A 103981-nucleotide genomic window follows, 5' to 3' on the forward strand; every position below is an offset into this window, starting at 1 on the left:
TCAGGTGTCAATGCCTTTTGCAGCTGAGAAGGAAAGAGTTTATAATAGCAGACAAGAAGCTTTGTCAGCTATGTGGTGGGTTGAGGGAGCATGAAAACTGTGTGTTTGTCAGTGGGAAGAAGGGAACATAGATTTGTGCCATAGAGGGTTTGAGAGGTAGGAGAGCTTGAATAGAACTCGTGGGGGCCAATTTCCATCCATCTCATTGCAGGGATGCAGTTCCACTGCAGGGACAGAGCAACCTTTTCCTGGAGTAGAGTGCTGTTTCCCTCATTTTTTAGAGAAATTGGCAGCATCTTTTTCTCACAATATGGGCTAAGAAAGTGCTCTTTCTCTAAAATGAGAGTGAAGGTGGAGGGTCTTCACTCTGAAAAGAGGGTCTTGAACAAGGAGCTGTACGGGGAGGTGACTCCAACTTCTCTCTTCTAATGCTGGACTCTCCCATTTCAAGCCTTCTCTTCTCCGTTGCTAGCAACCTACATCCTGTTGTTCTCTTTGACCTCCCCATGCCTAGTGAAATCCATCCTCAAACAACTACTCTCCTCTGGGTTATCACTTATTGAGTCTCTCTTCTCCCCTATGCACAGGGACCTGGCAACATTTCTTGGATCCAAGAATGATAATTGCCAGCATGGAAGGATGAATGCTGAATGGCTTTATTTGCTAGAAATTTCAACAATGATAGGATGAGCAAGGCTGCACAATAATAATGGACATTACTTTTCAAAACTGCTATTCAGCTTTAGTAACAAATCTCTCTGTAAAGAGTCAGGTAGAGGGTACAATTTAAATTACATTTTATTAGATAGAAGTGGATTTGATACATAAATCATGAATATATAGCTCTTCATTTCCCATTCTTCTTGTCCAGATATGTTACATGTGGACAGATCCCTATTTTTCAATTAAGAAGAAAATATACCACATAAAACAACTGTAATTTCACAATACAACAAGGTATGTGTGATATATCACTTGAAGACCACAGATTTGCCCAGAAATTTGTTTTCTTTAGACTGATACAGTAAAATGTAAACAATAAAATACTTGGTAACTTTTGTAATGGTACAATACAGTAAAAAAAAAAAAAGAATTCAACTGGTTGAATGAAAACTGATAGTCCAGCTGATACCTGACTTCCTTTTCATATGGCAGCCTGCCATTGTTTCATTGTAAGTTTGTGAAAGGCACCATATATTACAAGTGTAAAGCAAGTGAGAAACCAGAACCAAGTAACTTTCCATGATTTCCTTACTGTACAAATACATACATTTTAAGGCAGGTGTTTTTATGTGCAAAATACAAGAATACAGGTAAAACCAATGTTAACATTATATGTTCTCACACTATCTTCTTTTAGTAATAACATCGGTGTCAATACGTACAGTACATTGAAAACACTTTTCCCTAACAGAGCCCAAATTAGAAGGTAGGCTGGAAATATGGTCCTGCTAATAATTAGTTTTTTAAATGTAAGAGCTTTTATGTAGACCTTTAAAACATGTAGAAAAAGTCACTCTCTTTTTCTTATTGTCTCTTCTTTTAGAAAGGTCCATATCAACTTGTTAACTATGTCAGGTTGATCCTGCTGGAGCCAGTGACTGGCTTCAGACAAAATAGTTAATCTGAAATGATTTTTAACATAAATTCGAGTCGTTTCTGCCATCTCAACTTCCATAAATGCATCTCTTTCTCCCCATAACAACAAGGTAGGCATGGTGACCTCATGGTGCTGCAGAGGGAGGCAACTTTAAAAACAAAATACAAGTTTAATTGTTTTTTTTAAAATCATCATGACAAAATATCAGTCAATTTAACTTTCCAGTTCAAAATACATCACAGATTAGTTGCATGGTTTCCAGGATCCAACCTATTCACTATATTACCAAGAAATTACTAAATTATCACCAAAGCTCTCTAACTGATCTCATGTCAGCAACATCTTCCGAGGGTATCTTTATTCTAACACAGAATTTACCATAGTCCAAATCCTGCAGTTGCTTTTTCAGACAAAACCTCATTGAAGCAAAACTGAGGGTCGATACATTTGGGCCTCATTTGTTATAAAAAGAGAAATTAACATTATCATTTTTTCAACTTGTACGTTGGTATGAAAAATAACTTTGTGCAGATTTATATAATAGGTTATTGACTCTGCAGCAGATATTTGCAAATAATTTCTAAGTGGCCTTTGCTTTATGTGATCTATCTTGAACTGTAACTCTATTGTAAAAATGTCTTTGAGTGCATAAGAAATTAGCAGAAGCAAATAACATGGGGAGAGGTCAGATCCTCGGTCCAATTAAGTTATCTTTGCACTAGTTCTCTGGAGCAATGCAGATTAAACGCTGCAGATCTGTCTGGTAGAGGACTCCCCAGCATGGAAGTGTATACAGGTGGCGTAGAGATGAACAACTCTTTTCCTGGCACCCAGCATGGGAGTGCTGCCAGGAAAAAAGAAGTGTGACTGGTAGGCCCTTGCATTCCAGCAATCCATGGATGCTTGAACTGCTGCTTGGAACTGCTGAGAATCTGGCTCTAGAGCTGTGTCTGTGAATGTTTTGTGTCACATTTCCCCTTTGAGTCTTCAATGCCCTGTCACAAACTGCTCCATTTTAATGTCTGTTTGTTCCAGTGATTCTGGAGAAGATTAAAAAGGATATTTTCTTTCTTGCATTTGAATAGTGTCCCCCTTTGATCTACTGATCAGGGGCTCAGTAACATCAATAAAAGAGAATCTAAGCCTAACATAGTCAGAATCTTACATGCTGATGAATTTTCCTATATTGGTGAATGCTGTGTCAAGTTTAAAATGATGCCAGTAGACTATCATTTAATTCCTTTTAACTGTTTTTCATAAACACTGTGTAAGATGACCAATCTATTCAGTCTCCTAGACTTACTGAAAACTGAATGTACAGTACAACTATAAGTAAAATATTTATGGAGAAAAACTTTCAATTGAATATTAGTCTCTGAAATGCTGAATGTAGCCAGTCACATTCGAACAGACCTGCAGAATGCATAAAGACATTCAAAAGACAACAGAATTCACAGTACAAAGGGGTACAGTCTCTTTTTGAAGCAGTGGGAGTTAAATACATAAATCTCTATGCACCGAGAGAAGAATATTACCCAAAATTTGCATAGCATTGGGTAAAAGCTGCTTAGATCCTCAACATCAGAACTCAGGGCTTTGGAAGAATTTCTGAGGGGCTTACAGGGGGAAAGATTTTGAGACACTGTTAACACATTGAAAAAGAGACTTCAAAAAGAAACATGGCTAAGGGTTTCATAACATTTAAATGACTCACTTAAACTTGCATAAAATTATAATTAAAATATTTCTTTATATAACTGACTTTATATTAAAGTAAATATTTTAGAAATAAAATCTTTCTGAACATTTGAAGTAGTTAATATGATTTTTACTGATATTTATTAATAGATCTATAAGTTACAGGACTAAGTTGTGACAGATAGTAGACAGATGTGAGATAATTGCTTGAATGTAAGCCTTATTAACCCATCAGAAGTTATTTCAAATAATCCATTTTCAAATAGATGCTAAACAGCCCATCCATGTTTAAGTTTAAACTGTTTTATAAATCTTAGTGACATATTGCAATACAGATTAACTGCAGTTGCTCAAAACAGCCACCAAGGTACACTGACATTTAATAGTTAATAACAATGATGTAATGTGATTATTTAAAAGCAGCAGAATATTTGAAATAATTTTATTTAGACAAGCTTTTATGAGCAATTAGCATGGGGTGGAAGGTTAGGAGTTTCTTCATTTATTTCATTCTCTTTAATCAATATATTACTCTTGCACCCAGTTAGGACAACGGATATTTTGGAGATTTGATTAGTCATAGACAATTCTGAACTCAAGAAACCAGAATATTGCTCAATAAGATAATGATGTCTATGAACCATGTTGTGTTATTTCTTTTGTATGTGAAATTCAGTATGTAGCATTGTGCCTCAAGGTACCAAATAGAAAATAGTTTCTTTTAACAAGGATTAACGTGCAGATTTGCAATCTAGAACATCTAGGTCACAAGGTACAATCCACTGTGATTAGTGAAGATGAAAGTCTTTAGAATCTGAATGCTGTTCAGTGCCTTATGTGAAATAAAGTGATGGTTTCAATCCAGTTCCTGGTGAACAGGTATTCATATCCAACAATATCCTACCATCACAATTGGTATTCTTACAGACAGCTTCACACAGGCAAAAACTGAATGGGTCCCAAGACTGATCTAATCCTTTAGTTCTAATGGTGCTGATGCACTGGGGGACTTAATCCCCTATTATATATTATTAAAGGAAGACCAGGGACAGAGTAGGCCCATTACTCAATCAGGAGGAAAAGGCAGAAACAGAAAATGCAGCAATGGCTTCAGTGTTAAATGCCTTTTTTGTTTCAGTTTTCACCAAAAAGGTTAGCAGTAATCAGACAACTAACATAGTGAACATCAGTGTAAGTGGGGTAGGATCTGAGGCTAAAATAGGGAAAGAACAAGTTAGACAAATTAGGTGTCTTCAAGTCAGCATAGCCTGATTAAATACATCCTAGAATACTTAAAGAACTGGCTGAAGAGATCTCTGAGCCATTAGCAATTATCTTTAAGAACTCATGGAGGACAGGAGAGATCCCAGAGGGCTGAAAAAGGGTAAATATAATACTTATCTATAAAAAAGGAATAAAGACAGCCCCAGGAATTATAAATCAGTCATTATCCAAAAATAATGGAGCAAATAATCAGTCAGTTTGCAAGTGTCTGAAAGATAATAAGATGACAAATCATGTCAAACCAACCTTATATCCTTTGACAGGGTAACAAGACTTGTGAATGGGGGAAAGCAGTAGATGTGATATACTGCAACTTTAGTAAGGCTTTTGTTACAGTCTGACATGACCTTCTCATAAGCAAACTACGGAAATACAGCCTAGATGAACCTACTATAAGGTGGGTGCACAACTAGTTGGAAAGCCATACTCAGAAAGTTGTTGTCAATGATTCACAGTCAAGATGGAAGGGCATATCAGGTGGAGTCCCAAAAAGATCTGTCCTGGGTCTAGTTTTGTTCAATATGCTCATAAATGATGATGACATAGAGAGTACACTTATAAAGTATGTGGATGATATCAAGATGGGTGGGATTTCAAGTGCTTTGGAGAACAGGATTAGAATACAAATGAATCTTGACAAACTGGATAAATTGTTTGAAATAAACAGGATGAAATTCAATAAGGACAAATGCAAAGTACACTTGGGAAGGAATAACCAACTGCACAAATACAAAATGGGAAATGACTTCCTAGGAAGGAGTACTGCAGAAAGAAGACCTGGGGTTATAGTGAATCACAAACTAAATACGAGTCAACAGAGTAATAATGTTGCAAAAAAAGCAAACATTCTAGGATACTGTGATAAATGAAGGTGTGGGGAGGGTAGCTCCTTTTAATGGACACCCAGAGATCAGTTAAGTAGTTCTAGGTATGATCTGATGATTTATGATCATATCTGGCTTAAAGCTGCTTACAGGATTGCTGCTCTGTCCCTCCAGTCCAGAGAGAACAACGGAGAGACAAAGGGAAAGTTTCTTTCCCAATTTTAAAAAGTTCTACCTTCCCATTGGCTTTTTTGGTCAGGTGCTCACTTCCTTTTCTTTACCTGGGGGACTTTTAACCCTTTACAGGTAAAACACGCAGAGAACAGCTACCAAGAGGGATTTTGCAGCTAACTGGCTGGCTGGGTGTCCATTACAGGGAGCTACCCTCCCCTGACTTCATTTATCACAGATGCATTAGCAGGAGTGTTGTAAGCAAGACATGAGAAGTAATTCTTCCACTCTGCTCAGCACTGATAAGGTTTCAACTGGAGTACTGTGTCCAGTTCTGGGCACCACATTTGGACAATGTCTAGAGGAGAGCAACAAAAATGATTAAAGGTCTAGAAAACATGACCTACAAGGAAAGATTAGATTTGTTTAATCTGGAGAAGAGAAGACTGAGCAGGGACACGATAAGAGTCTTCAAGTATGTAAAAGGTTATTATAAAGAGCAGGAGAATAAATTGTTCTCTTCATCCACTGAAGACAGGACAAGAAGTAATGGAAGATTTAGCAAAGGTAAAGCAAAGAAGATTTAGGTTACACATTAGGAAAAACTTGCTAACTATAAGGATAGTTAAGCACTGGAACAAATTACCTAGAGAGGTTGTGGAATCTCCATCAATGGAGGTTTTTAAGAACAGGTTAGACAAACACCTGTCAGAGATGGTCTAGATAGTACTTAGTCCTGCCTCAGTGCAGGGGACTGGACTAGATGACCTATCAAAGTTCCTTCCAGTCCCACATTTGTATGATACTCTGTTTCTATGATATCATTAATATCCTATTTAGAGACTGAATCTTTGGTTTGCCATGCCTGTTATTAATGGGAGAGAATTTTTATCAGCTCTAGACATAAAGGTTATCCTCCATAATACGTTGGCAGTTTGATTACATTCTGTGGCCATGCCATGGAATTTAAATTGCATCATACTCTCTGACACTGAATCAGTGTAGTACCTGGTAAAGGACCTTGGTTTGGGAACAGATTTACCTTTTCTCCTGCCCTTGGGGTAATAGATAAAATAATATATTTGGATTCCAAGGATTTGGCTGAGATGTTTTACTTGGTTTATGAACATTAGACTGACCTGAAAATATTTCTGTAGTGGTTAATGGGTCCAGTAAGTGCTCCAGGTTGAGAAAAGATGTAAAGGTAAGCTTCAATGTCCTCTGCTGTTAATCGACAGCCTTTCCTTCCAATTCCAGTAGTCCGACTGGTAAACAAGTTTTTCAGAACCTAGTAAAAAAAAAAAAAAAAGCACCTAAGATGTCTAGACATTGTGGATAGCAAAACAGTGATGATGATATTTTTCCCTTTGAGTAGGAGATATTTGTTTAAAATCCATCTACCTCCTTGTCTGAAGTGTAAGCTACTTTTTTTAGGCAACTATAAATAATGAAGTATAGAACGTTCTTATTCCTGGTGAGGTCTATTTCAGAGTACTAAAATATATATAAGTAAGACAAAACTCCTTCGCAGTGGGCCCTTATACTGTCATAAGCAAACACAAGCTCTCGACACAGATTTCTACTGTCATAGAAGGAAAACATTTTTAAATGCAACAACTTGATTTAATGTCAAACTCATTGACATTTCTTTTGTTTTTCTTTTGTCTTGTTTTTGGGGTCTGTCTCTACAAGTTATTTAGGCAGCACATTTCACAGGAAAGCATTCCATATTCCACCTGTCAGAAGTTCTTGTTTTCAAACAATCAAACTCTTCTTTAGAAACTACTGTTCTGTAAGGGAAGGAAATTAAAATGTCAACATTTTGTATTTGATCTGAGGGAGAAAAGGGCTAACATTTCAAAGAGGATGTTCCATTCACTTTGGTGGATGTTCGTGTGTGCAGTGGATGTTCTACGTGCAGAGAATCTGGCTATTGGCATAGGGTGTCTATGCAATCGTAGTGTGTGCCTGCAGCACATGTAAGCATACCCAAGCTAGCCTTCACCTAGCAATCTCATGCTTTTTTGAGTCTGACTCATGATTTTTGATCTCTTGAGGCTGGCAGTACTGTTATATGCTTCTTTCTATCCACATGTGCATTAGTCTGTTAAATATTAGCCCTAAAATTAGCACTGTCAAGTAATTACAAATTAATTGTGATTAATTGTGCAATTAAAATAATCCCGATTAATCACGTAATTTAAAATGTATCACGTGATTAATCGCATTGTTAAACAATAATAGAATACTATTTATATAAATATTTTTGGATGCTTTCCACATTTTCAAATATATTGATGTCAATTGCAACACAGAATATGAAGTGTACAGGGCTCACTTTATTTTTGTTATAAATATTTGCACTGTAAAAATAAAAGAAATAGTATTTTTCAATTAATTTTAAATTTAAATTTAAATTTTAAAAGTATTAATTAATACAAGTACTGTAGTTTAATCTCTTTATCATAAAAGTTGAACTTACAAATGTAGAATTATGGACAAAAAATAACTGCATTCAAAAATGAAACAATGTAAAACTTTAGAGCCTACATACAAGTCAACTCAGTCCTACTTCTCTTTCAGCCAATCGCTCAGACAAACAAGTTTGTTTACATTGACAGGAGATAATGCTGCCCGCTTCTTGTTCACAATGTCACCTGAAAGTGAGAACAGGTGTTCGACGACACTGGTGTAGCCAGCATTGCAAGATATTTACGTGCCAGATGCGCTAAAGATTCATATTCCCTTCATGCTTCAACCACCATTCCAGAGGACATACGTCCCTGCTGACGGGTTCTGCTCGATAACAATCCAAAGCAGTGCAGACCAACGCATGTTCATTTTAATCATCTGATTCAGATGCCACCAGCAGAAGGTTGATTTTCTTTATTCATGTTTCATGTTCTGTATAGCATACGACTATTTAGCATATCTGGCACGTAAATACCTTGCAATGATGGCTACAAAAGTGCCATGTGAACGTCTGTTCTCACTTTCAGGTGACGTTGTAAATAAGAAGGCGGCAGCATTATCTCCTGTTAATGTAAACAAACTTGTTTCTCTTAGCAATTGGCTGAACAAGAAGTAGGACTGAACGGATTTGTAGGCTCTAAAGTTTTACATTGTGAGTGCAGTTATGTAACGAACAAAAAATCTACATTTGTAAGTTACTCTTTCACGATAAAGAGATTGCACTATGGTACTGAATTGCACTATGGAAGTGAATTGAAAAATACTATTTCTTTTGTTTATCCTTTGTACAGTGCAAATATTCGTAATAAAAATAACAAAGTGAGTACTGTACACTTTGTATTTTGTGTTGTAATTGAAATCAATATATTTCAAAATGTGGAAAAACATCCAAAGTATTTAATAAATTTCAATTGGTATTCTATTGTTTAACAGTGCGATTAAAACTGTGATTAATTGTGATTAATTTTTTAAACACGATTAATTTTTTGAGTTAATCGTGTGAGTTAACTTCGATTAATAGACAGCCCTACCTAAAATAAATAAAATTCAGAATTACAGTCATGTTTTGCTAGCTATCCTTAATTCTTCCATAACTGTCATACTATCAGAAAGGATCAACATAGGTGGCAGTTTTTCCATCAGTCACACATTAAACATAAAAAAGAGCACTCATTTTGCTTACCTTGAAATCATTTACTGAAAATATGAATTCAGGAAACCAAGGCATTTGGAAAAAGAAGTAGTAACCAGATTTAATCAATTGTGAAGGATGTCGTAGAATGTATTCTGAAACAAAAATGCCCATGAATGAAACCTGATAAAATTACTGTTGATATCACTATTTTTAAAATCAAAGGAATATTTTAAAAGTATTAATTTAGAGAATGCTATGTGACAAGGAATGATTATAGTTTTAAAAGTAAGTATATGAGTATATGTACTGGCCATTAAAATGTAATGAATTCTGTCTTACATTTACAGTATCTTCAGTAGACAGCAAAAGGAAGGCCTGACAAAAATTCAGCAAAGGGGGCTGGACTTGAGGGTTTTGGTATTTTGATCAGTTTAATTAAAATGACCTGTTTTTATTAGTCAAAACTATTTTTAATTGTGCAAAAACAATTCAATAAAGAACATTTTAAATATTTCTCCTTTCACAAATGTGATGCGTAGAGATGCTATAGAATATAGATGATAATCCATTTATGCTTTTAAATATGGCATCAATCCTATTAATGGAAGGATTAAACTTTTGAATAGTCTTCTTTCTTAGCAGGTACAAAAACTGGAACCAAGATACTGTATAGTCACTTCAGTAGCACCCTGAAAGCACACGTAGCAAAGAAAACAATATAACTGAATTTACATTAAGCAGGTGCAGCTCTATGCCTGCAATGAGTTACACGTACAAAGTATAACATTTAAGTAGCAAGTATAGTAGTTAGGTAGAAGTCTAAAGGCTATCATTTATAGATGTAAAATTACACATGCAATTATTTGGAGATGCAAAATTGTACCTACAAAATGGAAGCCGATCTCTGAAAAATCAGTCACAAAAGATGAATAGGGATCGTTCTTTAAAACAAAACTAATTTAACTGCATTTAATAGTTCAAGTCCCAAATAACCTTTTCAAACATTCCTATTTTGTAAATTCTTAAACTGAATCACCTGTTGTGTTTTTCCTTTGACAGGTCATCAACATTGCTGGTCAAGGTCACTTGACTTTTCTGCCCTATAGGACAATGGTAAACTAACATATTTTCAGTATTGCCTGATCTCTCTAAAGTTTTCGTTCAAATATTATAAGTTTACAAGGAGGACTATAGAGATCTGCTCAATATTGGAAAAAGTTAACTCACCATTTTCTAATAGGCAGACTTCAGCACTGATCATAAGTAGTACATCTAGTCCTCTGATGCTGGGACATGTGAATGCGATGGGAAGTCAACCAATCGTGACGTGCAAATTTTGGGGAACTGTCAAAGATCTGTTATTGCTATTACTTAATAAGAAATGATATGCAGTACATGAGTAAGTGATTATAGCAAGCCCAGAGTGGTGTTATAGGGCACAAGCCTGAAAGTCAGGTGACTTCAGCCATGTGAGAAGTGCAATAATTCCTTAGAAATGCATCATTCAGGGTATCTTATTGTTATTCTAAAATGCAATTTATGAATAAAAATGTGAGGAAAAAGTCATACGTTTCATGTACTGGGCATTACAATGATGCTTATGGCTATCAGAATACTTGATTTATAACTTGAATCTTTTTATTCAGTGCACAGTAGAATCTAATTGATTTGTGCCATTGACTGACAAGACCACTGAAAATTAGAGTGGATTATGTGAACTACTAAGCAAGTAGACAAATACACACATCAAAAAGTCTATGGCATCACAAAGTGCATTTTGTTCCTACAGAGCCTGGCTCCTGCTCCAACTGGAGTTACTGATGAAACTTCAACTGGCTCCAATGGTACAAGATAAGCCCTTATTTTGGTAAGTGTAGCTTAATTATTCAGTAAAATAATCTTTAGTAAGTTAGGAAGGCTACTCGAGTATATTTTGTAGGAGTAATTGAGTTTTAGGGCTTGGTTCTGATTTCACTTATACTGGTTTTACACCAGTGTTACTTCATTGGCTTAAATTTATTCACACCAAGTGGGATAACAATCAAGCCCTTATTAAGTACTCTTCTGTTAAATATATCTGGAGAAGTGGGGTGAGACCATAAGATATTTAATGAGAAAAAAACAAGTCTGCAATTAAAGAAAAGAAATGTAGTAAGATGCTTGTGGGCATTTTAAAATTGTATGTGCATTTAATGCATGGGAACATATAAATCAAGTAGCACTGGCTAGAGCCAGACATATAGCAGATATTCGCTGTGCGTACCTCACCACACAACTCTAAAAATCCACCAAAATCCTTACCTTCAACTCCATGCTATTACAGTCATGGTCCTCTATTAAGCAGACTTGGATGACTGTTTTGTTACAATGAGGTCTGCTGTAGTATAACATCACAAAACTCAATTTCACTTGTTGTCTAAATGAGGATTAGATTGTAGGCGCCTGGTTCTCCTGTACATTAAGGCTGCTTTACACAGTGGTGGATTAGCCACAGGGCCAACAAAGCCCGTGCCCAGGGGCCCCGGCCAATTGGGGGGCCTAGAAAAATGGGCACCCCTGCGCCTTGACCTGGTCTGCCCAGCACTCCTGCCGGGGAGCAGGGTCCAGGTGTGGGGGCTTGCCCTGTTCTCCAGAAGGAGCGCAGGGAGGCATGTGGAGAAAGTTTGCCCCATCCACAAAGGGCTCTGATGGCTCCCAGCCCCTCCACATCAACATGCCCCGGTTCCAAAGAGAAGCTGCAGGTCTCCAATGAGTTTTGCCATCCCACAGAGGGGTCTGAAGAGCCCCAGGGCATCCCTGAATCAGTGTGAACCTGTGCCTTAGGAGCTGGAAGGGTCCAGACATTCCCAGGAACCCTCAGGGCTGAAGTGAGTCAATCATGATCATATCTGGGACCCTGAGCGCAGACGTGACTCCTCCCTTTATGCTGCTAGCAGGGCTCTCACCATCCTCTGAGAGGAGGGGCACTATCGTGGCAGCTCCAAAGCACAGGCTAGCATCCGGTGGGGGTTGGGTGGGATGGGACCAAAGGTATGTGTCTTAGAAGAGGAGGGGAAAACTGAGCTGCCACGCACCTGCCCTTGGCCAGCAAAGGGACACCGAGAGCAATGGCCTTTGTCCTCTGTGCAATTGCGTTTGCCAGGCCATGCCCTGTGTCCTCTGCTCTCTGAGACTGGAGCATGGGCAAATGTCCTTAGGCGGAGGGTGGGGGAAGGGAAATGGAGGGGCTCAGGCAACATGCAATAACCAGGGAAGGGACAAAGTAGCACATCCAAGGGGCAGTGCTGGGTGAGGGGGCCCTCTTCAGAGTGGGCAAGGTCGGGGCGAGGGGCCTTCCCCCCTCCACCTGCTCGGCACTCCTGCCAGGGAGCGGGGGAAGCCCCCACGCCCTGACCCCGCTCTCTGGCAGGAGTGCCGGGTGGGCAGGTGGAGCGGCACAAGGAGCGGTGGGAGGAGTGGCGGAGGGGAGACTGCAGGCGGAAGGTGCGGGGAGGGTCCCGCACTTGCTCTGGCCCAGGGCCCTACAAAATCGTAATCTGCCTCTGGCTTTACACTTCTGTGGCAATATAATGGGTCATTTTCATCCACCTTAAGGCACCTTTGCACTGCCAGAGCCAAGTAAAGCAGCCTGAGTGTAAATGAGAATCAGGCCATGGTTTTCCAAAGACAAGAAGCCAGTATATCTGCATGCTAGTACCCTCACACATTACTGTAAAATTATGCTTTAATGCAAAATATTTAACAGCTTTGGGTTTCATTTAAATAAGGGACAGATTCTAAGAGGTGCTGAGCACTTGTAATGTTCTTTCACAGCACCCCTAGGTATCCTGGTGGGCAGTGCCTCTCCAGATCTACCCTTAAATAAGCACCAAATCTGCTTAGTGAAAATGTGAATATTTTGGGTTAATATACAAATATTGTAAAACTCACCTGTAAATACAGAGGGATGAGGGAAATTAACCACAATAAGCTTGGTCACCATTTCCGGATAACAAATAGCAACTAACCAAGCGATCATTCCACCCCAGTCATGGCCAATCAGCATACACTTATTGTACCCTGCCACATAAAGACAGATTTCGACATTTGTTTACTGACAATTATATGAAAATGAGTTATCACATAAAATAATGACAGTTAAACAAAAACAAATGTTCCAACATATTTGCTAACAACACTTCAACTTTTTAATTTTTTCTTAACAAATTATTTACACTGCCATAGTTAAAAATGTGTCAATACTTCCTTTATTAAACATAAAAAAGAGATTAGTGAGTGTTACGCTTGAAATTTTAACAGGTAATTAAAAGTAATGGTTTCCACTGCAAATATACTTTGTCCCCCCTTGTATATGTGACCTAAGTGATCTTACTGTATGAGATCATTTCCGTGCCCTAATACCTATGTGCAATGTGGCCAAGCTGGTCACATTGTGTTCAAAATCTCAATTCTGCATCATTGTAACGGTGGGAATTAGACTCAGATAGCCACACTTACTGCACACTTAAACAGATAGGGAGGATGGTGTACAGGCTCGGAACACTTCTTTACTTATCCATATTCTCTTTAGGTCGGAATTTCAAAAGTGCTAAGCATTGGCCTAACTATGCTTCCACTAATATCAGTGGGAATTTGACCACTGACTCACCAGGAGCAGAGTTAATTCAAGACTTCTGTGCTTTAGGAAATTCCACCTTTTTAACCCAGACAGACCTACATTGCAAAGCCCCAGTTCCTTACTGAGAATTAAAGCGCTCTATATACATGCCAAGTCAGATGTGTAAAATCCAAATTATTTTGGGTTCTCTGACAGAAAGCAAGCGAGAAATGTCAAGAGTTAAGACAAACACCTTTTATCTACTCTCTGATAAAAATCTCTCCATCCACTTTTGATTTTATCTGACTTTCCAAAATAATTCCTCTCTGGAGCAAGAACAAGCAGGGGAAATTTGAGTCCAAGAGGTTATTTTTTTCTAGGAACTTTTAAGCCCTTGTGAAGCAGGGCTTATAATGAGAGAGCGCAATACATCGCAAAGCACAACCATGGCATTACTGAGGAGTTTAATAAAACTAGAGCTGCTTAGAAAACGCAAACAAAGTTTGTGATGTCATGCCCCATTTTTTGAGGGGATTCAAAATTTTCAGACCAGTTCTAAATTCAAACCTGAGGGCCAGATCATCACTTTACAATTTGCCCAGTGTTTCTTACGCTGCCCTGTGTGCAGCTTGTGAGGGATAACGACTCAGAGAGTAGCAATGTGCCTCTGGATCTCCCCACTACTCTGGAGGGGATGTATCCTATGGTGTCCTTATATCCAGCACAGCTACATTTCCCCCTGAATAGGGGAGACCCAGCAGCTTTAGAGCTTGCTTCCCCTCCCATGCTGCTACCTGTGGTACACATAGCCTATACAAGGACATAAGGAGTACAGTACCTTATGTCCCCTCTTAGTCCCCTTTTCGCAGCTGTGCAAGCTTGGCCATGATTTGGCCTGTACAAGGGAGTACATAAATGAACTGTAAAGCTCAGCTGAATATTGACAACTGAGAATTGGCTATTGTGTATATGCAGTAACATTTTAGTAAGTTGTTTTCTTTTTATTAACGCTATACAGTCCCTACACTACTGTCACTCAGAGGGTAGAGCATATGCACTTTGCATTGTAGGTACCAGAAAGTCTCACCACGCTGTTTTGGTTTCCATCTTCTAGTAGTGAGGCCCTGTAAGTGCTACTGACGCTTAAAACCCTAATCCTATAATTAGATTCACTAAGTGCAAGGGTAAGTATTAGGTGGAGACTCACTGACTTCAGTGGTACTCAGCATAAGGCTATAGTACTGGATCCAGCTGTGCTAGCTGATCCCATTGCAGGATGGGGGCATATAAGAGCATCTTTAGGGCTTTTCATTTTTGCATATTCCTTATGCTGACCTAGGCATATTGACTTGAAAACAAAACTTTTCATACTGTTCAAGAATTAGTATGGACTAAAATCCATAAAATAAGTCAGATCTATTTGAATCAAATTTTCTTAGACAGTATTGTCAACTAAATGCATATATTAAAACAAAACCAATCACCTTGGAATTTTTTTTAAAATCACAGGATACCTATTTATATTTCTGCAACAAAAGAAATAAAATTAACAACTTGGGCAGTTTGGTTTCTGCTAACGCACCTAGAGATTCCAAAATATCCTTTATATCTGTAATTAGGCAATCTAACTTGTAATTGTCCTGGTGAGAAGGAGCATCTGTTTCTCCATAACCTCTCAAATCCAGTGCCACAACTCGATATTCACTTTTAAATTCTCGCAATTGATGGCGCCAAGAATACCTAATAAAGGAGAAAAAAATGTAGTTAAAGGTTACATGGAAGAATACTAGAATTCAGTCAGTAGTACAGCCTCTATAATAGGGTAAAGTTAAATTCTATTGGCTTGATTCTCTGTTATGTATGGCCCCTTTTAGCCATAGCACGGTGGTTCCTTCTGTCTGGTTGGGAATTCCCACTAGAAAGGGAATCTGTAGCGAAGATGAGCTAGCATGAGTGGTTCTACACCACCATCTTCTCGAAGCCCCTAAAATAGGGAGCATAGCTGAGGGAAAGAGGGTATAACCAGACTGTCTCTATGGTCCAGTTATTCATGGCTTCTAGAATGGCTCCTTAGTGCCATAGGTAGCTGGCAAAAATTAGAGCATCCCTCAGACTGCTGTAATTCTGAGGACTCAACAGGCCTCAGAATATGGGATGTGGAGAGCTACTTCTCCTATCATCTTCCTCCTGCACCAGACAGGGCTTGAATGGAGGGCCTCAAATGACAAGATGAACACATCTGGGTTTCTTTGGGGGAGGGGGGAAGGAAGGAACGATAACTCATTCACAATGTAAAGCAAAGGATTAATAAAATATGTTACAAGTTAATTTGATCAACTGATATTCTATGGTTTATCATCTGTGCTATATTAATCTGTGTGTCCTTATTCAGTCACTCTAAACTCTCCCAGAACAATGAAGATTAACAGCTGTCAGGGCGTCAGTACCGTACATGGTATTTTACTGCTTGTGTTTCTATGGAGAATAAAGACAGAAATTACTTACTTTAAATTACTTAGAGTGAGGAAGAGTTTAATAAGCATCCAGAGAAAGATTTGGATTATTCTTGGGTTTAGAAATAATAGATTATAACTGGATAAAAATGGTATAAAGATAATAAAAGACTGTGGGCCTCGTCCTGCAAGGTGCTACCTACCCTTCAACTCTTAATGAAATCAATTTAAATTGAGCATACCCAACACCTTATAGGAGGTGCTCAGAACCTGGATGGATTTGGCACTATATTATAGTATCATTCAAGGAAATATGAAAAATGTTATGATCATTTTAACCACAGATAATATAACATGGACCCCTGCTTGCTAACTTTTACTATTAGCCCTACTGCAAAGATCTCAAATAAACAACATAAATGAAGCATTTGGGAGGTCAAATAGCATGAGAGAGAGGTGTAGAATTCTGCCAGACTCCAAGTAGCATTTTATTTCAGATCCTTATGCCTTCTGCTTTGGGGGTAATGCTAACCAATCAGGGATTTTGAACACATCATGGTCAACATTACATTGTTCCTGGATTAATCAAAGAAAATGTTATTACTGTAAACACAACACCCATCACAGTTCCATCTGGGTGCCCTATGTTAATGCAAATAAATATAAGATTTAATAAATACAGGTTTCTATAAATGACTTTTATTTTTAAAAAATCAATATACACTGCCCAGTAAGTCGAGTTTACCATGGTAACTATAGAGGCTATCACAAATACCTCATTAAAGTGAAACAACATGACACAGTAAATATTTTCTTTTTTAATGACATACCACCTTTATATCTCCATACTCTTCTGTCATGATGGTCCATCAATCAGTTAAAGGCTTAATGAACAGATAGGTCTTGCACAGCACCCTGATGGTTGCCAAACTGTAGCCTTAGCAGACCACCAAGAGAAGCAGATCCCAGAGGCATGGGCTATCCAGTAAAAGTATCCTGTCATCAGCCTCTGTGTTCAATATGTATCACTGATCTTTTCATACAACACTTTTTTATCATGCCTAAAGTATTTATCTAGTGAGACCACTGCTTTGCAGGAAGGATTTTGAAACGTTGGTAAATACCTTTGTTTTTGCAAGGCTGAATAATTGGAGCTATTTGGGGTTTTTCTGATCATGTTATTTCTGGAAGGCAGTTTATACAAAATTCAGCAGCTCACACACATCCTTACAGGCATTCAGCTGTCTGAATTTTTTACACTAATTTTAAAATTTTTATATTAGTTTCCCATAAGATTTTGTAGTGATGTAAAAAATGTGCATATAAGGGATTTAATGGCAGTGGTGCATTATATATTTGACTGACCTTTTGTCAATATACACCCTCAGTTGCTCACTGAGGTCAGCACTGACTGGTTATTTCGTGTGTCCTAGTAAAAACCTTGAGACATTGGAAGCTAGAAGATTTTGCAATTAAGCTTCATAATAGTGGAAGTTACTTCCATTCCTGTTACTATCCAAAAAGTACAGGTTTACTGCTGCTTTATACCACTCATATTGTTATTCTTTTATCTCATGCTTTCAAAACAAAAATCTCAGTTCATACATAAAATTCTGCATAGATTCAGTAACAAGCCAACCATAATATTTTAGCGTGCATATTTTATCTCATCCATTACTTTATTGTTGTCTTCTTTAAAAACAGCAGATATAAGCTATGCTACTGGTGTTAACAATGAACTATATGGCAGTTTTCTTATTCAATATCCCATTCCATTTGAGTAGTCAGACAATACAGAGAATGTTGCGAAAGGCATGACCTGCAATGATTTTAGCTTGTTAAATCTGGCAATCACAGCCTAAATGATACGGCCAAAATGTTAGAAACTTGGTCCTTTCATCATTACAAATAAACACTTTAGGTTTTGTTTACTTTTGATCTGCCAGGCTTCTTCATGGGCCTGCAGATGTAATAACTTTAATGGAGCCTTTTTCCGTTAGTGACACCTAAAAGTAGTGACAAAAGACTTTAGGCCTTTAAAAACTGTACATTTCCCTCCCTGTATTTCTTACAATATATAGTATGCTACGCCATTATTTATTAATAAATATACTGAATATTTTTTTCACTTAAAAGTCTGCCTGGGTTTTTGTGCTAGTGCCCATCACCATGGCGTCCGAACACCGGAATACTCATTCTAAATGTTTATGCTTTGTCAACCCTGAAATGTACTAGAACAGAGAACAGAGGCTCTCCTGATAGTTTGATGAAAAGTGTATACACATGAAGAAATATTTCCTGAACTAGAATGGAAAGAGGTATTTTGGGTTAGATGAACACCTCGAGATTATTTTGTGGATGGTACAATTGGAAAAAATGAATGCATGCTCAGTTGTAGTGGTTTGTTCAGTCTTAAAACTTACCATTACTGGGATATTTGAACATAGTTATGGAGAATAGCAGAGTGGATTTAAATGGTATATAAACTATGTCTGTAGTGAAATGAGAACAAGTGGGGAGTTTTACCAGAACTCTGGAAAGCCATGAAGCAGCAGCATGAGTGGTTTACCCCGCTCTCCAGCAGCTACATAGTGGAATCTTAATCCTGAATCCTGGAAGGGAAAGAAAAAAAAGTATTGTGATCTGATTGCTGCCCAGTACTGCTGCAATGAGGATCTGAGTATTAATAGGATTTTCAAAGGTATTCAAAAAGATGAATTTAGTGGTTAACATAAGTGCCAAATTGACAGTCCTGGAAATTGAAGTCTTCTCTATCTTCACAGATCAGTGATGTATGGGCAGTGGTAGTACAAGCTTACCAACTATTCTGGAAGGATCTCCTCTAGCAGGTGACAAGGTCATTCAGTTTCTATGCCTGTATAGTTATGTGACTCTGCTAAGATTTCCAACAAGAGCACCAACTGGTGTGATCCCCAGGTAACTACATACTAGGTAACTAGGAACTATCACCCATTCAGTTCACATAGAACACCAAACAACCACTAGATACAATGTATTTTAGTCCATGCCAAGAATACTTTATATCTGCTGTACAGCTTGTGAGTTAGATGATGCTATTCTCAGATATTTAAAATTATATCACATTGAAAACAGGTATAGAGTTGACGGACCTCTGGGTTTTTTTAAAATGAAAGTTCATCAAAATTAATTAAGGTAGTTAAAAATTGTATATTTTTGATGTGCCACAAGGTTTAAAACACGCTTATTTTTATTTTAAAAAGTTGAAGTCCATTAAGGCTTTTCTCAGAGAGATTGGAAAAGAAGGTCTATTAATGTGACTGTTTCACCTACCTCGTCTTTATTTACTGAAATTGGCTGGAGCCCCCCCCGCATTACAACAGTTTTACACACTGTAACTCCAGTGAAGACAGAAAATTAATTCACAAAAGTTTAGAAGCATCAAATTCAATGAGCAGTATTCAGGAATTATTTGTGACATTATCTATACATTATAGGGCTGTCAAGAGATTAAAAAAAATTAATCATGATTAAAAAATTTAATTACGATTAATCACACTGTTAAACAGTAATAGAATACCATTTATTTAAATATTATTGGATGTTTTCTACATTTTCAAATATATTGATTTCAATTACAACACAGAATACAAAGTGTACAGTGCTCATTTTATTTTTGATTATAAGTAATTGCACTGTAAAAAACAAAAGAAACAGTATTTTTCAATTCGCCTCATACAAATACTGTAGTGCAATCTCTTTGTTGTGAAAGTGCAACTTACAGATGTAGATTTTTTTGTTACATAACTGAACTCAGAAACAAAACAATGTAAAACTTCAGAGCCTACAAGTCCACCCCGTCCTACTTCTTGATCAGCCAATTGCTCAGACAAACAAGTTAGTTTACATTTGCAGGATATAATGCTGACCGCTTCTTGTTTACAATGTCACCTGAAAGTAAAAACAGGTGTTTGCATGGCACCATTGTAGTCGGCATTGCAAGATATTTACGTACTAAGGATTCATATGTCCCTTTATGTTTCAACCACCATTCCAGAGGACGTGTCCATGCTGGTGACGGGTTCTGCTTGATAACAATCCAAAGCAGTGTGCAGCGACACATGTTCATTTTCATCATCTGAGCCAGATTCCACGGGCAGAAGGTTGATTTTCTTTTTTGGTGGTTCAGGTTCTGTAGTTTCCCCATCGGAGTGTTGCTCTTTTAAGATTTTTGAAAGCATGCTCCACACTTGGTCCCTCTCAGATTTTAGAAGGCACTTCAGATTCTTAAATCTTGGGTCAAGTGCTGTAGCTATCTTTAGAAATTTCACATTGGTGTCTTCTTTGCATTTTGTCAAATCTGCAGTGAAAGTGTTCTTAAAGCAAACAACATGTGCTGGGTCATCATCCAAGACTGCTATAATGTGAAATATATGGCAGAATGCGGGTAAAACAGAGCAAAGGACATACAATTGTCCCCCAAAGACTTCAGTCACAAATTTGATTAACGCATTTTTTTTTTTTAAACAAGCGTCATCAGCATGGAAGCATGTCCTCTGGAATGGTGGCCGAAGCATGAAGGGGCATATGAATCCTTAGTGCATCTAGCACGTAAATATCTTGCGACGCCAGCTACAAAAGTGCTATGCAAATACCTGTTCTCACTTTCTGGTGACATTGTAAATAAGAAGAGGGCAGCTTTATCTCATGTAAATGTAAACAAACTTGTTTGTCTTAGCCCTTGGCTGAACAAGAAGTAGGACTGAATGGACTTGTAGGCTCTGAAGTTTTACATTGTTTTGTTCTTGAGTGCAGTTATGTAACAAAAAAAAATCTACATTTGTAAGTTGCACTTTCACGACAAAGAGATTGCACTACAGTATTTGTATGAGGCGAATTGAAAAATGCTATTTCTTTTGTCATTGTTGCAGTTTAAATATTTGTAATTAAAAATAATATATACTTTGTATTCTGTTTTGTATTTGAAATCAATAGATACGAAAATATTTAATAAATTTAAATTGGTATTCTGTTGTTTAACAGTGCAATTAAAATGGCAATTAATTGCGATTAATTTTTTTAATCATGATTAATTTTTTTGAGTTAATCACATGAGTTAACTGTGATTAATCGACAGCCCTAATTTTAAAGTCTCTAATGACCTCTTCCTGGTCATATCTCAGGGCATCTATTCCCTCATCATCATCTGTGATATCGTCTGAGCCACATTTGACCCCATACCCATTTGTACTTCTCAAAAATCATGTCCTCTTTTGGTTTTTAAGATTCCTTTCTCTCCTTGTTATCCTCCTGCCGCTCTTCAATGTCTTGTTTAGTGGGTCCTCCTCCTTTCCTCTCTTTCAGTGGGTGACCCATAGGACTTTGTCCTCAAACTCCTCATCCCTTTCTATCTCTCTCTGTGTATATATCTATCACCTCAAACAATATCTCATCCACTCACACACCTTCAATCGTCATCTGTATGCTGACGACTCATAAATTTACCTTTCTTCTCCTGACCTCTGTTCCTCCATCCAAAACTACCTTGTCTCCCTGAAATTATCTCATGGATGTCCAGGCAGCTGTTTAAACTCAATATGCCCCAAACTGAGCTTCTCATCTAACTTCTCGAGCCCTCTCTTCTCCCCACTTTTTCTGTGACTGTTGACATCATCATCTGCACAGTCATCCAAGCTGTAACTGGAGCATCATCTTCAAACTTCACATCCAGGCTGTGTTGAAATGTCATTCCTTTTTAAAAAACATTTCAAGATCCAGACTTTCATCTTTGCTGTTTTACTTGGGACTTGTAAGCACTACTCTAGTACTGATCACAACAAAAATACACTTTGCCTTCTATTATTGATGGAAAAGATGTTTCATATTTCTTGAGAGAAATGGGTGTTCTGGATATAGTCAATGATTTCATTTATCCCCAAAATGTTTTACTGCAATAATTTACCCCTCCCCAACATGATCAGTTAAAATATGGTATTGTTTGTTATAAACGGGGGGGGGGGGGAATGTTGTATATGGGTATAAAGCCTGAGATCCTATCTCCCACTAGCCTAGTGGCAAAGGACAATGATAGCCCAGCAACCGAACAGGCCTTGCCATCCTGGTGGGGCATAATCAGTCGATTTCACTCAGTTCTATTCTCACCTGGCACCAGTTTGAGTGCTCAAGCTCCTGGTAAAGTGGAGAGACAACTTGATCATCTGACAGTGGTCTTGTCTCTGGAATCCTCACCAGTGCACATACAGAGTGCATGCTTTATACTGTGTTAAGCATCTATACAGTATGCATGATTCATCACACCAGGCAACCCTGGGAGGGCTGACAGAACATGCACGTAGGAGCAGCTTGGAAAGAAGGGTGATTAGTGCCACCTTGAATTTTCCCTGATTGTCTAATTCTAGTGTTCCCTGACTTTCTGAAAGTAATGACCAGAGGTTGAGTAAGTTCATTTGTTAATTCCCTCAAAAACTCTGAGACACATCACCTGGCTCAGCTGATTTGCATACACACTGGTTATTTTCATCAAGTTTCCTGTCCCCCCCCTACCCCCATCAGTAGCTATAGCTGTAGCTAGGTTACACTTTATTGAACAGAGCTCATTCCACTCAGGTCAAACGGATCACCCCGCGAACGAAGGTGACCTGCAAGGATTCTGTGTGCTTTGCACAGGAAAATTCAGCTCTGTCTTTAAGACAACAAATAAATAGAAGCAGAGTGAAACAATTCCGACAAAAGACCTGATATGCACACAGTGTGACTGTTTCAAAATGGATTACTGTTTGCAAACCCCATCTTCGTGATGCACGTAGAACGGGTTCTAAATGTCACTACAACGGTAAAACGAAGAGATAACCAAGACCATTCCCGTTCGTTTGAATGAATCAAACACACTCAGTGCGGCTTTCCCTTCAGCACCAACCCAAGAAACAAACGGCGCTACAGCAGATCTTCAGAGAGAAAAGAAGGGGAAATGCAAGAGACCAGCCAGTCCCCACCCCGCACCCTCGGGTTTTACAAGCAAAGAGAGCGAGTCGCCTGTTATTTATGTTTAGCGGCAGTCAGGTTACCCCCTCGCACCCCCATATTGAGGGATTAGCGCAGAAACCAACAGCCTTTACCTTAATTCTCACGTAGCAGTGGGTGCCCAAGGAGGGATCACTGAGGCAGGCTGGAGGATTCTCCCGGATGATCCGCTGGAAGGTCTTGCCTGGACTCCTTCCGATGCTCCACAAAAGTTTCAGCAGCTCTATGCAGGCGCAGGCTGCGCAGTAGCTATACACCAGCGCCCAGAAGAGCAGAGCCCTGACCGTCACCATGAACCCGCCCGGGAGCCACGGTAAACAACCAGCGGGGCTCGCCATTAGGCGGCGGCTGCTCCTCTCGATCCTCCCTCCCCGGCAGCGTCAGGGGATGGGCTCCGCGGCAGGGAGCGCAGCGCGGCACCAGGCAGGAGCCGCCGCCGGCAGCCGCGTGAGCGGGGCCGGAGCCCAGCCCAGGAGAGGCCGGCACGTCTGCCTCACGCCAGCGGCAGAGAGCCGGCCAGCAGCAGCCGGCGTGACCGAGAGCAGCCAGGCGGGAGGCTGGCTCCTGCAGCCGGGCGGGGCAGCCCCCCTGCTCCCAGCACCACGCTGGGGGGGCAGGCACAGGGTCCTCGGCTCCCTCCGCTTCCCTCCCGGCCCCTTCGCCCCCGCCCAACAGCGGGAATGGCGCAGAGGGCCTCCCCGCAGCCCCCGGCTCCAAGGCAGGTCAGCCGCAAGCAGCCCCGTGCGCTGCGCACCTACCTTGGCAGAGGTAGCCCGACCCCCGCTCCTGTGCCCCAGCCGGGCGCCGTCAGCCCAGCGTGCAGCCCCAGGCTCGCCCGGGTCAGCCTAGGGTGTTATAGCCCCCGAACCAGGGGGCAGCTCCGCCCCGAGTCCCCAGGCTGGACTTGGGGGGACTCAGCCAGCCCAGGGCAGCCTCGAAGAGCAACCTCGCTCGTCACCTACTGTGAGGTAGGAAAAATATCCTCGCTGCTCAGCTGGGGAGCTGCGACATTACCTGACCTTAGCTAGGTCCCTCAGAAAGTCAGTGGCAGAGTTGGGAATTAAATCTACTCGTACTCTCCCTCCCGGTGCCGTGTCTTAACTGCAGCCCTACCCTTCATCGCCCTTGGTTTACCACTCCATGCGCAAGGCCCTGTGTGTAACAGGAGTACACAGAAGCACAGGTTACTGCATCAGGGTGCACTGGTTTTTAAATTGTTTCGGAGGGTTAAGAATTTACGTTTTCATTAAAATGTTAAATGCCCAAATCATATGTATGATCCATAAACTGATGTGGTGATGTAGGCTTAAGGGTGCAGCCAAATAATGGATCTTAATTCATCTGAATGGGGTATTAAACCGGGCTGCTCTTAATTCATCTGAATGGGGTATTAAACCTGAAGTCAAACAGTAGCTACTCTGTTCGATAGAGGCAGTTAGACAGTAGATCTATCATGGCAGAGTAAATATCAGCTCCCTACCTGAGAGTGTGATTTGCTAGAGCAGAGGCAGGTAGAGGCTATAAGGAGGCACAAGCAGACAGCTAGAAGGTAGGAAGTTCTAAATTGTAATTGGGATGTTGCAACCCCTTTGATTTATGTACATATTAGCAAGTCCTTTTCCCCTCTAGTTGTACTATTTTAGTATAACTGCAATCATATTCTGATCCTGATTTGGGCTGCTACATATTGGGTACTTTAAAAAAAAAAACAACAGAACAGTATTTTAAAGGTTAAGAGACAGATTGATCAGATGCATACAACCGTTTTAGTTCCAATGAATTTCTTTGCATACAAAATATGAATGATTAGGTAAGCACTCTAGCTTGCCTGCTCTTTCAAGCAATCTCTGCTATAAAATACATGAACAAAACAGTTAACATTTTTAACGAAGTAGAGGCAGGTTAAGTGGACAGAATTTGGCAAATGAAAGTGTAAGTCAAGTACAGAAAATGAAAACGTTCCACAAATGGAGTTCTTTAAATACAAATTATTTCCAGATAGTATATATGGTCATTTCAAGGTCTTTGCACAGTCCAGTTTTTATTAAATAGCACATTTATGTATTAATTAAAAAAGTGATATCTTCACTATTTAATCAAAATAAAACACTTCTGAAGACACAAAGTTGTTATGGTTTGGATAACTTCTCCAAAAGTATTATTTAACACCACATGTAAATGCGGTGTATATAACCAGAAACAGCCAGTGAAAACAAGAAAATAAATCAGCTGTGGGCAGTATATTTTTAAAAAAGCTTCTGGAATGGTTGTGAAAGATAATTGCTTTTAAAAGTTCTAAATTAAAAAACAGGGAGAGATATTCCAAAAAAATCTCTACAATGTATTTTGATAAGTAAAATGTATATGCAATCAAACATGACCGTGCTCAACTAGCTAGCAACAAGTAGATTTGACAGATTATAAATGCAAGCAACAAAAATACCCTGTGATGTGTTATGTGTCAATGCATAATTTTAATATTTAACAGTGCTATGCAAATTAAACATACTATAGCAGTTTACAGCTCTTCAAAGTGGTCTAAACAATATACTGTTGAGATAGATAAATAGCACACATGTTTTTAGCACTTGTATCAAGTTTATTGTACCATTGCATTTAGTACAATGTCACTCAGGGACTGTGGCCAGGTTGCAACTTTTTCTAGTGTCCAAAATTCCACTAAAGATTTTCTTCGAAAGTTGCCATTATGTCACTCTGCAGGTTCATGTCAATGGTACCAGTCATCTATGGGAAAATGAATTAACAGGTTTCATAATTGAGTTATCATAGACAAAAGGAATACCATAATAAGTGACAGCACACCTATTGCTGGTTTATAGTGGCATCCACAATGGTAGCACTAGGCATTGCTACCATTGTGGATGCATTGGTATGCATTAAAAGGAACTGCATTAAAAGGAACTTAAATTTAAAAAAAAATTAAAGTAACATGTCCACTTCCTTTTCTCATCATTGCATGTGGACTTCAATATGTATCAAAAACATTCTGTTTTTAAAGTCGGCCTAAATCCTGTGGTTGTGACATCAACCACTTCATGGTATCAGGTTGCAAGACTTTTAAAGAATTTGATAGTTGGAAGTGAATTGAAAAGGCAAGCACTTCTGATTAGAAAGACATTTCTGTAACCAATGGTGATGGGAGAGAAAGATAAGATGGTTATTTACCTACTCTAATAGGACTAGAGGGAATTTCTCTTTTTTAAAATTGATCTGCAATACCAACATTAAGTCCAAAACACACATACTAAAGGACCACAGATGGACAATATACAAGACTTCTTTCTGCTCTGAGATATTCAGAGACCAGAATTCTTGTAACCTTAATTTTGCTGTCTTTTAATATTCTGATCTGATGAGCACTGTAGGTCATATACACACACACCCCCACCCCTTGGGTGGTGAGAATGTTTTGTTTTTGTAGGTTTCAGAGGAACAGCCGTGTTAGTCTGTATTCGCAAAAAGAAAAGGAGTACTTGTGGCACCTTAGAGACTAACCAATTTATTTGAGCATGAGCTTTCGTGAGCTACAGCTCACTTCATCAGATGTATACCGTGGAAACTGCAGCAGACTTTATATACACACAGAGAATATGAAACAATACCTCCTCCCACCCCACAGCAGGACAGTGGGGTGGGAGGAGGTATTGTTTCATATTCTCTGTGTGTATATAAAGTCTGCTGCAGTTTCCACGGTATACATCTGATGAAGTGAGCTGTAGCTCACGAAAGCTCATGCTCAAATAAATTGGTTAGTCTCTAAGGTGCCACAAGTACTCCTTTTCTTTTTGTTTTTGTAGGGTTGTTCTGCTGCACAATCATTGATGTTACTATGTCTGCTTTTGTGCGTATGTCCTCGAAGAGTCTGACAGCTGTCAACATTTGAAAGTTTCAGATTAAGGTAGGGTATGAATTTAAATGCAATACCTATTCCAGAGTAGTTTACCCTGTGGACACACTAATTTACTTCAGATTAACCTAAACTGGAAAAGCACACTCTTATTCCAGAATTAGAGTGTCTACCCAGGAAAATATTCTGGAACAGGTATGGTGGAATAGCTATTCCACAATAGCCAATCTGGTAACTCTGGGGAGCCTAGAGTCGCAGATGCCAAAGCCCTGATCCAAAGTCCACTGTAGTCTATGGGAGTCTTTCCGTCAACTTCTATGGGCTTTGGAGCAGGCTCTAAAAGACAGGTGATTGTAGTGACATTTACACTTTCTAAAAAAGATTAGGTTACACCAATTTACCCAAAACTTTACTGAAATATCGATGAAATGCCAAATTTAGACAAAAGCATTTTGCAGATTGAGGAGTCCGCTCTGGTTTAGCCAAATTACATTTTTTATATGGAAGAGATTTTTCCAAATCATTGGGTTAAAGACTGAGAAGTAATATATCCTGACAATCAGACTTACATCACGTAAGGAAGATACATGCTCCAGTTTTGAAAGAAACTTGGCAAACAAACTACTTAAATTGTAAATTGATGTTGTGCTTGTGAAGAGTTTCAGATAGATCTGATAACTGTTTATGAAGGACGTTCTTTGGAACAGGAACTTCGCATGGGCAGCAGCATAAGCTTCCCTACATGACTTCCAGGGTGACTCAATGTATTCTGAGTGACCTTCTCAAGGGGAAAGAGCCTTTCAGCCTCCATACCCAGCAGAGGCCAAATTCTAAATGAAACTGACAGAGGTGCCAATTTAGCACTGACAAATATCCTAATCAATCACATTTATTGTTCCATGATAATTTACTCTTAGAAGTTCTCCTTTAAGGGTATCCCAGAGGAAAAGGAATTTGAGTTCTTGGATCAACTACAGTCAGTTTAGTTTAGGATGCAAAAGAACAATAGGTAGAGATTCACGCACTTGTTCTGGGCCCTGTATGACACCATAAAAGCCCCTTAACCAGCTAGGGAAGAATTTCCCACCTTGCATTACCTACACTAGCCCCCTTCATTAATCCTGGGGAACAGGAGGCAAGTTAGGGGTTGGAAGAGAATCCCCACAGCACACAATACTATGAGGATTTCATGCTGCTGTGGGCAGCAGAGTAACCTATAGGCATCCCTGATATATACCACCAGTTCCTGGAGCAGCCCAAAATTGGAAAGGCACAAAAGTGACTTAAGCCACCTTTGATCCTTGCACCTCCCTTTCCCCATTACTCTGTCTTTCTGTGTTGTGCTTCCTGGAGGTGTAGCACGGAATCTTAAGCCTCAGATTTTACTTACTGGGATGGGTCCTCAGCTATTTTAAATCAGCATAATTCCATTGTCTTCAAGTGAATCTACAATGATTTATGCCACCTGAGGATCTAGTCACCTTATTTTGTGCTCAACTGAAAGTAAAGCAAAGTTAATAGTTGAAAAAAGTTCCATGACTTACCGCTTCTTTCCGCCTGCGCTCTTGCTCCATTTTTCTAGCCTGGTTACGGTCTTTGAAAAGACCTTTTTGGATATTTTGTTGAACCCCTGGTGGTTGTTGCTGTTCGTTGTTTGGCCTCTCTTTTTGTGGCTCTTCGTGGGCTTTCATTCCAGTGGATTCCAGTTCTGCTCCTTCATGGAGCCTTAAAAAGTAAAATAAAATGTCCAATTCTTTTGTTTACTCAGCATTATTTCTGTAGCGTAAACATGTGTCAACTGAACAAAAGCATCTGTTAGTAGCTTAATCAGCACTTACTTAGTACACAATACTTTAAATGTGGTCCAACAATATGTATTGCACATGTTCATTAATTCTATAAAGCTTTTCCCCAAATATAAGCATTATGTGGCAATATTTCTGTTTTTAAATGGGTAGCAATGGGAAAAGAACCATTGACACTCCCCACCACAAACCTATATGGGGATTGTATATTTCTTCTAGATGAACTAAGTTTTGTAAATAAAGAATATAAAGTGGGGATTTTCTTACCTGCGAATCAGGTAAGGGAAATGTCAGAAGCCAGTCTAGACTCATGGCTTCTGTCCTGTTCCTCTTTGACTGGCTAATCTGATAGAAGTTTTTTCTATCAAGTGACCCCCTGCTGCCTAAAATAGGGCAAGCCCCCCAATGACTTATTCCAGTGATGCCTTTCTTCCACTACTGGAAGTGAGGGGCATGGCATGGGGCAGTCTCATCCAGTCAGTGGCTTGTCATTGGAGGACTTGCAGAGCTGGAGAGAGGCATTTTTGAGGGGCATGGCAGGGAATGGAGAGGGACTGTCAGCCCATGAATTATAGAGGCTTGCCAACAGCACTGTCAGCTCTGACAGTTGTCTAGATTTGACAGTGCACTGCCTGCCTGTTAAGATGGATGCAATGCACTGGTGCAGATTCAGTGGAGATGCAGGGCTAACCCCTACACATTTTAGGAATAGAATTTTGTTATAGCTCTGCCACAGGTGATTCTGTTACAGCAGTGTTAAGTGCAAAAATGCAATTATCTCGAATTTAAAGCAGATTAGCTAGTCTTTATTAACTCCATGTATGGATCCTCATATTTCAGAATAAAAACACATCCTCAGAGTGCTACTCAGAAATAGCTATTCCAGAATATCTCCCAATATAGATGAATCCTAAATTGCTTATGACTGATTCTTTTATGGCTACTGGTACAGTTGCTCATTACACATCCTTAAATAATTGTATTATCAGCTTAACAAACAGACTGATGAGTCATACTCTCATGGACAAGCCAACATTGCATATTTCAAAGGAGTCATGTGGTAATTTTTAAATATAAATTAATTTAATAAATTCCATACAGCCATCCAAGAATCCAGTTGACAGGTACTTGATATAAATAAAAGTAGACATGCGAAATTGGGTCATTTTTCCACTCAACTATAAGGAATTACAAACCTCTCTTTTTCTTGAGAGGGGGTTTTCCCTTTCCTCTTGGCTTGTTCCAGTTGTCTCCTTAACTCTTGTGCTCGTTCAGTTTCTTCCTTTTCTAGTGCTGCTTTCCTGAACTGTTTGAAGTTCTCCGGAGATGCCTTTATGGGAACTGGAAGTGCCATATTTTTACATAAACTTATCCAAGAGTCTGCATTCTTGATTTTGATGTCCTGCAATTTAAGAAGTGATTGTAATTCACATAATAGTTTGTGGTATTAAACTGCATTTTTTGTAAATAAGTCACTTAGTCCTTACTATACTCACAAATCACTTAGTTTTCACTGGACATACTTTCACTCATAAGATACAAACACATGATAACCCTTTCAGTGCAGTTTTCCAGTAGGAATGTTTTATTAGATATAAGCTTTCAAAAATTTTGTTGTAGATATTCTAAGTGTACTTTCTCAAATAATGCCACTCTGTAGAAAAATGGATCAGCAGCAATAGACATATCTGTTAAATATCTTCCCCAGATCCTCACTATTAGGACATATGCATCAGATTTTTTAGACCCCCAGAAAAGATGCATTCAGGACTGCTTCACTCTCTTGCTCTCACTCTCTCTCACACACAGTGCATTGTGTGTCCTCCTGCATAACTCCCATCTCAGTTCTATGGAAGCTCCTATGAGGCCTGCAGTTATATATATAAAGGGGAAATAGTTGGATGCATGTGGATCTGAGCGAGATACCCTAGTTCTTTGTAGGGGGATTTCCTTTGTAAAGTCAATACACAATATTGGGTTAATAAACAATACTCCGAGAAGTTTTCATGAAAATCTATTGTTTTGTTTGACTTATTACATATCTGCCCTGGGATCTGAATCCAAATATTAATAGTTTAAGAAAATGTAAGCTGCTGGAACAATGGAAATTTACTAAGGGCTAGTCCACAGACTCTACACTACCACGCTACATCAGCACAGTTGCACTGATGCAGCTGTGCTGCTGTAGCATGTCTGGCGAAGACATGCTATGCTGACGAGGGAGCGCTATCCCATTGGCATAATTACTCCACCTCAGTGATAGGTGGAAGCTATGTCACTGGGAGAACGTCTCCCGCCAACATAGTGCGGTGTAGACACTGCTTTAAGTAGATGCAACTTATGTCGCTTAGGGGTGGCTTTTTCTCACCCCTGAGCAACGCAAGTTACATCAACTTAAGCAGTAGCATAGACAAGCCCTATATTAATACTTGAGAGCTGAGCGTGTTGACAGGAATTCTAGAAGCATTTCAATTTACCAGGCTTACACACAACTCTACAGCATCTAGGGGCCATGAGGCCCACAGCTTATGAGGGCAACTAAAACTGGCACTTCTGTAAACATTATCAAGCGTCAACTTTTCCTGCAGCAGCAAGTTAGCAGGAACTGGAAGATCCCCTCTCCCTGCCATTTTCTAAAAGTAAGCCAGTGCAGTTCAGGCATACCGAGAAGAACCTTCTTGTGAACCCCTCCCAAAATCCTCAAGCTGGTCCCATGCATAGTGGTGGGATCACGATCAGTTTTATTTTTTTTCAGTGGTGTAGAAGTGTGACAGATTCTTTCCTAGTCTCACATGTAAGTTTGAACTCCAGCACTACTCTTAGAGGCATTTACTCAAGTATTGCTATGACTTGGGTATTGTGTAATATGGAGGAGAGGTATGCTAGTATTAAAAAAACTACACCCTGAAAAGAGTCAAACCACATTAGTTAACATAGTACAGGTGCGCACGTTTTGAATTTTGAGTCCTTTGTTTTGGTATGTTAACTTTTTTATGATGTGAAATCAGAAATATAGGGCTGGAGAGGCCCACAAGAAGTCATCTAGTCCCCCCTCGCCCCCACATTGAGGCAGGGTTAAGTATACCTAGACCATCCTTGAATGGTATTTGTCTAAGCTGTTCTTAGACATCTCCAGTCACTGTGATTCCATAACTTCCCTAGGTAACGTGTTCCAGTGTTTAACTATCCCTTATAGTGATTTCCTAATTTCCAACTTAAATCTCCCTTGGTGTAAACTAAGCTGATTACTATTTCTCTTACCCTTGGTGGATATGGAGAACAAATTGGTCACCAACCTCTTTATAACAACTCTTAATGTATATGAAGACTTATATCCCTGCCTCAGCTTTCTCTTCTCTAAATATGTCCAATTCTTTTAAATTTTCTTCATAGTTCACGTTTCCTAAACCTCTTATTTTTGTTGCTATCCTCTGGTGTATGTGTCTCTCTCTCTCTCTCTCCCCTCTCCCCCAGAATTTGTCCACACCTAAAGTGTGGTGTCCAAAACTGGCCAGCGTACTCCATCTGAGGCCTCACCAATGCCAAATAGAATGGAACAATTACCTTCTTATCAGACTCTTGTTAAATACTCCCCTAAAAATGACATTTGCTTTATTTACAACAGCATTACACTGTTGACTTGTACTCAATGTGTGATCCACTATAACCTCCAGATCCTTTTCTGCAGTCCTGCTGCCTAGCCACTTATTTCCCATTATATATTTGGGCATTTGCACTATTCTTTGCTGAATTTAGTATTATTGACTTCAGACTAGTTATCTATCTAGATGATTTAGAATTCTAATCCTCTCCTCCAAAGTGCTTGCAACATCTCCCAGCTTCATGTCATCTGAAAATTTTATGGAGCATACTTGCTTCCATTGTCCAAGTCATTAATGAAAATATTTACTAGTATCTGACCCATAACAGACCACCACTTGTACGTTCTCCCATTTTGAAAGCAGTCCATTAATAACTACTCTGAGTGCAGTCTTTCAACCAGTTGTGCACCACTTTATAGTAATTTCATCTAGACTATATTTCTTTAGATTGCTTATGAGAACATCAGGTGGGACTGTGATAACAGCCTTACTAGAGTCCAAATAGATCATGTCTACTTCTTCTCACCTACCCCACTAGGTCAGTTACCCTGTCAAAGAAGGAAATTAGATGGCTTTGACATGATTTATTCTTGACAAATCTCTCTCGATAGTTACTCATCACCCAGTTATGCTCTAGGTTTGAATAAATTGTTTAATTGTTACAGTATCTTTCTGGATATTGCAATTAGGATGACTGGTGTATAATTCCCCAGGTCCTCCTTTTCCACCTTTTTGAAGTTAGGTACGGTTTGTCCTTCTCCAGTTCTCTGGGACCTCCCCTGTCCTCCATGAGTTCTCAGCTAATTGTAACAGTTCTGAGACCGCTTTGGCTAGTTTCTTGAGTACTCGAGTCTAGGGTGAATTTCATCCAACCCTGCTGACTTGAATACATCTAAATATGTTTTTTCCCCCCTATTTAGACCTGAGAGCCCTCCACTTTGTTGTGAATATTAATTGTGTTGAGCATCTGGTCACAGTAGAGCATGACATAAAACAGCATAAACCAATAGAAAAAAAAAATGGTCACATAGGACATGGAATAGAAATATGTGCTTGAATCTTTGGCAGATGGATTTCAATAGTTCCCAAGGTCTGTGAGACAATGAACGCATAAGCCATAGAAGTCACTTGAGAAGATCCTGAGATAAGGTGCTACTGCTTTATAATAAACTTTAAAGATCTTCAAATAAGATATGCAAAAATGGTTTCCTCGAGTCTTAAGAGGGACATCCAAAAAGACAATATTCCTACCTTTTTAGGAAGAATTTGAAGTGTAGGATCTAGTGTGTTTTTATCATCAGTGCTGTCAGAATGACCTGTTGGAACAATAGAATGAGCTTTATGAATCATGTTGACCATCTGGAAGATGCTTCTATTTCTGGAATGGAAGCCCACTGAAAAAGTCCTTTACAAGTTGGTCTCTGCTTTTATCGTTGTGGCAGAGGAGCTCCTGAATTCATCAGTCCCAACTAAGACAGAAAAAGATGCCTAAAGTGCTTTCACTTTCCTGAGTTAGAAGTTTAAATGTTTGAATAGATATGTAGGTTTTCTTCCACCTTTCATTTTGTGAAGGCTCTCTCTAGAGTTCCTACTTACCCTGTAGAAAGTTAATGTAGGCAGGACAAGAAGCCTTCTTAGAAACTGCAGTGCTTTCTATTTCTAGTTACTTGACTGGTGGGGGGAAGAATCTCTACATATTACTCATCTCCTTTCCCCTCCCCCTCCAACAGAGATTGACTACCCCTTCTGTGATGTTCCTGGCTTCCCCTAGAGAGGGAGGAGTCAGTTACTTAGTAACCTCACATTCCTCATAAAAGCATTTGTCCTGCCAGTTTCCACCTTTTTAAACAAGTAGGTCAGCCAGTAAGGTCTTCTAGTCATGTAAATCCATTTCTACTTCCAGTAGCTCCAGGGTACAGAATGTTTAAGAAATAAGGTATGTGCTCTGAGTGATTATCTTATTTGTTACACTGATAGATAATTCATTCTGAAAGGCAAACTATAAATTCCATTTCAATAGCATTCATTTCAACACATATAAATGAAATTTCCTCTGTACTGTATGTACTGCAAAAGAAAAACCGCAAAGTGTCATGTGTTTTTGCATTGCGCACTTAGAGTAATATTAGAAATACCTTGACAAGTATGTGGAATTGCAGATGACTAAATCTTCCATTATTTCAGGCAAAACATACTCAATAGGAAGAATTACCACACAGTTACAGAAGTGTTATGCTGCTTTTACCATGGATATCACTGCTTTTTAGGGCTCAGAAAGGATTTCTATACCTAGATTGTTAAGTGCTTTAGGAATGGAAGCTAAAACTTTGTTTTTGACAAAGGAACTGCTTTAGACCTTGATATAGCACAAGAGAGGTTTAATACTCTTGCACCTTTTTGTGACAAAACTCACATTCATCTACTCTGGGTAACTAAACTAGGTTTCAGTAATTCTATGTAGAATTATTCTTACTCAATGTGTAAGAGATTTGATAGCTACAGGATAAAATATTATGTAAGCAGTTACATAAGCATCCCAGACTCACAAACATGTAGAAAACATTAAGACATTAAAGTGCCTTCTGTGAAAATTTAAACTCTGGTCTTCAAATAAGATTTTTCCAAAAGCAACCTTTACAAGAATCAAACATCCCAAGTAGTCTTTAAAAAAAAAAAAAAGTCAGAAAATGAGCATATTACTCAACTTCAAATGAGCACGAGTTTTGGCTAGCCAAATAAAATAGGATGCTAAGTCAAGGCAGCCCTGTTGATAGGGGTCTGAGCCCCGGTATGTATCTCTGATGACCCTTGTAAATTTCTGGACCAGTTTGAACTCAAACCTGTCTGGGTAGCTTCTATGAGAACTGGAGAAAGGTCATAATCTTCATGCTTCTCCAGCATGTAGATTTACTTGGCTTTGAAGTGAACCTCCAGTTCCCCTGAATCCAATTATGTCCTTCATCACCCTGCTTTTCACCTTGCCCCCACACAAGCAGCTGGAATTGTCAAGGTGATGGGAAGCCTGGAGCATAATCTTCAGCACAAGAGGCTCTGCTGTGAAGGCCAGCACTTCATGCACAAGGAGCATTTACTCTTGGGCAGGAGAGGATTTTCTCAAAGCACACACAGAGGGCTTCATGGAAGTCTTTCAGAAACCTGCTAGTGACCTGACTAGGTATCAAGAATTCATCTTCATCTCCACTTCAAGAGAATGAATGCAAGACTGTGAAACTCAGGCCTTCCAACAAAGCTGCCTGCCCGCAGTCAGGGACTGCAAATTGAGCTGCTGGCTCCCTGGCATTTCCTGCCTTGGCAGCAGAGGGGCTAAATCTCATTACTAATGAGCTTCATGAGTCCCGGGCTGTGAGTGCATTGAGGAGCCAGTACTTTGAGCTCACAGTGGCATGGGACGCTTCTGTAATGAGGCAGCTCCACTAGGACTTAGTACAGGACAGCCAAGTTGGCAAGAACAAGGGTGGTGCTAATACACAGTTGTGGAGCTCAGGAAAGCTATTTTCAGTATTTCTAGGAAACAGATGACCACAGAAGAATGCCTAATTAGATTTGCTTTTCTGCAAGATCTCTTGACAAGTGGTTCAGACAAGCATGCAATTCTTTTAACCAAGTTTTATCATAGAAAGTTAGGGTTGGAAGGGACCTCAGGAGGTCATCTTGTCCAACCCCCTGCTTAAAGCAGGACCAATCCCCAATTTTTGCCCCAGATCCCTAAATGGCCCTGTCAAGTATTGAACTCATAACCTTGGGCTTAGCAGGCCAATGCTCAAACCACTGAGCTATCCCTCTCCCCAACCAAGTTTTAGGTCACATGATATCAGTAAAGATGTACATAGTAGTTCTTAGCTCTTATATAGCATCTTTCATCTGAGGATTAAGCAGCACAAAAGCTTACTGAGTAAAGTTTAAGTTCCTTTTATTATTCAAGGAAAACATTTCCCCCCAGAGTTTTAATAATGGAAAATAAATGTAATAATCTTAGTAGGAAACTCAGGTTGGGTGACTGGGAAATAGCTCCCATGCTGGTTACTCCTGCAATAGCAGGTCTGGTGCTGATGAATGAGCATTGAGCAGAGCTCTGCTCATTCATCTCATTTATTTTTTAAAAAACTTAAAAAATACATAAGCAAACTAGTGCTCGCACCCCTGTGGCTCAAAGGCTAAGCAACTCGTAATACGTCCCTGGGCAAACCTCCCAATCTTGAGATTCTTCCTGCAGCAGCCTTCTTATGTACAAGAACTCTAGCTTTATTGCCCCCGTGTTAGGGCCAGGAATAGAGCATGCCAACTCTGGTGATCTCAACAGTGAAGATGAGAGGAACCATCCCACAGCCCCTCCACTTGGCCAAGTGGAAACTGTAGGAGTGGTGAGTAAAAAGGTGCTGAAGGATTGAAGAGGACAGAACTAAGAGGGATAGAGAAGTAAGGATTTGGGGAAGATAGGCAATGAGGAAGGAAAAGATTGAAAGAAAAAAGGAAGAGCAATCCATTCAGACAAAGAAAAGATGGGAACAGGAATGGAAGGAGAGAATGAAAGACCTGTGTTTTCAAATAATATAGGTTGCTATAGCTGTACCTGTCATTTTGAAACACATTAAAGCAAGGTCCTTGCCTTGAAATTTACAGTTGAACAGTATGTGGGAAATAATTCAAAAGCAAAAAGGCATACACTCATTGTCATTGAGGATTGTGCACTGAATTATAATTCATGTAAAACCGATACCAGGTGCTGTAAAGTGGTAGGTGCTTTTTAGCATATATAAAAGTACATTACTGGTACTAAATAAGTGTTGCAATACAGAAGAGCAGGGTTAAGACTGCAATGTGAAAGCATTGTTTTGGTATAATTAAGTTACTTAGTTAACCCTAAATTTCTAACACTATTCATTGACCATCTTCACTGCTAATTGTTAAGAGTTTGGAAATAAGTATGCTTTTCAGTTTCCATGAAGTTTTGTTTGAAATTTGTTTTATTTATGTTCAAATTAATGGGGACAGAGGGAGGAGGAGGAGGAGGAAGAGGAAGATAAGTTGGTCTTCACTGCATTATTAGTTTGGGGCACAACTCAGGTGATACCCTAACTCAGCTCTTGTTCACAGAAAAATTTCTAGCCTAGGGTAACTAGGGCTTTGAGTTTCTTTGAGTTTGAAGAAGCTAGCTCATCAAAGGGGGTGGGTTGGAGCTCAAGGTATTCTGAAGCTCAAGCTACTATTGCATTGGGGACTCAGTGTGAGAACTGTTAAGCCATCCCCAGCAGAAATGACTGATCTCCAGCTCAGTACCTATTTGAAAGTCTGAAGTAAGTAAAAACTTTACGTTCTAGGGACAGGTTATTCCCAGACCTCTTTACCAGGATCCTCCTTCAACCCTACTGTACTAATTGCTCAGTGGTTTATGGGCTACTTTTAATATATTGCCCAGGAAATATGAAGCCATCAGATCATCGTTTTTAGCAGAATCCCCTACTCAGGACTGTATTGAAGAACTTTAGAAGGGAATGAAACGCTGCAGTAGACACACTGATACCTGTAGCCCCTGCTCTCGCAATAGTGATGCAAGACTGAAGCAGTATTTTATCAATTTGTTTCTACAGTAGGGAAAATTCTTTATCATCTGTTTATTTTGACAGATCTCTGCTACCCCCAAAAGCCATATAATAAAGATTAAGCCACCTGGAGACATTCTAGGGAGTGTCAGTAGAGAATCCTTTTAAAGTTCAGCAAAAAGTTTTACTGTTACGTAACAGGGCATCAGTGGAGTGAATTTTTATCTAACTATTCTGAGCTTTCTAAATTAAGCGATTTGTCCCCGCTACTAAACTGCAGGGAAAGTTAAGCCTTTTCAAATGTAAAGTCATTGGCTTTATATAGTCTTGGTATCAGATACAACCAGAATGAGAACTGGATATCCATTTTTACTTAGCTTTATGTAAATTGTTAAGTGAATCAAACAACAAAGTGTACCCGGAAAAACAGTCACACTAACGTTTGCATGCAGTACTATTTAGATATTAACTAGTGAACAAATATTACATTCAGTATTACTTTATTTTGACCAATATAAACTGAAAGTTCACATATACATTTATTTCAAGTGTATGCCCCTGATCTCAGTTACATTTCTAATAAGACCATACATACTTTGTTCTTGATTTATGGATTTTGAGCCAGCAACTCCACCAGAAACATTGTTTTGAAGAATATTTAATTTTCCAGGTTCTTTGCCATCAGTAACTGGAATGTCCTGGAGAGATGAATTGGATGCCTAGGAGAAAATTAAGACAGTCTTCAAAATGTACTCTGATCAGTTAATATGTGCAATGTTCTATAGTATTTATCTAACAGAAAAAGGGAATTTCAGCAGTGGGTTATTTCAGTCTATACAGGCTGGACCTGCAAGGACGAAGTAGATTTAATCCATACTGTAGTCAACTAAAGTAAATTCTACGTAAGCAGGCACTGACTTAGTAGCAAGTACTGCTGAAAGAAAATCAAGTGGGGGACAATATGACCATGGTCCAGATTCCCTCCTCCTGTTCCAGGAAGTTTGCACCACCTGAGTGGTGCTAAGTGGCAGAATCAAGCCTTAGCTGGCCAGCTGAGAATTCCCTCAGCATAGGGGAGTTCAGCTTGTGCAAAGTGTTTTACTGGCTCCTAAAACTGCTACCCCATGCCAGAGTAAGGGGCAGGGTGGAGCACACCTGCACTACCTTCATTCTCAGCCGAGTATGTTCCTGAAGAGGTTAAACTGGCATAAGATAAAGCAGCCCCTATGTTGGGCTGGGGCTTTCACAAATGCATCATGAGAATTAGAGAAGGTGTTACTGGCCCTCTACCACCAGGCTCAGTGCAGAAGAGGAAGAAAGCCTATCTTTGTGTAATGGAGACTCTGGGCTGGAGAGTCTAAGAACAAAATAGCACCACCGAAGAGGGACAATATATTTAGCTGTGATGCTGGGAGTTCCTTTCCTAGACCTGAAGAAGCGCGCTCTGTGGCTTGAAAGCTTGTCTTGCTCACCAACAGAAGTTGGTCCAATAAAAGATATTACCTCACCCACTTTGTGTGTCTAATATGCAGGGACCGACATGGCTACAGCTATATTCTGTCGCATGGAAGAGGTGCATTTTAAGTCTTTGCACTGGAGAAACTTCAGAAAGTAAAAGCTATTGAAAGCTTGGGTGAATCAACTGTACCTAGACCTGTTTGGAAGCATGTTCACCTAACTATCTTCCTAGACAAGTTGGGAGAGGCTAAGCTGTGACATCAAGTCCAACTCAAAGGGAACTATAGAATTCAGCATGACAGTTGAGGGCCCCCATCCAGAGACTCCTCAAGGGTGGATTATCCAAGTCCCAGGTTTTATTTATTAAATCATTCTTCCCTCAAAGCTCAAGGAATTCTCCATATTTATCTTTTAATCAAAAGATAAAATCATGTGGAGAGGGGGGAAAAAAGCCAGGCCTCACCTCATACCATCGTCACTGTACCATACAGCTGACAAGAGTTTAGTATGATATTTCCAGAGACGGAAGAAAAAAAGAAGAACTAATGAAGATGCTGTGATTATATTACAAGGTAATCTTTGCTTTCTGAAAGTCAGAGTGATCCTGGCAGCTTTATACTTTCAGCAACTATGTTAGAGGATATGCATTAAAGAGAGACAGTTAAGCTAGTGATTCCTTCAGCTGCAAAGCTTTTCCTTTCATATTTTGGCATAGAAAGTACAATCCAATTCCTATTAAAGGCAATTAAGTCACTATTTGATTAATGGGAATTAGATTAGCATTTCAGTGGTTCTGTATGGGTCTAATCAAACTCAGCCAACATTTCCAGGAAAACAGAAAACCTTACTCCACTGTTGTATGAATACAAGCCTGAAGTGTTGCAATACTAGGTCTACTTATTTTAAAGGACAAAAGGTTCGTTATATGAAGATACTTGAGAAATCTATTTGTAGATAAATCAGCATAAATAATGACAATTCACCTCTGTGGCAATGTGAGTAGGCTGGCTGACAAAAGGCTGGCATGTCTTTGGAATATTCTGAGGCCTTTGCTGTAGGGGTGTGGAGTGCAGTGGAGATATAACTGTGATTATACCTGAGTGGAGGGGGGGAAAATGGAAATTAAATGTGCAACTTCCCATAATATACAGAGTCAACAAATCTGTAACCTATACTCAAAATTAGCTCAACAATATTTTAAGACACAGAATAGCCAAGTGTACATTCCAGCTAGATACCTTTTGGGACAGTCATCTATTTTTAGTTAGCTTCCCAGCTGGATAATCAGCTAGCAACTCATTTAGATTTATACCAGAACTGAGGAAGGATGATTTTTTGGGGGGGGCATGTCATTAAATATTTGCAAGATAGCTTTAAGGTAAGAGATTGGATATTCTTTCCTTTAAACCCAGCTTTACCAATGCAGGATTATGTGCTTTTATCTCAATCTTGAGTCACTTTTTATAGTCACATTACTCTTTTCTATTTTGCTGTTTGACAGTAGTAAAATGACACTTACAAAAACCACTGTATCTGAAGTGTTGGTAGACTGCATTTCTGCAACCAGGATTCTGCTAAGTGTTGCTTGACCTCCATGACATAGAACAAAGGGTGCTCAACACTACACATGGAAGCTATTGCAGGGTCTCTAACCTAACACTTCCCCCATCCTACCTCCCAGCAAACTCCAACAAACAAAACAGGAATTTTCTAGACAAGACCAATACCAATTTTCTTCTCCTGCTATAATGACAGTCTCATGTCAATAATAGCCATTTCATTTTCTGGTGTAAAGATTTTACCTGAAGGAGACAGCATGCTTTGTTCAGGTAGTTTAAGTGGACTACGTTGCAAAAGCTGAGGCCACTGTAGTATTTTAAGAGAAGGCTGTGTTTCTGATGATCTTTGATTTTGCAAGCTACTAGTAAAAGAAAATGAGGTCTGCACTTCAGGAATAGCATTGCAGGATGTCTTTTGTAAAGACAGTGGTATTTGCTGCAGGAAGATTTAAATGTAATTAATTTTTGATATTTACCTTGCATTTGATAAAGTTAACCCTTTATACCTCTTCAAGTTTTCCCGTTTCCACCTGGGCATTTGAAAGTGATCTACTTCTCTTAAAAATACAATACAAATAATATCTGATGTCACTGGTGCCTATAGTATTTGTTAGGAATTCTATAGGTTGACAGCAGAAAAATGTACCCATTTAAATTAACAATGATGCACAATTTAAATTGAAGAAGTGGCATTAACTCCTGCTGTCTGGTAGATACTTTGGTAAATACACTATATTCTGACTCAGATACCAAGTATATGACAGAGAAAGTTGTAGAGATAAAGACAAATTACATTTAAGGCCCAGCCTGGTGGCATAGGAGTAGCATTCTGTAAGTCTTAGTTTTACCAGGGAGAGACCGAGATATATCAGTAGCATGGCTCTCACTGTGGAGACATGTGAGCACCTGTCTTGCAAAGGCTACTCACAGTGAATGAAGCTAAGCATATACTTAAGTCTTTGCAGGATCAGAGTCTGAGTGAAAGGTATATTCTAAGAGGAGGTCTTGCATCTATAATAGAGGGTGAATAAACAGCAGTTGAATAAAGGCGTCCAGTTAAGTATGCCACCTGATTTTCCTATGAGGTTAAGTGCTCTGCTCTGAAAGGAAGAGCAGTATATTTGAAGCACAGGAGCGGTACTCAAACTCTTCCAGAAAGGGCGGGGGGGGGGGGGGAAATTGAGTCCAGTGAGGGCAAACTGATGTGGAAGTTTTCTTGTAAACGTACTTTGAAAAACTAGCTGCCGCCTCTCCTCCCATTTGGGATCAGAGTACATTGTGAAGGATGGGCATGGGCAATGGGAGGGTCATGGCCAAGCAGGTGCACTGGTATATAAGATGGGTATTCACCCAGGAGTGGAGTAGGTAGTTTGTTTATTTATTGGAAAAAGAGAGCTAAAGAGTTTTATATATTTAGTTTCATGTTAGGCTAGTTCCTCTTAAATCTTGCTCATTGTTCAGATGATGCTGTAATGTTTTGGATACTTCCTACATCTGTCACTATATCTGAACGAATATTTTACTGGAAGATTTGTGTGCTTATAGCGAAGATAAGACCTTAGTGTGCTTAGCATGGTTTATTAGGTTGATTCACTTTAGCGTGTGAAGGGTAAGACTGTGTTAAAGACACTTAAAAAAAATAAACCTTGTTAACCATTTTTAGTTAAATGTTGCCTCCATATTTCTCCCCTGTTCCCCCCTCCTCCCCCCCGTCTGTAGTGAAGTAAGATCCCCAAATGTTGCTCCCACCCCAGCAGCTTGTCGAGGTCTAGCCAGAGTGTGTCAGCAATATGCGTAACTTTGAACTTCTGCAGCAAACAAACTTTGTTCCTCCCTATGAGGGAGGTAAACAAAATTAGAATCAAATTAAATATTCAAAATTTTAGTATCAAACAACAGAGAACAAAGCTATTTAAGTGATTTCAGCAAACAATACTAAGCAGTGAATGACAAACCTTTTAATCTAGATCTAAAGTTATATGCATTCTAACAGAAGAGAAATGTGAATTTACCTCCATTTGTTCTTTAGAAGTCAGACCATTCTGTCTGGTTCCATTTGGCTTTGAGCCTATTTCTGTAATCATAAATAAAGTGAAGGGAGAAACTCAGGTATTCACATCTGTTGTATGGATTCACATCAAGACATTTTTAATCTGTATTGCAGTAGCACCTAGAGGTCCAAGACCCATTGTTGTGGGAACTGAACAAACAGGCATCCCTGTCCCAGAGAGCTTACTCCTGTTCACAGAGTTAAGCATGTGTAACACCACTGAAGTCAATGGGACTCAATGCACAGAATTAGGCACACATATAGGGTCCTAATGGGATCTATACCTTAGCTGCCATTGCCATAGAAGAGATGAGGCTATGGTATCCTGGCATACTCCAGTAGCTGGAAGCAGCCCTAGACAGCTAGCAGCCTCAAGTATGTACCCATCCAAGACCATAGGTATAGATTCAGGGCAGGTAGCCCCTCCTGCTACCACAGGCATGCTCTATTTTTAGTGCTCTAACACCTTTGTGTCTCCTCGAGCTGGAAGTTACATCACCATCTCAAAGTGTAGACATGCTCTTAGAGTATCCATTAACTAGATCCATATTTTTATTTCTGATGAAATGGTAGATGAACACATACTGTATTACAAAAACTGATTAACAATTAAAATTAAGTGTACGTGGCTTTCAGAATAGATGTTTTAAATCAATGACAGCATATAAAATATTTAAAGTGAAAGGCAGCTGTATTTCTAGCTGAAAACCCGCCGTACCAGTGGACTGCATGTCAGTTTTCAATTAACAGCGTGATTTCAAGTTCAAAATACATTCTGTATGTTTTTAGACTACGTCTATTTTTACTTAAAGATTGTCATTCAGTATATGTGAAATGATTAGATATTTGAAGTAGTGACAGATGGCTCAGTAAAACAAAACTTCTAAATGTAAGTTTAAACTGCAAGACAGAAGTACTGTAGTTTGTTGGTCTGAGAATGCCACTAAGAGTCAACACCGCCTTGAGATGAACTACCTATATTTTGAACGTAGATGCCTATATAAAACTAGCTGAAATGTTGTGCCAGTCATGAAAATTAATTCCAGCTACAAGAGAAAAAAATCCTTTACACTAAAGAATGCACTTCCATCTTCCAGGCAACTAGTGTAGTTTGGAAGAGCCCAGACACTTTCAAAAATTCTGAACTTGAAGTTCTGGTTTTAACACGAAGACAGAGGTCAACTCTTCAGTGCCGGATATTATTGTCATTGATAGGGTGACCAGACGTCCTGTTTTTAAAGGGACAGTCCCACATTTCAGCCCTCCTGCAGGTGTCCTGACTTTCTTAAAAATGGGCAAATTTGTCCCATATTTTCTGTCTCCCCCCCATCAGTACTGATGGGTCTTGCTGCTGGCTGTATCCCTGCTCGCCAGCTGCCCATCCACAGGCGGTGAGTGGGAGGGTCCAGTGGCTGATGATGGGGGTGGGTGTACAAGGCTGGTGATGGGGTGAAGCTGCAGCACACAGGGGCGGCCGCTGCCCCTACTGGTCCATCAGCTCAGCCCCCGTTGCATGTTAGCTCTTAGCCAGCAGGGCCTCGCCCCCGTCCCGTTTCTGGCCAGTGCTGGCTGCACTCTGCGGCCACTGGTGAGTGCAGGCAGGCACTAGGCAGCGGCCAGTTATGTGTCGCCTCTATTGCCCACCCATCAGCCCTTTTATGTGATCCCTCTCTCACTGTCCTCTCCCTGCTTTGTCCCTTCATCCCCTCCAGCCCTGCTGCTCCCCCATATCACCCCCACTAGCTGAGTAAAGAACCAGCCCCTGGTCGGAATGCTCAGCTTACCAACAGCCTGGCTGGCAGGCTCCTTCTTTCCCCCACTGCCTCTGGCTGGGCCAGCACCCCATGAAAGCCCAAGACTCTCTGGCCTGGGTGCTGGCCAGTAGGAACCAAGCTCTATGGGGCTTTGGCACACGCACAGAGCTGGCACAGGGAAGCCTCTCTGCCCCTCAGCTAAACTCTGGAGTGGTGGGAGGCGGAGGGGGCCACAGTGCACGGGAGCAATTTCCAATCTGTTCATGCCCTGACCCTGCAGGATCGACAGCAGCCCCGCCCCGGGAAGGAGCTTACCAGCCTCTTCATACGTACACCCACCCTGGGTCCTTCCCCCAAGGAGCCTGGGGCTGCTCCGCCCCCGAGGAAACTCTGCTACTGAGACATCTCTCTAGCCAGGTTTGCTGAAGCTTCTGCAGCCAGGTTCCCTGGGCCCTTGTGCACAATTCAGGCTTAACCCCTTCCTGTAGCCAGGGGACAGGAGACAGCTGGGTTTTGTCAATGGCCATTAGGTGCCTTTGAACACTGTGCGGCAGGAAGGAACAAGCTGCTTCCAGCCACAGAAGGAGTGGGAAAGGAGAGGAACGGGAAAAAAAGAGAGAGAACAAACTCTGCAAAGACATGGGCCAGGTCATCCCTTCCTCTCCCCTCTGGCTGGAAGCAGTTCCTATCCCTTCTCTCCCACACAGTGCTGAAAGGCTGCTGCTGGCCACATTCTGGTGTGAATCCTGGCAGAAATTGGCGGGGGGGGGAGCGGAGCATGTGATCCTGTGTGCCCCCCCCATGTGTTGCCTTGGGAAGGTGCAGCAGCGGGGGAGGCGGGTCCAGCCTGGGGGCCCAGCCAGGCATGAAGGGCAAAGCACACCAGGCAGGGAGGGGGTGTGGGGGTCAGTCGGTCACCCCGTCGTGTGTGTGTGTGTGTGTGTGTGTGTGTGTGACCTCTCCTCGTGTGAGCCCAAAAGCCTTAAAGATAAGGCAAATAAAAAATCCAACTATGCAGTATTTCTTTTTAACAGGGGCTCAGTCAACTTGATGATAATTTGAACGTTTGTGCTGCATGGTTCTGATTGATTGCCGTTGAACTTGCTTGAATACGAATAAATTTTACCAGGGGTCCTGTGTTCAGCATAGGGAAATATAGTCATCCTAGTCATTGAGTGTTCAGTAAACTGCAAGGGTGAGCATTTTATGCATAACAGTGTATGTATCAGTCCTTCAGAGGATCTCATCATGTATAGCAGCTTTACCTGCTATTTGAATAATTTTAAGTTTGTTCCCCAAAATCAGTGTAGAGAGTAAGACACGGGCCACTGGAAAAATGGGCTATGTTAACCACCACTGAAACCTCCTTCTATACTAGATGCTTACACATATTATTGGGAAAAAGATTACATGTCAGGAAAAGTGTTATTTTCCCAGTGTAAACAGGGCCTAAACATTGAGCAATGCTTTAATTACAGTTTGAAAGAACCCCGCTATATACATTTATATTGAACAGTTTGAAAAGTTCAAAGAAATAATACAAGTCTCATTCCTCTCCTCCCACAGAAATATGCACCTCATGTGTTACAGTAGTCAAAGACACTCACAATCTTGCAGCAATCTGGGATTGTTTTCAATCCAGACTGCACTGCGAATTGCATTTCAGAATGGAACACTGTAAAAACAATTTCCATTAACTCCAGCTTTGTTTTTTTGGGAAAACATTAGTTTGAAGTATTATCATTAGAAATGCTGTTGGTAAGAGTTTTAGGTACTACACCGGCCCTCATCCCTCCATACCCATTTATTTTTCTATTTCTTAAAAAGAGTTTTGCTGCTGTGTTGTAGGCCTACATACAAACAAAATATTTCTATAGTCATCCAATTATAGTAACTGTGTTGTTACAAACACTTAGGCAACACCATTTTTAGACAAATATGAATTAGATAAAAGTATACGACAAGTAACCTAGAATATAGTTTGTGACAAGCTCCAGTACAGATACTTACATTTTGCTACTAGAAGTTTTCATTCACAATTTCAGTTTGCTACTTAAAAAAAAAAAAAAAAAAGTACGTTTCTAGAGAAGTTTTATCCGTAAAAGAGTTTCAGGTATTTCTACTTCATAGCATTTGACTAGACTATGGCACCCTGGAACATACAGCAAGTCAGTAGGCCTAGAAGTATGCAAAGTGAAGCTTCTTTTGTAAATTCTGTATCTCAAGAGGCAGAGGCGATACAATGAGGTTATCTGACCTGATTCAGAGTCACTGGTATCTGAGGAGCTAGAATCACCGCTAGTGCTGCTGCTGCTAGAGTCGGAGGAGGAGCTGCTGCTGCTACTCTCACTCAGTCGCCTTGGTCCACCAATAATCTTTGGTATAGTGTTATTTTCAGCTGCAAGATAAGAAAAGGAAGTACATATAGCACTGAAAGTCTTATGCATATATATGTTAAGTAGGGCTGTCAAGCGATTAAAAAAATTAATTGTGATTAATTGTTAATAATAGAATGCTATTTAAATATTTTGGATGTTTTATACATTTTCAAACATATTGATTTCAGTTACAACACAGAACACACTTAATATTTATTTTTGACTACAAGTATTTGCACCATAAAAACCACCAAAAGAAACAATATTTTGCAATTCACCTAATACAAGTACTGTAATGCAATCTCTTTATCATGAAAGTTGAACTTACAAATGTAGAATTATGTACAAAATAAACTGCATTCAAAAATAAAACAATGTAAAATTTTAGAGCCTGCAAGTCCACTCAGTCCTACTTCTTATTCAACCAATCGCTTAGACAAACAAGTTTGTTTACATTTGCAGAAGATAATGCTGCCAACTTGTTTACAATGTCACCTGAAAGTGAGAACAGGCATTTGCATGGCACTGTTGTAGCTGGCGCCGCAAGATATTTACATGCCAGATGCTTTAAAGATTCATATGTTCCTTCATGCTTCAACCACCATTCCATAGGACATGTGTCCAGGCTGATTACGGGTTCTGCTCGATAACTATCCAAAACCATGCAGACCAACACATGTTCATTTTCATTGTCTGAGACAGATGCCACCTGCAGAAGGTTGATTTTCTTTTTTGGTGGTTTGGGTTCTGTAGTTTCCTGCATCGGAGTATTGCTCTTTTAAGACTGCTGAAAACATGCTCCACACTTCATCACACTCAGATTTTGGAAGGCACTCCAAATTCTTAAATCTTGGGTTGAGTGCTATAGCTATCTTTAGAAATTTCACATTGGTACCTTCTTTGCATTTTGTCAAATTTGCAGTGAAAGTGTTCTTAAAACGAACAGCATATGCTGGGTCATCATCTGAGACTGCTATAACATGAAATATATGGCAGAATGTGGGTAGAACAGAGCAGGAGACATACAACTCTCCCCAAAGGAGTTCAGTCACAAATTTAATTCACGCATTTTTAAAAAAATGAGTGTCATCAGCATGGAAGCACGTCCTCTGAAACGATGGCCAAAGCATGAAGAGGCATATGAATCTTTAGCGCATTTGGCATGTAAATATCTTGCGACACCAGTTACAACAGTGTCATGTCAACACCTGTTCTCACTTTCAGGTGACACTGTAAACAAGAAGCAGGCAGCATTATCTCCCATAAATGTAAACAAAACTTGTTTCTCTTAGCGATTGCCTGAACAAGAAGTAGGACTGAGTGGACTTGTAGCTCTAAAGTTTTACATTGTTTTGTTTTTGAGTGCAGTTATGTAACAAAAAACCCACTATATTTGTAAGTTGCACTTTCGTGATAAAGAGATTGCATGACAGTACTTGTATGAAGTGAACTGAAAAATGCTATTTCTTCTGTTTATCATTTTTGCAGTGCAAATATTTGTAACTGAAAATATGAAGTGAGCACTGTACACTTTGTATTCTGTGATGTAACTGAAATAGATATATTTAAAAAACATCCAAAAATATTTAATAAATTTCATTTGGTAATCTACTCTTTAATCGTGCAATTAAATTTTTTTAATCATGCGAGAGCCCTCACCTGAATGCATCTTGTCACATCCTTCATTACTGACATAGCTTATGCTTTGATTCCTTCAAAGTACTAACTCCAACAGAATCCAGCAGTGGGTGCTGGAGAGGCTGGCAATGATGCAGATTCTTAGGCTTGGTCTCTACCACCAACTTGTGATCGGTATAACTACGTTGCTCAGAGGAGTGGAAAGTCCACACCCCTGGCTTACACAGTTACACCGACCTAACTCTCGCTATGTCAATGGGAGGGCTTCCACCATAGTCCACCTCCAAGAGGCAACAACTAACTAGACCAACTGGAGAAACTCTCCCATCAGTGTAGGGAGGGTCTTCACAAAGCCCTATGGTGGTGGTGCTGCAGTGCTGTAAGCGTAGACAAGCCCTTACCCAAGCAATGGCCCCTGACCAATGCATTCCAGAAGTATTAGACCCTCTGTGCTGATTTACTGTTGAATTTAATCTGTTGACACTAGAGTTCAAGAGAGCTTTATGCCACTCTCCCTGGACCCCACTGCTCTGAGACTGCTGGGTGAAACCAGTGACCAAGATATTTCTTATGTACCATTTTTAACTGCACACTTTTTGCAGGCACTTGACTGTGTCTTTATCATCTTAAAGAAGAGATGAAGGAGGTGGAAAAGAACCAATTCAATATTCACACCACCACACCAGAATAGGATTTGAAAAAGAGGAACATGGTTAAATGAAACTTTTTCCTGAAGCATTTTCTATTAGCCATGATCAGATGCAGGATGCCACACAAAATACAGACCTTTGCTATGGTGCAAGTGGCAATTCCTGTGGTCTGACTGGCACCCTACATTGCTTGAGAGATGCGAACGCCATGAAGTACAAGATAATTTTTGTTAATATTTTTAGAAAATGTTACAGAAAAGGTTCTGTAACAGATGAAAAAAATAGCTGACCAACAAAAAATTACTGTTGTGGTGTAGTTGAGATAATATAGGAGAGATCTCCCACTCTTGCAGGTTAAAAAAAAGTGACGACTAGCAACTTCTAGTGCCGCTAATATTTTAAAAGGAAGAAATCCCACCAGTTATATCAGAGTACAGACGTCAGGAGGAAATCTCATTATAAAGAACAGAGCAGTACAACTAATGGTCACATTACATTTGCTATTTTGCTTTTTAGGGTTTAACTGCCCATTGACATCCAGCAGCCTCTTTTCCAACTCTTGTTTTTTCTCAAAATTAAGTTCTTCTTTTGACTTCTCTGGTTTCTTCACTGTATATGAAATAAAGAGAGACATTAAGAGCTACATCAAGAGCTACATCCAAACCCAAAATAAATTCTAGTTAAACATATTGTGTAGAGTTTATCCATGATATATACACACCATGTTTTCTTGGTCTTTTCCTTAAACAAGCCATCACATATTTCTCTAGTTCTCTAAGTGTCGATGCTTTTAAAGTTTCAAAGTCTATTTCTATCTCATCAGGATTAGAGTTTCTCAGTGAAGGCTCTCTTGACTGTATTATATATACCACTTTTCCAAGCTTATCTCCAGGAAGTTTATTTATGTCCAAACTCAACTGCCTTTTTTCATCATAATTCATAGGCTTGGCACTATCCTCATCTTCTGATTTATGTGCCAGTGAGACTTGCTGCTTTGTTTTCTTTGACTGACTACAAGAGAGAGAGTTTACTGCATTGAGAGCAATTTAAAATAATTTGTCACCCACACAACCCTCACACTTACATATTTAAAGACAGTTTTTTCTTCAATTTCTTTTTTTGCTTTAGCTTTTTCTTCTTTTGATTCACATATTTGTGTTTGGATTTCTCTTTGCCTCTTTTCCCCTTTTTAGACTTCCCTTTTTTCTTCCTCAGCTTGGGCAAGGAGGTTTTGGCCAATGCCCGCAACTGCTGATGAACAGCTTTAAGCTGTCAAAGAAAAGAAGAAAGGAAACTAAGCATCTTGATAGTCATTACAGGAAAAATATTGGGAAGGGAAAAAACTGGTCCCGAAGGCCATGGGAGAGTTTTGGCAGCTGGGCAGGGATAGTAGGGTGTTTACTCAGTCGTGTAACAAGATTTTGGAAGGTAGAACAAACAGGATGAGGGGAGCTTTGGAAAATGGGGGCTTGCATTAAGAGGGAGAACATTTGTAGCAGCTACATGTGCACATAGGGGTTTTCTCTTGCCTCCCAGATTTGCAAAAAAAATTGTCTTCCTGCAGAAACATCCCAAAGCTCTTCTTTAGCATGAGGAACTTGGGGCTCAAGTGTCTCAGTGCATCGCTTGCCCACCTCCTGTGAGATGTTTCTGTGAAAGGCAGTCTAGAGAGGATGTTGGGGCAGAGTCTTCCACATCATAAGTCCAAGCTATTTTGAAGTCTTGTTGTCTGGCCAGACAGTTATACTGAAACCAAGACAAAGTGCTGGCTTCAACAATCAGCTGGAACTATATAACACCTGCAGAGATAACACTCATGTTTTGTCCAAGTTAAAAAAAAAAAAGGGCGGGGGGGCAGATTACACTGCATAGGGATTAAAAGAGGAAAGGATGGATAAGAAGTCCCATCAAGACACATTAGCTCGACAGTTCACTGCAGAACAGTTAAGCAGAAGTAAGGGTGATTATTAATCTGCCTGCCCTCAGCAAAATGGAAAACACCACACATCTTGATGCTGTTTGAGAAGTTCGTTTCCAAATTAAGTAGCTCAGCACACGGAAATTTAGAGCTAAAACCCATCCACCTTTCATTAGATTTTGGAACTCTTCTCTGGACTTTTGCCAGAATTTGAGCATCTTGACACAGATGCAAAAAAGCCCAGTAATTGTCCTGATGGAACCTCACAGTGGCTATGCTCATTAAAATTCAATAAATTATATTTTTAAAAGAGTAAGATGATACTAAGATAGCCTTCATAAAGGGACTGCAATCAACACTAAACTGACAGAAAATAGAGGAGCTGTAGACGTTCCAACTTGAATTTTGGAAAGAGTTGAGTTTCAGTGGTGCAATTAATTTTTAAGTAACTTATCACTGATGCTTTCTTGCCCAGCAGGGAGACTGAGAATGTAATAGCCTTCTTTCATTCTTAGAATTTGGAGGTTGTGGATGAGAGAGTCTGCATGCAGCCTCCTCTTAAATTAGGAGTTGAAAAGAGTGTCATAGATTAATTACATTCCCTTAAATTTGGAATAAATTTTTAGATTTGACCTATGATCTTTAGAGTATGTTAGAATAATTCCTACTGATATTGTTCCTCAGACAGGCACACCCAGCAGTGATACAGTAGAAACTTCACAATCTTGTTTACAATAGTTTAATGTAGCCTAGCATCTTATTGACCTGCTTTCCACAAAACTTGAACATATTCATGATCATTTTAGGACAACTCAAAATTCAAAGACAAAACAAACAAAGCATTAGATTGCTCATCGGACTGAAAACCTGAAGGAGTTTCATTATTATGTTAGGCATTTAAGAGTCCAGGTCAGTGTGCCTGAAAGTAGTTAACATAGGATGGTGATAATTTATGAAGTGAAGTAGCTTTGAGAGAGTCTAAAGGCACAAAGGCAGCAAGGTATTCATGAAAGAAAAAGTCCTGGGAAGGACACAGTTAAAAAAGGAAGGGGTAATTGAATAGCCAGAGGCTAGAACTATAGCTCAGTAGGATCTGGAGTAAGCAAGAGAGCTTAAGGGCAAGCCTACACTATGGGGAGAAGTTGACCTAAGTTACACAACTCCAGCTATGTGAATAATGTACCTGGAGTCAACATAGCTTAGGTCGACTTATTGCGGTGTCTACACCACCCTGGGTCAACCATCTTACCCTTCTCATTCCAGTGGAGTACCAGAGTCAACGGGAGAGCAATCTGTGGTTGATTTAGCGGCTCTTCACTAGACCCACCAGTGGATCGATTGCCATAGCGTCGATCCCTTGTAAGCGTAGACATACCCCAAGTCAGTGGTTTTCAAACTTTTTTTCTGGCCACCCAGTTGAACAAAACTGTTGATGCCCATGACCCAACAGAGCTGGGGATGAGGGGTTAGGGAGGGGCTCAGGCAGAGGGTTGGGGTACGGGGGCAAGGGCTGCGAATGAGGAGTTCAGAGTGTGGGAGGGGGCTCTGGGCTAGGGCAGGAGGGGATCAGAGCTCTGGGAAGGGGGTGCAGGCTCTGGGGTGCGGCCAGGAATGAAGAGTTAGGGTTGCAGGAGGGGGCTCCAGGTTTGGGCGGGGGGGGGACTCAGGGCTGGGGCAGAGGATTGGGGCATGGGATTACCTCCAGCGGCTCCTGGTCAGCAGCACAGCCGGGGTACAGAGGCAGACTTCCTACCTGTCCTGGCACTGTGGACCACTCTGTGCCCCAGAAGCAGCCAGCAGCAGGTCTGGCTCCTAGGCAAAGGCACCGTTCTTCCCCTCCTCCCCCTGCCCACCTCCCATTGGCCGGGAACAGACCAATGAGAGTGCGGAGCCACTGCTCGGAGCCCCGTGGCCCCCCGCATCTAGGAGCCGGACCTGCTGCTGGCCACTTCCGGGGCATAGTGTGGTGTCTGAACAGATAGGGACTAGCCTGCCTTAGCTGGGCAGCACTGCTGACGGGAGTTTTAATGGCCCAGTCGGTGGCACTGACCAGAGCCGCCGCAACCCAGTGCCTTCCATTCCGCAACCCAGTACTGGGTTGTGAATCACAATTTGAAAACCACTGCCCTAAGCGACTTGTCTTGATGCTAACTGGCTGCCTCTTCAACTGCTTGAGAGGGGCAAAGAGCCCAATTGGATTGGGGCTTCAGAACAAGGCAATACCAACTGGATTTAGGCACTTTTGAAATTTTAATCCAATGCATTTTAAAGAACAGGTAGCAGATATCCTATTCAACAACATCTGCCTACTGAAGGCTCTGAAGCCAGTATGTAGAAAGTTAAGCCTGGGATAACTCAGTGGTTTGAGCATTGGCCTGCTAAACCCAGGGTTGTGAGTTCAATCCTTGAGGGGGCCATTTAGGGATCTGGGGCAAAAATTGGGGATTGGTCCTGCTTTGAGAGGGGGCTGGACTAGGGACTCCTGAGGTCCCTTCCAACCCTGATATTCTATGAATCTATCATCTCCCACAAAGTAACCACAGTGTAGTGTGCTACCACATAAGAAAATAATTCTGTACCACCACCCCAAATGCACACTTCTGGACATACATTTAAAAAAACTTCTTTACTTGGGTTCCTAGCACTTGGTTCTAGACCTTAGAATGGATACATATGAACAAGAGCCACCCAAGGCTATAATAGTCACGCACTTTGTACAGAGCATTGTTGCTTACTTGCTCCTGAAGCTTTGCAAGGCGCCTTGTTCTTTCCTCTTCTGAATCTTCGGATGATCTTTCTTCTGTGGAGTCATCACTGGTGCTTTCACTAGAAAAAGCACTTGCTATTTGTGTTTTGGGCTGTGATGGTGGTATACTTGCAACAGGTTCATCTGGAATTTTGGCAAATTGCATCTCAAAGATATCCTAAAATATAAATAAAAAATGTTGGGACCTCTTTTATAGAAGAGTTTTTCATCTTTACTGATTTCTTTGTATTGGTCTAGATGTCCTAGAGTAGTCACAGGTCACCTAGCACCCAATGATTTCTCTTCTATCTCCTATGCTAATTCTCCAAGAGCCATTACCAGAACAGCTCCACAGTGGGAATCTTGGTGGTCCAGTTTAATTTATTAAGTGATAACTCACCTGCAGTTTTCTTGCCATAGCAACCACTTCATGGTCTGGAGAGTTGTATTTGTAGCAATTCATAAACATTAATCTAATATCTGCAGCAAACGCTTGTGTATCTTTATATTCATAGTTATCCATTTTCTTCTATGAGGAAACAGAATAATGAAGTTGCTTTTTAGATGATATAAATTTTAAGCTACAGACTATGTATCTGGGGCTTAACACCAAATATAAAAAAGTCAAGAAAGATTGATACTTCCAGCATCAGAATAAATCTTGTGCAGTAAGGTTACCATACTGCAGAAGCTCCAAAACCATCATTAAAGAAAAAAAAAAAAAAACCCCAACACACACACCACACAAGCTCATACATCACATAGCCTCTTCTGACTTAGAATATTCTGTTGCAAATATTAACTGTGAGCAATATAACTTTATTGAATTAAAGCTATGATACTAACAGGATCTGAATAACTAAACTTTCTGTTGTAGTACCAAAAAGCTTTAGCTAATGTTCAGTTATAGATTATAAAGAATCTACATTTGTTCTGCACCTGTCCTCTCTTTAATTTGTATTGTAACTCATGTAGATGACTGAAATACTCTAATAAATCCGGGCCAAGGTTTTGCAATAAATAAAAAATAAATATGGGCAGTTAAAGTTGGGTTCCCAGACCCTAATTTAGCTACCTAAATAAGTGGCCTAATTTTCAGAAGAACTGAGTACCTGACAGCTCCACTGAAGTCAATGGGAGCCATTAAGTTCTCAACTCTTCTGAAACTTAAGCTACTTATTTAGGTAGCTAAATAAGAGTCTGGGAACCCAACTTTAGAAATCAATATTTTATAAAAATATGTATCCATTTTTTCAGTCCTTGACTACACTGTCTAAAGGACTTATTGTGTTTTTTATAAATGGGGACAAACATGACAGAGTCTGAATTATGGCCCTACCAATTAAGATAGGGGAGCAGTTAAGTTTAAGACAAAACAGGGAGCTTACACAGTTGAGACATCTGGGCGTTTGAGGTTTCAGATTGCATCATGAGAGCGAGTCTTGAAGGGCTAGAGTGATGCTTAAGTACTGGGAAAAGGATAGAGACTATCACCTGTTTATATAGAAGACTACTGTCAGCATATATAAAAAGTGACCCAAAAAGGTACTTTTACCTGTGCCCCAGTAGGTTTATACAGATAGGCTAGAAACTTGGAAAGCTTGCATCATGACTAGAAGTTTGCTTGAGTGAAAGTCTAACTGTGATGTAAGACCTCTTACTAATTTTTGAGCTCAGTTCACCCTACAAGTAAGCAAACTAATTACTTAAGAAGTTAATCAACAACATGAAATAACCGTAAGACACTATGTACAACAGGATATGCAGTCTTTGTGCCTAGATTTACTTTCCTTAAAGAACCAAGTCTTCATGACATTTTCAGATTCAATTTAAAAAGGTATATTTAATTTAGGACCATAAATCCCTTACACATGAGAATAAACTAGAGTTGTGAATCTAGCCAAAACCCCTTACCTTAATAGTTCCAAGGTCTATAGGGCATTTCGTGGTATCATGGTGGTCATTGAGCCCCAAAGCTGTAATGTCTACAGGTTTATAGAAAGGCCAAGCATATGATGCATGTTTCTTTGCAAACATTTCTTTAAGGATCTCACTACAATGCTTTAGTTGTTCTGATAACTGAACATTTTTGACAATTTCAAGTGGCTGTTGAGAATCTGGCAAGTCTTTCTTTAGAAGACTGTCTGGTACACTACATTCACTTTCTCCTCTACATGATATTTTAGCAACTTTTGGTTCATTAAGTGCTGGAGAAGATTCACAGCTTGCTGTGAATATTGTAGTAGTATCAGCCTTCCTTTTCACACCCTTTTTAACCTAGAAAACAAAAGTTCACACAGAATATTTCAAGTAACTAAAACAGCACAATTCCACTATAAATAGCAAAAGAGAAACTTTTTTGGTTTTTTAGACAAAAAGCTTCTGTATTTTTTATCCACAACTGTAGAACTTGTTTCTACAATTTTATATTTAAGACCTACATTTTCAGAAAAGTGTTACAAATCTAGCATCAAATGTAATACTTTCTTCTTTAGAGTTGGAAGGAAAGCGTACTACAGTTTAATCTATTTTGCGGTCACTTTTAAGTAGGGTAAAATCTCAAAAAAGTTACTAGATTATGAAGTTGACATAAGAACAGCCACCAGCAAATACAAAGATTGCTGCACTCTAGTATTTGAGGCCTAATTAGAGGCCATCAGTACAAGCTTTTAGCTCGTAAGTTTTGTCTAACATTGTGCTGCCGCTGGTTTGGAAGAGATACAATATATGCACTTTGCCACTAACTCACTAAGACACTCACCAGATACATATTTTTACTTTTCTGAAAAAGGTCTGGGAGAGAGCATGCATGTTTCCAGCTGGAATAGTTGAAACAAAGCTAGTTGATAGGAGATGGTTTGAGCTAACCAAAATGGCATGTTTTCACACACAGGTCTAGATAACAGCAATTGTTTTTGGTAGCTCATACAAACGAGTTGTTTAAAATAACTATTCTGTTATAGATTTAACAGGTAATCTGCTTATTTTGAAAAATCAAGTATTTCCATCATATCATGGACTTAGTTTACATTAAATCAGTTCCTTTTAAATATTTAATTTTGAAGTTTAGCAGAGATCTGTCCCCATATCTGGAAACTACCTTTAACTTAACATAAAGCAAAGCTACCAGTCTCTCAAACCATCTTTCTGAAAAACAAACACGTTCTTTAACTCATCTCAGCACAAAGAAAAGCAAAACACCCAGATTTAAATATGCAATAACCCTACATTTTGACTCAACCTCTGCCCTAAATACTGTAATTAGCGCTGCCCCACTTATTCGAGAGATCAGAAATTGTGTATAAAAAAAAAATCTACATTTTATAGGATGCAAGATAAATAGGTTGTGTTCATCCACAGTGCTTTATGTTAAATGGTGTTCCATTAGTTTTGTGCATTGTGAGACACATTATACGTGGATGTACCAACTACTGCCCCAGATAGTATCAATCTACTTTCATTTAGAAGCCAGTATTCAAAAGGCAACTTACTTTTGATATAGGTAGTGTGGCTGACATTAAGGTAGTCGACTGAGTCATTGACAGAGGGGCTAGCACAGGCTGCTGTGGTACCGGAGTCATCACTTGAGGCTGCTTAACAATGCTTTCAAGTTGCTTCTGCAGTTGATTTTGCTTAGTGGTACAAACTCCTGAATCAGGCTGCTGAGCTCCTAATAAATCAAACCAATTTACAGAGATGTGTACTTTGGTGTCCCAACAGTTCCAGTCCTATGTTCTTACAGAAGAGATCTCCTAGGTCATCGAGTCCAGCCTCCTGTTATTGCAGGCAACTTAGTCATAATCCCATTAATGAATGTATCAAACCCCCATCTTTACATTTCCTTTCACAAAGCTCCTGTTTGTAGGCCCAAAGGCCACATTGTCTTATTTTCAACTGACCAAATACTTACCTGCAATTGGTGCTCTCTGAAGCTATACATAAGTGCAACAATTACCACTCTTGCGTTCATGCTCCTAATGCAAGTCCAGATGGGGACTCTCCCAGTTCAGATCTGAAGTGCTGTTTCAGCAGCGGAGCCATAGTGCCCCCCAAGAGTCTTCAATCCAATTAATGCCCTTGAAAAAAACTGAACTAAACTATTTATCTTTGAATGCAATAGTTAGTTGAGTCATCTTTTTTCCAGAGATACAGGCTTTTTTAGGTTTCTATTTTTGGAAATTGAATTTCTCCATTGAGGTCTGCCATTTGGATTTAAAAAAAAAAAAGTGGACTAGAATAGAAGTAGTACTGGAACTAGGAACAGATACCAGATAAACAGTCTGTGACAGAAATCCTCTCTGTAATTTAAGATTTACTATTCCAAATTCCAATATTCCAAAATTAAGTTTACTAATTTGTTTACTACTAAAACTACTTAGCTTGGAAAAGGGGTTCTGTAAGACCACTAGTTAATAAGCTAATTATTAACTTGAGGAGTCCAAGCAACAATGATTTATAGTTGTGTACTCCAGGTGGCTGCCCTCATAAATCTCCCATGTGAAGTCTGATTGAAGGTTCACTGTGGAAGCAGAGACTTCTTTAATGTGACCCTAAAAATCAAAGGCCTGCCAAAGGTGACAATAAAATATTCACTCTGCCAAACATTAAGAGATGGTTCTCAAAGAGCAGAACACGTTGAGTGGTAAGCAAGAGAGGTTGGGTACATTATCGCAGGACATTAGTTACTCCACATGAAGTCCTTAAGATCTTTGAAACAGATTGTGGAAGAGAACCTCCCTGGGATGGATGCAAGGGCGTATGAGTAACCTTGATAGGTGACTTATTGAAACTGAATCTTGATACCAGCTCTGAAAGTAGTGAGATGCATTTACAGTATCACCTCGTTAATGAAGAATTTAATGTAAGATGGAATGGCACCAAAATGGGGCACCAAAATGACTTCTTTTCCTGCACAATTTTCTCCAAGAGGATGGAAAGGAAATCTGGAGTTATCCCTAGAAGCCAACTTTCTTCCTAGCCACCACTTGTATAGACTGCCAGGGTAGCATGGCTGTTGTCAGCACTGGTCATTTTTCACTGCCACCCTAGCCCTTTATAGGCATTTCAAGATGTCTGGCCTGGTCCTGTTTAGTATCAAAAGTAAGGATAAGCCTTTCTTAAAGAGAAACTAATATTTTGTTAGGGAGCTTCATGCAGGAACATCAGTAATTTCCTCAGCACAAGTGCTAGCCAAATGCACCATGAAAGTTTAAACATTTAAAGTGCCTAATGTTCCAAGGATACTTTGTATCTAGATTAGGCAATAGCCAGGCCGTGGTGGCACATACTTTTGAGTGAACTGGAGAAGTGTGGCATTTGTGTAGACATTCAACATAGTGAAGGAGTACTTGTGGCACCTTAGAGACTAAGAAATTTATTTGAGCATAAGCTTTCGTGAGCTACAGCTCACTTCCATTGCATGTATCCGATGAAGTGAGCTGTAGCTCACAAAAGCTTATGCTCAGATAAATTGGTTAGTCTCTAATGTGCCACAAGTACTCCTTTTCTTTTTGCGGATACAGACTAACATGGTTGCTACTCTAAAACCTGTCAACGTAGTGAAGATCCCTTATTCTGCTTCACATGAGACTTTCAAGCATGGAGGCTTATTGTCTTCTAGGGAGCACTGGGGAGACCAAAAAAGTAACATGGTAAGATAAAAAAAAATAGTAAGTCATGGTCCACCTCAAAGCAGACTGTTTTATTCCTCTAGCAGACACCACACCAGGTCATTTTAAGACACCATAGGGATGCTTAGGGTCAGTTCTCAGGATGGGCAAATAGGGCAGTCACCTCAGGCATGCCAAAATGCAATGCCACTTTTTTTTTGGCTGTGCTCCCAGTTAGCTTGCCCTTTTTTATTTCTGGCTCAGCTGCTTGAGGGGTGGGATGCAAGAGGGCAAGGCACAAAAACAATTAGGGCCTCTCCTTGGGATGCTTCTCAGATATACTTGAGATAAAAGGAAACGGGGAATCCTCAAGTGTCTTCTTTCTTCTTCAAAGTAGTATAAGTGTTTGACAGAGGATTAACTCCAGAAAACATGGAGCCATGAGGCCTACACCATAAGTACAGCAGTAACAGAATATTTAAATACAGGACACTGCACGACAAATTTACACAAGTTTTGGTAGATAGCCATCAAGCGAACAGGGTGATACAGCAGAGGCAGCTGAGAGCAGTGCCCCTTTACTGTCAGAAGTGAAGGAGTCATAGGAGGCAACTGGGGATAGGGTGCTGCAGCTCTAATTAAGACATCACACAGTATCATTTGTTAGAGATAACAGCTCAAGACTGCTGCTCTACTGCCAAGTGCACAGACCCAAGAGTTGTCACCTGTGTCATCATGTATCTATCTTGTAGTTTCAAGGCAAATCCAACATAATGTACTTTTGATTCCTACAGAGAGAATACATTCTCACTTATCTTTCCTGTTAAATGTGTCTCTCTGGCAACATACAATACCCAATACCCTTGAAAACAGACAAGTATGAACTTGTGATAAACTATGGTAAACGTTATGTATAATGTTTAATAAAGGTATGACTCACAAAGCTCCAAATATGTAGAGTTGGGGTCGGGGGGACGGGACGGACGGACAAAAAAAAAAACCAAACAAACAAACAACCTGTTTGGACAGCATGATGGTAGAGCCATTTTATGAGAATCAGATTTTCAAACGGATACCCAGTTCATGGCCAAAGTATATATCCTCATTGTGAAAGGAAATGAAGAGCAGCATATTGTTATATATGAGTTAATAGTTCTACATTTATAAGTTGCACTTTCACAACAAAGATTGCAGTACAGTACTTTCATGAGGTGAACTATAAAATACTATGTTTTGTTTATTTTTACAGTGAAAATATTTGAAATAAAAAATATACACTTTGTATTCTATGTTGTAATTGAAATCAATATATATGAAAATGTAGAAAAACATCCAAAATATTTAATAAATTTAAATAAAAATTTAATTTTGGATTATTAAATAAATTAATTTAAATTAGTATTCTATTGTTTAAAGTGCAATTAAAACTGTGATTAATTTGGAGTTAGTCCCATGATTTAACTGCGATTAATCAACAGCCTTATTATAATACATTTGTTTATACAGCACCTTTAAATCAGCAGATCACACTTCTGTGAAGTGCTCAGAAGCATCTTAATTTTACAGAAAGGAAGAAGCAGAGGTACAAGAATACTAAACAATTTTATCAGTGACAAATAGTGATTTAGCGACAGAGATAAGAATAGAAAACCGGATCGCTCTTGACCTGCACACCTCTGCTCTCACACCTGGAAGAAGGCTAACAGACTTGCATTTCCCTTTTCAAATAGTTAATATTTTACTTTTAAACTTCCTAACTTAAAAGTATATTAACTAGCTTACAATAAAAAAAACTAAGTCATTTATGGAACATATGCACTGCACTTCTGCTCCTTTCAGGAAGCATCTTTCATCAGATGGATAAACAATTTTTCCTAAAACTATACTACTGTACCTGTTAACTGTCAATGCAGAGAATGAGCTAAACCTCAAACTCATGTCAAAAGGTAGAATTTAAAAAAAGTAAGTTATTCAACTAGAACTGGGGAGGGTATTTATTATTGGCATATTGAACCTGCTTAAACTTTGAAGCAATGATTTTTTGCCTGTCTACTGAACTCCAGGAAAATCAAGTGACAGTTGTCATTTTGTGAAATACAGAGTCCTCACCCCAACTGCTCCACAGTAAAGTTTAGTAGCATTAGGTTTTAGTCTAAATAGTAAACTGCTTACAGTTGCCGTAAAATTTTACCATTCTATGGACAAGAATATCAACTCTTCCACAATTTGATGTTTACAAAAAAAGTCATAATTAAAATTTGAACTGTTAGCAAGTTAATATATTAACACTGTATGTAGTCTAGTATTTACCTTCTTGTTTCTTTCCTTTTCTTTTCCCTTTGTTGACTATCACTATTCTCTCTTCTGGAGGCATTTGTGCCACTTTCTGCATAAATACTTTTTCTAGCTCTTGTGCCATAAAAACGATGTCATCACCTGGCTGCAAGATATAATTATGTTTGTAAATCACAGAATATAGGCAATATACTTTAATATACAATACAATAATTTAATATACAATGTACAAGAGTATTATGTTCAGTAGCATTACAATACACCCATGTTCTGTAGCATCGTGCAGTACAAGTTTACTGTCAATCTGAGGTTATTACAGAACAACCTTAAAAGGGTTACATAACCCACGCCACCAGTTCCACAACAAATTGTGATTATATTGAAAGACTAAATGCCCCGCCACCCCTTTATTATTTCCTTCAATATTTCCCCAACCATCCCACCCCTACACGGAGACAAGTTTCAGACTGTTCACTTGAGCATCCTTCAACTCCCGAGGATACTGCAATCAAGTATTAGAACAAAATCACCTGAGTTTGCCATGCATAAGAAGCATCTTAAAAGTTGCTTCTTCCCTTGGTCCGTCACACACTATTTTGTCAGTCATTATCCATTGCAAAGCTCATGTATTCACCCAGCTTCCTGAAGGAGTGGAATGTGGGATTCAGGATAATCAGGAGCGTGTGTACATGCGTCTTACTTATGATAAGCTTTTTAATTGTTAGACATGTTTGTTGTGCGATTACATGGGCTATGTTGTAGTGGATTTGTTGGTAGGATCCTTGTGTGGGGACATTTATCCTTTCAATGAATTGTACAGATGGCTAGAGATTGACTAGGTGCTTTTGGTAAGTTTGAATAAATACTAGCAGCCTATTTAAATGAATGTTTTCCATTAAAATTCAGAGACACGTTAGGTTATTTGGCTGTTACAAGTAACAAAATGCATCAATAGCAAACACTTTCAGAATTGGGTATATGGCCTACTGATCACTATCATTTACTACAGTCCCCTCTTTTTAGCATTTTACATACCTTGTTATACACATAGCAGTTCGTGAACATAGTTTTAAAGTCTTCAATGCAGTCTGTAGCTTTTGTATAATAATTATGTTCCAAACGCTTTTTAATTGTGCTCAAGTCCATGGGTTTCTTAATGATATTATAATAATCCTGTGGTTTTGAAAAAGATGGTTAAAACTATATTAATTTGTGAATTTAATTAAAGATTAATAAGTATTACTAGAACATGAGTGCTCTTGTACATTTGAGGACAACCTGTTAACCTTAACAGGAGAACAGAACTACTATGTTGCTAAATTTGGAATAGGAACATTCTATTAAAAGAAAGCTTTCCTTCAGGTTTAAAATTACCATTAAAAGCATCGTAAGCGCCACAACAGCAGAGGTATTATGGAACTTAATTTCTTTGTACTCTTCCCCTTGCAGGATAGATTTTTTAAAAAAAGTATTAATTTCAATAGTATTATTGAATAGGACCATGTGGACAAATGACACTTCTGCTAGGAATAGTAGTTCTCTTGTATAGCACTTTTCATCTGTTGGTTTCAAAGCAATTTACAAGTGAAAATAAGCATCCCCATTTCCCAGATGGAGAAATGGAAGCAAAGACAGGCAAAGAGACTCGCACAAAATTGCAGGTAGCGCTGGGACTAGAGTCTAGGTCTCTTGATATTTGTCCAGTACGTTATCCATTGGGCCATGGTGCTTCCCTAAAGACAAAGGTGAATTCAAGTCTTAGCTGACTGACCATTTAAAAAATATATATCCTAGTAGAATTGCTCACTTCCACCTCTGGGAATTAGCACCCAGTTGTTAATCGCTAGGTTAGAAGAAATCAGAAACATTCAACAGTTTTACACTCCTATTAACTAGGTTACATATGCTTCAAATAATTAAGTTAGTAATGACAACCTCTGAAGCACCTATAACTAGAGCAATTCATCCACTGGAACAAAAGGCTAAATACATCTTAATAATGTTTAACTGTCTGTTTAGCAACATGACCAGAACAACATTTAAACGGGCACAGCTAAAAAGACAGCTATTGTCAAAATACTGATCTCTTCTGCCACCTCCTGTCCCCTTTTTGTGTCAGAAGGGTTAAGTTAGATACTCACTGTCCTTGTAATGAAGCCAGACAGAATTTATTGTAGATTATGCAAAAGTTGAAGCTACACTATTTCTGAAAGTATGTGTTAAATTCTAAGTGGCTGCCTTAGAAATTTGAAGAGGCAGAACTGTCCTGAGGCTAACTACAATTGTTGCCACAACTTTGAATGAATGACCTACAATATTAACCTTAAGTGACAGCTTCTCCTAAGAACAAAAACAAAATACAGACGACAGTCACTTTGACAGTGCTTTTGGACAAACTGACCAAATGAGTTTGTCAAGAGAAACAGATATGGATAAAGGGTTTTGTCTGCTGCTCCAAACAAAACAAATTGCCTGGAGGGTCTGATTTGAGAGAAAATGTTAAAAGAACTAAGTATTTATACCATACCTTGGTTAAGTAACAACTACGTAACGGAAACAATTTATAAATGGCTGGTACATGTAGACACTAATGAAAGGCAAGTTTAAGGGTAATCCAAGGAGAAACTTAACTGGGTTAAGAAATTATAAACCTAAGAGCAACATCTTGTAGCATATTAAAAGTCTAAGGGCTGTTGTCGTGGAAGCCCCATTCCTTGACAAAACTAGATTAATACATAACCCTCCACCTCACAAAAATCAGAAAGAATGCAGGAGCATCCTGAGGGAGTTCAGAGTTGGGTAACAATAACGGTTCAAGGCATAAAACCTCATATTGAGAGAGACCAGGATTGCATACCCTCAAATGCAAAAATAAGAGTACACAGTATAATGAATGTTATTGAGAAGATACATCAAACTTCTGTTCATTCTGTCTCATAATACAAGAAGGAACAGTCAGTGACACCAAATTGTGCGGAGAGTTTAGAACTGATGAAAGAAGCACTTTTCCCACACAATACACAGTTTGCTTGTGGAACTCATTGCCACAGGATCTCATTAAGACCAAGAGCTTTACAAGATGAGAGTTATATCCCGAGTTAATTGTAAACAACAAAGAAACCAGAGTTTGGGCAGGGATAAAAAACACTCATACTTCAGTGCATAATCCAAAAACTATTCAGAGTTAGCAGAAAGCTTTATTTGGGGACAAGTTATCCCATAATCACCTGTCAGGGTTTATTACACCTTTCTTTGGCATTGTTCAGAAAGATCCTTAGTGGCACACTACTAGACCACTGGTCTGATTCAGTCTGGCAATTCCTAGGTTTCTAAGCCTTCTTTGGTAGGGTATCAGAAAGATGTTGGGTCATCTAGTTAATTTCCATGCTTTTAATTTTATGATGAGCGATTTCGGAAAATAAGTATTCATTGGTCCAGACAGAGACTGATGCTATGACCCAGCACTTAGGGCACCCACCTAGGGTATGGGACACTCATGTTCAAGTTCCTGCTCCAGATCAAGTGGGAATTCAAATCTGGGTGGCCCACATCCCAGGTGAGCAGCCCAACCCCTGGGCTGTGCCTGGACATATGCGTTCGTGAGAGGGCGTCTATAGTTCAAGCAAGAATCAAACCATCGAAAACAGCCCTTCATATCTCAAAGACTTCCCAACTGAGAAATGTGGCTAGCCTTCTTTTAGGAGTGTGCATACATTTATAAGTGATTTTAAGAACGGAATATTGCCTTTTTAAGTTTCTTGAAGGTTATCTAAGGGTGCCTGCTTTTAAAATGTAGCACTACATAGAAAATGAAAGTTAAAATCAGAAGTTCGGTCTTTCACTTGAAAGTCAAGAAGACTTTAGATTACCACAGTGAGCTAGTCTGGTCAACTAATGCGTAATTCTGTATTTGAACTGGAGATTTTGACAGGACAGACATAGGGAGAAACCAGACTATCCTAGTGAGAAAATGACCACACATTCTTAATTCTTTCACCACTCAAACCAGTTAAAGTCTCAGATTGCCCCTACGTCAAGGCCCCAAAAGTGTGAGTGAAAGCCCCACAGCAGGCATACGGTGTTGAGGAAGTCTGATGAGGTTTATTTTTTTAAACCCTTAGTATTTGTATTCATTTTCTCTGCAGTGTAGAAAAAAAAAGTGATACACCATCAAAGTATAACAGTGAAAGAAGCTTATGAGCATCATCAGTCAGTTTTACCACCTTCCTGTCAGAGACACATGATGATTACAGGAAAAAAAAAGTAATCCATTAATTTACTAGTGTAAAGTGTTAATTGGACATTCCACAAACAAGCCCAAATGTCAATCAAACATTCTCTAAAACGCAACATATCTTCAATAAAGTCAATATTTTCTCATAAATCTTACATGCATAAAAGTAAATATAGCATATTAAACTGTTCCAAAGGTGCCATACTTTCAGATTATGAAGCATTAAGCGTCAACCTCTTAGGGACGCATCAGGGGTGTTGACACTATTCTCTGAACAAAAGTTTGAATGGACACATAATGCTCTATAAACAGTTTAAAAGATGTCAAGAAACTACTGACTTTTAAGAGCAGGTGTCTTTAGAAGGGTACCCCACTCCCATTCACCAAGAGAAAGCTTTTTCTAGTGGGAAATTCATCTGGATTTCTCTTTCTAATATTTCTCTTGTGCACAGCAGGTCACTGACTATCTTTAAACCATTCCCACCAGAAACTCAAATGAGGCCTTAGAACAGACAAACATAACATTAAATCAAGATGGTATTTGGATAAGTTGCATCAGATTTTCAGTGGTAGAAACTATTTGGATTTTTTCCACTCTGAAGAAAGCAACTGCAAGATCTCAGCTACTTATCGGGTACGATAATGTTTACAAGCATTATTTCCTGACAATTCTTATAATATAGCGATGGAGGAGTAAAGGCCTGGGCTAAGAGTTTGTGCTGCACCTCTAAGAAGTGCAGCCCAGAACTTTTAGCTCAGGGGTTGCTGGGTGGGGTGGTTTAAGACCCCTTTATAGACTTCCCCATCCTTTGGGGGCTGAAATACTTCTGGCATCATGTAGACAGTCCTAGGGGCCTAAACTGCAGCACTGCCCAGAATCTCTGTGGAGGAACAGATTTCATTTTTTAAAGCCAACATTTCAGTTTACCTTTAAGATTTCACTTGCTTATTCTTCAACATATTATAAGGCTTAATACAATACTCAAATGGAGTCTTACAGGAAGGTTTAATGCTGCAGCATCTACAGGCTGGTGAAATGGCCAGGAAAAGTTGTGTCTCCACATAGCTTTCATGACCACCCTCTGTAAATATTGAAGTTGATTTGTTAAACAGCCAGTTTTTTTAGGATTGATATATTCTGGTGGTGGAGGATTAACAATAGTTGGATACTGTTGATTTGGAACAGACATCTTTAGTGAGTTTCACATGTTCCAAGGTCTGTTATAGCATCAATCTGTGAAGAAAAAATAAGTTTAAATATAAATTATAGTGTATATATTGTGGGACAAATCAAGTCAGGAAAAGTATAAGCTCTCAGTACATAAGGTGAAAGACACTGCTACATGCAATACTAAACACATTAGTTTTTAGTTTCTTTAATGAAACAGTTCATTGGATGCTTCTTTAACAGTGATAAGGCATACTTGAGATCACAGAAATGACGTTTTATAACATTACTGTCCAAGATAGAAAACCATTAGAAACCACTGATGTTTTACTTAGTTTAGGAGTGCTGTTATACCTGAAGAGTGTTTACAAAGCCATCTGAAACCCAGGAATAGATAGGATACTGGAAAAACCTGAAATTATGGGTCTGGATAACTCAAACATCTAGTTAATTTTCTGCTTATACTCATTCATTGGCCCAACTTCTGTCGGTGAGGGAAACCAGCTTTTGAGCTTACACAGACCTGAAGAAGAGCTCTGTGTAAGCTCAAAAGCTTGTCTCTCTTACCAACGGGCCAATAAAAGATATTACCTTACCCACCTTGTCTCTAATATCCTGGGACCAACACGGCAACAACACTACACACACTCATTCAAAAAGAGTTGCAGAGAAGTTTTCCTAGATTTGAAATTCAGGTTAGAAAACTCAGCTGTTGTATAACACTGATTTTTGCTATAGACATGTCAAGATTTTCATGAAATTGGTTTATTTTTCATATTACACTTACAGGACAGTAATGTGCAGCTTTACAGATGTGTTGGTCTGACCTAGAATATAAGAATAGGTCTAAAATTAACTGTCTCTCACATCTCTGCCAAACCGCTTCAGTTATGACATGCAGCCACCACATACAATTGCATAGTCAAAGAAAACTTGACTTTGATTACCTGTTTTTCAAGTTTGGCCATATACACAAGAATATAATTTGTATCTTTATACCATCCTTGTTATGTACAAACAAGGCTGCGACAGCTTTATGGAATGCTACCCTGATACCGTCTTCGTGCATTTGAAATCCGTTAAGGGGACTTTACTAAACATTGCTTGCAATCATTTGACTTTTGCCAGTAGATAGTGCTGTTGTGGTAAACTTAATCAGTCTTTAGCATGTTAGAATGCAAATATGTATTCACTTAAGAGTAGGAATAAAAGGTTCTTTTAAAATAGTGTTTTGTCGTATAAGTTACTATAAGACTAATCATATTGTCATCCAGTTTAGAGCTGAGAGAATACCTGAAACAAGAATTTTCAACCCTTTTCTACTGAAGGTGTTTATTTCTGAATTTTACCAGATAATTGTTAGAAAATGAAACCAGAGCATAAATTTTATTGCTGATTTTACCCAAGAGGAAGCTAGATTTTAAGTTACAATGCAAGTAAATTCAAGAACTATAGGCTGCCATTTTCTGCTGACCTTACTAAAGCAAATATTATTCAGTTAAAAATAATCCTGTCCAATTTCTGTTTGTAAACCAAAAGACAAATAAAACCCCTACACACCTTTGATCAAGATATACAGTGAGACATGACATTTTCAAGCAGAAACAATTGTTAGCTTTGAGTTGATTAAAGTCTCTAACACCTTAAACTCATTCTTACTGTAAGGACAGCATCTTGTCAGACATGAACTATTACATCTGGCATTTTGATCCGTTTTCTCTTTTATTTTTGCATTTAAAAAGAAGCCTCATCTCTAGTTGTGCTTGTAGATACAGAACTGTTCTGATTTCTCCCCCATCTCTGTTTACTTACAGAAAATAGATTTTTCCAATGGATAGTATTGTCATTGACGTAAAACAGTTTCTTCAGCTAATTTAATTTCTTACAACCGATAAGTTAACCTACCAGTGTTCACATCAGCCGATTGTACCCAGTCAGAGATTGCATCAATAGACATAGCTTGATATTAACTTTCAAGTTTAGAATTTTACATTCCAGTTCTTTTACAGGAACGTAAAATTCTGCTGTATCTCAAGGTACTTTTTGGTCAAGCATTTTAATAAATAAGCGGATAAAATCTTTAATATTGGTCATTAAGCAAAAATAGGCTAAGCTGTAGACTTTATAAAAACAGATCCAATAATGATAATTGAAAGATACATGTACAAATATTTGTTGTATTTATTTTTCCGAGCAATGCTTTGACTTTAGGACAAACCTACCATACTGTACAATTTTTAAAAGAAAAATTTATATTTTATGCCTAGTGTAAGACAAACCCTGTGGATGGGATTATGCAGATATTTTAATAGTTGCATAATTCCCTTTAAATTGTAGAATAATTATATTCAATAGTCAAAGTCTTCTAGAGAAACTAAAGTCTGGCTCTTCTTTTTGTAAAACGAATCCTGAAAACTAGTGGGAAGTTGGGCAACTAATTTCCTTACGTGTTTTTGAATATCCCATCTTAAAAATGAACTGATTCAGGCTGTCTGCAGACATTGGATTAGTTCCATTAATACCTAGCTGTTACATGGCATTTCATCAGATCTTTAAAGAGCTCAAAAGGAAGGAAGTATCCTAACCCCCATTTGACAGATGGGTAAACAGACAGAGATAAAGTGAGTTAGCCAAGGTCAGCCAGCAGGCCCGTCATAGAGCTGGGAATAAAACACAGGGTTTTGAATCCCAGTCCAGTGTTCTGTCCATTAAGCTTCAGCCAAGTACCTTTTGCTGGGAGGCAATTTTAAGCTGTGTATTTTTTTTCGGCCACAGGTATAGACGCCATCTTTAAAAAATGGTATTGTAAATTCCTTTCCCTTTAATTTTTAAAATAAATTAAAGTATCAAAGATTTAAAATTAGTTATTAGGTTTAAGATTGGACATTGAAACCAGATAAAGGTAAAAGACAAAAGCTTGTAATTGAGCAATAATTAAAAGATTGCATAGGAAATTTAATAGAATTTAATTTGGAGCACTTTTAATAGTTAGGGTTATAAAATGCTGAAAAAATTAAGTAGCAGTATCAGCGTAACCAAGTGATCAGGCAGAGCAGCTTTTAGGCACATAATAGTTTATATGGCACCTGGGACCTGGAATATTTAAAATTAAGGGAATGGCAGCTAACGCCCGTCGTTCTGGAGGATCCTTAACTGCCATATTTGCACAGCCAGTCAAAACAGTCAGAAGAGACAACTTTAACCTTGCACCTGAAGGACAAAGTTGTTTTTATTTTTTTAAACCAGCACTTTCCCTACTTTAAAATAAGATCCTTTGTAACTTTAGAGTTACACTATTGCCAGCCCCCAAGCAGTCAAAAGGTCAGAAGGCTAATGCTCAGAAGTCATGAGATTTTAGGAAATATTAAGGTTTGTTTGTTTTAAAGAATGACTGAGCTGCCCACAATCACATCACTCCAAGAATTAGTGCTTTAAGAAAGATACTATCAAGAGTCAGAATCAAGTCATAAGATTTGGAACAGTCTCATGGGATTTTAGTTCACGTGTTATATCACAGGTAATATTAGTTATTATCTGCTAGAAAGTGTATGGGAAAGCTGAAAGGTTTCCTTTGTAAAGTGAATAGGATTTTTAGGACATACTTAACTTCTGTACCCCCTTCCTGGGGACGTAAGCTGCTACCCAAGAACAGCCACTCAGACATTCACACCCCATGTTTGAACACAGAGAGATATGCTATCTGCCAAGATTTCTGCATGCACTAGAAGCATTAGTCCCTCCAACTAACAAAAAACTGTTATATACCTGATCATTGTTGTTTTTAATAAAATGTTTACCCAAGTACTTGTGGGAGGGTGCAGGAGAAGAGAACCAAACACATCTAGTCTAGGCCACACAGGACTCAAAGCCTCCCCCTCATCCCAATCTCCATCAGCAGTTCAGATTCCTTTTTCAAAAGGGCTGTTATATTATCTCCAAAGCCATGAGTTTATTGAACGCCAGCCAGCAAGGCTACCCATATAAATATTAGCTCCAAAATGGCACCAATATATAGCTGCTGTCAGAGACAAGCCAGACCAAATAGCATCAAAACTCACCAGCTAAAAGCCTGAGTTTTCTTACTTAAACCAGACATCCATTTACCTTAACCCCAGGGAAGTAGCCTCAACTCAGCACCTCCCTGCCTACAGAGGAGGAACAGAACCTCAGAGCAGGGAGGGGGAAGGCTTATTTAATTCTTCCCACAGCTGCTTTATCTCTGTGATACAATCACACATACAAAGTATAGGAGTAGGTCCCCAGCCTAAGCTAAAGTGAGTAGAGCCTTCAGCTCTGTTCCAACAGTGTTCTTGATCAGGGGATTTATCATTATAAAATGGAAGCAGCTGGCAGGAGTCAATAGTGACCACCTGGTTATTTATACTCAGGCCCACCCATTCATTGGCTGGTCAGCAAACCAGCTGGAAAAAGTAAAATCTGGAGCCAGACAATTTTTGTTCCCCACTACTTCAAACTCTGCTGTCTAAGGAGAGAGCAAGTGTAGATGCTCCTTTTCCATCAATTAAACTTGAATCATGATGCATCCTGGTACAACAGAGCAGCAAAAACCTGGATCCTGCTGTATCCAGTCCGTTTTTGGCCCCAATCCTTCAAAATCTACTGCCTGAATAAAAAACAAGTTTAACTGCCCCTGCTGTACCTTAAAAATCTGGATGTTAATGCACTCCAGGACAACAGTACTACAAAAACTCAGATCTAGTAGCTGGATTCTGCCAAAATTTGGCCACAGATCCAGAAATTGTAACATCAACCTAAAGAACAACTGTTGCTTCTAATGCTGCACCAAAAAAAAATCTGGCCCCAACATACTGTGGTACAAGAAAGCTGCAAAAACTCATATGTCTCTTCTGTATCCATCTGCATTTAGCTGAGGTTTGGGGTTAAAAAGTGCCTAGATCCAGCAGAACGAAGTATTAGATCTGTGTTCTTGCAGTACTGCTGCACTGGGCTGTGTCAGTGTCTGGGTGTTATTTAGGCTGTAGGGGCAGCTGGACTTTTTCTCTGTTTTGATGGTACAACTACGGGGCTTGAATTTAAAAAGCTATAGGATCCAACAATATCCAGGTAGTTCCAGCTTTTACTTTGATCCTAACCACCTCACTCTTTTCAAAGCAGGTAGGTAAACAGGCAAGGAGAAAGGGCTAAGAGCTGCCACCCCTGCAATGATCTTACTGGAATGGGGCTGAAGGAAGAGGGGAGAATCTTTTAGAGGCAGCAGGAGGGGATGGTACAAGGAGAGTCCTTCATTGGAGTGTCAGAAATTCCCACTTTTGAAGAAGAGGGAGAGGTAGAAGACTGTCTCAATGAGAAGGGTGGCAATCCTCCCAGTAGCTAGGTACCAGACTAGGACTTGGGAGACCCAGATTCAATCTCCTGCTCCACCACAGACTTCCTGTGTGACCTTGGGCAAGCCCTTTAGCCTCCGTGCCTCAGCTCCCCATCTGTAAAAATGGGGATAATTACACTTCCCTACCTCACAGAAGTGTTGTGAGGATAAATCCATCACAGATTTTGAAGTCCTTCGAAATCTACTGATGAAAAGTTCCATATAAGGGATAGGTATTATTATAAACCCTTGTAAGTGGCAAGGTGTAGTGGAACTGTGGGTCTGAGAGATTTCTGTCCTTGAAATAAGAGAGAAACACTTCCTGCCAGTGGAGAGGAAGGTTCCCTCATTGACAGGGACATGGATGGGAATCTCTTGTCATTGGAGTAGGAAGGAGAAACTTTCTCAATGGTTACACCAGAGACAAGTGGCCCTCAATGGAGGGGATCCTTTCTTACTTTCTCAGTAAGCTTTCTCCCTCAAGTTTTCCATTTTGCAATTGCTTGTTTGTCTTTGTCTTTAGTCAGCTAAGTTTGCCAGGCCCCACTGTGACTATGGAAACACTGTGATTGAAAATCATATTGTTTTATTTACAGTCACTTGGAAAACTGTACTTTGAAATTATAATTCCGTTGATGTATTGTTGATGTTAAAAAGGATTAAATAGGATGATATTACAATAATATTTGGTTTCAGTTAAACATGTTGAGAACAGTGCTTAAAATGCTTCTTGCACGTCTCACATGCTGTGCAGACAGAATGCTGCTGCTTGTTTTACAGCAATATAACATATCTTGGTTATACCTTTGTTCATTGTGCTGGATTTGTATTTTATTATTAATATTCATCCCCTCCTCCTCACACTTGTCTGCCATTTTGACTGTGGCTGTGTGATATGCCTCCAGACAGCCACTGATAATTGTGGATTGGAAACTTCTGGGTGACAATGGCATCCCATGCAACCACTTAGTGAAGAGCAGAAGAGGGAAAAGAAGGACCACTTCCATCCTCATACAAAGAAGAATACTTCTGCTATTTCAAAAACAGTGATAGCACCCTACACTAAAGCCTGTGTGTTGTGGCATCTGTTCCACATTGACTCTGATAGGGTTAAAACCCAGCCTGGAGGGCTGCAAGGAAAAAAAAGCCAATCAAGGCCCAGCCGCCCCATATAAAAGGAAGCTGCAGGAAGCTTAAGGGAGGGGATTGGTTTCCTAGAGGGTGGTAGAGATTAGCAGTGTGAACAGGGCTTGCAGGCCCAAGGCCCTGGGAAGAGGGTGAAGGAGTCAGAGGTAGCCCAGGGAATTGAGACAGATTTGTAGAGAAAGAAAGGAGGGGCAGCAAGAAGCTGTTGTTTACAGGATCCCATCCTTTCTTCCCCCCGTGCCCCCTTACTGCTGAAGAAGTTGCCAGGCTATGGACTGCTGAGCTGCTGTGAGGAGCAGCTAGAATGTTGCAGAAGGAGCCCCCTGGAAGGGGGGAACCTGGATTGTGACATGGCTGGAGGGCTGTGCCATGAAGCAGTGAGACCAGAATTGCAGTGGGTCTGTTGGCAGAGATGAGCATGGGAGAGCTACTGCCACCGGAAGGCACACCTGCTGACCAGAGTGAATCCCTGAAATGGCCAGCAGGAGGTGCCAGTGTGGTGGGAGACCCCATGACACCTGAAACAATGTTCCCTCCAGACCCCAAGCAATGAATTTTTACAAGTAAAAGGGTCTGACCATCTCACCTGTAGATTTCTTGTCCACCTTCTTCTCTTCATGGAGTGGGTTGGATTGCATCTCCTTGAAGATATTCTGTACCTCAAAGTTCTTTGGCCCCGTATGCTGCAACCTGGGACCTCTCATTATCTGAGGGAGTGGCCTGGGACTTCATAATGATACCAGGTGCCAAGGAGGGAGTCTATGGGGGATTTAGTATTGGACATTATTCCTAAGGTGCCCAATTTATTTAGTTTATTGAAGAGATTGCTAAGAGGTAACTTGACTATGATCTGTAAGTAGCTACACAGGGAGAAGATATCTGATAAGAAGGTTCTTTCTGCTAATAGACAAAAGCATTTCAAGATACCATGGCTGGAAAGTTCCAACAAGAATTAAGATGCAGATTTCTAATAGAAGGTAATTAACCATTAGAACTGATTACAAAGGATATGATAAACTCTCCATCTCTTGCAGTCCTTAAAACCAGACTAGGTATCTATCTTGCATGGTGTGACTGAACTACAATGTATCTTTTAGAATCACCCAGCACAGTAAATGTTTACATTCCAGAAGCCTTTTACTCGATGATCAGTGGGAATGCTTTCTGCTCATGAAAACCCACCTAATCTACAAAATTAATTAGCAAGGAAATTGATATGTAATGAGTATTTTAGAATTAATAGGGCTGGATGTGGTCCTCCTTGCTAGTAAACTTTGCAGAACACATGGGTTTTCATAGGGGAACTGATGGGTGAGCAGCATCTGGTGACTTGGAGGAAATTATAGTAAGAATACTAGTAAATGTAATGTAGTAGGTGTATATATACCACACCCAGAAAGTGCTCCCATTGGTCCTAGAGCTAATGACTTTCTTTAATGTAAATGTTCACCATGTTGGGGATCAGTGTGTCATAAGGATATGCAGACAAGCCCCCTTTCCCTGGATATGTCCCCTGTTCTGGAGATCAGGAGCGGGTGGAGTAGCAGCTGTGCTGATTGTCTCACGTGTTAAGGATTCCCCAATGCAGAAGGAATCATTAAAGGGCCAATTAGGGCTGTTTTGCACTGCTAGAGCATAGCTGTGGATCTGTCCTACAATATGGAATATTTTAGGGAACCCATTTAGAGCATACTCAATCAATATGGGGGGATGGTTCATGAGCAGTCCATTCACATATAGGAGCTGTGAGGGAATGGAGCATGCTCAGTTACTGTGTGGGGATAGCACATGAGCAGTCTAGTGACAGGTGGGAGCATGCTCAGCAGAGATGGAATCTTTGGAGACTTTAGCTAGTAAACTAAAGGCTTGTCTACGCTTACCAGGGGTTTGATGTGTGGTGATGGATGCAGCGGAGGTTGATTGAGGAGGTCTAGTGAAGACCTGCTAAATTGACTGCCAGTCACTCTCTAGTTGTCTCCTGTAATCTATCTGAATGAGAAGCACAAGAGGAGTTGGTGGGAGAGCGTCTCCAGTCAACATTGTGTAGTGTGGTCCCCCTGGTAAGTAGATCTAAGTATGTGGACTTGTAGCTGAAGTTGCGTAAGTTAGGTCGATCTCCCCCCATAGTGTAGACAAGGCCTAAGAAGCCTCTACTGTGCATGTGTGAACTAAGATTTTAGAGGCCAAATTTGGGCATTTTTTCATGGGGATTGGAAATTATACATCTCTGACCCTAATAGTATAAGTCTAGAGTAACTCCTTTCAGTTCCATGGAGACATGCTATGGTAACACAGTGGCGTAACTGAGGGCAGAATGAGCCCTCTAAAATTTATGCCATCTTAAAATTCGTCCTGTCCTTTCCAAAAGCATCAAACTAAGATATCCACTTGATGAAAATGGAGTTACATCAGGGCTGAAATGTGCTGTGTCTCTCAGACTTTGTCCTGAAATTTTTCGAAAAATTTCTCTCTGCTGTATTATCACTGTTGTAGCATTGATGGTTAAAATATCTGCAATCAATTGCAGAACTATCTAGATCTGTTCTGAACATGGATATATTAGACAGATGTAAGTGTTGGTTGCCAGTCTACACTAGCACTCCCACCATTGCTAGTCTAGACACAGCTGGACTATTCCTACATCTTGCCTCAAGTGAATTTCAGTAATGTCACCACCTTTGCTGTTCTGGAAATTTGCATTAAATAAAGGCAAACGCTTTAGAGAATAATACATGCTGTGTTTTACAAACAAGACTTTAGAGTGAGATGGTGAAAAAATAGCATTTATAAATCAGAACCATAATTATGAGTTTTATTTCTAACTCTTATTTTCAAATCTTAGCCATTTTTGGTATCCAGTAATTTACGGTGAGCAATGGAATTTATTCTTGTTAGTTGATTGATACACACAAACACTCAATTTTTATTTGTGTCTCCTGACTTTGTGGTTTTTGACTATTTTTCTCTACCTGTGCTGAGTCAGCCACACAACTCATGAAGTGCAAACAAAATTGAAATCTTCATGTGACTGTGGATTTTTATTTGTTTTAACTTATTACCATTGAAGGATACTTCCTGAAAGCATTCACTTATAACTAACTCATTTCAGTATCCCCATGAATATTTAAAGAATTGCTTTTACACTGTAAAAGCAATGTGGTAGAATGACTTTTAGGGATATGGAACAATGAAGTTAATAGGGATTGCAACTTCCCCAATAAGACACAGCTTTATTATACAATTCAAACCTCACTGCTGGATATAGAAATTGGATCTGGCAATAGGTGGTGTAAATTATAGGCCAAATTTGACTCTCAGGTACACCAATGTAAATAACTCCAATGACTTCAGTAATTGTTGCTCTGGATTTACATGAGCATGCATGATAGAAAAACGTATTAAATCATTGTTCCAGTTATTTGTAAGAAAGTATTTATGTATGTTGATTTTAGTCTAACCTGAGACTCCACACCAGAGTGCACATAAGAGCTCTGAGTGATTTAAAAACACAGCCAAGTGGGTGTGAAAAAATATAAAACCATAGAAAGCAGCAGCATATCTTACCACATATAATTTAATTACCAGTCATGTGACCCACACAGGTTAAGCCCCTCCCACATATATTAGCTCACCCTCAGTTTCCTCAGCCCTCCATCAATGCCTGCTCAAACAACTCTTTCAAAATTGTCTATTGGTTTGGAGTGTGCCAAGTTTTGAGTGCCTAGTGGCAGCTGAGGCCCATAAGTGGTGGGGCTAGGACTGGCAATTAGCTACCTCCCTGAAAATGCCTCATGTGCAATCACTGCTGACAATCAACCAACTAAACAATTTGTCCCTTCCCCAATAGCTCTGAGTCCTCTGCTGTAACTCACACACCAGTCTGTTATTATCTGGAAAATTATCAGATACCCTCCCTCCCTATGCTCTGCTTTCTGCCTGGCACCTGAAGTAAAACCTGTGGCTCCAGTATATCTGCTTCAAAAAAACTCTCCCCACTGCCAGACTACAGGTTCCCTCTTTAGCCCTACCAGGTTCCCTCTTTAGCCCTCTGCACCAGATCAGACCTTTTGCCTCCCCAAAATCTGTCCAGCCTCTCTCTCTCTCCACCTCTGCTATTTGAGCACCTCATGGTACTCCTGAGATAGTGCTAGATCCTTTACCCTGACATTAAACCTGTGCTCATATTCTGGGGGAACTCTGATTGTGCCCTAAAGAGGACTGAAAAGACAGTCCATGAGAATGCGCTGAAGGCCAAACATTCTAAAAAGGACAAGGGGTCACAATTAAAACATAGGGGCTGATTCCCTAATCTGTACCACTCCCTTTATGCTGGGTAGGCAATGCAAAGTGAATAGAAACCAGCTACAAGTGTCCTGGTAGGGAGTCCCCTGGCATGGGAGAGTCTCCAGCAGGCACAGAGCTGACACAGTTGGTTTCTTGGCTTTCCTCCCTAGAGCCTCCAGAGCAGAGTGAGTGCCAAGGGTGGAGAGGGGAGTGGCTGATGTGCACTGTACTCTTGCTTTCCCTAGCTAGTGTGTATTCAGTTTGGGATTGTCACCAGCTTGTGCAAATTGCAGCAGTCCTAAGGCTGTGTTAACTTGTTACAGGGCAGGGGCAGAGAATTGAAGAGCCCTAATTGGCTGTTGGTTCTCAGCATCTCTTCTTGATCCCCCCCTCCTAGGCTGCCCTGGCTGGCTCTATGGGAGATCCTTTGCTACATGCTCCCCTAGGGTCTGCCTTGAGCTGCCAACACATGTTAAAATCCAACTTGCCCTGTCTACATAGGTTCTAACTAGTGTTAATTCAAATGTGTTAGCTAACATCTTAAAAATACAACTTTTATCCTACTGGGAACAGGAGCTATGGTAATCTATAAAAGGCACTAGATGCTGCCAGACCACAACTTCCAGCCACTGCTCTCTGTTATGCTGCTGGAGAAAAGGGTATCTGCCACAAAGATTCTGTCTGCACATTAACTTGACAGTCTTGGTTAAAAGGGTGCACTTTGTCCACAGAGAAGTTTGCAGTGGTCTATCTTCTTTTGATCTAAGAATGATTTATTGTGGTTTAGCTCAAATTTACTAAAAAAAAAGAATTAGGTAAGTTCATGGTGGATAGGTCCATCAATGGCTATTAGCCAAAATGGTCAGGGACAAAACCCTATGCTCTGGGTGTCCCTAAACCTCTTATTACTAGAAGCTGGCACTGGATGACCAATGGATGGATCAATTGATAATTGCCCAATTCTGTTCATTTTCTCTGAAGTATCTGGCACTGGCCCCTGTTGGAAGACAGGATCCTGGGCTAGAGGGACCATTGATCTAACTCAATATGATCATTATTATATTCTTATTCCTAAATTATTTAAACTAAACCAAAATAAACCTGGCTTATGTGCAAATAAGAGCATCCACACATAGCCTTTTGCACCAGTTTAACTACATCAGTTTAAAATCACACATTTAGTTAAACCAGCGCAACTCTGTATGTGGACGAGGCCAAAGCTTTTTGTTCATTTAAATGAATAAAGGACTGAAGATTTAATAGTTGAGGCTTAGCCCTGTTTGTTCCTCAGTATCAGATGCCACTGTGCTTATCTAATGATAGAACCTGATTTTCATGGGTGTTCAGCATCTCTGTAAATCATGTTTTAGGTGTCTCAAGTTGGATTTGATGCCTCAAATCCAACGACATTTTTGAAAATGTAGGTCTTACTTTCTTTGACACTTTTGTTGCTTTAGACATCAGTCCATGAAATATACATTGTTCCATGCCCATCTAATTCAATTGGCCAAATTTCCACTCAGAGAGCCTCAGTAAAATAGAAAAGGAGTACTTGTGGCACCTTGGAGACTAACAAATTTATTTGAGCATAAGCTTTCGTGAGCTACAGCTCACTTCATCGGATGTATTCAGTGGAAAATACAGTGGGGAGATTTATATACACAGAGAACATGAAACAATGGGTGTTACCATACACACTGTAACGAGACTGATCAGGTAAGGTGAGCTATTACCAGTGGGAGAGTGGGGGCGGGGGGACACCTTTTGTAGTGATAATCAAGGTGGGTCATTTCCAGCAGTTGACAAGAACGTCTGAGGAACAGTCGGAGAACATTTCAATCTCTTTGGTCACTCAATTACAGACCTAAAAGTGGCAATTCTTCAACAAAAAAACTTCAAAAACAGACTCCAATGAGAGACTGCTGAATTGGAATTAATTTGCAAACTGGATACAGTTAATTTAGGCTTGAATAAAGACTGGGAGTGGATGGGTCATTACACAAAGTAAAACTATTTCCCCATGTTTATTTCCCCCCTTCTCCCCCCCCCATTGTTCCTCAGCCGATCTTGTCAACTGCTGGAAATGGCCCACCTTGATTATCACTACAAAAGGTGTGTTGTCCCCGTCCCCCCGCTCTCCTGCTGGTAATAGCTCACCTTACCTGATCAGTCTCGTTACAGTGTGTATGGTAACACCCATTGTTTCATGTTCTCTGTGTATATAAATCTCCCCACTGTATTTTCTACTGAATGCATCTGATGAAGTAAGCTGTAGCTCACGAAAGCTTATGCTCAAATAAATGTTAGTCTCTAAGGTGCCACAAGTACTCCTTTTCTTTTTGCGGATACAGACTAACATGGCTGCTACTCTGAAACCTGTCAGTAAAATAGGTTGACAAAAGTTCCTAATTATGTCCATAAACTTACAATGTTCTACCAGTAGATGTCAGCTCATAACTGTTTTAACTCCATTTCACTCATTTGGAAAGTAATTAAAATAAATGAATCAGGATTCACATTGTATCTTTTTGATCAGAGCATCAGTGAACATGGTGTTGGTATAAACATAACATTATAATCACTTTAGCAATTTCTTCCAAAAAAGAGGGATACTTCAAATTGAAGTGAGGTTTGATTGAAAAATAACTAATTTCTTCTGTTTTATTTTTAATTATATAAGTGTAACTTTAAGGGCAATTTTTGAAAAATTGGTATCACCCAATCCTGCATACTCAGACTGTAGGGCTTGGGTGCTTAGACTAGTGTTTCAAGGAAGTGGAACTATTCATGACAGTAAGCACTGTGCCCAGCATGAGGTGCTAATTGAGGGTAGCCTCCCTAGAGCCACACGTATGTTGCTCTGCATCCCAGAATGGCTGTAGCACTGAGTACTATAGCTTCTCCTCTTCCCACCCGCAATACTCCCTGCCATCTACATCAGACTGTGATGGGGCAATGTAGGGCTGCATATGTTGGCTGTATGCTACTCGTGCACTGGAGGAATTCTCCCTATGGGGTTTCTATCCCCTTTACAGACTCTATTTACTGCCAGAGCACCATATAGGTATCTTTAGGGCATAGTCCTCTACTGGGGATGGTGTGGAGCTGCTTTCAATATTACAAAATATGCGAAGCAGCATATTTCCATGTGCACCGGTTTTTTTTCTGTTGGTCACTGTGGGTAAAAGGGGAATGGGGCCATGGTTCTCTGTCCTCTCTACCTGCCTTGTCTCTTCTTTTTGTCTCCAAAGCATATGGTCTTAAACATTTTGCAATTTTAAATATTTCTGGATATGCAAAAGTGACCTTTTTAAAATAAAGGTATGAATTTGAATGGACACTGTGGATGAGCTAAAAAAAAAGTAAATTACAAGAATAAGAATTGTAATGGTTACTAGTTTGACAAACAGAAGAAGCAGATGGGTTGATAGGCTTCTGTCGCCATAGAGGGGCTTATTCTGTAGCAGCTCTGTATGCGGGACTCCTGTTGTCCTTGACACATGGAACAGTTTCAGAATAAAGCCTAAAGCTGGGTTGTTTTTACAGAAATATTCTGAGTGTTAACAGAAGAATGGTGAGCAGATGGCTGAGCATGCATACAACTTTCCCTCGTCAAGATCCGCCACCTTATGATATACAAAGAAACATAAACACTACGCTCCATCATCAGACAACTCCACTGACTCTCGTAGGCTTGCCATGTCTACTTTCTAGACCATGAGGCCGATTCTCTGCTGTGTCTGGGTACAGCTGAGTAGTTGGGATGAGGCTGTCAGGGAGCTGGTTTACAGCTCCCGAAGTCTTCCCCAGCCCTAGCCCAAGTTAGAACAGCTAGAAGTAGCTTTGGTCCCATAGGGACTATATGCCAAGTGGAAACAGGTAGAGCACACTGCATTGTGGTTACTCCTCTTTCTTGTTCCCTCCTTTATGCTGGAGGTTGAAGGAAGAGGGAGGTGTAGGAGCCAGCTTTGCTGGCTCTATGCTCTCTGGGGACTCCCATGGGTATCCTGAACAGGGGACTCAAGAGGTATCAGCTTCCTTTGCATCACCTGAACAGCACAAAAGAAGTGGATCAGGAGAGAGAGAGAGAGAATCTTTCTCCCTTGCTTTACCCGCCCCAACCAGCCAATGGGAGCTGGAGGGGGCTGTGGCTGCAGGTGAGAGTCATGTGAAGCCATTTGCGCACCTTTGCCTAGGAGCCGGACCTGCTGTTGGCCGCTTCTGAGGTGCAGTGCGGTCCACGGTGCCAGGACAGGCAGGGAGTCTGCCTCTGCACCCTGGGTCCCCAGAAAAAAAGTTTGAAAACCATTGTTCTAGAATATTCTTCATGCATCTTTCCAATTCATCACCTCACCATGTTTTCAAATTGCAGATGGATATTTATTTTCTCCTTTGCCTGTACCTCTGAATTTCTCCGCTCCTTTTCAAATATTATTTTAGCTTTGCATTGCTGAGGGTATGTATTTAAACTGTAAATACAATAAAAGAATAATTTTTAATAGTAATGGACTTTCAAATACAAACAGGAGCAGGTCCAAAGGGAGTTGAGGATTATCAGCACCTCATTGCATCAGACCTCTTTGCAATAGCTCTCAGTCTCCTACAATGACTTTGATGCCATCCAGGAGTTTCTCTCACTTGCTGCAGCTCAGTGGATTCAAAGATCAAGCTGTACAGCTGGTGCTTTCATTTGGATTTTGGACCTACAACAGAAGAGGACAGCACAGCCTCTTGTGTATTAGATTATGTTTAAAAGCAGCAGAAAGAGCAGCAAGGCATTGCAATGGCTTTTCTTTTATCTGATGCTGAATTGAATGTTAACTGTGAAACCTGTGCTAAAATAAGGTCTAATTAAATATTAAAGGATACACTCATGCTTGAAGTCTGCGCACAAATATAAGAGAGGCAACATATGCATGTTCTCTGAATCTTTAAGCTGGCTTTCCAAAGCATTTGATATGCACTGAGGAACAGTTTATTTGTGGAAAAGATCCAAACATGCAAATAGTCCTGATTAAAACAAAAATAAAATATTGGAGGGGAAAAAACCTTAATTTAATTAATGGCTATTTTTTGTGAGCTGGGGTATTAGTTAGCTTGGAATCTTTGCAGAAGCCAAACTTGCATTAGCGCATATAAGAGGTACACTATTTGTGAAAGGTTGAGCCAGTAGAGAATATTCATCTATTTGCTGTTTATTATTCTATATTTGTCAGATTTTATAAACCTCCATTTCAATACATTGAGAACTCATCTTTCATGTTTACAGTTTCTTCTTTTAAGCATGAGGATATAAATGTATGTGCAGTGGTTACACGAAAGGCACTATGTGTGCACTACTGCTGTATGTTTTCATTTATCTACATGCCAGGATTAATCCAAGATCTGGTAATGTTTTGCCTCAAAGCTGTTGTACCAATGAACCTTAACCCTGATCTTAAGAGACTTTCTCTCCATTCCTGTGACAGTTTGTTTGTTCTTCACTTCAGGGCTTTTTTTGAGCTAAAACAGCCATTAAGAGCAAATTGCTGTTGACAACTTTTCTCCCTCTATGAGTAACAAAAACTGCAACTCATTTTCATTTTCTTCTTATACCTTTTGCAGGTGATTCATCCGAACATAAATCTATAGTGATATCCATCCAACATTAGAGTTTTTCTAAACGTGGATGGGAATAGGGAGAAATGACGTGACTTACTAGCATTCTGTGACCTTTAGCACAATGAATAAGTAAAGAATCACTGGATGTAAGAGGACAAATTTGGCTCCATTACATTAGTGCAGTCCCACTGGCCTCTGGTACCCGTGTAGCAGAGAAAAAACAGAATTTGGCTCAGTATTTCATATATTTTCAATTATTTTGGTAGCTATTGCTACTTAATTTCTCATCAAATGCCAGTGACAGAGACAAAATAATAGATATAAATGAATCTTACATGGATTAGGGTTTGATCCTAAGAAATATTGAATATCTGCAACTTCTTGAACACAATGACAATGGTAGCAGTTCAGTGTTTCTCAGGATCAGTCTCTTATTTAAAAAAAACCCACAGGCAATAAACTTACAATACATTTGCTTCACAGTTCATTCCCATATTAGGCACAGATAGGTTCTTTTTTGCTTTACTTAATTTAAAATTAATGTAGTGTTTGTGAAAGGTGCTAAAATAAAATAGAACTTGAAAAAGGTTCTTTGTCTCTAGAACAGAGAACCTTTTGATTTATGAGGAGAGGCTGACGGAACTGGGATTATTTAGTCTGCAGAAGAGAAGAATAAGGGGGATTTGATAGCTGTTTTCAACTACCTGAAAGGGGGTTCCAAAGAGGATGGCTCTAGACTGTTCTCAGTGGTACCAGATGACAGAACAAGGAGTAATGGTCTCAAGTTGCAGTGGGGGACGTTTAGGTAGGATATTAGGAAAAACTTTTCACTAGGAGGGTGGTGAAGTACTGGAATGGGTTACGTAGGGAGGTGGTGGAATCTTCTTCCTCAGAGGTTTTTAAGGTCAGGCTCGATAAAGCTCTGGCTGGGATGATTTAGTTTGGGATCAGTCCTGCTTTGAGCAGGGGGTTGGACTCGATGCCCGCCTGAGGCCCCTTCCAGCCCTGATGTTCTGTGATTCTAACAGCTCAGACAGTGTCTGGGAGAAAGGAAGAAATGCATCTCTCGCTAAAGTTAATAGATGTAGGATCAGACCTATGATTTTTTTATTGTCCTTACTCAGGCAAAAGTACTATTGAGTGAGAAGTAAAATGGACAAATGTAGATTATAATATTCTACTTATTATTAGGAGAGAAAATAACTTGATGCAACGTGATAAAACTTGTTTTAGTAATCCCTTTTTAATTAGCCAAATACCAAACATTATTTGTAGATCTTGCTTTGCTGTTTCTCTCAGTAAGAAAACTGCTGAAACAGAAAATTAGAGGTCACTTCAATAACATTTCTTATTCTAAAATTTCAGCTAAAATGAAAACCAACTAATTGAAATATAAGGTATCAAATTAATTGATTATTATCCAGCTGAGATCTCAGGTTAGCAATATAAACAGACATGATTTAGTATACCACTGCCTATCTTTCTATTTTCTAACTATAACTGAATGTTCCAGTTGTAGCAGAGGTTTTAGGTGTTTATTGGGGAGGAGCTAGAATTAATGTGTGTATTTTCAGGAAAAAAAAACATTTTTGCACTCTTTTTGCTGCAATTCTTCTTTCAGAACAGGAACTGTAGTTCTGTCTGTGGGCATGTCTAAACTGCTCTGCAGTTCTGACTAAAGGGGCATGAACAGCAGTGTGCATCAAAGTGCTGTGCTGTAACTCCCCTGCATGGACACTGCAGGTGCAAACTTCAACGATCCTGAGTTCTCACTAATATTGTCCTCTCTGAATGCTGTCTCTTTGAAGAGTAATACACTCGTGCGAACTTGATACCTTTAAGTTCACACCCATAGTGTTCACACGGGGGAGTTACAGCTCAGCACTTTGATGCGCACTGCTATTCATGCCCGCTTAGTCTGAACTGCAGGGCAAGGCAGAGGTGCCCTAAAATACTGACAGCAAATATTCATCCTTGCTGTTTTGCACATCCCTGGCATAATCAAGGTTGCATTGTTTAGAATGAGGAAATGTATTGTAAATGTATAAATCCATACATATAGCAATTATGTAATATTTATTTGTTTATATTCTCAGCCAGAAATCTTTGTAAATTTTAATTCAAGGTTGCTAAATTATTCCCCATTTTGCAAATATTCTATAGAAGAATGTAAACGTTTAAAAGTCTGGAAATGCTCCGTTAAGGATTTTGGATTTTAACTTACGTTTACTTTTCATGCTGAATAACATAAAACTTTCTCTTGAGATGTAACCTTAATTCTACCCTTCTGAGTCATAGTATTATAGCATATTGTTAACCTGAATATTAGTGTTCTTAGATTTGTTAACCTTTGAGGCAAATTTCCTTGTGACCATTTGACTAGGCAGTGGGTTGGTGGATTGAATGGGGGTTTTATAGGAATGCCTAACTAATATGTTTGGCCAGCACTTTGTATCTGATATTTTTATATTACATTTTGAGATACTCAAAGTGTTTAAACTGGATATGGTGAACTGAACTGGGCTGCGCTGTTGAGAACACATACATGGGTCTCTCTCTTTGAGCCACGGAGCTGTACTCCATGGCACTCAGCTTCATGAGACTGGAGACCGGGGTTACGGTTCACCTAGGAGAGCAGCACAGCTGTAATGAGTGGATCGTCATACAGGAAGAATCTACTGGTCCAGAGTCCTGCGTGGAGACTGAAACAGCAGTTATAAAGTGGCAAGTGTCACATGCATTATCTTCTGGTTGGAGAGAGAATCCTTTCTCTCTAAACCCTAGTTTGTTTCCTATGCAAAATTTGTTTGATCATTACATAAGGAATGTAAATTTCATCTTTAGTGCTTAATTAACCACTGTTTGCCAGCAAGTTAATTTAGGAAATGGTTTATTTTCTGTAGGTAATTCCAAAACTGCATGAAACATAGATATAGAAAAAGTTCCACTCTGTATTTTCTGTACCTATGCTCTTGTGAAGCCTAAATTGAAAGTTGTGGTTTAGGCTCTTAAAGTTCCATGTACCCATTCCTGGGAGTGGCCCTCAGCACCTCTTAGAACTAGGTGCACTGAACTCAGTTGGAATGGAGAATACATAGTACCTAGCAGGACCTGGCATGTAGTTAGATGTTCCTTCTATCAAAATATTTACTTCACCTTGAATTAAAGAAGATTATAATAGAATTAGATGGACCACAAGAATGATAAGGAGTATGGAAAAACTCTCCTAGGAAGAGAGATTGAAAATTCAGATTAAAATTAAAAGGGAGATTGGGACTGTTTACCTTGGAGATGACACAAATAAGGCATGACATGATACATTTGTTGTATTTATTACCTCAATTTTATATGAAATAATAACTGGTGTAGAAAAGATAGGCCAGGAACTTCTATTCACCTTGTCTCATAAAAAAATAACACAATGATACTAAACTGGGAGGAGTGGTAGATACGCTGGAGGGGAGGGATAGGATACAGAAGGACCTAGACAAATTGGAGGATTGGGCCAAAAGAAATCTGATGAGGTTCAATAAGGATAAGTGCAGGGTCCTGCACTTAGGACGGAAGAACCCAATGCACAGCTACAGACTAGGGACCGAATGGCTAGGCAGCAGTTCTGCGGAAAAGGACCTAGGGGTGACAGTGGACGAGAAGCTGGATATGAGTCAGCAGTGTGCCCTTGTTGCCAAGAAGGCCAATGGCATTTTGGGATGTATAAGTAGGGGCATAGCGAGCAGATCGAGGGACGTGATCATTCCCCTCTATTCGACATTGGTGAGGCCTCATCTGGAGTACTGTGTCCAGTTTTGGGCCCCACACTACAAGAAGGATGTGGATAAATTGGAGAGAGTCCAGCGAAGGGCAACAAAAATGATTAGGGGTCTGGAACACATGAGTTATGAGGAGAGGCTGAGGGAGCTGGGATTGTTTAGCCTGCAGAAGAGAAGAATGAGGGGGGATTTGATAGCTGCTTTCAACTACCTGAAAGGGGGTTCCAAAGAGGATGGCTCTAGACTGTTCTCAATGGTAGCAGATGACAGAACGAGGAGTAATGGTCTCAAGTTGCAGTGGGGGAGGTTTAGATTGGATATTAGGAAAAACTTTTTCACTAAGGGTGGTGAAACACTGGAATGCGTTACCTAGGGAGGTGGTAGAATCTCCTTCCTTAGAGGTTTTTAAGGTCAGGCTTGACAAAGCCCTGGCTGGGATGATTTAACTGGGAATTGGTCCTGCTTGGAGCAGGGGGTTGGACTAGATGACCTTCTGGGGTCCCTTCCAACCCTGATATTCTATGATTAAGTCTATGATTAATGAAACGGAAAGGTGTCAGACTGAAAACTGATAAAAAGAAATACTGTTTCCCAACAATGCACAATTTGCTTGTAAAACTCATTGCCATAGGTATCATTGAGGCCAATAGCTTAGCAAGATTCAAAAAGAGGGTAGATGTTAATATGTTGTAAATATATTGTAAATCTATATATATAGCAATTATGTAATATTTATTTGTTTATATTCTCAGCCAGAAATCTTTGTAAATTTTAATTCAAGGTTGCTAAATTATTCCCCATTTTGCAAATATTCTATAGAAGAATGTAAACGTTTAAAAGTCTGGAAATGCTCCGTTAAGGATTTTGGATTTTAACTTACGTTTACTTTTCACGCCGAATAACATAAAACTTTCTCTTGAGATGTAACCTTAATTCTACCCTTTACTTTTACATTTACTTGTAATATTAAATATTAAGAAAATAAACAAGAGTTTTAGAAGAGATATAAACCCTAATACTTGTGGGCATAAACTGACCTCTAACTAGGAAGACATTTTCCCTAGGACAGGTTACCCCAAAACTGCTTACTGCAGAGTTTCTTGCCCATTCCTATGAAAAATCTAGTATTGGCCACTCTGACAGAATTCTGCACCAGATGGTTGACTGGTCTTATGTAGTACGGCAATCCTGTGTACTTACTCCCAGTCCTATCACTGCCATAAGATCTCATCAAATGTCTTTGGAGCAAGATCAAACAATGCACTGATTCTTTTCATTGGAGTTAGTTTCACTTGCTGCCCTCATTCACTGCATTTTAGAAAGGAGCAAATATTGCATGAGTAGTGTTGTGAATATCATGAGCTTCAAAGATTTTGGGAGCCTCTAGTGTTTCTCAGGGATAAACCGAATATATTGTAACCCTTCCTCCAGGTAGAACCAGTAGCAACTAAGGCTGGGTTTAATATCTAGGGGTTCCTTTCCATCGATACAACACAAAACCAGCTTGAGCCCCACCCAGTAACCTGGGAAAATTACACACCACCCTGGGCGCCTCTGTGAGGCAATGCTTCCCCACTCGTAAGCACAGAGTCTGAGTGTAGAAAAGAAGCTTTTAGTGAAAGGAGAGGTCACGCAACATTAATTAGGGAAAATGCCACAAGCAAGATTCATAAACATAAACCTGTGAACAGGACACCTACCTCAGAGTGCATGGGGCAGTGCCTTCTGCCTCATGTTCTTGAGTTCTAAAACCAAAAGTTCCTTTACTGTGCTCCCCTCTGCTCCCTCACGACAACCCACTCACAGTGGTTGTCCTTGGTCAGTGAGGACTGAGGGTTCAGAGGTGCATCTGTGTGAGTTCACCTCCCACCCAGGGCACAAGGCACCTTGCTTGCTCTGCTCTCTGAGCACTTGCTCTGGCTGGCCATCCTGCCACCCACCTGCTCGCTGCACACTCCTGCTGGCCACCCATCAGTCACCTTCTGCTGCTACCTGCCTCTCTGTTAGTCAGTCTCTTAGTGATTTTTAGCTCTTGGCAGACACACAATGCCACCACAACTGATTTTCAGCTCTGACTGAGCATTTAAAATAATAAAGAGGCTCCTAATGAAGCCTATTTAGCTCTTTCTTTGAACAGTGGGGGACCCCCTAGGAAGAGTCCACATCTCCTGATGTCCTTCCTATATTTTCACAGGGCTCTGGTATTCAAGCCCCTGGATTAAGTGTGACCCCCTCATTTGGCACAGGTCAAGCACTGTTCTGCTCCCCTTCATTCATACAATAATGATGACACATTGATACAGCATTTCACTATCCCTGCATTCAGTACTAAAGTGATTTGTAACCCAACACCAACCGGAATTGATTAGTTTAAACAACACCACTCTATCTGCTGGATATCTAAGGAGCGTAGGTGTGTGTTAATGTAAATAAAGTTTGCTCCTGAAGTCTCTCCCCCTCACAGCTAGCTGTCAGCAGAAAATTCATTCAGTTCCTTCAGACCCTGTTTACATCTTTTTTATAACAGTGAAACTTTTTTATTTGGGCAACATAGTGAAAACCCTCTAGAAACTCATAGGTGTAGTTCTCAGGCATTTGGTCAGGACAGGGCTGGCCCTAGAACCAAATGGCACCCCAGGCGAGGAGTGTCTTTGGCACCCCCTCCATTTGTTAAATTTTTGAATACCTTATTTTTTATTGCATTTGTCGCCCATTTCACAATTTTGATGCATGATTTGCATGCATGATTTATCCCTGTCATATAAGCCAATAAATGTGCACGTTAGGATCTGTAAATCTGTATTTATTCATGCAATATATAAGCAAATAAAAAATTGTTTCCTCTAAACTTATAGAAACTTTTAAATTTTAATTTGTTTATAACAAAAACAGCACCTCGAGCCCGGCACCCCCCAAGCTCGGCACCCCAGGTGGTTCCCTTGGTAGTCTGCCCCTAAAACCAGCCTTGGGTCAGGAACTCTCATGTCTGATACTCTGTTAGAAGCCTGTTCTTCTTGGGTTGTTGAATATCATGGATATATTTTCCCCTGGATGGATGGATGGATGGGGGGAGAGAGAGAGAGAGAGAGTGCGTGTGTGTGTGTGTGTAAAAAATTCCACCTTCACTGAACAAAAAGGAGGAAGGGGGGGAAGGGTAGCTCAGTGGTTTGAGCATTGGCCTGCTGAACCCAGGGTTGTGAGCTCAATCCTTGAGGGGGCCATTTAGGAATCTGGGGCAAAAATTGGGGATTGGTCCTGCTTTGAGCAGGGGGTTGGACTAGCTGACCTCCTGAGGACCCTTCCAACCCTGATAGTCTATGATAAGACTTTTAAAGACTGACTCAGCTGCTAGACCTGAAATAAGGAGCTAGCGGCAGTGCCTTGTTAGAATGTTGGGTGGTGGAACTGACAACACTGGGTGAAGGAGGTAAAACTTGGAGGTTTCTGATGGGGAAGAGCTGAGAGGAGTTCCTTAGGAAGAGAGTAGAGTAGATCTACAAGTCTGTTTTTGATTCTGTCCTGTTTAGGACAGAGGAGGGACTGGGGAAATTAATTGGTTACCTTGACTGAGAAGGACTGTTCTACTGCCAGAAGCTGAAACTACAGTCAGAACTACTTCTATTTTGTTTTGTTTTCCAAGTGGACCTTTGGATGAAGGAAGCAGCCCTGTGACTGTGAGCAACTGTTCCAGGTGAAAGGAAACTTCCATGTGTTTGTTCTGTTTTGTTTGGACTGTGACCACAGGAGTTATCCTGTGATGGCTTTATTTCTTTTTGGCTGAGAGTAGAGCTCTTTGTCCCCTTTTTTGCAGGGCCTGACTTTTGGGGCTGTGATCATAACTTCCACTCAGCTGTCACTAGTGCTCCTGTTACAGAGTGAAAAATTAAATCAAGGTGAGAATATCAGGAACAGACTGGTAAACAATTGCTGAATGTCAAAACAATAGTTGAATTATTGCTGTCATAACTGAACTTCTTTTATAAACCCTTGTTTTAGAAGAATACTTTCTGAAACTCACCAAAATGCATCATGTGGTATGTGTGGGCCCCAGTTTTGAAATTTGGTTCCCTAAGGACACATATATCCACATTTAGACCCTAAAATCAGAAATTAGGTAGCCATATACCTATTCTAACTAGCTACATACTAACTTGAGTATCAAAATGTAGAATTGGGCATCTTAACTTAGATATTCAAGTTTGATAATTGGGCTTCTGTCATGAGGTAATGGGGTAATATAATTATATCCATTAATCTTAACTACAGAAAATGGGGGTACTGTGGCTTAATGTCAACAAAAAGGAAACACTTTAAAGTTTACTTGTAATCAGCTGGCCATAATTTTTCAAAGTGGTGAGTGAGACTTTACTGAGGTATCTCCCATTAAGGTAGTTGACTATGTAACTCCCATGCAATGCTTTAGCAATGCACCTCTTACGTGCTTAAAAACTTTGAGAAGATGCAGTGTTTATTCCTCCTTGCCAGAAGGTCCCCCATCTCTGCTGACCATGCCCTTTTTGAGGTGAGGTGCACAGGTTCACTGATTGGTCAAACAGCCTAGTACTCAAGGGTGTGCGGGGTCTATATTCTGGTTGCCTCCGATATGAGTGTGCTTGTGTGGGGAAGAGATTCCCTTGCTCAGCTATTCCCCACTCAGCAGACCTTCCCAGGGACAGGCAGTTTATTCCTCCAGGCCCATTCCTGATGTTCTCCAACAAGCAAAATGCCTAGTAATCAGATAGGGTTGCCGGGTGTCCAGTTTTCAATCAGAAAGTCCAGTCAAAAAGGGGACCTGGCAGTGTCCAGTCAGCACAACTGACAGAGAGAACAGGCTGGCTCCCAAACTGGCGGGGAGGTAGGCACCAGCACCCCCACCCCCACCCAGGGGGGGAACACTGTTGCCCCTGCCCCCCACTTGCCCCAATTTTCCCCCTCCCCCCAGCCCCTTGCTCCAGGGACGGACCAACCCCCTCTCCACCCTGCTGTGCCCTGATTTCCCTGCTCTGGCCCCTTGCTCCACTTGCCATTGTATAGTACATAATGATGTCCTTGCTGTTCACGTTGCCATGAAGAATATGCTCCAGGTGTGAATTAGTGTGCCCCCTGCTGAATGAACCATGCATTTTGGTGCTCCCGTTGTGCCAGATGAATGCAGAGCAGGAGGCAGGTGTGTCCAGTTTTCAGCAGTTAGAAAGTTGGCAACCCTAGGTCCATTGTGAATGTTCAACAAAAACATATTTCTTGTAGTTCCCAGAACAAACGTGGTAGTAAATCTCTTCTGACTTCATTTGTAAAAGGGAATCTTTCACCTCCATACAGTGTGACCAGGTTTTACACAACAGTTAAATCTTCAACAATTTTAATAGACATTTAGGTGCTGGGATGAAGATCTAATGCTAATATAGTTATATAAGTACACAAATAATTTCTATTAAACAACTTCTCTCAAATGAGGTCATCTGAAATATAAGCCTTGACTCTGTTTCACAGTAAATGAGTCACTCAACATCTTAATATTCATTATTGAAATTTAATTAACTGTATATTACATTGTTTAGAGTTTAAGTTAGATCTGGGCAATGTAAGCTCTTCTAGAAATACATCAGCTGTGTAACATAGGGTGTTTTTTCATTCCCTTTCATATGGATAGTCTAGTACAGCTTAAAGACAAAGTACCCCTTTTGATCAGCCTCAACAGTACAAAGTTCACAAGCATTTCTCACTATGTCAGATATGGTGGTTGTGGGTTTTGGTTATTTTTAAATGTAAGCAGTGTCAGGATGAGCTCCACCCTGACATCTGGTGGTGAGGTGTGGCAAGTTGTGGAAAAGAACTTCAGGGGCCGATCTCATTTGCATAGGCACACCCACCCCGCCTAGAATGAGACCATAGCTGCCCCAATGGTCACTTTGGCTGCTGTGGGATCCCCAGTGTCTCTGTTATTGGGGCAGGAAGAATAAATTGTTATTACCCTGATTATGGGAACTGTGCTTGGAACTGTACGTGGCCTTTTGTTATGATGGAGGGATTCACCATCAACTAAGTAGCACTCGCTAGGCAAGGGTCATGGGTTCCAAAACTCTGTGAATTGAGAGAGGCTGGGGGACAAGTATTAATACTTGGTGGCATGGGCCACTTGGTGAGGGCCTTACATGCTAATTGCACTTCCTCCTCTCTCCAGTGTGGAATATCAGCGCTAATTTTGATTTTATTAGAAGCCTAGTTATAGGCTGCTGAGCTCACTTTGGGCTAACAGTGCACCAGCACTGGGGCTCCCCTACTACAAGCTGAATTCACCTAAGAGCTGAAATCACTGAGCGTTGTGTTAAGTAGTGGGGGAGCCTGAAGATATATTGTTGAGCAGTTTGCGGGACAGCTGGAGTGCCTTGTGGACAGGCTGGTGAAGCAGTTCGACGCGGAGCAGTTTGTGGATGGCAGGAGCTGCTTGTGGGCCGCGGAGCGGAGCTGAGCTGAGCGAAGGAGTTCGTGGGGCGGCTGGCGGAGTGGAGCAAAGCTATGGAGCTATGGGGTGGTCAGCTTCAGATCATGTAAGGTGCCTCTTACCCCCGTCCCATCTCCACCCAGGTTGGGAGGTAAAGCTCCGCTGATAAACTTTCGAACTCAGGGGCTGCCCCGACCAGGGACAGAGACTTTTGGGTTATTGGACTTTTGGGGCTTTGGGTGATTTGGGGTTGCTGGACTCAAGAACCAAAGGGAAAAGGGAACGCCCCAATTTGCTTGGGGTGGGGTTTTTTTTTGCTCATGGGTTGTGTTATGAATCCTGTTGGTGGTGTTTCCCCAACATAATGCCACATTGTTTCTCTCTGTTATTAAAAGGCTTTTTGCTACACTTGGACTATGTGCTTGCGAGAGGGGAAGTATTGCCTTTTGGAGGCGCCCAGCGGGGATGGTATATATTTGTCCCAGGTCACTGGGTGGGGGCTCGAGCCGGTTTGCATTGTGTTATTGGAATGGATCCCCTAGAGATTGAACCCGGCCCTTGTTGCTGCCAACTCTGACGGGCAGAAGGGTTACATTTTTGGGGGCTCGTCCGGGATTGCCTGGGTCAGTACCCCTCGCAAGCACCTGTTGAGTGATCCACTACATTGGGAAACAATTTATATTGTTTTTGTTTGTGCTTATATTTTGAGGAAATTACTGTTTGTATAATGGCTAATATGTCAGGTTTGTTGGGCCCTGGCTCAGCAGCTTCCAGCTCAGAGGCTGCAGCCTCGGCTGATGATTGGACAAAAGCTCTGGGGCAAACATTGGAAAAGGTTGTGCTGTCCCATGCTGAGTCAGACTCTTGTCGTAAGTTAAGATTATTTGCTGGGGAGGAGGAGTTTGAACCCTGGTTAGAGCATACCACTGAAATGCTGCAAGAGTGGGCCGTACCAGATGCAGAAAAGCGAAGATGCCTTATAGAGAGCCTTGGCGGCCCAGCATTAGATGTGATTCGCACCCTGAAGCTCATTGACCCTGGGGTCAGTGTGAGGGACTGCCTAGAGGCCCTTGAACACAACTTTGGGAGCGTAGGCCTCTGCACTCCTAGTTCTAACGCTGGAGGGTCCAGCGTGCTCAGGACATCCTCTACCTGTGTGTCTCCATTGTCCAACATAATGCCACATTGTTTCTCTCTGTTATTAAAAGCCTTTTTGCTACACTCAGACTATGTGCTTGTGAGAGGGGAAGTATTGCCTCCTGGAGGCGCCCAGTGGGGGTGGTATATATATGTCCCAGGTCACTGGGTGGGGGCTCGAGCCGGTTTGCATTGTGTTATTGGAATGGATCCCCTAGAGATTGAACCCGGCCCTTGTTGCTGCCAACTCTGACGGGCAGAAGGGTTACATAAATAAGTGGCATCTCTAATTCTTGTGATAGAGGCAACCATCTTGCTGGCAGTGTGGCAGCCTAGTGGAAGTTACTGTCAACTAACTTCCAAACTGCTTTAACAGTGGTAAAATCACAAGAAAACACTTTAATGTGCAATATTAAATAAAAAAAAATTCCCCAATAGTAAAGATTGGTTTAACATTGTTAAACCAAATGATTAGGGAAGGCTAGAAGCTTGTTTACAATCTTGTGTATAGAGCTTCCAGGCTGCTAGTGTGGCAAATGATAGTTTTGGGGTTAGAATGATAGAAAGGTCCAAGAATATTGCTCTGACATCTGTAAGTCATTATTGTATGTTACATTCTTAGTATATTCATCTCTCCAGCCCAATCTGTCTGACAGGACTGTAGGAAAAAATTCTAACCCCTATGTATTTACAGAAATTGATTCTGATCAGTGTTCCCTCTAATTTTTGACAGGCTGTGTGAGCAAAACAATTTCTTCTGTGCAAATTTTTGAAGCAGAGTTCAAATTTGTGTGCCATGAGGCAAGAGCGCCCAAGCGAGTAAAATACTTATACATTTAAAAAGTTTTAATTTGCAATTTGTGATAGTTTTACACCATGTTATTTTATAAATGTCATTTTTAAATACTTAGAAAAAAGTATTCTTCATGAAGCAGAAGTTAGTTTTAACCATTACGCTTTATGATCTTTTTTATAGAGAATCACGAGCATATATCAAGCACATATTAATCATGATCATTATCAGTCCATACGCTTCTGCCCGTTGGTGTCCACTTTCACCTTTCATTCTATACACATGTCCGAAAAGATTTTGATAAACATATAATAAAGACAATTTAATAAGTATGCCATTATGTCGATTTATATGGGTTTTCAGATAGAGACATCATAAGTAAAAAAAGAAAAACAAGAGTTTGTGTTTTAAATTTAAAATTTTCCTAAAAAAAATCAATAAATGATTATCAGCCAAGAATAAGATATGTAATTACAAATGCATTTTAATTTCCTTATTGGTTGAAATATCAGACTGCTAAACTAATCTTACTGTTTTTCCCTGCAATCTTTTTCATTTGCCTATTCAATATAAACTCTGTCCAGATCTATCAGTCCTCCATCCAGCTGGTAACTCTTAATACACATCAGCATGTCCTAATGATCTACTTGTAAATGATTCTGTAGTTTGTTTTTTAGAGTGTTCATTAAGCTAAAGCCATGCTCACAGTCTGCACTTGATGCTAGGAATGTTCCTTCAATATCCATCAACTCTGCAAGATCCTGAAACTGTTCGTTCTGGTGAGCAAATGTCACCATATCTGGGAAACTTAAAACCAATTGGCTTTTGATTCTTTCGGCTACTGCAAACTTGAAGTCATTGTACTGACTGATTATAACAATCTCTTCAGCAAGAATGCATCCGATGAAGTGAGCTGTAGCTCACGAAAGCTTATGCTCAGATAAATTTGTTAGTCTCTAAGGTGCCACAAGTACTCCTTTTCATTTTGCAAATACAGACTAACACGGCTGCTACTCTGAAACCTGTCATTCAGCATGAAAGTCTTTGTATTTTGAACATAGGGATTTGACAGATGACGCTTTAAGAAATCCAATTTCCATACATTGTTCCACATTCTTCCTGTTGAAAATTCTCCCAAAGCTCTGGCATCTTGACAATATACACAAACCACTCTGTTGTCCTCATCATATGTGAATATTTCACAAAGTTTAACAAGCATTACACTATGTGACTTCGGTGTAACCGTCTCTCTAGTCTCATCCAGCCATCCAGATTTAAATGAAGTCGCTGCTCTTTTACGCTTTAGACCTCTAGACAGTGACATTTTGGGATTGATTTTTTACCAGATTGGTTTATTTAAAATTAATACTTTTATTATGTGGCTACTATTTCAATGTGCTTAACAGCATGACTCGACAAAAGGGCAAACGGGAGATCATTCAGATCAGGATACCGGAAGTTTGTGCATAGTTCCGATTACATTCATGCATCTGCGGCAAAAAAACGCAGGAAAATGGAGATGTGTGGGTCCTGACCGTCCCGACACGATCAACATTCCACATTCAAAATGCTGGAGGGGAGGGGTACAATTCATTGCCCTCCTTTCCCTTTCCTCCCCCCTTTGCTATCTGGTAGAATCTAGCTGTGTTGATAGATGGCGGGCAAGCAATGTCAAAAGTCACCTGTAAATGATATTTCAGCCTGGCCCCGATGTAGTATTTCATTTTTTGTGTGCGCGGTGTTTCGCCGTGTGCGCGGCATTTAGGATCTGTGTGCCTGCGCACATGCGCACAGCTTAGAGGGAACAGTGATTCTGATATCTCTTGATAGCTAAGAGGATAATTTTCAGACTGTGGAAAAAAGAGGTCTCGCCAATCAATCACCAATGGTTAAATAAATGACAACTAATTCATTAATAAAAATAAATAAACTGGTGAACACATGTATAAATTTTAAAATGTGGATTCTTTGCTCTCAAAAAGATGATCATGCCACTCTTACTCATCTTGAATAATATTTGAGTGGTTCCAGTGAGCAAGGCTGGCAGAACTGCGGCCCATGCTACCCTGGAAATTAATTATGTTAGGCTGATTCACATCTGTCTGATTTTAAGATTAATTTATTAGTACCATCTATGGGATTAAATCTTTTGGTCTTTTGTGGAGGGAATGAGTTTGGGAATATCCACCAAGGGGAAGTCTTTTTTTTAAAAAAGAACCTATATTGTGCAGTGTGGGCCATTCCAAATGCCAACAAGTTACTCTTCAGATATGTTTCATGAGACTTGGATATAAGATATTTTTGGCAGGAATGACATAGCAGTATCTAGAGAAGGAGTAAACTCCCATCAGAGATGGGAAAATCATCCCCACCTTCCTTTCAGTTTGGTGGCAGAATTATTATTATTATTTATTTTATTTGTATTATCAAAGCAGGGACTCCTCCAAGCCCCAAGTATTCCCTTCCAGCACAGCAGATTCCTACGATCATAAACGCATAGACTTTAAGGCCAGTAGGGACCATCATGATAATCTAGTCTGACCTCCTGCATATTGCAGGCCACAACCTATCCACCCACTCCTATGATACCCACAACCTCTGGTTGAGTTACTGAAGTCCTCACATCATGATTTAAAGACAGAAAGTACTTATATTTCACTTGAATGATGACCCGGTTTCAACTGGTATTAATTTTTATTTATTTTTAGAACACAAAGATTGGAGAAAATGTATTTCCAAGTCTACTTTTCCATTTCTGTGTTTTATTAGGGTGGAGTTGGTCATGACACCATAGTTAAAGTTCCATTAGAGATTTTCTTTTGATAGAGGATGATTCTGAAGTTTGATAAAGGCTGGTTAAGTTGCTTGCTCATATTGTGATCTGATAAACCTGTAATTCTGAATAATTGGCTTATTTATAAACAAAATATTAGGTTTTATGGAGAAGTATCCGGTTTTATTTACCAAAAATCTGATATGTACCTGTATGTTTTTTAAAATAAATGCTTCAGATCTTGTTTCACACACATTTGTGTGCATATTATACTCTACAGTATGTGCAATATATAAAGATAATCTTACAATTTACACAGATGTTCACCATATGTGTAGCTGCATATGGAAAACAAATATGAGCTAAGCATGCTCCCCAGCTTATGCCCCCATGAGAAATGTATATGGTTACAGTAAAAATGTATACATAGGAATAGTTAATAAAATACTAATAGATACCATGGGCTTAGTTTTGGGCAGTACAACGCCCACATTTTAAAAAGTGGAACACAGAAATTCTATTAAAAGTGCAGAATATGTGTTTTTTAAACCACAGAAGTAAAATACACAAAGCCTATTTGGGCTTAAGTTTTTACTTGTAGTACAAAATCTACTCTTAAATGTTAAACGCATTTGTTGTAGTCACAAAAAAGAACAGCTCAATCACTAACATCTTAGTTGCCCTTTATACCCATGACCCTACCCTAACCTTTCTTCACCGCCTATATCTTTCATCCCTCTTATTACTTTCACAATTTTTTTTATAAAAGATGGAAGAAAAATGTATATGAGAAATAGCCACCTCTACCCTGAGAAACATCTCCATATTAGTACAAAAAAGAATCTGATTTTCTTCTATCAATATGTGTGGGATTTATATACATTTATATACACCAATTAAAATTACATACATTATCCCCTGTGCATCAAAGAGAATTTGTAACATTTTATGTGCATTACAGTGAACCTTTTAAATCCAAAGAAAAAGTCAGCTGCTTTTTCTCAATCAATCTAAAGAGCACTGTATGACTATTCCATCACATACAGTTAAATGTGCCTTTTTAAGAAAGTGTATTTTTCCAAACTTTTTGAGGAGTTAAATCATGGTGTCCCCTGTGTAGCTACAAGGCCCCAAATCCAGTGGAAGTACCATGTTTGCAGTGTGAGATACCTAACAAGGGGGTTCCCTAATCTCTTTGTGCACTACTGGTGAAAGGCCTATGCACCCTTTAAATCCTTGAATAGGGCGAAAATGAGACACAGCAGTGTATACGCCCTGTGCTGCCTCTCTGTACAGAGGTGAATTTCACCCCATAGAAGCAGAGCTTCATGGAAGTTCTCTGTACTTGAATTCAGAGCAGGATGTGGACCTGTTGGAACAGTATTCAATGTCTCCATGCACAACATGCATTCATTGAGCTACTCAGAGGAACAGGGGACCGTAGTGGGTTGCATCTGCTAGTCCTCCCACATATTCAGCTATAGCTCCTCTGCTGAGCTTCTCTGATCCCTACTTATCTCTTCAAATCCCACTTACTGTTTTCAGGCAAAGCTCTTTTACTTAGGTTTTACTTGTGGGATCAGGTTTTGGTCCTTAATGAATAATAGATTTTTAAAAATCACTGTAAATGTGGGGGGTGGCACAAATAATAACTAGCCTGAGAAGGGATACCCTTGATTTACATCAATAAGCAGAGTGAGTATCTTGTGCTTCATATATATTAAGGATTATTTTCTTCTATTTCCCCGTTCCTTCTAGAACTTTTATTTCTCTTTAACAAAATTAGGTTTGGTTTCCTATTGCATGTGATAAACAGGATGAGGTAGATGGAGGCCAGACAATATTCTCCAGTATGGGGCCTTTCTCACCCTCACACCAATGGTTTAATGACTCACTCATTATGAACTGCTTTCTGTCTAGTTAACTATTCTATTTCTAAGACACCTAAACCCTTGGGTATCGAAATGTCATACAAAATTGTTCTCCATTACCCCAAAGGCAACACCAAATTTTATGTTTAAAGAGAGGTTTCCTGCCAATCACAATAATGTTCTGTTCTGCTTGGATCATTAGCATACCACTAGTTAAGAAAAATCACAAGTATAGATCTCCTATGATGTGTGTTAAATATTAGCGTCTGCTGTTTAAGAATGGCCCCTTGCATATCAACTGCTATTGTATTTTGTTCCACTTACTTGGGTGATTATAAATCCTTGTACTTTGCCTTTATTTTCAAACAGTGCTCTCTTGTGTATTTTAGTCCATTATTATAATCACACCCAGGAACTGTACATCATGTTCATTTCCATTATTACAAAGCTAAACAAACTTTGAATAAGAAGTTTGAAACCCATTGCAGAGCTCCATGGCACACTCTTCCCATGCCAATATAAAGCTAATCTCTCTCTAATCTATAAAAATAATTAGAATACTTCTGTGCAGAGGGACCTTCCCAGAATCAGGATTGCAAGAAATTTCTATAAACTTAATCCCTAAGGCAACGAGGTCAAACGTAGGAACTGTACTGATACTGTTAGTTGATGGTCTCCTCCTAGAAATGGACAAAGATAAAATACCCAACCATGATGATTCTTTTAGATCTGTAAGCAGCTCTTAGTAATGTTGACCATGAGGTTTTGTTGACTTTCTTGTGAAACATAGGATGGGTGAACGAAGTTCCTTTTGAGTGGCTCTATTTTTAACTCTGAGAACCCAGTGGGTAAATAAGCAACAGTTTCTCTGTCCCAAAGGTTCTCATTTGTGAGGAATTACTGGGAATTATTGCAATCGCTCCTGACCAATGTGTACATGAGGCCCTTGGGAGGGTTAGTGAGAAGTCATGGGCTGTGATGTTGTCAGTTTGCTGACATCCACCAGCTCTCTATCACTTCTGAATTGGTTGGAGCAGTGTGACAAATAACCCATGTCTAAATGAGTCTCAATAAGGGTTACGTGGGATGCCACTTACTCTGGATAAGACAGAGGTTGCAAGTGGATTGTTGGAAGCAGGTAGAAGAATTAGGAGAACTTCCATTGGTGCCCAACTGTGGTCATATTGGAAACCGGCCCACTTCTAAAGGCCCCTCCCCCAGCCTAGCGAGAGGAACCACTGGACCCAGGGACCAAATGAATGCGGGGGACAACTAATGAAAAACAGGGATCGGAGTGAAGGTCATAGATTCAAAACGAGGGTACCAGATGAGGATACCGAGCAGAGAACCCCGGCCAGCACCCACTGCTCCTCAAAGCTATCAAGGGAGCCAGCAGACGCTGCCCAGTGGAACTCTGCCCGGATGCATGAGACGAGGGAGGAACAGAAATAGGCCCGACAGTCGCAGAGCACCCCCTCGTCCAGCATCCTCCTCCTGGTGTTATAGATGGAGACTTTAGCCAGGGCCAGGAGGAGGTTGACGAGGAGGTCTCGCGACTTTGTGGGGCCAGGGATGGGGTGTGCAAAAAGGAACAAGTGTGAGGAAAAGTGCAGCCAGAACCTCAACAAGAGGGGGTGGGGGGCTTGTGGAACAGGGGCCAAAGAAAAATGTCCGGAGGGTGAGGGATGGGTGGGGAGCACCCTCTTGCAGGGCCCACTGCAGGAAGACGAGAGAAACGGGTGAGAAGGCGGCCTCCACCTCCTGGAGTATGCACATGGGGGTCGGAAGGGTGGAGAGCCCCATGCGTCGACCGAGCACACAGGGAGCCACCCAGTCCCCCCTGTTGTAGTCCAGGAGGTCTCCGACTCTGGTGGTTTCTGCCAGGACCAACCTCTGGCGCACCGAGGGAGACTCCACCACCTGCACAGGAGATCGGGGTTGTGTAGCAGGGGCTCTGCGACGAGGTCCACCCCCTCGGTGGCCACAAAGGACCTGGTTGCCGAAAAAAGCTTCCAGGTCTGGAGGAGGTCCTGGTAGAAGACCGGCAGCTCTGAGAGGTCTTGCAGAAGGCCCCTCAGGTGGAGAAAAAAGAGCTGCCAGTTGTATCGGAGCCCTTGGAGGCGACGGAGGAAGGCACGTGCCAACGTGCTACAACTCCGGACTACTTGCACCATAAAGGAGTCTCTGCAGGGCCTGGAGGCGGAAGACATGGACCTGGCTGCACAGGCAGACCAGGCCCTGTCCTCCCTCCTCCAGAGGAAGACTCAGGACCCCTAAAAAGACCCAGTGCAGCCCCGGCCAGAAAAAACCCAGGGCCATCCTCTGGAGCCTGGTCAGGATCCCCGGGGCCGGGCTCAGGGTGTTGAGCCGGTCCCAGAGCATGGACAGGACTAGCAGGTTCAGCACCAGCGTCCTCCCTCGCAGGGAGAGACACCACAACAGTCCTGTCCATCTCTGCACTCGCTCGCCCACCCTGGCCTCCAAATCCTGCCAGTTTTCAGGCAGAGAAGAATGCGTGACAGATAGATAAATGCCAAGATAGAGCAGCAGACTCGCGCACCACTGGATGGCTTGAAGTGTGGGTGGGAGGGAGCTCACCTGCCACCCATCCCCGACCACCAGGCCAGAGCTCTTGACCCAGTGGACCCGGGCGGAGGAGGCTGCCAAGTAAACGGCCTGGCAGGCCTCCACCCACACCAGGTCGTCCGGGTCCTGGACTGCGAGGAGCACGTCATCAGCGTATGCCGACAGGACCAGCCACAGCTCCGGCTCCCAGAGCACCAACCCCGTCAACCTCCAGTGGAGGAAACAGAGGAAGGGCTTGATCGTCAGAGTGTACAGCTGGCCTGAGAGGGGGCACTCCTGCCTTACTCCCCTCCCAAACCTGACCGGCTTGGTCAGAGTCCAGTTGAGTCTGACCAGACACTCTGCGTCAGCGTACGGCACTTGGAGAAAGCCCACGAACTGGGGCCAAAAGCCGAACGCCTGCAGAGTGCCCAGGAGATACCCGTGGTCCATCCTGTTGAATGCCTTCTTCTGGTCCAGGGACAACAGACCATCCCTACGCCCCAGCTCCAAGAGGTCCCAGACCAAATACAAGTTATCAATATGGTCTGGTCCAGGATGGTTTAGGTCTGGTCGGGATGGACCACGTCTGCCAGCATGGACCCCAGCCGCAGCAAGATGGCCTTTGCAGCAACCTTATAGTCCGTGCTGAGGAGCGAGACGGGATGCCAATTCCATAGGTTGCGGAGGTCCCCCTTCTTCAGC

General features: G+C 40.3%; 2 protein-coding genes across 2 annotated transcripts; both read right to left on the reverse strand.

Moving 5' to 3' along the window:
• Window positions 1–775: 775 nt before the first annotated feature.
• Window positions 776–23922, reverse strand: EPHX4 (epoxide hydrolase 4). Its single transcript, XM_048861641.2, has 7 exons — window positions 23350–23922; window positions 18761–18846; window positions 15364–15521; window positions 13115–13243; window positions 9233–9336; window positions 6717–6865; window positions 776–1748 (listed from the first exon to the last, which is right to left on the reverse strand). The coding sequence occupies exons 1-7, from the start codon at window positions 23590–23592 to the stop codon at window positions 1514–1516; spliced, it is 1104 nt and encodes a 367-aa protein (XP_048717598.1). The 5' UTR covers window positions 23593–23922; the 3' UTR covers window positions 776–1513.
• A 1233-nt stretch (window positions 23923–25155) lies between these two features.
• BRDT (bromodomain testis associated) lies at window positions 25156–63306 on the reverse strand. The gene is made up of 18 exons (XM_048861627.2): window positions 63181–63306; window positions 62161–62290; window positions 57733–57911; window positions 56156–56518; window positions 54642–54770; window positions 54231–54419; window positions 50662–50846; window positions 50299–50588; window positions 50073–50186; window positions 47169–47309; window positions 43120–43181; window positions 41351–41543; window positions 40532–40644; window positions 38686–38809; window positions 33781–33845; window positions 30124–30329; window positions 28667–28847; window positions 25156–25999 (listed from the first exon to the last, which is right to left on the reverse strand). Exons 1-18 carry the CDS (start codon window positions 63289–63291, stop codon window positions 25934–25936), a joined length of 2841 nt encoding a protein of 946 aa, XP_048717584.1. The 5' UTR covers window positions 63292–63306; the 3' UTR covers window positions 25156–25933.
• Window positions 63307–103981: the final 40675 nt, after the last annotated feature.

This window comes from Caretta caretta, chromosome 8 (assembly GCF_965140235.1).
Source record: "Caretta caretta isolate rCarCar2 chromosome 8, rCarCar1.hap1, whole genome shotgun sequence".
Classification (NCBI taxonomy): Eukaryota; Metazoa; Chordata; order Testudines; family Cheloniidae; genus Caretta; species Caretta caretta.

Bases quoted from the DNA above. Each gene is read 5' to 3' on its own strand.
- BRDT (XM_048861627.2), bottom strand. From the start codon at position 63,291: ATGGACTTGAGCACAATTAAAAAGCGTTTGGAACATAATTATTATACA. The intron at 43,182-47,168 runs GTCAGATAACCT...TTATGATTACAG, and splicing joins TACCAGTGACTCTGAATCAG to AAATAGGCTCAAAGCCAAAT. The intron at 40,645-41,350 runs GTAAAATCTTTA...CCCTCCACTCAG, and splicing joins AAGCATGCTGTCTCCTTCAG to GTATAATCACAGTTATATCT.
- EPHX4 (XM_048861641.2), bottom strand. From the start codon at position 23,592: ATGGCGAGCCCCGCTGGTTGTTTACCGTGGCTCCCGGGCGGGTTCATG. The intron at 18,847-23,349 runs GTAAAGGCTGTT...TTTCCCTTCCAG, and splicing joins ACTGCTACGTGAGAATTAAG to GATTCAGGATTAAGATTCCA. The intron at 13,244-15,363 runs GTGCGTTAGCAG...TTTATGTGGCAG, and splicing joins GGATATTTTGGAATCTCTAG to GGTACAATAAGTGTATGCTG.